Source organism: Callithrix jacchus, chromosome 6, assembly GCF_049354715.1.
Source record: "Callithrix jacchus isolate 240 chromosome 6, calJac240_pri, whole genome shotgun sequence".
In the NCBI taxonomy this organism is placed as follows: domain Eukaryota; kingdom Metazoa; phylum Chordata; class Mammalia; order Primates; family Cebidae; genus Callithrix; species Callithrix jacchus.
Window position 1 is genome coordinate 53,199,506 of NC_133507.1, and position 112,995 is coordinate 53,312,500.

A 112,995-nucleotide genomic window follows, 5' to 3' on the forward strand; every position below is an offset into this window, starting at 1 on the left:
AATGTCATAATAGCCAACTTCATTAAGGAAGACATCCATCAGGGCTAAGTGCTATTACTAGCTTCAGAAGGAAAAGCTTTATTTTCTCAGAGAAAAGGATGGTAGATTAAGGAAATGACCAAGCACGTTGGTATTTTGTTGTTGTTTAGGTATACATTTAAATGCTTATCAAAAAGGAAACATTGTCATGTCGAAGACCTCTGCAGGGAAAGCCCAGGGGTGGCTGTGAGCAAGCAGATCACAAGTCCTTTAACAAGTTCTTTCAAATAGCAGCAGAGCTCAGAGGGGGGGCCGTTGTTTCAAACAAGATTCAATTAGCATCAAGTTATTGAAGGGCAGATGGGGAAACATAAGAATAATATTGACAGAACTGATTTTTAAGTGATATCGTTTTCCTCTGATCAGCTGAGTTGATTAGAGCTAATCATTTTATTTCTTGAACTCCATTCAACTATAGGTGCAAAGAATGAGAACTTGAGTGTAACTTCAATTTTCTAAGAGAACTAATCACATTGATCACATTGCTGTTTTATAGGAAAGGTAATCTTTCACAGTTGCTCAGATTTATGAATCATTAGATTTGAAGCATTCTACTGGAAATCTAGAAATCTAGCTTGAAAGAGCTGAGATTCTTATCTGAATTATTTGGGCCTTTAAGCCTGTCTGTTGAAGACTATAGGAAGAACTTAAAGATATAGCTATACAATGAGGAAAATGATCTACTCCCCAAAATTATCCCAAGTATCCACTTGATTTTGTGTGTTTGTATTGCATCTTTTTATTCTCATATTTCTGCAAGGTTACATAAACCCTGGTCAACTATGAATGCCTCCAGAAATGAGAAATGAGAGGTAGGGTGGAAACAGAGAAGAGGTTTTGAGGGTTTTTTTAACCACATACTCTCTTGCCAACTGTCAAATTGGGTGCTTATACTTCTTTGAAATAATTTATTTGAAAATATTTCATTTTGGAAATCAGAAAGACACCTTCTGTGCTTTGTCTCAGTCAGATGGTCAGTCTGGGTTACAGGAAGTAGAAACTTGTGCCTTTTCCAGCCTTCTTTGTAACTCTTGACTTTGGAAATGGGAATTGAGCCATTGAGAACTTTTTGATGTGCAGCTGCCTTTCTCAGAGAACACTAACCAAGAAACAAAGTCTTCAAGTCACCTTTCCTCTTCCTTTTGTGAGGACAGGAGACAAAAGAACAAGATATCCCTTAAGTGTCTCCTTTTCTTTACAACATTCCAAAGTAGGCACCCAATACTTGAGTTAATGTGCAGACTACACACCTACCATAAAACTAGGACACTGTAGGTAAGGAAAGTATTTCCCATAGCTACTTGGACATTTGGCAGAGTAGTTTTCTCTCTTAAACTACTCAGATAATTGTCCATAACTTGCTGGGTGTGTACATAACCTGTAAGAAATATTATTTTTAAAAGTTATCAGCCAGGTGTGGTGGCTCACACTTGCAATCCTAGTACTTTGGGAGGCCGAGGCGGGCAGATCACCTGAGGTCAGGAGTTCAAGACCAGCCTGGCCAACATGGTGAAATCCTGTCTCTACTAAAAAAATACGAAAAATTAGCCAGGTGTGGTGGCTCATACTGTAATCCCAACTACTCAGGAGGCTGAGGCAGGAGAATCATTTGAACCCAGAGGCAGAGGTTGTGATGAGCCAAGATTGTATCACCGCACTCAAGCGTGGGCAACAGAGCAAGACCCTGTCTCAAAAAAAAGTTATCAACATAAATTCTCATAGCAGAGTCAAGTAAATTTAAGTACAGGAAACAGAATCAACTTTAAAGAAAGTGAATCACGATGAAAGAGTGTAAGAAAGCGGAGGGCAGCAGATTCTATAATTTTTATTACAAAAAAAAAATCCTTTACATGCTATGACATTAAATGTCACTTATAAGGTCGTTGCAAGCAAACCTTTTAAAAACTATACATAATGTATATATTTACATTCAAGTTTGAATAACTGATGTCAAGATACAGTTCAGATTCTACTCTTTACACACTCTGTGAATTTGTTCAGCTAGTAACTAAATAGCGATTGTATCTTCACTTAGGCACATGGAGAGGTAGAAACCACTTTTTAAAGAAAAAAAACTGGAGTGCAAATGTGAAGATCATTGAAGCAGCTTAGCTATATCAAGGAAACCCTAACTAACTTTGGTCATCTCAAAAAGCTGAATACATGTAGCCTTGTCCTTTCAATTAAAACCAGAACAGCTTTGGGCAGGTGCTCTTCACTTAGAGGGCTGACAGAACTCAGCAACTAATAGTCTGCCACTCTGCACCAAGAATTGGATATGACTGAGGCAACGACAGCAGCAGAGCTGGGCTGGCAGCTGGTCACCTTTTCCCTGGTAAGACACATATCATAACCAAACAAGTGGCTTAGGAAACAGCCAGTTAATATCTGGACATATAGTCTGGAACTCAGAAGCCAACTAAAGTACTTCATTTCCCTAGTGAAATCCCTACTCATTTTTGTTCTCCCACCTCCATCCCAAACTGAGCTCCTAAGTCTAGATAGGGGCGGGGGTTGCCTGGGACTTCTGCCGGCCACGGTTTCTTGGCCCCAAGTCCCGGCCTCACGAAGGCTCTTGGGACTGAGAAGGGCTGCCTGGGTTCTTGATAAACTTGGTAGGGCTTGTTCCAGAGAGGGGAAGTTGGAGCGGAGCCACAGGAATGGCCGTGGCCAGAAGCCCTTCTCGTTCCCTTTTCTTCTGCTTCATCCTGCGGTTCTGGAACCAGATTTTGACTTGCGTGTCATTCAGCTGCAAGCAGTTGGCTATCTCGATGCGTCGGGCTCTAGTTAAGTACTTATTGAAATGAAACTCTTTTTCCAGTTCTGTCAGTTGCTTGGTGCTGAAATTCGTGCGGATCGCGCTGGAGGGGCTAGCTGCTCCATACTCGGCGAGTTTGCCTGAAACGTAAAGACAGGGCGTCAGCGGGGCCAGAGGCCGGGGACAGAACGTGGGCTAGCAGTGGAGCTAGTTAGAATCAAAGTCCCAGCGCAGCCCTCCGGGGTCCCTAGGAACACAGTTTCTGCCAGAGAAACTCCACGGAGAGCTCCTTCCTGAAATTTTCTCAATGGCTGGCACATTTTCCGAGTCTGTTCTCGAGGCACGCTCAATGGAATTCGCCCGGGAGCGCGTCTCCTCCACAAAACCCCAACCGCTGTCTGGAGAGGCAGTGGCGCCGCGCTCCCAGCGCAATTCTGCGGGGCAGTCTCTGTCCCCAACCTCAGATGGCCCCATCCAAGGCCCGAGGACTTACTTTTCTTAGGGGCGTTCCTCTTCACTTTCATCCACTCGAACGTGCTGAAGGCGGCGGGGAGGCCAGAGACAGGAGAGACGGACTTGGGGTAGGCGCCTGGGGCCGGAGACGCGGTCTGGAAGGTACCGGGGTGGCCATCGGCTGGCTCTTTGAGACACGCCGGGAAGGGGCCGGGCTCGCCAAAGGCCGCGTAATCCACCTGGCCGCTGAGGAGGAAGGAGCCGCCGCCCGAGAAGACGGCCGAGGTGGCGTAGTGGACGTGAGCCCCGCCGTCGTCGGCCGCCCGCCCCAGCACGCCGGGGAAGTCGTACGCGGGCCCGGGCCCAAGGAAGCCGTAGTCCGCTCCCCCAGCCGCCGCGGCAGGTGCTGCGCCCGGCTCGTAGGCCCCCTCCAGGATGCACGGCGCGTACTCGGACGCGGCCGGTGGCGGTGCGAGCGGCCGAGCGGGCGTGGCCGGGGGCGAAGGCGCGGGTCGGGCGGCGGCCAGGGGCAGACAGCTGACGAAGGCGCCGTCGCCGCTGCCCAGGGAGAAGGCGGGCTGGAGAGTCACGGGCCGGGCGTCGGAGCGGCAGAACTTGGGTGCCAGGCTAAGCACGTTGCCGCCGACCCCGCCGCCGCCGCTGCACGAGACATACTCCAGGTAGGAGCTCATGGTTCCGGCCCCAATATCCTGAGGGCACAGGCCGGGGCCGGAGTGCGGAGCCGGGCAGAGGCTGGGCAGGACCGCCGCCGTCTGCGCCGCTCCGCCTACGCTCTCTACCCGAGCGGCCGTCGCCAAGCCATGGCGAGCGAGACGGGGGTAAATTGTGGCCTAATATACAGTCGGGGGCGGCCACGTGGCGCTGGCCGGCCAATGGGCTGTCTCCCCGCACGGCCCGGGTCCCAAATGGCGCTTCGCTCCCCGCTCCTGCCCCGCCGCCAACTTAGCCAAAGCCGCCCAGGGCCGCCGCCCGGCGCCCCCCAGCCCCGGGGAGAGGCGGCGCGGCCGGGGGCTGCCTGGGTTACGGCGGGGCAAGAACGCAGGACGCCTGCTCCGGGACAGGTATTGGGCGAGGTGGGGGGAGAAAGGAAGGACCCGCCGCTTGGGTGAGGGCGAGGAGATGGAGGGGCGCGAGTCGCTTCTGCTCTGGATCGTGGGGGGCTAGTCCCTTTGGGGCGGAGTGTGGGCTCGCGGCGTCGCAAAGGTTAGACGCGCGCGTGGCGCGTGGCGGGTGGAGACGGCTCTTCGCCCACCTCCAGGATAGGTAAAGTTACTCCTCTTCCCTTCTCCTGAATCCTCTGCGCTTTCAGTTTTCTTGGCACTGATGTTATTATCCTTCTTCTAAACCTAGAGCAGATGTTTGTTTTTTTCCCTTTCTTCTTCCTTTCCTGTGACTCATGGCACTACATTTTATGCTGTGAGTGCTGTGTGCCTAGGGCAGGACAACATCTTCACCTTTTGACTAGGCTTCCTTGTCACGTGACTTCGCAGCTTTCTATGTCCCTCGCAATTTGTGGCGGCGTGATGAGGGCCGGTGTTGTAGTGCCAGGTTTTGATAAAGTTTCTGCCTTGTGGGGAAGTTTAGCAGATTTTCCCCTCTGGTTGGGTTGTTGGAATAAAGCATCCAGGGTGGTAGTGGAACCTCTCTGGGAGGCTGGCACAGGCAAGGTGCGGCGCTTGCTTTCACCGAGGATCTTGTCTGGAGGGCTCAAAGGCTTCCCGGGGACGGGGTGAGATCTCAGAGGTTTGGATGGACTTGTACCTCGAAGCAATTAGAGCTTCTGCTCCATCAGATATAAGTGCTGCGTCATCTCTTGCGAGTGAAATGTGAGGGCTCACGATGTTAATGGGCTCACGTCTTTCCCTTGATAATATGGTTTTGTTTACTGAGTGTAGAGAGACGGGAAATAAAAGTGCAATTGGCACAGGAAATGAAGAGTAGAAAGGTTACAAAGACCAGCTTTACACTGACAAACTTTACAACTTCCTTGAGTATTTCTTTTAATGTTTCCCTTTTTGGGGGGCTGTAGGAAAATAACAAATTGGATAAATAGAGGTTATTTACACACGGTAGTAATGAAAAATGGTGATTTCCTAAAACCCTGTGTGAATAAAGATTCTAAAGAGTCTACTCAGAGCTTATATCAAGTACCCTTGAAAACTTAATCTATTACAGCCTAAGTTATGGTAACCGAGGTTTTATTATTGTTTTACTGATCCATTTGTCATAAAAGAGTGATTGAGCTGTTGCCTAAAATTCCACTCTGAGGAAGTCTTTAGAATAGGAGCCATCACAGCCCAGGGAGCCAGTTCCTTCCAGGGATGTGGACTTGTGAATAAACAAAGCCCTGCCAAAATGTAGACTACTGGTGGACCTGAACTTGCTTCGAGATGGGGAAGGGGTGTCCCCAGGTTGAGGGGAGCTGGCAGAGGGTGGATGCCTAGTAATGAGCACAAATTTAAAGGGATCTGTGGTTCCTGCACTGCTGGCGTTCTTGAGTTTGATTGGAAATGGAATCCCTGTGCTCAAAATAGCCCTTCAAACTTGATTTTTGCTATTTCAGTTTTGCGCTGTAGCCAGTCAGATGACAAAGGTACTAAATAATTTTTAAGAAGAGAAAAATAAAAGTTCTTTCCTAGCACCCTAGTTAGGAAATGATAGAGCGCTTTAGAGCTAGGTCAGCCTTAAAATGTAGACATGTTTCTTCACTGCTCTCCCTCTGTGCTGTTTATGCAAAAGTATCAGCAAATAAGATGCTGCTGAGTTCACAATGTCCCCTCCTCCACCTCTGGCTAGATTTTAATAGCCAGTTTTATCTGCAACATGTCCCAGCTTTCACAGCATTCCCCCAAATGATACTTATCCTATCATAACTCCTAAGCCCAGAGGTCCCGTGGATCAAGAAGGAAGACTGGCTTTGTAAACCTCTTTGGGGAAGACATCGAGCCAACTGCAACCCAAGGTTTAGGGCAGAAAAGTCAGCCTGTCTGGCAAGTCTGACCAAAACCCCTCAAATTAAGGTCCTATTCTCTAAGGTTTCAGAAAAATCAGGCTGCCTGGGTGTTCTGGCAGCTTTCATGGCAACAAAGACTAGGTTTTTCCTGCTGAGCATCTAGGGCAAAGGCTGGGTCCTTCCTGATATAATTAGACCTTGATTTTGATGCATCCATTAGCTATCCAAAATATTATCTAAAATTTTGGAGATTTAGCCTTTCTGAGGGAAGAAAATGTCCTAAAAAAGAATGAGGTTTTTAAAAATACTGTTTTGTTTTCACAATTATGGGTGAGAGTGAGGGGGAGGTGTTCAATATTTGTTCGAACCCAATAGCATTTCTCTGATAATTGCATAAAGAAAGCTACATTCTGTTCACCCTTCTATCTACCCCCTTAATCTCCAAATCCTTGGGATATCTCACACCTTGGGGCTCAGAATTGATATTCCCATTATTGGGCTGCTTCTTGACTTACTTCAGTTGGAAGTCAAGACTCTGGTCATCTCATACTCAAATTCAACAGATATTTACCAAGGATTTACTATGTAAGGGCATTTTGTTAGGAGAAAATTAGGCTAGGGAAAAGACATTCTCAAACCAAAGGAACTAGAGATTAATTTCTAACACAGGTCTTAGCTATACTATAAATTTACTCTAAAAGAATCTTAATTTATAATTATCTAAGGAGAGATTGGAAGATATTATTTGGGGAAATGTAGAAAGATGTGAATATAGCATATTTTGAGTAACTTTAAAATTTGTCTCTTAGATGTTCACAGAGTGTGGGAGAAATGTCTTACTAATTTTATTACTTGTCAAGCCATGAATTCCCAAGGGTCACTTGCCCTGCTGGGTCCTGGTGCTGAGTTCTCCACGTGAGGTGACAGCAGAGGGGCCCCGATTGATGTAGGAATGCTTTGAAATCTCTCCCATCCTGCTCACCACAGCAGTGACTCCCTACCCATTCCCTATCTCTTTCATGACTACCTTTCTCTCCCTTTCTAATAACGAGCCTCTTTTCTGCAGACAGAAGTGATGGAGGGCGGCAGTCTGGTCTTCTGTTTGTCTATTTTATTTTATTTTTGAGATGGAGTCTTGCTTTGTCCCCCAGGCTGGAGTGCAGCCACACAATATCAGCTCACTGCAACCTTCTCCTCCCAGGTTCAAGCGATTCTCGTGCCTCAGCCTCCTGAGTAGCTGAGACTACAGGCACATGCTACCATGCCTGGCTAATTTTTATATTCTTAGTAGAGACAGGGTTTTGTCATGTTGGCCAGGCTGGTCTTGAACTCCTGACCTCAGGTGATCCGTTCACCTCAGCCTCCCCAAGTGCAGGGATTACTGCTGTGTTTTTAAAGTTGTTTTCAAGAAGCTCTGGGCAAGCCCCTTAGACAAATCCCACTATGTTACCATTTGGAGACAACTTGAGCACAGTCAAACTCTTGGATTCCTAACCCCAAGACACAGAAAGTCTTTGTTGGGGTGAAAAAGGGTGGGTGTGTTTTTTTCTTAAGCCACATTAAGAGAAAGTGCAGATTAAGAAGCAGTTCTCTGTAGCATCCTTCAGTCATCCTAGGATGGAGGTAGGGATGCAAAGGAGTCCTAAGGACAAGAATTCTAAACCCATTGGAAATCTGACAATATGACCTTCCCTGAGGAAAACATTTAAGTATTGTGCCTTTCCCTGAGAATTTTGTGAATGAAAGTCTCACTGGTGAAGCCAGTGATTTGCACATGGAGGCATTTGACAAATGTTTCTTGGACATAAGCAGAGCAAACAGAATGGTGTGTCTTTACCACGACTAATATTGTCTGAAGGATATCTTTAGATTGTTGCCTCCCGAAACCACATCAGGTGGGTAGAAATCACCACAGAACCTTGTTTAAACATTGAGGTTTCTTGGGTCACCCCCAGAGACTTTTATCCAATAGGTCTGAGTCAGAATACTTTAAATTTTTTTTTTTTTTTTTTTTTTTTTTTTGTAGAGAAGAGGTCTTACTCTGCTGCCAGGCTGGTCTTGAACTCTTAGGCTCAAATGATTTACACAGCTCAGCTTCCCAAAGTGCTAGGATTGCAGGCGCGAGTCACTGTGCTTGGCTTAGGAATCCTTTTTTTTTTTTTTTTCACAAGGAATTTGGGGTGATCCTAAAGCAAGATTCTTTGGAACTACACTTTGAAAAGTTCTGCTGTAGGAGTTGGGGTGGGAAGGAGCAGTATGGGAAGAAAGGAGATGTTCCTATGGGAGGGATCATGAATGATGAGAGGTCATGTTTAGCTGGTACATGAGTATACCTAAAAAGTGTCCAGAGGTCTCTTGGGTTGCAGATAGGTCAGTGTCAAGGTCAAACTTAAGTCTACTTGGGCTGAAGTTTTAGAACATACCCTTAAGAAGTGGTCAGTTGGAAGTTTCCCAAGTTTTGCTGGCCATTGGTGATTTGCAGAGACTGGGCTCACTTCTGCTTCTTGCCACTTCCCTACCTTGGCTTTGATGATGCCAGTGGGGTGGGAACAGAAAGAGATTAGTCTCTTCCAGTCTCTTCAGAGAAAATTTAGAGTGGTTCTGAGGCAATGGGGAGAAGAAAGAAGTGAGAATCAGCATCTCAAGAGAGAGGACTCCACCCTTTTTTCTTTCTGTTTCTCAAATTGTCTGGAATATGCCTTTGAGCCCCAGGGATCCAGAGGAAGCCAAATGTCCCTTAGCCTAAGCTATAACTCTTCCTCTATCTAAAGGCTGACTTTTCACAGCCTAAGATGCCAAAGCTAGAAACACCTTCCAGGTAAGCTACATCAAACCCCTAATTTTAGAGATGAAGTCACTTTACTCAGAGGTTAAAATACAAAGCCATCCTGCAAAAAAACAAAACCACCTTTGGTCTCCTGACTTTCCACAGTCCATCGCCTTTTCACAATCTTCGAAGAGAAAGAAGTACAGTAGCCACTCCTTGGCATAGTGGCAGGCCTCGATCCCAAGCAAGCAGAGCAGTGCTCAAGAAGGTGTACTCATTTCCGGGAGGCCACACAGTCAGTGGTTCTGACTGAGAGGCCTGCTGCTCTGCCCCAGACTTCTGTAGCCTCATCTTGAGTACTCCTACAGGAGAGGGCAGAGACAGACCTAGGTCCCCACCACCAAGCAAGAGGAAAGGGTCCCCTCATTATCGTTGAGGTTGATCAGCATCAGAGCCCTGGGGGAATGAAACAAGAGGTATCCCAAGATTAATTTTGCTGGATAGAACAAGTATAAATAAGAACACTTATGAACACACACAGGCACACCCAGGTCACTTGTACTAACAATTTGTTGTTGTTGCTGTTCCTTTATTTACTTATTTTACTCAAGGTGAGTTCCATTTCTTTTTAATGGTATTGTTTTGTTTTGTAATTTTTATTTTAAGTTCAGGGATACATGTGCAAATTTGTTACATAGATAAACATGTATCATGGAGGTTTGTTATACAGATTATTTCATCACCTAGGTATTAAGCCTAGTACCCATTAGTTATTTTCCCCGATATTCTCCCTTCCGCCACCCTCTACTCTGTTCTTTTATTATTTATTTTTTATTTTTATGAGACAGAGTCTTGCTCTAATTGCCTAGGCTGAAAGGCAGTGACATGATCTTGGCTTACTGCAACCTCCGCCTCCTAGGTTCAAGTGATTCTCCTGCCTCATCCTCTGTGTAGCTGGGACTACAGGCACATGCTACCACCCCTGTCTAATGTTTGTATTTTTAGTAGACATGGGGTTTTACCATGTTGGCCAGGCAGGTCTCGAACTCCTAACATCAAGTGATCAGCCTGCCTTAGCCTCCCAAAAGTGCTGGAATTACAAGTGAAAGCCACCATGCCTGTCTTCTTTTACTTTTTCAAATGGGTAATAAATTTAAATGTGCCTGGTTCAAGATTCAAAGGGTACAAAGGGGTATACAGTGGAAAGTCTTCCTCCCACTCTTTTTCCCGGCTACCTAGTTTTCCTTCACATAAGCAACCAACTTGGGTATCTTTTCAGAGACAATTTTTACTAGCACAATTTATATATGTGTGAGTGTGTACTCCACAGGTTTTTACACAAATGGTAGCATGCTAGGCAGACTTTTTTGCACCATGCTTTCCCCCTATTGTATCTTGAAGATCATTTCATATAAATAATCTTCATATAACTTCATTTACACACATAACTTCCTGGATTGTTGTGGTGGTAGTTTGAGACAGGGTCTGACTTCGTTGCTGAGGCTGGAGTGCAGTGGTCCAATCATGACTCCCTGCAGCCTTGGGCTCACGTGATCCTTCTACCTCACCCTCTTTTTTTTTTCTGAGACGGAGTTTTGCTATTGTTACCCAGACTAGAGTGCAAATGGCACGATCTCAGCTCACTGCAATCTCTACCTTCTGGGTTCAAGCAATTCTCCTGCCTCAGCCTCCTGAATAGCTGGGACTACAGGCATGCACCACCATGCCTAGCTAATTTTTGTATTTTTAGTAGAGACAGGGTTTCACCTTGTTGACCTGGATGGTCTCGATCTCTTGACCTCGTGATCCACCTGCCTCGGCCTCCCAAAGTGCTGGGATTATAGGTATTAGCCACTGTGCCCGGCCTCTACCTCACCCTTCTGAGTAGCTGAGATTGCAGGCATACACAAACATGTCCAGCTAATTTTTGTATTTTTTTTGTAGGGACAAGTTTTCATCTCTACAAAAATCAGGCTGGTCTCGAACTCCTGGGCTTGAGTGATCTGCCAGCCTTGGCTTCCTGAAGTGGATTACAGATGTGAGCCACAGCATCTGGCCCTAGTTTACTTTTATAACTTCATACTGTTCTACTGTATACACCTGCCACAATTCATTTAGCCATTCCCTATTGATGGGCATTTAGCTTGTTTTCAACCTTTTGCTATTACAAACACATGGTCAAGCTTTTACCTATTAGAAAAATTTGTAGAAGTGAAATGATTTAGTCAAAAGGTATGTGTACTGACAGTTTTAATACATTTCTCTACAGAAATGAATCAATTTATACCTCTATCAGCAATATATGAGCATTCCTGTCTTCTCACACCTTTGCCAAGTTAATGGGATGTTGAAGTTTTTATGTTTGCCAATCTGATAAGTGAAAAATAATACCTTTTACTTACCCTTATAACATCTCCCCAAATCTCTCTCTTCCTTATCTTGAGCCTTTTATAATTCTGTATTACAAATGATAATACTAACACAGAAAAGATAAACAACTTGCTGTAATCACACCCAGTGTAAATGGCCAGAATCAGATGTTCAGCACTATTCTCTGTACTACACCATTCCACAAAGGGCATAAAGAGGTTCAAAAGAGAGTAGGGGCCTTCAAGCATTCTCTGAAAGACAGGTGATATTAAAACAAAACAAAACAAAACATGGAAGCTGCCTGACATTGGCTAAAAGACCTCTTCTTTAGTGGTCTGATACCAAGACCACATTTCTGCATGACTCCTCCAGCGAGCACTGCTCTTGAAGGAGAGGTCTCTGATTAGCAATTTGCTCTAACCTAGTCCTAAATATTAGCTTGGATTCAATATCTACAAAGCATTGTTTTTAATTTCTCTTAGACATTTCTCACTGGCCACCCAGGATCTAAGTATTAATCAGCATGTTGTGAGTGGGGGTGTGTTTTCTTTAGGTTTTAGCTTTCTGTAGAATACTTACTTGGACCTTGTGAAGATACTAATACCTGAAACACATACCCATACTACTCTAATGATAAACCTATGAGGTAGACATCTTTATTGACTCTTTCACTGCAGAAACAGAAGACCAGAAAGATTAAGTAAATTGCATAGAGCCACACAGTGTGTCAGTAGCAAAGCAGAAAATAAAATGTAGACTGCAACCAAACTCATCAGCTTCCCTGCAAAGCCTTCTCTTCTCCCTCTTCTATTTATTTTAGTGACTAGCATGACTCAGCTCCTCAAATCTAGAGATTAATATCCACAACTCCTCTTTTACTCATCCAGTTCATCACTGAGTCCTGTGAATTCTACCTCCTAAATGTGTTTTCTCTTCATTCTTGTTAATTAGTTCCTCTCTAACTGCTGTGTTGTTGCAGTCACCTCCTTTTTTGTTCTTCTTTCAGATCTCTCTTTTCTCCAATCAGATACAGCATCCCTAAGAGTTAGCTTCAAAATACATAACTTCACATCCCAGCTTAAAACCTGCTGTGGTTCCCTGCTCCTGACAGAGTAGGTCCAGACTCCTTCACATAAACCCTGTGCAACTTCCCTTTTTAGCCAGGATGCCCACACTCCAAAGTATGCTCCTTGTTCCAAGGCCAGACTTTGCTTTTTCCTCCCTCTTTGCTTTTTCATGAGTTGCGCTCTACCTGGTATGGCCTTCCCTTCTTGGCCTGAAAAACTCTTATAGTTCAGGAACCCGAATTTACCTCCTCTGATTTTTTTTTTTTTTTTGATGTTATAGTAGTATTAGTGGCTCTTTTTTTTATTATAGAAACATTTTGACCACACCTCTGTTACAGCATCTATCATTATTGTTTCAGGATTATTTCTCTTCCCCACTAGATTGAAGGGCACACACCATCAGTGACTCATCTTTGTATCCCGGAGCCCAGCACAGCGTGCATAGGAGCTGTTCACTAGGAATTGGTGAAAGGCAAGGAGGAGGGACAGACTGAACCAAGGACAGCAGGACCAGTAGTTTCATTGCTCAGTGAGTTCAGGACACTGTGTGAGGCTTAATGCTTCAGCTTATATCTATCTGAAGCAAGATGGTAGAACATATTTCCAAAGCAAGTTCATTTTCCACCCAAGAGGATGAAGGGAGAGAAGGCTGAAGGAGAGAGGGCAAAAGCTGGGGCTTTCTGTCCTTCAGGGGCTCTTTCCTGTGGGCTAATGCAACACATTTACTAACTTCAGAAATGTCTCAGCTGATGCCCCCCAGCAAAAAAGGGGGAAAGGGAAACTAGGCCGGAATTTGGTTAGGATTTATAAGGAGAACAGCATGACCACTCCAGAGGGATCATAACAATGCTTCACCACCAATTCCACCAAACCCTCCTGCTGTAAACAGCTCTAATGCTAATGACTACCCCCAGAAACTTGCTGTCTATCCCTTTAGGGTGTTCTTAAAATAAGCTGGAAAGAACAGAGGTAAAAATACTGGAGTGTTTCCACACTGGAGAGGTGAGGTGAGTCATATCGTTGTGGTTGGTGTTTTAAGTATATTTTTATTGTTATTTTAAATGGCTTTCAAGTTTAGCTTCAAGTTCAACAGCAGTCTTAGCCTACTTCCTCCCACACAAATACTCCTGCCAGTAAATAGACACTCTTAAATAAAACAGTGCCTGCAAGAACCTTCTGACCCATTGAAATTAGTCCTGCCCTGCCTTCACAGGTGGATTCGTCCCTCTCTGAGTGTAGAGCAGCGTTTAAGGGCGACATTCGGGCACGCAGGAGGTGTGGCGGGGGGCGGGGAATGCAGGGTCACTGTGGGTCAGGGGCGGGTGTGGGTGCAGGCGCGTTGGGAGGGCCCTGGGCTCCCCGGGAAGTCCGAAGGCGGGCGGCGGGGCTGGCGGGCAGCCTTGCTAGCCTCGGACGTGAGGCAGCGACGGCCGGCCCTGCGTCCAGGCCCTGCGCTGCCGACTGCTGTCCTGGCTGCGCAGCTCCCCAGCAGGCGCGGGGCTCAGGTCTCGGCTTCCGTTAGCGCTCAGCTTGTGTGCCTACGTCTCCTCCGCTTGCGGTTTCTGGTCGGATCCCAGCTGGCCCAGACTTGCTCTGAAGTAGGAGGAACCGCTGTCGAGCGAAAAGTGCACACCGGGTGATTGATGAACTCTTAATAGGACTAACCTCTCCCGCCCCCCACCCTAGACACACACACAGAAATCCTTCACCCCAGCCCCGCTCCAGTCCTCCTCGCTGGCGAGAGGGGACCCGGTTGCCAGCCGGTAGGGTGATTAACTCACCGTTTGTCTTTGCGAAAGTGCTCCAGGTGGATCGGGAGCATCAGCCCACCCTGCCTGCAGCCTGGCGGCTCGCGGGGGCGTGGAGAACGCGCGCGGAGCGAGCCTGCGCATCACATGGCGGCCCAGACCTTTGTGCCTGGCGTTAGCCAGACCGCCCAGGAAGCGGCAGCTATTGTTCCCCGCGGGGACCAGGGGCGCCCTGAAATGGGGTCCACGCCAGCCGCCACCCCAGCGTGTCTTCAGTTCCAAGGACGGGTGGGGCTTCCTTTGTGTGTTCTCTACCAGGGACAGGGATGGCATCGTTGCTGCCCCAAGGGGTAGCCGAGGGTGGCTGAGGGACGCTGGTACCAGCTCCCTAGAGCTCAGTTCACCGGACCTACTCTTCCCCTCGGCCCTGGCAGAGGAGGTGGGAGGGGTATGGTATATGTAGGGCAGCACTGTGAACAATGGAGCCATCAAAAGGCCTTCCCCCAGCCACCTTACCAACCACGGACACTCCTGGCCCAACAAGCCCTCCTGACCTGGTTTTGAGCCCTGCTTCCCAGATAAAAACACTATCTGTACTAGAACTCTTCATGAATTCTGTCTTACATTAGGATTTAAATTCTTCTGGCCCTTACTAATGTTAAAATTCAGCTTTTATGATTCTCCAGATATTATTATTTCTTTAAAATAATCCAGACTAGCTACAGGAACCAATCAAGACATTTTGCCCAAGATCTAGGACAGGAAGACTCATGCAATAGCTCCTGCCTTACAGATCTGGGGACCCTTCACCCGCCTCTGCTATTGCAAATGACTGGACATTCATCTCCCTTGGCTCTTCCCTCATGTGTGGAAATATTGTGTTCACTCTGTTTCATGCTGGACCTGGCCTGAAGATGGGCCCTTATATTGTCTTTGTACTTTCCAACTTGCCAAGGTGGGTGTGAAACCTGGGAAAAGTTTTTAGGAATAGGCTTTAGGCTAGATACCTAAATCCATTTGTTTTCAACCTTGGACTCCAAAGATAAGGGTTTTTGTAGCTGGAATAGAAAACAGGGAACAGGGCCAGGCTCAGTGGCTCATGCCTGTAATCCCAGCACTTTGGGAGGCTGAGGTGGCTGAATCACAAGGTCAAGAGATCGAGACCACCCTGGCAAACAAGGTGAAACCCCATCTCTACTAAAAAATAAAACAATTAGCTTGGCGTGGTGGCGCATGTCTGTAGTCGCAGCTACTCAGCAGGCTGAGGCAGGAGAATCACTTGAACCTGGGAGGTGGAAGTTGCAGAGAGCTGAGATTGTGCCACTGCACTCCAGCCTGGTGACAGAGCAAGACTCCATCTCAAAAGAAAACAAAGCAAAACAGGGAACAATGAAAACTGAGAACTAACATTTCATCCTCTGTGATAATCTTCATCATTCACCATCCTTCCTCTTCAGCATCACCAGTGCAGGAAATGTGGAGGACTTATATATCCAGTCTTTCTTCTTTCTATCCAGGCCTTCTGCAAGAAAGATCTAAGAACCAGCTCTCCAAGATGGTAAGGGCTTGGCTAGTGACAACCCAGTCTCAGCTCTCCATGCCAAAGTGTCTAGAAATAGGCCCACTCACCCAGGCTCTACACATATGCTCTCTCTGGGAAGTTGCAGTGCCTTGAAGTGATCAGGCCATAGGCCTGTGAAGACTGGGGTCTTCCATCTCTCTTTCTGCCTACTCACAAACTTCTGTTCTTCCAATTCTTTTCTTTCAGTTTCTAAAAGAAGGACCAAAGTAATGTCAAGAACTCCCAGATGAAGAGGACCTTCCTTAGACCTGTAACAGATTCACTACTGGCTTCAGAAGGAAGTTTCAGCTAATTCTCAGGAAGAGGTCAAAACAGGCCTGTGACTGTCCCTGGAATACTGAAGGTATAAACAAGCTTCTGGCTCCCCCAGGTCAAGCAGAGGAACACTTTATTAGAAGGAAGGGTTACTTCTTTGTTATTCAAACACACACCCACACACATCCTCTTTAGTCTCCCTAATGAAAAACCTCAACAGATGGAGAGCCTGAGCTCCTAAGCCTGCAGGCTGAGAAGATGCACTTCACTCAAGGGCCAGTGGGCTGGTACAAACTGGGGAAGGGAGAAGGGACACAGGCAGCTAGTATAGGTAATCACTATCTTTTAATACTCCTAACACATAGAAATTCTAAAAACCTTGTTCAGCAAGGTTAGCAGCCTCTGGAGCCTCAGAAACTAATTTGGCTGATGTGTCTCTGATAGGGAGCTTGGGGCTGCACCAAAGGAAACGTACTCCTATATTCTCTCTCTCATTTGAAAGCCTATACAAAGAAATGGTACAAATGGATGGTTAACTTAATGATTCCATCAGAGGCAGATTTTTCTCTGTCAGGTTCGCAGATGAGGTGGAGGTCTGAAAGCCAGGAGGCAGAATATGTCCTTAATCGCCCTTTCTGACTTGCTCACCAGTGGCCAAGGCTACTCTTCAGGCCTTTCTTCTGCCACTTCCCCGTCCCTCCTGACTAGCCCAGTTGGGTCTCAGCACTTCACTCCTGGCTGGATCCTGAGTTTTTCCGCAGCGAAAGCTCTGTCTGCATCTCCTTCCCCACCCCCACCTCCCATTTTGCAGCTGGCCATTAGGCTGCCTCATAGCTATCCTGCCTTAATTCCCATTTGATTGCCTGGACAAAACCACCAAGAATGTCCAGACGACTACCACCCCTCATCCATGGGCCTGAGCTCCTGCCTTGACCCCTTTCTTCAGACGTCAGAAGGCCTCACAATCTCCCTGATTCCCACCTTTCCCAAAGCTGTCTCTATAGGAAAAAAGCAGGCTTTCTGGCTGAGGCCTGAGACAGCCATTTCTTCCCCTTGGGCAAATAAGGTGGACCCTCCCAGAGACCAGTGCCAGAGAGGCCCGGCCTTTACAAGGCCTCCCCCATCACGGAACCCATGGGAAAACCTGGCACACAATGGCGCGGCTGCTCCTGGCACCCTCAACCCAGCACCTGGCAGCAAGGCCTGAAGCAATCTCGTGGTCTTGGTGTGGTCCCGTTGCCCTCCGCCCCCCCCCCCCCACGACCCTTCACGAGCACCTGTCCCAGGAAAGAGACCCTGGCAAGAGTAGAGGTTGCCTCCCCCAAAGGGCGCTGTTGCTGAGGCTTCCCCTCCCCCATCCTCTTGTTTCTCTGCTTCTGAGACCCGGGAGGGAGGCAGCAGGCGCCTCCGCCGCCGCTAGAGCAGCTATTGTGACCTTCCCTTGCAGAGCGGGAACCCAGCCGAGTGTGCGGCCGGTGGTGGCGGGGGAGGAGGCGACGGTGTGTGCAAACCTCAGGCGCAGAGGGGGACACTGGGGAATAAACGTTTGCAACCTCGGGCAGTTGGGCCCTTCAGAGGGCGTTTGGTTGTGTTTAGACTCGGGTGCTTTCTAACACTAATTGCAGGCTCAAGAGGAGCGGAATTTATTGCGAAGTCTAAGGCGGCATGTTTATAATTTATGAAGTTTTAAATGGCTGTGCCGCGGGCCCCAGCTCTCTCTTGGGCTGGCAGCCGCGTGAAACGCGCCCTCCCATGGCTCGTCGCCACCCCCACCAATGCCCCTCAGATGAGTCTCACGCCAATGGCAGGAACAGATTCGAGCCATTCTTGGAAGTCTCGGGAACCTCCAAAGGTGGGAGAAGGCAGCGGATTTGGTCCAAGCCTTCAGCCCACTCGAGTGGAGGGCCTCGGGGAAGGCTGCGGCTGTCTGGAGAGAAAGCCCCAGATCCCGCACGTCCTTGGAGCCTGAGTGTGAGAGGAAGCTGATGTCAGCCGGGCTAGACACAAAAGTCTAATCCATGAAACCCTAAGCCGCAAATGACACTTGGGGCTTTGCAGACACCCGCAGACTCAGCAGATACTCCGCGGTAACACACTGTGCTGGAAAACGCCTGGAGCCATGATACATTATGTATTTTTATTATTATTTATGGTAGGAAGAGGAGATGAGGGAAAACTGGGCTGAATCTAAGCAGCCTAACAATTCAGCTATTTAATATTTAGCCAGTTATGAAAGGTGGTTGTAATCCCTGAAAGGCAGTGAGCTCTTCTTTGATTTCTCTAATAGCTTAAAAAATAATTTCTTACAAGACAATTAGAAATTCTGCCTATGGATGCAAATTTCATAGAAAACAATGTTAAGCCTTGAAAGTGGGTAAAATATGCCTTCGATTGAAGTCATTTATTCTGTTGATACACTTCTACAACATATATATTTTAAACCTGCTCAAATAAAGTGAAATTTAGCAAAAGGATATCCACTCCCACCCCCATCTAACATGCCATTTTAAAAACAGCACAAAAGAACAAGGAAACTAAATATTATTTTGAGCCATCATTACTTAGCGAAATACAAACATCCAAATAGAAACGATTGGTGTTCCACCAGAAGATGAGAAGTTAAATTATTTCCACACAATAGGAATTTCACCTCATGTCATCAGGGATGTAGTGGGAGTTGCATTATTTGTCAAACCAAATAGAGATGCGTGGGCTGACTTTGCTGAAATACAAAAGAATTGAACCTTATCTGAAGGCGTTTTCTAAGTGGCCCCTCATAGAAGCAGGGAAGTTGTCCACCCCTAGCAGAAGCCACATTAGTATTTACAAAATGGTTATAAATCCTTGAAGACATTTTTGCCCATTTTGTACAAAGAAACAGGAGTAGACAAGGTGTTTATACTTATGTTTCATTTATGAAACTTCTTTACATCATGGGGAATGTTTGTTTTCTTTAGAAATGAACTAATGATCACTACAAAGGAAGAATTCATGACAGCATTTCCTGGAGAAAAGGCTTCGGTGTGCATCTTCAAATGATGGTTTCTTTTTCTACACCTTAGTTTCTCATAGAAATTCTATGAGAAATAGCTCATTTCTTTTTACAGCTTCTCTTGTGTTTTTTCTTTGATTGTCAGTTTTCTTTCAAAGTTTATTTTTTGTTACTTAATGCAGAAAAGTGAGCTCTGGCCTCCCCAATGTAAAAGTCGATTGTGTCTAGAAAGAGGGCAGTAAAAAGAGCAAAGCAGGCGCTACTTTCAAAAAGCCCTATCCAAATCATCCTGCCTAGGACCTTTCTAGGTTTGCATCCTCATTTCCCCCTCCCCTAATTTCAATAGCTGGAAAGTAATCAAGTATCCCCAGAACCAATTTTTGCACTAGACTCCAAATAAATAAATTAATGTTTTCAAGTGTCAGCCTATTCCGGGGACTTCCATGGGGATTGTGCAAGATAAAGGCATAGTGATCTGCTCAAAAGTGTGCATAATTAACACAGATACACTTCCAACTGAGAAATTTTTATTCTAAATATTTGTTCCAATAGTGCCAGACAATTTGAAATCAATAAACTGTGGTGAGGGCTGTGGCTTTTGAGAAATGTCTAACGTGTGTTGTGCCACACCACCGGGCTTCCTGACTCTACCCATGAAGGACAATTTGCGGTCTTAAATCCTTTACATCAACTACAAACACCAGCCACCGTTACGACTGTTCAAAACTACTCTTTCAACTAGTTCAAACCAAGGGGACTAAGGAGGTGAAATGTGGCCCCCACGGCCTGGAAGCGAATTCTAAGCTCGGCCGGAGAAATCTACAAATATACACATAAATACATTCAGACAAGGATAAATAATCAGGGAAACGAAATGACTCGCTTCAAATAATAAATACAGATAGTTTAGTCCGATGCAATCCTTACGGGACAGGAAGGAGAATATAAATTAAGGTCTCCGAAACTAAGCTAGAAGAGGGCCAGGCCCAAGACTCTCCGGGCTCTGGTCCCTCTGCAGGGCGCGCCGCTGATGGGTCTCAGACTTACCTTTGGGACACCATTACCAGATTAGAGTCCCTCGGTCCGCAGTACGTGGCACTGTCAGGTTTACAGGGAAGGATCCTTGCGGCTGATTTATGGCGAGTCACCCAAAGGAGGACACCCATGCAGGGGGAGGCCCGGTCGCCTGCGCCTCCACTGCTGGAGGCCTGAGACCCGGGAGGCCGCAGCGAGGCAAGAGCGGGGGAGGGGGTTCCCGAACTGCCCCGCGGGCCCCGCCCGCCACCCCACCACTACAGCAAGAGAGGTAATTGCGCCTCGAGTTCGGGCCGGCGGCGGCGGTCGCTACAGATGCGTCAGTTTGGGAGCCTCCGGCAGTCGTCCCTGAGACGAGTGGTGGGCCGAGAGATCTGTGTAGGTGGGATGAGGGTCGCATGGTCCATGGTGGTGGTTGCCTGGAATCTGCGCGGCGCAACTGTAGTCCACGCTGGCCGACGACGGGTGCGAGAGGTGGCCTAGGTTGAAGACAGGCCCGGACGCAGGAGCCATGGACTCGACGAAGTTGCCGCCCACGTACACCGGGCTGCCCTGCAGGTTGGCGCTGGCGAAGCCGCCGCCGTTACTCGCCATGGGGTGGGGCTCGAACTCGGGCGCCGCGTAGCGCTTCTGTTGTGGCAGGCAGCTGCTGAGCGGCGCCGTGTAGGCGGCCAGGCCGTACATATTAGGCTGTGATTTGGCGAATGCCGGCGGCGAGGGCGCGTCGTAGGCCAGGCCGGGCACCGGGGGCAGCTGGCCAGAGTAGGCCACGTGGCCAGCGGCGCCGCCGAGCGGTGGGCTGCGCTCAGGGGACTGGCCGGCCGGCGAGTGCAGGATGCCCTTGGCCTTCTGGTCCTTCTTGTACTTCATGCGCCGGTTCTGGAACCAGATCTTGATCTGGCGTTCCGTGAGATTCAGCAGGTTGGCCATCTCCACGCGGCGCGGCCGGCACAAGTAGCGGTTGAAGTGGAATTCCTTTTCCAACTCCACCAGCTGTGCGCTCGTGTACGCCGTGCGTACCCGCTTGGATGCTGGGCCTGGCGGGCTCTTGTCCTCGCAGCTCTCTCCTGGGCAGGGAGGGAAAGAAGCAGGGCGCTGAGCGAGGGGGTGGGTACCCTCAGGACTGAAGACGGGTGCTTCCCTGGTTCTCTTTTCCTCCCCCCTCCCCCCACCTCCAATCCAGGCTGGGGTGGGGAAGGGGCTTTTGAGAGGTATGATTCCGAGGGGGAATTCACCTACATACCAATCCCCTACCAGGCCTACCTATCAGTCGAACCTGAAACCTCCATCAGCCCTCTGAGGTCCATTTCACTCTGCCCACCCTCTCTCCTGCAGCCTAGTCCCTCATCCCACGCCCACCCAAAGGCCATGAAAGAGTTTAATGAGAGACTAGGAACAGCTGGTAAGGCCTCCCCCTGTCAAAGAAGGGCCAGACTCCTTCAAACACTCCTCCCAGCTTCTGCTGCCAGGGATGGGGTTTGGAGAAGGGAAGGAGGAGGAACTAGCTCCAGGCTGCCTTGCTGGCTCCTGGGCAAAGCCCCCACCAACCCCCAGCAAAGTGTGGGGATGGAGAACTTGGCACCTCAGTGCAGCCCAACTGCACCCAAAGTCAGGGAGGTGATACACCAAAAAATAAAAAACAAACAAACAAAACACTGCCTGGGTGTTTCAGGGAGTCCAAGGCCAGGACAGAAGCATTTTGAGTATTCACAGTGCTAGGAGCAGCAGCCTCAACACTCGCTTTTACTACCCTGCCACCTCTCAGCTGCTTGTCCACTCCCTCCCAGGGAAGACAAATGGATTTCTCCGGGGAGGGAGGGCCTGAGCCTCCAGCTGAGGAGGGAGGGGCAGGAAAAGGAGCCTGCAGGCAGGATAATACCTTCCGCCTAGGAGCAACCCCAGAAAGCATCAGGCAAACCAGAGCCCTGATAACAAGCACATCCCAGGCCCCAAACTTGCCCTGGACCTGGAAGCATGTTCATCTTGAAGATAAATCACATCAGATAACACAAGGTCAGAAAATTTCAGGAACCAACCAGTCTAAGCAGAGAGAGGGGGCAGGCCTCAGAGCTCCTGGCCAGGCCTATCTTCTACATGCCCTGGGTGGACCTAGAGAAGGCCCCAACTTGAGGGTCTCCCCTTCCAGTTAGTGAAATCCAAGACTGGTCTTGTCTCCCAGAACATCCTCTCCTAATAGGACAGGCACCTCCCCATTATGGATTTGCTGGAGCAGGAGAATTGGGCTGAGGTGGGCCAAATAGAGACTCATGGTTATGCCTAGCATCCCCTAAAGCCAGACTGGTTGGACTCAAATTCACCACTTTACAGTTTTGTGATCTTGAGCAAGTTGCCTATCATCTCTAACAGTTTTCTTATCTGTAAAATGGGGATGTTATCATATACCTGCCTCAAAAGATTCTTTGAAAAATTAAATTAGATAATGCTTAGAAAGTACTTAGTGTGTATGGTACTTTCTAAGACTTTAGTTTTTGTTTTTTTTTTTTGAGACAGAGTTTTGCTCTTGTTGCCCACCCTGGAATGCAATGGCACGATCTTGGCTCACAGCAACCTTCACCTCCTGGGTTCAAGCAATTCTCCTGCCTCAGCCTCTCAAGAAGCTGGGATTACAGGCATGCGCCACCATACCCAGCTAATTTTGTATTTTTAATAGAGACAGGGTTTCTCCATGTTGGTCAGGCTGGTCTTGAACTCCTGACCTCAGGTGGTCTGCTCACCTAGGCCTCCCAAAGTGCTGAGATTACAGGTGTGAGCCATCATACTTGGCCAAGACTTTAGTTTTTATGAGTTTAAGGGAATGAGATTCATGTGATATGGGCTATATAACCACCTAGGCTTGGGGATTATACCTGTCTTCAAATCTTGAAGACCTATTGGGTGGAAGAGGGAACAGAGTTATGATTAGCAGCCCAGGAAAACAGATATGCCCATATAAGGAAGCATTCTCTATTAATAGCTATAAGACCTGTCCAGCAATAGCACCTGCAGCCTGGAATGGAAGTGAGCACCCTGTCACTGCAAGGGCATAACACCAATCAGGAATGCTAAAAAGGAAAAACATTTTGATACGAGTAGGAGTTTAGACATATGACCTCCAAGGTTGCATTTCCAGCCCTGACTGGGGCTTCCTTGGGTCAGTCTGGAGGGGGCTTGGTCTGGGGGTGAGCCACCTCAGAGAGCTACCTGCAGTGGCACAGCTGTTCTTCTGCTTGGAGTTCTGTCGAGACTCTTTCATCCAGGGGAAGATCTGCTTGCTGATGGTGGCTGAGGAGCTAGAAGCATTGGGCCCACCTTTGGGCTTCTTGGCAGGCACTCCACCTCCAGGATTGGTGGGTGAAGATGGGGGTAGGGTCGGTGGTGGAGGAGGGGGTTGTGGTGGCTGCTGCTCTGAGTTCAGACCAGGAGGCTGGCTGCCACCACCTGCACCCTGGCTGTTCCCAGTGCCAGGCCGCATGCAGCTGCCATTGAGTTCAGTTCCTTTGTGGGCTGGGGCTCTCAGAGGGGCAGAGCTCTGGATGGAGCAGGCAGAACCTGGATAGTCAGTGTCCAGGGAGTTGGCAGCAGCAGGGGGTGGGTAGGGCTGGTGGGGGGTGGTGTAGCCATAAGTTTCAGTGGTTTTGCTGTAGCCATAGCCTCCAAACAGTCCTGAGTTTTCATAGTAAGCAGCCTTCTGCATTGTGCACTCAGGAAGCTCCAGGGCCTGCTGACCCTGCTCAAATAACATTGACTACCACTGGATCCTTCACTGCCACTTCCAATGTCTGCTGAATCCTGAGAAAGCTGGACAAGCCCCCAGGCTCCAGGTGACCTGTCAGAAGAAAAGCAAGAGGCCCCAGAGGGAGTGTCATTGGCAAGACCAGTCAATATAGAAGGACTAGCCCATGCTCTCTGCTTCCTACCCACTTCATGATGGGGAGATTGGCAAGGTGCTGGATCTAAGTTTATTTACTTATTTGTTTATTTACTGACATAGTGTCTTGCTCTGTTGCCCAGGCTGGAGTGCAGTGGCATGAATATGGCTCACTGCAGCCTCAATTTACTGGGCTCAAGTGATCATCCCACTTCAGCCTAGTATTAATAGCTATTTCAGAGTATTGTAGGGTCCCAGCTACTGCAGAGAAGCTAGGACTACAGGCTCACACCATGCCTGGCTAATTTCTTATGTTTTATTTTGTTTTGATAACGTTTCACTCTTGTTGACCAGGCTGGAGTGCAGTGCCGTGATCTCAGCTCACTGCAACCTCCACCTCCTGGGTTCAAGCAATTTTCCTGCCTCAGCTTCCTGAATAGCTGAGATTACAGGTGCCCACTACCAAGCTTGGCTAATTTTTTTGTATTTTTAATAGAGGCAGGGCTTTGCCATGTTGATCTGTTTGTTCTCAAACTTCTGATCTCAGGTGATCCACCTGCCTAGGCCTCCCTAAGTGCTGGAATTACAGGCGTGAACCAGGATGTCTGGATCTTAGTTTTTTTTTTTTTTTTTTTTGTAGAGACAGGGTCTCACTATGTTTATTCAGGCTGGTTTTGAGTTACTGGGTTCACGTGATCCTCCCATCTTATTCCCCCAAAGTGTTGGAATTACAGGCATGAGCCACTGTGCCTGGCAGATTTTATGAAGTTCAACTTACTTGAACCTCTGGAAAAGTCAGACGGAATTTTTCCTAAATGTAAGAAAAGATGTTTCTTTCTTTTTTTGCTAAACTCTCGCTGAGGAAAGGGGCTTACCCCACCTACAGATACAGTTTACTTTCTTCAAGATTGTCTATTTAGCCTTTATTCTGTGTGGAAAAGCACTTATAGCCTCAGACATTTTATTGGCTGATTCTTTCACTAGACTGTAAGCTCCTTGCAGGCAAGGGCTGTGTCATTTGTCTGTATATTCCTGCATGTAGTTGGTGCAATAAATGTTTGTTGAATATGTGAATTAATAAGTGAATCAATCAGTTAATCATTGGGTCAGCACAAAATTTTGATGGGAAATGAAATTCCTATAACACACTCAGAACAGCCAGAACATTAAAAAAAAAAAAAAAAGTGTCTCCCCCACCTGGTTTCAAGATCACAGCATCTTTCATGAAAGTTCACATAGTCCACTTAGTGATGACAGGGGAAAGTCAGCTGAGTTAGCTCTATGGATCAGCAGTGTGAAATCTGCAATGTAGAAAACTAGGAGATAAAAACCAAGAAGAGGACTTGCAGGCTTCCAGATTCATTTTGAGGCTAGAAAATGTTTCTTCTCTTTCATCTATATTTTTCTAGACCTTTTACTTTTGACCTTCTACTACTTTTAAATGGATACTACTGGAAATGGGCAAAGACATCTAGAATTTGAAATGCATGGAAATGCATGGGTGAATAGAGAATGCTTTATAAATTTATCATTTTTGCCTTGAATCTATTGTATAATAGATATTATTATTGACCTCTGCTCTGGATAATCTATTCTACCCCACCTCCCACCCAAACCACAACCAATGAGAGAACCTTTCATGACATGATGAATGGACCCAGAATTAGAAGAAGAAAAAACGCTAAGAAAAATTCTACCCCTTTTGTATTCCCTTCTTGATGGGGGTTTCCTTTCACACCCTCCCTCCCTACTTCTTCTGAAAGGCTCCTAAAGAGTTAAAGTATAACTAATACCATTGAATCACTTTTGTCTGTTTGATAAAGAAAACTCGTAGATCAGCTCCCTGGTCTCAATTCTTGATCTGTCTTTCATGCAACTTTCCTTCCTAGAAACTCTCCCTGGCTTCCATCCTGGTCATCATGATAGACCACATCATCTAGACAGCTTATGTAGCCTAATGAATTTGACCACCGATACCAAAATCATTCATTCATTTTTCCCTCCACCTTCACCAAAAGCCTAATCTAATTTTTAAAATTCTCCTAATTAGTCTTTGTTTGGTAAGTAGTTTTGTTGCCCATTTTTTTGGTTTGTTTTAGAATATAAGTGAGTATACCATTTGTCTTGATGAGGACAGGCCCTTAATACCAGGATATTATGTTGTAGGAATTGTTTCCATTAGTGTTCCTAAATGTAGGTAGTTAGGATATCTACTGAACAAAACTAGACTTAATCTTTCTTTTGATTAATTTTATGTATCATTCTCTGTTAAAAGTTACTGAATATCAAATGGACAGCTACATCTTCAATCTGTGACTAATATTCACATATGTTTGCCCCCTGCTAAAGAAAGAGGCACTCTGGATTTGATTATGTTTCAGGCTTTTCTGGTTTCCTGCTTCTAGTCTTAACCTTCTGGAGGCCTAATGGTCACATTGGACACTGAGACCACCAGAACATTATGCTTCTGTCATGCCATTTACAACTGTGGAAGCAAAACATCCCCACTCCTGCCTCCCAAGTTGACAAAGTTTATCCAGATAGGTGAACCAGTCACATTGAAATAGCTTATTTAGGAACTGACCAGTTCTTCTGGGACAGAAGGCTTTACATATATAGTTGCTCCTGTGGCATATTCTTAGGAAAAGTTCTGTGTACAGACCTCAAGAGTACAAATATTGGCAGCTTCCTGAAAAACCAGAGTCTGTTTTCTTGACTGTTCATATTGTCTTAAGAAATTTCCAACTCAGTGACAATCCACTACCTTAATGTCCATTTCCCCAAAACAAGAGCCAGTGGCGGTGCTGTCCTTACTGGAAATGGCTTTGCAGTCCCCCCAAAATACAGCTTCCTAAAAAAGTAATCCCTCCTAAAACAAAATCTGAGAATATAGTTACAAAACTGGTAAAAAGGCTTATTTCTTTTCAGAAATCCCTACTCCTTGTGAACTCTGCTTGAACCTAAAAAGCAGGAACGGGTCATAAATCACTTGGACAATGGTCAACTGTTCAGTGGCTCATCTTTTCGATCACCCCCTCACCCTTTTTTTAAAAGCCTTTCTTTTCTCGCCCTTTGGTACCTTTGCTCATTTGGGCTCCAAGACCAAAGTGCCTTGGGGTGAAGATGAGCCAGTGTGGGGGAGGGGTGGTAGAGCAGGGCCACCTTATTTTTTCCAAGTCCTCAGCTGCCCTTTCCTCTCCCTCTTCCTCTCCTCCACCGTCTAATCCGGAGAACTGGCCAGGGCAGCCTCCCCAAACCCTGCTGGTGCCGTCCCCTGCTCCTTCTGGGAAAGGGGTGCCAAATAGATCTGGCTTGCCCTTTCTTGCAGTGATGGGAAGTTGCCCAACTCAGCTTGGAGGCTCAACCGCAGGCCCGGCATACAGGGCCAAACGGTTTCCCCCTGGAAGGATGGTATTCTCTGAGCGGCCACCGCCCGCTGCCCCGGCCCCGCCGGCCTGCCGCGCTCGCTGCGCCTCCAAAGCAGCCAAGCCCTGATACTTGCTCACCGCACTTAATTCTACCAGAGATCAATACCTAATATGATACCGAATAAATAAAAGGCGCTCACAGAGACCAGGGGACGGGGTTATTAAGCAGCTGGAGCTCTCACGGTGCATATCAATGCACCTGTCATTGTGGTTTGTAGCAAAATTTATGACTGCGACCACGGCGGCAGTAAACGCTTCAGTAAGGAATGAAAAGAAAAACACTTCCCAAGGCCCGGCACTTTTCAGAAGTGGAAAGCAGGCTCCGCGTAGGAGGCAGAGCAGCAAAAGAATTCCCTACTCCGCACTTTTCTCGCTCTCGCTCGCTTACCCTGCGAGCAGCGGGATTATATAAAGTGACCGGCGTCTGCCTCTGCTAGCAGCTCTGCTCCGAGGCCGAGAAGGGATGAACGCGCGCAGCCTCGCCGGGGATCAAAAATCTGCTGCCCGCAGTGGCCTCAGAAGCGAGGAGGCTCGTCCGACTCTCGGAGGCCGGCTTGGCGCTAGCTCCTGTGCTGGTGTTGGTGGAAAGGCTGAGGGTGCTTGGGAAGGGAGGAGGCGCCAGGCGCCAAGCTGTGGCTACAATCATCGTAAATCACCGACGAGTAGAGTCTGCCCATGCAAGTTGAAAGAGAAGGGGAAGGCTATGGAGGTTGCGGTCAGTTTCTCTCAAAATCCACTAGGGCTCAAGTAGGTCTCAGCGCCTCTCCCGGTTTTGCCTAAACCAGGGTCAGAAGCCCACGGATCTTTCTGGCGGCCAAGACCTTTGCTGAGCATCCTCATGCATTCGCTGGAACCGAGAAACGATTCTCCCCTTCCTGTTGGCTTTGCTACTTCGGGATTCGAAACCGCTGGTTTTCGGGTTTGATCGAAAGGGGGACTTTACGTTCTGCCCAAGTTCTCCCGATCTCTAAGCTTGAGCCTCTTTTGCTCTATAAGAAGCCTGGATACACCTTCTAAATCACTCTTATTTAGCCCAGATAACTTAATACTGTAATGCACCCTGTATTTAAGGCATTGGGCTCGCCCCATTAAAGCGCCATAAATTTGAAAGCCAGTAATCGGTTTTCATGTAACGGGCGGCAGTTTCTACTGAAGTGACCCACTTCAAAGCTGCCCTTTGTTCTACGTCTTGATGTATGAATTTTGAGATGGCTACCTTGAGTTGCAGGACAGATGGAAATGTAGTGGAAAATTTTTTAAATGATGCCCACTCACCACAATTATGTATGTGTGTGTTTTCTTGAATTTTGTCTTTAACTCTTTTTTGTAGGCTCTTCAGGTTTCTTTTGATATCTGTGGAGGCGGATCTGGAACAAAATGGAAAACTCTCAGTAGCAGCCGGCTCTGCTTACAAGCACTTACATATTGAAGGGCTTTTCCCACTTTAAGGGTGTCACAGTCAATATTACTATTGTATAAGGTACCGTGGCCATCCAGACGCCTTCTCCCCAGCAGAAAGCAGAGTCAGTTGGCTCCTAGGGATCGAGGGCCACTTTAATGACAAAATCCATGGCTGGGTGGGGGAGGGAAGAGCCCGGACCTGAGGAAAGCAGCCAGACCCTCCAGCCAGGGGGTGAGCCAAGTGGGTCAGAGATTCAGGGAAGCTAATCTGCTCTCCTTCTGTCCCCACCAAACTCTAAATGCTCCTCCAGGTCCCAATCCTGGAGACCAAACACCCTCTTAGGGGCAGAATAGAGAATAAAGGTGGGGGTTTGGTAGGGGAGGCTGCAGACTAGGGCATGAGGAAAGGACGGTAAATAGGCGTGGGTGGATCTTGGTCAGGGGCTGCTCTACAGAGCCTCAGTGAAGAGCGTGCTGGGCACTAGCTAGTTCCTGGTTTGTACATTAAATATCTGATGCTTTCCCTGAGTTTATTTATTCCGGTAAGTATCCACCACACTGTTGGCCCTGGGCTGCCCACTTCTGGGTCAGGATCAGACTGCAAATCGCCTAAGAAACAAACATCTTTTCCATCCACACCCAAAGCCACAGACCAAGCTCCCCCACCACTGTCACCACTCAGCGGGTGTCCACCCCCATCAGGTGAAAGAAGAGAGACAGAGTCCCGCTCTTGCATCTGCCCTGTGCAATTTGTCGACTCAGTAGTTTGCAAACACTAAACTACACCCGGGAAAGCCTCACACAAAGCGTTCCCGGAGCTTCTAAAGACTAGAGCGCGCAGCCATAAGCCTTTGAAGTGACCTTTGGCTTGCACCGCAATAACTCACCCCTTAATGAACACCCAACAGAAGCGCCTCGAAGAGATCCCAGCCCGGTAGGGCTCCTAACTTCGCGCAGTGGCTTCAGCTTCCCAGCCAGCCCGACCCAGGGGACACGCCACTCGACCGCCCCTCTCCCCCAAGCCCTTTTGGCTGGGCCGGGCCCTGAGGGTGGTGCGGAGGAGGCCCGAGGTACCAGGGCTCTCAAGCCAGCTGGTCCTGAAAGCTGCTTTATATAATACATTCACGTGGGCGGACGTCAACTTTCGCGCTTGATTATTTTTATTTATTTATTTTTTTAAAAAAGAGTTCTTTAGAAGTGGGAGCATCCCCTCAAAAAAAGAGCTAAGTTGGGAGGTTACCTGGTGCCGCCATCCCCTTATGCCTCTAGCTAGATTTTGTTTTTCTAGCCACGGAGGAACAGGGTAAGTTTGCCCCTGGGTGTCCGGGGTGCGCGGTGCGTGGTGAGCTGTTTGTTGGCATAGGAGGCTTGGGAAGGAGAAAGGAAAGAGGACCCCAAGTTGACTAAAGCTGGGCCACTAGAAAATCCTTCAGCACCTTCTCCCACGCTCCCCACCCTGCCCACCCACCATCCCACGCGGGCCCAACTTTGTCTCCTTGCTTGCCCAGAATCTCAGCCTTAACCGGGCCGGCTGTGGGCCACCAGTACTGGTGCCCTTTTTGGAGCCCAAAACGGGGAGAGCAGGAGCGAGCCGCATCGGCGAGCTGTCAGGGAAGAGCTGAGTCCAAGCGGCCCCAATCTTACACCTCATCCCTCAGCAGAACCCCAGGAAAACTCTTTAGGATAGGGCCAGCATGGAGCCTTGGTGGGGATTATTGAAATTTTCGGGGGAAGTTATAAGTGAGTGCTCCATGGGGCCAAATGAAATGCTGCTCGCGGTAATTGGATTCAGCTGACTAATCTGGCAGGCGCGCAGCTTCAAGGCAGCTAGCAAAGAAAAATGTCCAGCGACTTTAAGTTCTGATGGAGCCAAGCGCAGGCAATTGACAAAACAACTTTACTGCTCTCCTTTGATGGCGAAGCGCCTGGAAGTCGGTTCCTCTTCCGCTAGGGCCTGTCCCAACCTAAGCTAAGAGAGTCCTCCTTGCTTTTGAGGTTCCTTCCCCATAGGGGTCCAGTTGGGTCTGGCCCAGTGGCATTCCCATGAGCATGGAACCACTCACTGGAGCTCATGGAGCTGCTCACTCCATTCCTGGCCCGGAACGACCCAGGATGGGTTGTCTTCTCCTCTCCCAGCCAGGAGTCACAGGGAGCAAGTAAACAAAAGGAGAGATGGGATTCGGGAGCCACTATATAATTTAGCGTTCATTCAGGGTTCCTTGGGGAGAAGGACCCAGAAACTCTAAACCTTTTCTCTGCCACTATGGCAATCAAAAGCTTAGATTGATAAAAGGAAGTGTGGAGGAACCTCCCAAACTCTTCTGGGTAGTTTGGGGGTTCTCTCAAATGTGGGAGGGGGAGCACAGTAGCATTTTAATCTCCGAAGAAAAAAAATTAAGACAGCAGCAAGAGGTAAAGCCTGAGTGTGGAGCTGCTACCCGAACAATGCAGGGAGCTGGCTGGCCACCGAGTTTATTTTAAATTCATATAAATCAACCCGACTGCACCCAGCCCAGCAGCCGAAGACACACAATTAATATGACGCTCCATCTTACTTTGGCAGTGACCGTGTAAAAAAGTTTTTTTTAAATTTCTTTTTCAGTCCCTTCTCCTAACTGCACATTTAGCCCCCAAATATTTCCTCCAGCCCTCAGTCACCTCACCAGGTCCCCTCCTTAAACTGCTGCTACCACCCCTAATGCTGCCGGCCACCCTCCAAGCCTGGAAAGGTAGTGTCCTCCTAACCCTTTGGTAGGCGGGGAAAGTCCCCACAAAGCGCGCCTTGTTACGATTAATCACCGTCCTCGATGTATATGTAGCAGTGTATCTAGGTCTACGCGGGCTGCTTCACCAATTGGCAATAATCAAGATCACAGATTACACAAAATAAATCATATTTAGTATCCCGCTCAGGGCAGCAAGCAGCCCCGTGCCCAAAGATTTCCATTTTGTCATGCAATTGCTTACCTGGATCCCAATTTATCATAAACCTGGTGTCCTCGGCCTCAGAGTGGGCGCCAGTGGGGGGCAGAGCTAGCTTTCCCCCTTTGTCTGCAGACAACACTGTCCCAACCCTGGTCTTGCGCGCTTGCAGACGCGGCCATATACTCGAGCACACGGAATTCCCGGTAGAACGGAACCAGGCTGAGGTTCAACTACCAATAAACGCAGGAGGAACGAGTTCTTAGTCCCTGAGATGGCTTCGCCTGCGCTGCGCGCCCATCGGTCCACCCGCCCGCCCGCCCGCTCGTCCGCTCCAGGGCCCAGAGCGGCGGCCACCCGCGCCCCCACCCACTCCTGGGTTTCTGTCCAGCCCTCCCAGGACCCCCAGAGCTTGGGGTTTGTTTTGCTTGCGGAACGTGGTCCTTTCTGGATTTGGAGAGAGCCCCGGAAACCCCCTCAAAGTCAGGAAATACGGACGCTGCCTTCAAATGCAAGCATATTTGTTCACGTGACCCCGAGGGAAGATTGTACTGATTGAGGCTGAAACTTTCACGCCACCCAGCCCCGGAGCGCAGCCAGGCCTGGGGGCTGTAAGGGAGGCACAGGAGGCTTAGGACCTGGGCCCCTTCCCTGGGGCAGACGCGGATGGGCGTGGGGCTGAAGGAAAGAACTCCTTCTAGCTGCTCCTGGCCGACTTAGTCTAGGCCTGGACGCCCGCAGTGGGTTGGGGGCGTTGAGAGTCTCTCCCCACAACGACCTCTGACCCTGGCTGGGCCTTCCGCCAGACTGGTCCGGGAGTTGGAAATTTTAGAGGCTGCTTCTCTTAGAGGCGTCTCTGGAGACAGCTGTGGAGCAGCAGAGGCTCAGGGTACCCCTAGCTCCCTGGCCTCGCAGAGTACTCCGCATCCGTACGGACCCTCGCAAGGCGGCCTCCCCGCCGCCTAGGCCGACGCCCAGCTCTCCTCCTCCCAGGGCGAGGTGGTTATGTGGTGGCACAACACCCGCTCTGACCCTCAGGTGGAAGCCGCGGCTCTCGGCCCTGGCGGTCACCTCAGAAAATCCTGCCACTACCACCAGTCCGTGGCTTGTTCTGCGGACTCGGTCTGCGGCAGCCGAGTCGGCGCCACTTCTGAGATAGAGAAGGCGCGCGGCAGGCGGCCCGGACCCAGAACGACCTCCCCTCTCTGACCCCTGAGCACCCCAATCTTGTCCTTCGAGGCATGGAGCCGACTAGGCGCTGAGCCACTGCCCGCCGAGATCTATGTGACTCCAGATCTGGACAGGGCCCACAGATCCCATAGGCCCAGCGACTGCGAAGCCGCGACTTCCCGCTTCCTGCGGCGCCTCCAGGAAGGCATGGAAGACTGCGGAATGAGTCCTGGCTGGGCTAACCTGGGAGACGATGAAACTTCTATTTTAGAAATACTCAATCAAGACAGATTCCCACCACTCTCCGAGTGGCTGGTGGGAACAATTCTGCAGTGTGGGAAAAATAATTAAGCGTGCCAGGGACAGCAGTCGACCTCCTGGCCTGTAATGAGCGCCCAAGGCCCTCCCCAAGCCGGGCCCGCACTCGGGAATCCCGCACCACTGGAAACTCTCCATCCTATCCCTGAAGTCTTGGTTTCGTTGCCGACTCTGCTTTTCAGCGGCATCAGGCACAGTGAAATGCTCTATTGCTGATTGCAGGTTCTGAGACCGGCGAAAGCGCCCAGCAGCCATAGACAAGCACGGGAGGAGTGGGTAAGGTCCATCGCATCCCCACTACAGAGGCTCAGGAATGTCCTGGAGGCCCGAGCCCCCAGATCCTTCCACGAGCCCCTCCTTTTGTTCACCTGGCGGGACCTGGCCAGAAGCCCACTCGGGGCGTCTCTCGAAGCCGGATCCTGGGTGCCCCCAGCCCACCCCCCACCCGGAGGACTCCGCCCCCTAGCCTCCTGCCAGAGGCCGAGCCGGTGGCCCCGCAGCAAGTGTTAATCCCCAGCCAAAGAGGGGGGCTGCTTTGCGGGAATTTGTCTCCAGGAAAGGATCTAAGCCTTCTTCAATCGGAGCATATGTTCATAGAGCAATAAACCGGAAAGATTTACAGTCCTCGCCCGGCCCCCAACAGTCTCGCACCCTTTCAGGAATTACTTACGATGATTTATCACACCAACCCGGGCAATTGTCACACTGATAAAATAGCCCGGGCCGGTGCCCGCCAAGCCGGCCTTGGGAGGCTGTTGGCTGCCGGGCTGCCAGCAGGGCTGGGGAAGTTTTTGTGGGTTTCTCTCTGGGCCTACAAGAGGGTATCTAGGTGGGTTGGAGAGGGTGGGGGTGGGAGGAGAGACGATTCTCATTGAGAAAAATGCAAGCAGCTCAGTGAAAGCGCCCGGAATCTGCGCCCGAGTCACTCGCAAAGCACATAAACATTTGTCATCTTTGAATAATTGAATTAATGTGTTATTGTTTGAATGTATAATTCATAACGGAGGAAACTTTGTTCTGTCCTAACGGGGAAATATACATACACCAAAAAAGAAATGAAAACACACACACACACACACACACACACACAATCCCAAAACAACCACCATGCGCAGCCAGCCACGGCTAGCTGAAATCATTCTGAAAGCCAATGGAGGCATCTCACAGAAACAAGAGGGAAGGAGGCGGCTGAAGAGGCACCGGAGTCGGAGCTGTGAGCTGGAAGAAAAGAATGCCCGCTGCTGCCACAGTCCAGGTCCCTGGCAAGCTGGGGATAGGGTGGGACGGAGCCGAGTGGCTCTTAGGACACCGAATTTTCCTGGAGTGCCGGTGAAAAAAGGCAGAAACGAGAGCGAGCAGAGAGACAGCCTTCTGTAGCCCGCCCTGGCCGCTCCCCATCCTCCTTTCCCCAGGCTTCCCGTCGCCCCGGGGTCTCCCACTCGGGCTGCAGGGACTTCTAGCGTTTATTTTAGCTCTTCCAAAATAGAAATTAAAAATACACAAAAATAAAGGGGAAAGAAGGGGAAACTTGCTGGGGTGACAGAGGCAGCAGAACTTGGGTGGAGAGAGCGGAGCAGGGGAGAAACAACTCGGAAATCATTATCTGTTGGTTAAAACCTGCCTGGGGTAAAATTTCAACTCGATTTTATAGCCTTCTATTATGACGCAAAGAAAAATTTACGACCCTCGCTTGAAAAGAGGGCCAGGGCCTTTTCTCACCGGTTTAAGAATAGGCGGCAGATGCCGTGACAGCGACCATTGTTCCCGGTAGACACAGGCGACCGGGCAACCTCAGCCCGCGTGCGCCAGGCGCGTCCCCAGCCAGGCCGTTTTTTTTTTTTTTTTTTTTTTTTTTTTACAACTCCTGTTGTCTTGCAGCAGCCCGCGCGCACCTCACCCCTCACCCGCCACCCCCTAGCACCCTAGCGTCTCGCACAAACACCTCTCCCTGTCTCTGTCTCTGTTTCTCCTTCTCTCATACACACACGCGCGCGCGCGGACGCACGCACACTCACACACACACACACACACACACACACACACACACTCGGCCGCTCTCAGTAATTTTTCATAAGTGCAAAGCTTTGCTGAATCAAAGGTCACCATCCAAGCCACTAACAACTTCTCGCCGGCTCGCAGTTCCAAATCAGGAAGCAAAGGGAACTATTTGTCAGCAGCCGTGACAGCTAAGTTCATTAAGGATTTAAATCTGATGAAATAAAAGTTGCCAAAATATTTACCTGCTGTCCAGGCTCCCGCACCCGCCGAGGGCCGGGGGTGGAGGGCCAGGGGCGCCGCACGGCCCCCCTGGGCGGGTGATATTCTTGGGATCCCTGCACTTTCCAAGTCGGAGAGAGCCCTTTGCGTGGCAGATTAATGACGACTCCGTGTTTCTTAAGGGACGTGCTGAATTAATTATTTCGCCAATCACGTGGTCGGGACTTGTAGAAATCTATTCTTATCATCTTCCTCGCACTTTGAAAATTCTGAGGGTTATGAAAGGCCCTCCCCTGGCTGCCAGCTAGCCCTGGCCGCCCAGCCTGGCGCGGGGGGCAGGGAGGGCTCCCCAACATGGCGGGTGGGAAGCGCCGTCTGCCGAGGGTCCCGATTTACTGTACTGTACTCAGCGGGCTCTGCTATGGACGCGCTTCCTCCTCATTCCTTCCCGAGACTCAATACACACAACGGTATTGATGTATTGGTGGGCACGGGAGGAGCCATTAACCAGAAGACGGGCAGAGGACAATCATAAAATGTGTCTGAATATTTAAACTTCTGCCTGCGCACTTATAAATACACATGTCCACGCGTCTGGGGCAAGCCCTTCCATATATTAAGGACACATGTCTGATTTTATGCATTCTGCTCATTTCCTGTCTGGAACAAGCCCCCCATCTATTTTGGGACTCCTGTCTTGGCCCCTTCTTCAACGCGAGGCCAAGATGTGAAGAAGCCCTTGCGATAAATGTAGTGCATGGCACTTTTTATAGCGGGGAGTGTTTATTGTTGCCTGAGGGGTGGAGGGGGCTCGGGAGAAGGAGGGGCAGGTGCTAGAGTCCCCGCAGGAGCTGAGCGGCACCGGAAAAGTAGGATCCCAAGAGTGGAGGCCAGGGTGTCAGGTCAGAGCAGCCACCCAGCAGCCTCGGCTCGGCCCAGAACCCAGCTCGCTCTCCCTGCATTGGGGGTGGGAGACCGGTAAGTTGTCTCAACCACCACTTCACAAAGACTTCCTCTGAGGGCTTCCAGACCAAAAGGATCTGGGGGCTGGCCCGGGCCCAGCAGAATGCCAACTTTCATCCCCGTTAACCTGGGCAATTACTTCTTTTTCTTCGAAAAATTAACATCCAACACTCTGTACCCTGAATTCAATTCCAGGCTTCCCAATGCTCACAAAATATGATAGCCAATTGGAAGTATGTGTATATGAGGGAGGGGGTAATAACAGAATTGCTAAGCCTTACAAGGTTTAACCTTCACACCTTAGGCACCCCACTCCTCAAAAATGGTGCCTAATTTGTTGCATAAAATAATAAATTGTTTATATTAAATGTTAGCTTCTAGAAGACTTAACAAAGAATGAATGCTTCTGTTAAGGCACCAAACAGGAGGGAGATTTGCTACACCTTTTATTATTTTAAATATAGATCAATGAATTACATCAAAACTACAAGCAACAATTAGTATAAATACTTTAATCAGTGGCAGCAAAACATTGGTCAATTCTATTAAAAAAGCATCTCGTGTGAACAGACACCATGGGGCTGACTGACAATGTCATCTCACAACAAAAGGCTGCAATGGACAGAGTGAGATGGGAGTCAGAGGAGGAACGTCCTCAGCAAACACTTCACTCTCCCCCTTCCCTAGTCAGGACCCCACCACTTTTTTTTTTTTTTTTTTTTTTTTTTTTTTTTTAAAAACGCCAACACAAACACTTCTGGCTCAAATGTAAAGAAACAAACTGGAAACAAATAATAGCAAATGGGCACTGGAGTCTTTCCACACCTAGCTTTCTCCAGAGCACGTTCCCAGATGGAAACCCATTTCCTTCCCTGCCCTAGGTGGCTGGGGGGCCCTACCCCTTCCCTGGCTCACTCCAGTGGGCCCAAATGGATGCTGAGGTCCGGCTGGGACCTCAGGGTTGGGGGCTGCACTCTGGGCCATCCAAGCTCCATTAACATTTCAAAAGAATCCCTCGAAGCTGAGAAGGAGAGCTGAGACTTATAAACAAAGAAGTTTCTCTGATTAAGTTACTTTCCAAAGTAGTGGGGCTGTTTGAGAAGGAGCTTGGGTTTTCCTCATGAAAACACGTTTCCTGGCTTTCCTCTGAGGCAGGGATGAAGTCAGTTAAGTGTTTGTGGCATTTGGTATGAAGCTAGGGGCGAATAACCTGAATTTTTGAGGTGGGGGAAAATCTATGTAACAAATTTCTATAATATATATGTAGTTGGATGTTGTGAAAATATATACTTTTTTCCCCTTTCCAAGGAGAAGGTTTAATGAATACACAGATTAAAGTTTTAGGAAAGAATCTTAGCAACTTTCCAACTTGCCTAAGGATAGCGGCTCCTTTCAAATGGTACATCCAAAGACTGCTCTCCACGTTAGGGAGGAAAAAAGAAAAGAAGGGTAGTTAGAGTCCAAAAGGTTAAGGGTTTAGAGGTCAGTCCTCCCGGCTGAAATACAGCTAATCGAATAGAAAATTTGTCCTCTGGATGAACCTGATTCTGTAATTTACCCAAACTTCAGTAAAATACCTTTTCAGCTTCTCTACGTGAGGGTGTCAGAAAAAAGACGTCTTGACTATGTATGAACTCTGTGCTTTTTGTCATAGAAACAATGAAGTGAATAATGCAGGAATATCCATCTTTAATATCTCGACGTGGTGATATTCAAGTATTGCCATGTGCAAGTCTGAGAGCCAGGCTCACCCCAAGGAGGAACAAAGAGCAGTCCCCAGGGTCTAATACAAAAGACCAAGGCTTGGAAGACACTTTAGAGAAGCGAAATTTCAGCCTAGGGACTGCAGTGAATACCTGCCCTCAGCTCTCGGGAGACACAGCCAAAGAACACGCCTACAGAGAAACTCTTTTTTCCCTCCCACTTAAATATATTTTTGAAATTACCACAGAAAGCTTCTAAGGTGTTTTTGAAGCACTGAAAACATATCCCCTCTCTGGATCTCAAGATTAAGTTTTAAGCTGACCCTTTCTCCGTCTTTCACTTTGGTCACCTTTTGATAGCTACAACCCTTTTTTCCAAGCCTGAGGCCTTGGGAAGACTTGTTTCATCTAAGTATATGAACTCTGGTCATTACCTTTGACTTTTTCCTCCTTATGCTTAAGGGTCAGCATTTTAGAAAAATGAACTTTGAACCCTTCCCAGGCGAGGCAGAAGAAAAATGACTAAAGAACATCTCTCCTGTTGAGAGTGATTCCTTAAAAAAAGCACTATTCTCAAGGCAAAGATGAGTGCTTGAAAACTTTTATACTTTTACATATTCTGCTTCTAATTAATGGGATGAGGAAATCTTCCTTAGATTTGTTTTTTTTTTTTTTAATTAAAACTTCAGGAGGAAAAGAACTCTAAGGTTAACTTTTGTGAACGTCTAGATTCAATTAGGTTTATTTTTCTTTCTTTCTTAAAGCAAGAATTCCTCACCTTCCTACTTTCTCCCCACCACACAGCTCTTCCCCTACACAGGCCATACACCAGTTCCTGTAAAACACTGCTATGTAGGGTTATTCAGGGCATTTGAAATCCAGTTGGAACAGAAAATTCAGTCATTATCTAACCACCCAGTGCATAGAGGTTTTGTTTTCTTTCCCCAGAAGGAAAATGTTGGACCATTTGTTGCTTTTTTCCCCTTTCCTTTAATCACCCAGAACTGGTGGTAAGCACAGTGCTGAAAAAAGCACATGTGGAAATATATTTTCAGGAACCCAACTTTGAGTGGATCCTTTGCTTCCTTCTAGAAGGGTTAAGGGCCCCTACACACACTTCCAGAGTGTGTGGGGGAGGTGGGTGGGTGGGTGGAGTTCAGAAGTAAGTGCACCTATCTTTCATTCTGCTCCCTGAAGTTCGGCCCTTTCACCTTTTTAAGATTTTTGGCATGAAGGTGTTGGTTTTTTCTGTACCACATTTCCCATCAAATAAATATTTAAGCAAATATCTAAACATAAAATAACCCGTTTTCATTCCCTTCTTAGACTCATTTCTTTGGACATAGGGCCACTGGGAGCAAAATATATACTTTTTAATCACATGAAATTCCATAGACAATCCAGAAAGTTCAGAAATCCTGACCCAGCTCTCTAGCTTCCACTGAAAGCACCTAGCACAAGGGTGGCCAACCTTCTGCCTCAACTCCCCCACATTATTAAGCCACAAAGCTCCCTGGAGGGGTGGAGTGGGGGAGAAAGTCCAAATTCACAGTGGGATAAAGCATCCAACCTTCATTTGCAAATTCAAAATCCAAGAACAGTGATTTTCATGAGTTTAATGACTCGCCAAGATTTTATGTTCTCAGTAGCTCCTGCCATATAATATACTTAGAGAGAGAATCCCGCCCCCCTCCCATCCCCATCCCGTTCTAGGGAGGGGGCTGCCCTCGGGAAGGATGCTAACCTAGTCCGAGGGCGGCCTGCTAGTCCCAGGTCCACCCCACAGTACCTTAGAGCCCAGCAAGGTGACAGCAGGCCCGGCCTGCCCCCGCAGCTTCGGCTCAGCCTGGTGTGCAGGGAGAGATGGGCCCAGGGTCCCCACTTCTATAAGGTTGTCAGGTCCGTGTGATGGTCCTTCGCCATCGGCTGTAAATGCTGGCTGGGGGCGCTTGAGGAGGAGCAAGATGAGGAAGAAGATGAGGATGATGACCTGCCTTTGGTGTTAGGCAGCTTATGATCTTTTTTCCACTTCATCCTCCGGTTCTGGAACCAGATCTTGATCTGGCGCTCGGACAGACACAGGGTGTGAGCGATTTCAATCCGACGGCGCCTTGTCAGATACCTGTTAAAATGAAATTCTTTTTCTAGTTCTAGGACTTGCTGCCTGGTGTAGGCCGTCCGGGACCGCTTGGGCTCCCCACCGGTGTAGTTGGGGTTCACTGCGAGACAAAACAGACAGGACAGCCAGGTCAGCGCCCAGCCACTAGTTAGGCCCCTTGCCTCCGCCGCTCACTTCCTGGAGCGCCCCGAGGCCCGCGGCCCTCCCCGCGTGCTCCCAAGCTCACTTTGCTTCCTCCCTCCCACCCTCTCCCCAGCACACATGCTCACTCCCACCCACCTCCTGAAACACACCCACACACCCCAGGCTTGCATGGCGGGATCCCCAAATGTGCTCTTTCTTCCAGGCCCACTATCAGGTCCGGACCACCCCAGCAAGCATTTTGGAAATCCCCTGCTCCTCCACAGCCTTCCCCCTGCTCTGAAAATGGAATCCTCCCCCACCCCACCCCATCCCCACCCCCTTTTGCGCCCACAGCGGAGCAGCCAGCCACATGGTCCTGGCCTGCTCCCTCAGCTATAAAAATTTATGGGGAGAGTAATTGCGGCACCCATGGAAGCTCCACACGCCCCCACCTACTCGCACCCCCGTCCAGGGGACCCAGGCCAACGGGCTGGGATGCCGGCAGAGAGGTTGCTAGACCCGAGTCTTACCCGAATTCACGTGCACCTTCTTCATCCAGGGGTAGACCACAGCCGGCTGCTTGAGTGCCGTCCCGGGGGGCGGCTGCTTGGGGTCAGACTGACTGCAGGCCCGGGCGCCAGGCAGGGGCGCGGGCGGAGGTACTGGGGGCGCTGGGCACGGCTCTCCCGGGGCAGCGTAGTGACCACCAGGGCCGCTTGGCTCTTGTCCGTGACCCCGCGCGGGCAACGCCGAGCCGGTCCCCGGGCCGCCGCCTCCGAAAGGCTGCTCACCGAAGTCGGGCCGCGGGTAGAGCCCCGGGGGCTGGAAGTCTGCGCCCTGCGCGCCGCCGCCGCCGTAGTAGTCGGCGCCCTGCTCGCCTAGGTAGCCACCCTGCAAATATTCCTCGCACGGAGGGAACTTGGGGTCCACATACTTGGAGTTCACCATATACGAACTCATGACCATTAATTTCAGAAGGTAGAAAATACTAATTTTTCTCGTGTTGTCTTTTTTTCTCCTTCCATAGGGCCCTCCTACTTGCTGTCAACTGAATAAAGTTGGGCGGCCATGTGACCAGGCCAGCCAATGGCGAGGGAGCAAGTTTATCACCGGGTTGGTGAGCATCTCATAATTTTTACAAATTTAACTAAATAACATACGTGTAATCAAGTGGCTTGTTGTGGCACATTTGAGAGCCCCTGCCAGATATTAATGTAGTTCCAGTTCCCAGCACCCCGTTCTCCTCAGGTAATCCCAGCTTTTGTCTGTCACTGATTTTGCCAACCTTCCCTGCTCCGCTCCAATCACCCCCAGCTGAAAGCAACCCCCCCCCCACAAGCCAAATAGACACAGCTCAAGGGAGAATGAATCCTCCTACTGGGGTGCAGAGCAATGAAAGGTGGGTGGGCGAAGTCGCCCATAAGTTGGGCAGAGTGCCCCAGGCAGGAGGGTTCCTGCCTGCCCGCCCAGCCTGCGGCCCGCGGGAGCTGGGACTCTGCCATACAAAGGCTGCCGTCCTGGCTTTGTCTTCATCAGGGTCACCCGAAAGTTACCAGAATCTGGCCAGCCTGAATCAAATTAGGCAATGAGTAACCACCATGCTTTCTACCAGTGCCCAGGCCCGGGGGTTCCCAGCTGAAGCTGGGCCCTGCCGAAATGGCAAGAGGCCCTTGCTGCCCTTGCCCATGTAGCTGGGGGTGAGCTGGGATGGTGGTGAGGGTACCCTCAACTCGCTCAAATGCACCTCAGAGCTCCCCATTGGGCTTCTTTGAAGCTTGCTTTCTTCCCACAGGAGGGCCCCAAATACCAGTGAGCCCCATTAGAGTTCCTTTGCACCTCATGTCCCTGGAGGGCAGAGCTGGGACTGGGCAAGCTGTCCTTGCACCTCACTCCCTAGTACTGCCAAACCTAGCCCTTTGGTCTTGCATCCATGCAACCAATTAGGCTTGGCTTCTTTTTCTTTCTTTCTTTCTTTCTTTTCTTTTTCAGCACCCACAGGATCCTCTGTTTAAAGGTGAGGAGCTTCTGGAGAGGAAAATGCTGCTCTGTGTTACCAGGCACAGCTGATCCTCCTGGAGTCCAAGGTAATAAAACAGAAAGAGGTGGCTGACCAGTGTCGGCTGCTTCTAGTCTCCACTTCCCACTTCGGTCTCTGGCTATTTCGAAGAAACGTGAAGTTTTTGCATCGACCATATATTCCCCTAGAATCGAATCTGTGACTATATGGATACCACACAAATTCGGTTCTACAGGGTATATATAGACAACGTTACAACCTCTGGGTCCCACCCAGAGTGAGGTGCCTAGGCCGCTGCCAGCCCCAGCCTCTTCCTCTGAGCCACCACCGCCCGACATAGGCACCCGCACTTTCTGAAACAGTTCAGGTAGCCTGATGGGCTTGGCAACAATTTGAAGCAACGAGTTCCCTCATTCTTTTGCCAGGGCAGGGTTACCAAGCAGCCTAGCAACCAGAATATTATTTTTAAGAAAGAAAGGAAAAAAAAAAAAGAAATAAAAACAATCAATCCCAGGGATGGCGGCTTTATTACCCCCCTCTCAGGATCCAAATAATCCCCCCTCCTTATCAAGTGGTATTTTCCAGAAAGGAACAAATGCCCTCAGCGGCAGAAGGAAAAGAGGCAAGAGGAGAATGTCCTCTGTCCACTGCTTTTCCTACTGCCTGACCAAGCCAGGTTGTCTGCCAAAGCTATTTCTCCAAGAAGTCGCGCATTTACCTTCATGGGCCCTGAGCCGGGCTGGCCTCTCCGTTCCGCGGCTGCTGCAGACCCCGAGGCAGGCGCTGTTCACAGGCACCGAGCCGCCTTAGGCTGAGGCCGGCGCGCTAATGGTGAAGGGCAGGGCGAGGGGTCATTCGAAATCATTTACAAACATATCACAAAGTTTCATTATTTTTGCTTTGCCGACAGCACCACACAAGAGTACAAAAGTTCAGAAATTTCACCCGCCCCAGTGCCTCGGCACTGCGCAGGGCATGCCCCTCAGTTTAGGGCATGGAGAGCGCAGACTCACTCAGGGCCTGGATGAATTTCAGGGGCACAGGGATGCCCTGGCTCGAGTGGGGCTTTTGAACGCCTAACTGTGGGCTGAAGGTGCTCCTTTTTTTTCCCCCTGTCTTAATTGCCCTTCCTACTTCCCACATGATTCAAATATTAGTTTCGAGCTTAGGCCTGGGCCTGGTGGGGTAGAGCAGGAATATTGCCCCTTCAAGCATGGCACTTTGCACACACCCCCAATCTTTTGGTTCCATCACTTTACCTCTTTTGCAGGGATTTTTTTGGGTGCCCATTCTAACAAGGGCTATGAGGCTGCAGAATCTGTTTGTCCCTGAAGAGTCCCCCCAGTTTCCCGGAATGCCAAGGATTCCCACGTACCCACCTTCCTGGGACACTGGGCCTAGGCTCTATCCAGACAAATTGGGGGAGGCTGCTGAGCTGGCTGGGGACTGGGGTGAATGTACACATTTTCATATTTGTTAGACGCTGTGACCTGCGTTTCACCTTATTGCTCGACTTGTTCAGACAGGTCAAAGCCAACGAGTTATTGATGAACAAAACCGTTAAATATTCACCTCCCGCTCAACTGCCCATACTAACGCTTTTGATCTCTCCGGCTTTTTGTGCTGTGTTCAGCTACCGGGCAGTGAATGTGGGTTTGCTAGCAAGCAGCTTCCACAGAGATAAGCACCCAAAGCCAGTGCAGGGGAGGAGAGAAGCAAGACTGGGGGTCCCCAGGACACCAGATTTTCCAGACTGGAGCCCAGAGCCCCTTTCACTTGGATCAGCCTGGTGTATAGAGGGTAACTGCTCCTCTAGGGGTGTGTACAGCCTACAAAGGGTCGACTAGACTGCCCAGCCCAGCGGGGCCAAAAAACCTGCCCCTGAGCCCAGCCCCAGATTTTCCAACCATGAAGGAAGGAGGGTGCCTGGTTGCTGCAGCCCTCTCATATTCTATCTCCCATTAAAATAAAATCGCCTCCGTTTTGCAGTGAGAGAGGGGCCACAGTTCTTTTTGTGACTCTCCGGCCAATACCATCGTCTTAATGAGATCGTCCTCCAGGAGCCTTCACAGGCCTAATCAGAAATGTACCTGTCTTTCGCGGCACAGGCAACTCAGAAAGATCCAAACATCCAAGCCAAGGGCCCCAGGAGTCTCTGGCCCCACCCCACCCCTCTCCACCCTCCTATGTCTCTTTGCAGCAACAGCGACTCTGGGGAGGAAATCCTCCAACTGCAGTTACAGAGAAGCAGAGGTGAAAAGAAGGACCGTATCCGTCCTCGTTCAGCCAGTGTCCAAAGCCCAGGGCCCCGCAAGGCTGCAACCAGATCAGGGGAGGGTTGGGGAAGGGAATGTCCAGTAAAGCTCAGAATTCACAGCCTTTCCCAGAAGCGGGCAACTTAACACACCCACAGAGGATTGAGTTTTTGTTTTCAGTTAATATTTTTAAAAACAGAAGGTTGGCCAGGCTGGACCGGGTTAAGAAGGGTTGGACTGCGGAGGGGATCGCATTGCCTTGGTGTTTATTGCTTTGGTTTGATGCCTCAGGTCGTTAATAGGACAGGTTGCTAACTAGCAAGCTCTTAACAGAAGTGAGAGCCTTGCCGGAGCTGCACCTGTGCTGAGCAGGGAACGGCCACGAAGGTCCAGGAAGGTCCGAGACCAGGGCGAGACACCGCGGCCCGTTCCCTTAGGCAGGTGTCTGTGAACCAGGCCCAAGAAAAGCTTTCCAGGAGCTGGATTTAGTGCCTCCACCTCCCTAAAAGAGCTAACGTCCCAAGGCTAGGCCCGGGTTGGGGGTTGGGGTGGTGTAGGGGAGGCAGGGCCTTTCTTCATCCGCCCACTCCGCAGGCTCTGTCCTAAGCCCACCACTTCCCCGCGATCGGTACCGCCTCTTCGCGATTCGGAAGAAACGGGAAGGTACTTACAGCGGCGCTCTCTCATGGTCCCGAACCTGTTGCAATGAAAACGGGGGTCACTTAAATTTCACAGCATATCAAAGCAGAAACATATGACACACAGAAAAATGACAAGGCCAAGATACCCCACCAATACCCAGACCTCCCTGCTTCAGGTGCCCGTCCCCGGGAACTGCGCAAAGTTCTCCGCGGAGCTGGAGACCGCAGTCCCTCAAGAGCAGAGCGACGGATTATGAGAGAATTCGGTCTCCATTGCCTCTCCCACTCCATGCACCCTTGGGCAAAACCTCACTGGTTATTTGGCCCAAATCAGGCCGCCTGTAACAGGGTTTTCCCAGTGGGAAAACGGGAAGCGAGGAGAAAATGGGCCTTTGTGTGTTTCCTTCTGCGCAATCGGGCTGTGTGGGTGCAGGTCCACTGGGGAGGGGTAGCTGCTCCATCTGCCCCTCACCCCAGCTTCCTATCTCTCTCACCCTGGGAGCAATTCAGCCTTCTTTTCCAGCTTCAGGTTGATTTCAAATTCTTCAGTCCCAACCAGTGTTCCCTAAACCTGTCTTCTCCTCCTCAAAGAAGAATCAGGCATGGCTGGGACTTGCCTTCCCACTTCTACTCCAATTCAAAACAAAGAGCAATTTCCAGGGGGAAATGAGGGCCCAAATGATAACCAAGGAGGAAAATCAATGGGTTTAAAGGTAAATGGCAATGCTTTAGATTGTTATCCAGCTCTATGGGTATGACATCAATTTTTCAGGATTGCTGCTGGAAAGCCCAGAAAACAATCTTATAAAGCAATGGTCCTCCCAGAGGCTGGTGTCCAGTTTTAAGTTTGCAGTCTTTCCTAATACTATTATAAGAAAGCAATATCAGAAATCTCAGGGACAAAGCATCTTCACCCTCATCCTCTCTTTCTTTCCCCACCCAGAATACCATTGTTTTATCCCACATCTGAAGGAGATGCTATTATAGGAAGAAAAGGGACAGTAAGTCCCTCTTGTGAGGTGGGAACCCTCAATTCCTAACTGTCCCTATCCAGAAGGGAGGGCGTGAGAGATCAAGATGCTCATTCTATTTGTTAATTTAGGTTTAGGCTAAAATTAGAATAAACTTCAATGAGACTTCTCCCCATCCTAAGCAGAAGTCAGGAACAGAGAAATCCCGCACCTCTGAAGTTGTGAAAAAAGTAGTAAGTGACTTACTGTTTTTCTTTCCTAGTGGGCAGGGGAGCTGAGTAGAACTGTCTCCTTCTTAGCTCGGTGCTGGCTGGAGCCTCTCACGTTCCTATTGCTGCTCTAGGAACCCAGCATCTGCACTTGTATGCTCTTAACCTAATTTATGGTGGGAATTATATTTTGGCTTGTCAACTCTCAAGCCATAAAACAAAGTTTATTGGAATCACGTGCTCGTAAATAGCCACTCAGGTCTCATCTCTGCAGAACCATAAATAACCTTTGGCTTTAAACTTTTATTCACTAAATAAAGGTTTGCTGCAACTGTTCCCTCAGATTTAAATAGTTCCAAATATCCAAGATGCAAGGGAGGTCATATTCATATCAATACCCAGGCTTTTCAAATAGCATCTTTTCAGCGAAGCTGTTTAAGTTGGGAGATAGTGCTATTTGGAAAAGGCTGGTTGGTGGGCATGTCTTATGATTCTTTGGCTGCATTCACCGTGAGTACCATCAACCCCTTTATTTCAATAATTTCCTAGCTCTAGATGTGATAAAGAGGAAAGTCAAAATCCATTCCTTACTTACTTCCAACCAGAAGTTGGAAATTTGAGATCTTGTTCAAGTTTCAGTAGAGAAAGGGTGTTTAGAGAGAAACTGGGTGGGCTTGGGGGTGGGAATGGCAGTTGGAATTAACACTTGGCTCCCTCGGTATTGTTGTGAATGAGCTTGGAGAAAGTTGAAGGTAGCCACATGCCTAGAGGTTTTTATAATTTGCTTAGATCTGAAAGGGAAGCGTTTGCAAGTGACCAAACTGCTTAAAACATCAAGACTTGGGATTTGGTAAAGTGAGAAAGCGGAGAATAGCCCTATCAGAATCTTTGGCAACTAAAGCTCTAAAGAAGGTTATAAAACAATAAAAAAGCCCTGGTGTGAAGGAGACAGGGTGTGAGGAAGCAAATGAGACTCTCAAGGAATCCAAGCCTAGGAAGTCAGATGTCCCCACTCCCACGGTGCCCCCAAGCACAGGGATGAGGGCTCAGGAGCTTTGGGGGCTCAAAACTGGGTGGGATTTTTAGGAGGACTACCCTCACACCCACAATGCTGCCCCACCAAGGAGAGAGACTAAGAGAGGAAGAGGGAGTACACTGCCTCTGTCCTGCTGCGAAAGCCAAGAAAAGGAGGTTGGGCCTGAGGCGGTTCTTCAGGAGAATGTGGCATTCTCTGCTTGGGGGATGCTGAGTGGGGGTAAGAGAGAGAGGAAGATGTTCCCAGCTCCCACCAAGGAGCATAAAGAGAATTGACCCCCCCAGCACCCTTCAATAGCCCACCAGAGTTGCCACCAAACAGTGTGAAAACGTGTGTTTTTGACTATTCTGATGAAAATAATGGATGTTCTGTGGAGATTTGTAGAGCACATACACATACAATTTCTAAATCAAATTCAGTTGCAACTGTTTCCACTAGAAAGTCCCAACAAGCCCATAAAAAAAAAACCCTTCATACAAAGATATCTTTGCATCCCACTTTCCACCATTCTACATGCACTTCCAAACCCATTTCTTGATTTGACTGTCATAAGCTAGAGAGCAGGGGGCTGTTAGCCTGGATTGTAAGGCATCCATTTCTCTTTTTCTGTTCCATCAGGCATGTAGACATATATTTTTATTTTATGGTTGATGGCATCTGTTTTTAAAAATGGATAAAGATAAACTCTTCAAAACAGTTCCTGATTCTGATTAGCACTAAATGAGCAGCTGTCAAATTAATAATAATAATAATAATAATAGTTTGAGGGGTTTAGAAGAGCTTTCTTTATTTTTCTGTAATTCTAGCACTTTAGGAGGCTGAGGCAGGCAGATGATGAGATCGGGAGTTCAAGACCAGTCTGACCAACACGATGAAACCCCATCTCTACTAAAAATACAGTAACTAGCTGGGGGTGGTGGTGCATGCCTGTAATCCCAGCTACTTGAGAGGCTGAGGCAAGAGAATTGCTTGAACTTGGGATGTGGAGGTTGCAGTGAGCCGAGATCACACCATGCACTCCAGCCTGGGGGACAGAGTGAGACTCTGTTTCAAAAAAAAGGAAAAAAGAAAGAAAGCTATTAATCACAGTACATATTACTTTTCAGGCAATTGTGATGACCTTTTGTTTTTGAGAATGGGGTAAGAAGATAAGACTGAGGAGAAATGTTGTTTCAAACAGTTGATGGGTAGCCAGTCAGGGCTAGATAGACATTCTTTGAAAGAATGATGATGAAGCATGGTGACTGAGACATGCTTGCAACCTTTACTGTAGCCTACACAAAAAGATAAAATTACATAGCCTATCTGTATATTTAGCTGTGAGTAAGGAAAAGGAGAGATGAAAGGAAGATATTGAGGCTGACATCATTTATGCCTTGATCTTAGGAAAGCAAGACAAAGTGAGAAAAGACACTAAGTGTCTACCTTCCCATAATCTTCTCTTCTCTCCTCCTCCCCATCTTCCTTTTCTCCTACCCTCCTCCTGGTCTTCTGTAGATGAAAGAGAGTGGAATGGGGAAGAGAAGCTGAGTGATGGGAAGAGCAGAGCTAGCATGTGCCAGTTTGCTGGGGAGTTTCCCAAGAACTTGCAATGGAGGTAATGGAAGAGACAGTGGGGAAGGACAAGTTGAGTCTTCTTAAAAACCTGGAAGGAATTAATTTCTAGGTGAAGTGGGACTCCCCATGTGGCTAAAAAGAGCCTAGAAAGCTCCCATGAGATAGGGTACCTTGTAGGTTCCTCTGACCCCTGGGAGCCAAAGTAGCTCACAGTAAGGAAGAGAGAGAGATGGGGTCCTGGGAGGCAGCAGCTCTACTCCAAAAGTAATGAAAGTCAGCCCTCTACCCACCTTAACGGCCCCTACTAGGTGACTCCAGGAAAGAGTATTTTCATTTTTGCTCTTAAGAGGCCTTTTGCCTGAAGGGGGTGGAGCTTTCCTCTTAAACTAAATGGCTGTACAACTAGAAGAGATAAGAGGGGCTTTGAATGTACTTCCTGGCCAGAGACAGGTGGAGAAAGGAGACTGACCAGGGCTGGTACTTAAGGATATAGTCTGGGCGTGTAGCCAGAGAAGGGCTGAGCAGGGAGTCCCAAGCATGAGAGAAATGTAACTCTATATTCCTGGCACTATACTGTATCACCAAATGAGAAACACTGCTCTCCCTGCCCACCTCCCCCTGCCCCAATGGAGTCACTCATTGTGCCTGTGTGGGTGTGAGGACTCCCCTCCCTGACACCGGCCCACTGAAGAGCTAGGGCCACTTTCTGTCTGGGTGTAACCCTAAACATTTAGGTGCCAGACACTGAGACCCAGTGGGCCAGAACTATGTGACCCACTACAGCAATAGGTTAGGTCCCAGAACTATGTTCTCCCGAGTCTGCTACTTCCTGTGTGTTCAAACCTGTTTTGTCTTCCATAGAATTCAAGAATTTGGTGAGTGAACCAGGTGTCTTTTGCTCTAAAAGTCTAGGCCTGATTACTCAGCAAAAGGGGGGTGGATAATAAGAAATATATATGTAATGAATACTTGGTATGTGCCAAAACACTGGTTTAAGTATTTAACCAGTGAGTTAAAGTATGTAAAGCAGTTAGTGCCTGACATATAGTAGTGCAAGTAAGTAAAAATTCTCATAGAAACTCTTGAAAGTACTCTTATCCCTCCTTTTCAAAGAAATTAACAGGTGTAGAGAGTTACAGTACTTGCCTAAGGTCACACAACAGGTAAGTGGTACCATGGCAGTCTGAACCCAGAACTGCTGTCTTTGAAATCTCCAATCCAAAAGTAAGGGATCCATGGCTCCTTGTGTAAAATGGGAGAAAGTACTCAGCCCATAGGGTGGTGATATTAAAAACACAACCCTGGGTGGAACTCTGGGAGCTCTGGGGGATGCCTAGTTGTAGAGGTAGAGGGAACTTGATCTTTGGAGAACAAATAATCATTAAAGGAGTGGGAGAGATAATAGACCAGTGGTTCTCAAACATAAGCTTGCAGCCTAACTGCCCTGTGGGGAGGAGTGCTTACAAAATGCAGGTCTCTGGATATCATATCTGGATATTCTGATTCAGTAGGTCTGGGATAGGACCCAGAAACTTGCATTATAAACAAAAGATTTGATGCAGGTCTTCACTAAGAATCATTGCCCTCGAGAAGGGCGGGGGCGGTAGTGGAGCAAAAGACTGCATTGCTAAGAGATAACAGAGGATCAGTGGGATTGGGTCAGAGCATTATTTAAGTAAGGTGTCGCTGGCTCTTGAAGATGATTCGAGGAATGCCCAGTGGAGCCCACAAAAGGCCTGAAATGAGCGAAGTGGTGGTAGAAGGGTGGGTGGGTGGTGTGAAGCAGACATGCGCATCTGGCTAGTTCTCGCAAGCTGTTGAGCAAATAGGATTTACCCAAGCTCTAAGAGTCTCCAGGGATTCCCAGGACCCAGGTCCTGTTCTAAGTGAGCAAAGGCAAGGCCCATCAGCCTGTTCGAGGTGGCACTAAAGGATGTGCTTTTCAAATCTGTCCATTCTGGGTACCAGGAATCCGGGCCAAGGTAAACGGCAGAAGGGTGGGGCTGGTTGGGATCCGAGGATTGGGAACAGCTTGTCCCACACAGGAATCAAGGAGCGCAGCACGAGGAAATCGCGCCCCCTCTAGGAGGGTGGAGAAAGCGAGGTGGCCTGCCAACCCGGAACGGCCCTAGTCTCCCTGGACTCGGAGCTGCTTCCACTGCCGATCCGGCGAAGGGAAACCCTGGGGCTGGGCGCAGCACCGTCGACCCTTGTTCGAGGCCTCACTCACTTTGCGCGCGGAGGTAGAGGGAGGGGGAGAGGGAGGAGCGAGTGGCGAGCACTCCGCTCCCGTCCTCCCGGCCCGCCGCAGCCGGCGAGACGCTTGTCCTACAGCGCCTCCTCCTGGACGAGGCGCTAGACAGCAGAGCAAGGAGACCACCAGCCCTGGAAACCTGAGGCCGGGACTTCGGGAGGTGGGGCGGAGGTCTCCCTGCCACAGAGGCTCTTCCTACAAGGTCCCCTGGGGCGGCTGGAATGAGCGAGAGGGCCCTGAGGCCGCCTCTCATCCCTTACACCCCACCCCAGCACAGACTAAAACCTCGTGGCCCAGAGACGCTCGTCCCCCATTAATTAAGCGAGCCCAGGCGAAAGAAGCCCTTATTTGTTCATTTATTTATTTATTTGACTGCTTTTAGCCTGGCCGCTGCCAACCGCCCCCCCGCCCCCTCCCCCCGCCTTCCCCAGAGCCCTCGAACATGCTGTGCTGGCGTAACAGGATCCGGGGATGGTCGAACTGAAGGACTGGCCCGAAGTTTGGCTGTTTGAGCAGGCGCCAGAAGGAAAGGCCTTTTCCCAAAGCAGTAGCACCAGGCTGAAAAAAAATCTAGACCCTTCCCCGAGGGGCAAATATACACTCGTGTGTGTGTGTATAACAACTGGAAAGAAGAGTATTTCCTTTGGTCCCTATCTCGTTTTTGCAGCCTGTGTCTATCATACAGATTTAAATTGGGGTGAAGTGATAAGTCATGATGATTGGAAATGCAGCCAAAGGTCGAACTGTTCAGCTATACAGGGAAGGCTGAGATAAAGGCAAGATGAGTAGCGAGCCTTGACCGAGGGGGGATGGAAAGATCGGGTGTATCTTCCTGCTCGAGTCCACTCGCCCACTCCCCCCACCCGTGCTTGGCCGATGGAATCCCCGGGCTGGGTCATTTCACTGCACATGCGCTGGATGCCTGGCGCGCGTGTGTACGGAGGGCTCTGTGAGGCCATGAGCCGTGCAGGAGGCGGGCACTGTGCAGTGCGGGTGAGGCACGGTGCACCGCTTCTAGGCCTGGAGGCAGAGGAGCTTGAGAACCTCATCTCAAAGAAGCAGGAAGCATACTTTTCTTTTTCTGGAAAACCTGTATTAAAAGCCTCAACTGTCCTTTCTGATTTGCAAACCCTATTCCGCCGAACAAGCAGCATCTCCTCGTTGCCAACGAACACTCTAAACGTTGTCATGTGGATCAGAAATGTCACATCTAGGGCACTGCTTCCCCTGAGACGTTCTTCAAGGCGGGGAAAACCACCCTACATCCAGAGAGCACAACTTCTCCCTTATTCTGCAAAACTATCAAATCTAAAGGACCAGTCCCTAGAAAGAGGGCATCCGTTCACCCCATTTCCGAACACATGACCCTAAATTGAATTTCAATTGGAATTCTGAGTTCTTGGTGGCTTCTCCCCAGCTTCCGGTGCCCCCGCATCCCTACTCCGCTGCCTGGTCGCCGCACTGCGGCAAGGCCGTAAATACCTCTAACAGCTGCCTGCCAGCCCAGGGTGAAATACTGTCTTTGTTCGATTTCCCTAGCCTCTCGGGTTCAGAAAACAGAACTCTGGCGAAATGTATTTATTTGTAGAAACATCTGACGGGAAAATACATTTCGTTTTCAGCCCTAGTGGTTGGCTACATTTATCATTGCGAGCTTCGCTCTTTCTCCTGGTTCTCGAAGAGATCTGAAGCCCAGCTCATGGCCAGAACCGTTGTCACCAAGGCCGGGACATGCTATCGGCTCCCTGATCTATACGAGGACAGAGGTTTGGGCCAAGGACGCTGCGAGTTACACTTCCTGGCTTCTCAGCTCTTAGGGACCCAGCGTTTTAAAATTTCGGTTTGTGTTTTGTTTTGTTTTGTTTTTTTGTTAGGTTAACAGAAACAATGGGGTTATTTCCACCAGTGGCGATAGCTAGTCTCCTTGTGAACTAATGGCCCAAGTTCCTGTGATTTGCGGATTATTTCCCATAGATGCAATCGACCATTTCGTTCCAATAAGAATTAATGCTACCACGGGGCTTACAAAGAGCCCTTCAGTCTTCCACATCTGCCCATGACATCAACCTTTGCTGTGTAATCGGACCAGCCGCCAACCCAGGTTTTCAGTTACCCAAGCTTGCTAGGCTACAGAACCCAGGGAAAAGCAATGAGGCTCTGAACCTAGAGCTTGGCCATCAGGGCCACATCCCCACCCCGAACTTGGGTCCCATCCGACCTAGGGACTCTTCCTGTTCCGGATCTAGCCGGCAGGGCCTAGAAACCATGATCCAGGTGCCTGCTTTTCAATGGGGAATATCTTTTTACTCCAGTCAAAGAATTATCTCAAAGGCCATTGAGCTGTGGTAGAGAAACAGTTACAAAATACAAACACTCCAAATCAAAAACCAAATCACTCTAGTTCCTTATTTGTAAGTGATCAGAGTTAGTGATCCAGGAGAATTTGCAGGCATCAACTGGCCACAAATCGTGGACCTCCATTTTGAAATGAGCATGATTCCATCATTAATTGGAAAAAAAAATCTTTCCACAAAGATGACATTTTTTTGTTTTGTTTTGTTTAGAAACGCTTTTAAGGCCAATACTGTTATATTGGAATTTTAAGGGAACAGTAAGTTTGGATTTACCACTGGGTGCTTTGGGGACCATATCCTCCGCTTGCGCAGGCCAGTCTCATGCGCAATGCGGCAGATTGTCTAAAGGTTTCATTTCACAATGTTCATGAGGGAATAGGCAATAGGATTTGCGAACTGCATCCTCAAGTGCCATTCAAAATCAGTGGGAGAAAGTAGCTTTTTTCCTTCTGCAAAGGATTTTCTTTTATGCATATTGTTTCAGTTCAGTAGTTTTGAAGTCAAGGGAAGGATGTTGCAATGTAATATTTATTGGTAGGAGAGAGAGAGAGAGAGCGAGCGAGAGAGAAACCTATCAATACATTTAGAGAGCAAAAAGATCTACTCTTTTCCTACTCTGGCAAATAAGAAACACACGGTGTTTGAACACAGAGATGCCTTGTATTTCTGAAAGATCTATTGGTTTTTTTCCAAGACCTGCACCAGACATTCTGATACCATTACCTCTGAAAACATGCATTCGTTTTGCGATATAAAGTAATCCGAATTAACCTGACAGATTATCATATGTGGGAAGAACCTATCTTGAGTTGTTTAAAAATTTCTCTAAGAACTAGAGAAAAATTTAAAAATATTTAAAATTCCATCTCATACAACACAAGGCCCAATAAATCATCAACCAGAGAAATAAACCCGCATCAGTCACCAAAGCGTAGATTCAAACCAAGCACATCCTGGGAACACAGAATTCACCCCACCCCCACCCAAGCCCCAACCCTCAAAAAACACCTGTTAGCCTCCTAGGTACCACCGTAAAAACCACAGCTCTAAATAAAATGCCTTTAGTGACTCCCAGTAAAGTGGAGATGTTCGGGAGTAACCTGTCTACACACTTTCCCAGGGTGGGATTGAGGGGCTCTCCATCTAGGCAGTGGGATCCTGTCTGTGGCTACCCGTTTCTCAGAATCTCTAGAGGAAATACTATTACTCCCTTAGACTTCTGAACCTAGCTGGACCCCACCCCGGACCCCAGGGGACGCCCTAACAACGAAGTGATTGGGGGAAGGGGCTTAGACAACGACCCCTAGTTCCCTGGGAAATGTAGGGGAGCAGGTGGACTCCCCGAGCTGCCCAAGGGGGTCGGCGCCTTAGGCTTCTTGATGGAAAGCTCGGGCGCGGGGAGGAGGGACTCTTACCCGAAAGCTGCCTTGCTGCAGGCGGCGGTCGGTCCCGGCGGCTGCTGTAATCCACTAGGCGCTGCCCTGCGGCGCGCACTCTCCGCAGCAGGGACTCGCTCATGTTGGAGAAGAAGCCGCGTCGCAACCGCGCGGCTGCAGTCGCCCCAAGCAGGCCAGTTGCTCCCGGCAGGCGGTATCGGCGCCGGCGGGGGGCTCGGCGCCTAGGGCCCCTTCCAGGCCTTCCCCCGCCAGGCTCCCCACCAGCTCCGGAGGTGGTAGCGGTGCAGACCGAGTGAGCTGCGGTGGGGCCAGGGCGGAAGCCGAGTCTGCCGCGGACTCCGCAATCCCGCAGCCGGCGACTGGAGCCCACCTCTGCAGAGACAAAGGTTAGAAAAAGACGGGGTGAGGCTCTGGGATAGCAGAATGCGGGGGGAAATTCGCCTGGGAAATCAGGAAAAAGGCCGTGAAGGAGAGCGGCGCCTGCACATGACCAGCCGCAGCCAATGACGACCGCAAATAGGTCATAAAAAGGTCTATTACCAAGTTGTAAATTTTCTTCAAACAAAAAGGAATTTACTGCAATTCCTTGCGGATTTTGCACATACAGCTCGCAAGCGCCATGTTTTTTCCTCTCTTGCTTTCTCTCTCCCCCGCCTCCTCTCTTCCTTCTCCTCCTCCTCCTCTCTCTTTCTCTCCATTCTCTCTCTCCTTCCTCCCTCCTCTTTCTCTGTTCCTCTTCACCTTTCCCTTTTTTCTTCCCTTCGTGGTTCTTCCCTCCCTCCCCCACTTCTCTTTCTTTTTCGAGGAATTTGTGTGTGTGTGTGTGTGTGTGTGTGTGTGTGTGTTCTTTTCTCTGGTTTGGCTCAAAACCTCTGCGCAGTTGGCCATTGAGAAGGAGGGAAAATGAACTCAATGTACTGCTCACGCTCTGGGGAAGCGATCCCCACAGCAACATTCCCCCATTTCTTATCCTCTGCCAGGCACTTGGCTTCTCCTCCCGTCCTCTCAGGAAAAGGCCTGTCCCCAAAGCCAGTCAACCACTTTCGGTTTTCTCCCCTCCCACTCATCTCCATGCAAGCTAACCCCAGTGATCTTGGGAAGAAAACCCACCCGGTCTCTGCAGGCCAAGAAAGTGTGCCCCCCAACTCCAACGTAAATTGGGGTCCCTCCGATTCCCTGGAGGTTCTGCCGTAGGATAATCACCAACCAGCTTAAAGGCTGGAAATGGTTTTAGGTACTTGTCAATCTCATCGAAATATGCTTTTGAAAGCCCACTGCCTGGTCTTTCTCCACAGAAACATCTTACTGGACAGACAGGGTGGTGGTTTCTGGATTCCTTCTGAAACTCCTTGGTCTATGTCCCCCTCTAGAACAATTCTCATTGTTATGGAATTTAATTCTAGTTCTTCCCTCTCTCCTTGACCCCAAATGTTTCCCCATTGAAAAATTTGTTCAGTGCAATACTGAAAAGAAAAATTTGTTCAGGAGGAGTGACTTCCTCAGATCAGCCTAGAAAGAAGAATAATTCATTCTCCTCAAATGCCAGTGTCACATTCCCTTTATATTTTTCACAGGAACTGCTCTGGAGAACTCCCCCTGAAGGTGAATGTCCTTGGCTGGCCTCCAGCATTGCCTTCATGGGCATAGCCATCCAGCCTTTAGAACCTGCCTGAAAGAAGTATCACCACCCCCCATCCTTTTAAAGACAGTATCTTTGAACTTACAATACTATTTTACAAATATTTGCACTGGATATCTGTGTATAAGTTCTCTGCTATTAACATCTTCACACCCAGTAAGTACCGAAGTGTATGTGAACTGAAGCAGGAAGCAGCACAGCACCCTCTGGAGCAAGCCATTTGTTATCCCTTGAAAAAGTTCTGATGACCTTGGATGTTTTTGATTAAAGGACTTTTGCTGCCATCTGTCAGCAAAAGTCATATTCTTTCTAGAAAAAAATCCAGTGGGCCCTAACTTTGCTAGAGGAAACCACAGCAGCAGCCAGGGTCCATTAAAATGTTCTCTCTCCTTCCATGTTCACCCCCAGATGCCCAAGGATTCAGCAAACGCCGGGGAAGCAGAGAACACAACAAGCTTGGATGTGAAATAGCACTGCCTTTTGTATTGGAGAAGAAAACAATATTTTAAATTACACAAGCAGATGGGGCTTGTGAAGACTTCACACTGGTATACTGGTGTGTGTGTGTGTGTGTGTGTGTGTATGGAATTGAGCAAAGAACTTGTTCAATTCCAAAATTTTCTGAGAAGTAATCGCAATGGTCAATTTGCCTCATTATCCTCTCCCTGTCTTACCAAATAAAAGCAGAGCTTTACTACTCTCCTTTTCAGCTTGGGGAATGAGGGCCGTGAAGAGACTTTGCACTGAAAAAGCAGCCATATTTGCATTTACTCCACTTGTGTAGAGGTAAGCGATGTACTGGGCTTTGTGGAACCTCACAAAATGGCATCCTTGAACTGACTTCTCTGAAAACTACTGAGACCCACACCCTCTTTTGTGTGTTTCTGGTCGTTGCAAACCAAGAGCCTAATCACTCAGAAGGCCTGGTTCTTTCATTCAGTGTTAACATTGGAGAGTACTATTTTCTCTAAACCATTTACAGACCTCTCCAGGCAGACCTCCGCAGTCCAGGGCTGAAAAGTGCTGCCTGGGATGGCAAAGCATTCTCTGAAGGTTTATGCAAATTTCTGCAGCAAAAAAATGTTCGCTTGTTGCCTCAATGCTCTGATGTTGACACATTTGAGCCAATTAGAAGGGCACCTTGTGCGCAAGTCACTGCCAGTCTGTCTGCATGAAACACGATAATGGGGGTGGGCATGTCTAGTCAGTTTAAGAAAGAAGGTGGCGAGTGTGTGTGTGATGTGTAATTCCCCAAGGTCTTTATTTGAACACAAATCTATGCTCTTTCCTAGCTACAAAAGGAAACATTTACCTACATTTATAATCAACACTCTGGGCATGTGTGTAAGCTATGTATACATCCAAATTTATATTCTAAAATACACCAGCTATTGCAACAGTCTTTGTCTGTACATGAGCTATGAATTTACCATGGTTTAGGGGTCCAGTGGGGCCAGAAGGTACGCTTCCAGACCAGCACAGAATGCTGAAGAAATGACATTTTTACCTACCCTGCCTTCCTTGATTTCCATACCCACCCAATATATTAGGGCTCCCACGTGAGTCTTGCCCAAATCATTTCAAGGTTCTAAAAGCATTTGGTGAGCATCCCTGAGCAGGAGACAGCCAGTTTTGCTAATATACAAAGGAGTCCCAAGTCCCTTAAATCCATGGCAGCTGGATTTCAGCCAGCACTGGTCTTTGGATGGTTTACACTGGAGGCTGTGTTCCCCAGCCTCTTGGCCCTTGGCATCCTTACTCTGTATCAGCCGACAGCAGAGTCTCAAGCAGTGCACAGAGCAAAACTTTCTCAAATCCAGCATGTGCATTTACAGCTGTCTCTTGGAGTGCAAATATTTTAAGTCTTGGGCCACCTGTGACTTAAAATTATCTTTCTTTGTTCAGGTCAATGTCACAGCCATCATTTCTTTCCAGTATGGAAAGCCAGGTGGTGCTTTCCTTCTGACCTGGCCAGTGACAATATTTCTGTGGCCCAGGAAGCCACAGGCAAACGGCCCAAAAAAACGCGACGGGGTGACCCTGGCCCAGAACTATAGGATTCCATTTTCTTACCTATGTAATAAAAGCAACTCTGGAAATAAAAATGTACCCCTCTGAAAACAACATGGTTAGAGAAAGCAGAGAGCTTTTTGATGATCACCTAATAAAGGTGCTTTCCCTTTTTCGGGAATGTTACTTTACTTGAATTTCTCCTCTATTTTCCCGGCTCCTCTTCCTTGCCCGCCCCCCACTTTCCCCTGTAAAATGGCAGCTGGAGGAGCAGCCTCCAAGGGAAAATGGATCTCTCGTTAATAACAGATGCCAAAACCCAGTATCAACACTGGCTCAGTGGAATAAGCTGTGGTGTAACCTGGACTCTGGGTCGTCTCCCACTGGGCCTACAACTTGAGTCCTTTAAGAGGTTCAAAGCTCTCAGAGTATCTTAGCAAGATTATTTAGAGCAACATAGACTAGCCAGCCCTCTCACGAAAGAGAAGGGGCCCCCCCGCAGGATTTTTTTTTAACAGCTCGAGATGTGTGTAACTCCACCCCTTTCTTATTAAACAGAAGCCTAGTGACTCAGAGAAAACGGGTATTTGCGGCGCTCAAAGACACTAACTCTAGAAAGACATTCATTTCTTTATTAAGGAGCTAGAGACATTCTGGAGTGGTTGTTTACACTCAGATTTTTCTGCGTTTGCTCTCAGGGCTTGTTTCAAATAGGTGAGGCTATTGCTTTTCTGAAGAACAGCAGAGGATGTACCAACCGATGTCGAACACAGCAAGCTGGTTTAAAACTAGCAGGCAAACAGAGCAAAGGCAATACAAATAAATACGGCATCTACTGAAAAAAAAACACAACAGCAGCCACGGCATACAGAGCTAGAGATTTCAAGAGATTACAAGGGCGGTTCAAAATGAAAGCAAGTTAAGAAATGAGATACATTCTACAAGGTGACTTGCCAGAGTGAAAAGTTAATGAGTAAAAATGTCATAATTTTTCAAGTATTTATTCACTCTAGATTATTTAATTTGTATGGACTATAGAAAAATAATTGTCAACTTTGACATTGTCTTGAAACTCTTGTCACTGGCCCAATCTTTTCCTGAAGTTGAAGGAAGCTGCAGAGCTGGACTACACGTTACACTCTTCAGCTAACATGTGCTTTCAAATATTTGGCCCAGCCTTTTCCCCGAGATATTATATTTAGAAAATACACAAAGAAACTTCTTAGGAGTAAACAAAAGGCACCCGAACCATTCATTATAAAAGAAAGAAAAAGAAAATCCATAAATAATGCATTGTAATCAAATAATATAAAGTATTCTGCAGACATAATTTTTTAAAAAAATTAATAGACTCCTTTTAATTTACTCACCATAAAGATTAAATGTTCAAGTGCACTTGTTTGATTAATAAAGCATTTTATATTCAATTATTAAATGCTAATCATTAGGAAGTTTACGTTGTTCAGGAAATCACCAGCTCAGACATTAAAAACCATTATAAAAATATAGCTACAAGGTCAGTATCAAATTACCCTTCCATAGGACAGCTCAAGGACTGATGTGATACTAGAAACTTTTTAACACACCCAAATCCCTCTCAAAGCACAGAAACCTCAAGAGCAATGATATGAAGGTAGTTTGAAACACAGGTGAAGTCTTTTTCAACAAAGAAAATAGGTGGTGTCCACAGCATATGGTGATCATTAGTTTTAATAGTCTGTGGTAAAATTTTAAAGGTAGAAGTTAATTTGTCGGGCCTTCGGCTATGTCTTCCTCCAGCTCTTGGGCTTCCTTTTTGGTTTCCCCGTCCTTCACCTCCTGCCGGGAAACGGGAAATTTATCCTTGTTGTTTTCTTTTTTCCATTTCATCCTCCTGTTCTGGAACCAGATTTTTACCTGTCTCTCCGTGAGGGCTAGGGCGTGGGAAACCTCGATTCTTCTTTTCCTGGTCAGATAGGGGTTAAAAAGAAATTCCTTTTCCAACTCTAAAGTTTGGAAGCGACTGTAGGTTTGTCTTCCTCTTCGTCTACCAGGAGCTGCTGATTAAAACAAAAAAACAGGGGAAATAAACGTTTTAAAAATGTAATTGTGCCTCTGCATGTTGCTGGAGGTTTGTGGAAAGAGGGGTCTACAGGCTCCGATATATATAGGGTGTGCAAGCAAGAGGGGCAGAGAGAAGGTCTTCACAATTATTCTGTCCCCATCATCTTTACATGGTTTCTACTTTTTTTTTTTTTTTTAAGTCTGTATTACTTTATGAATAAGAGCCACTGTGGCTACAGAAGGAAAAGGAGGGGGAAACGGAGAGGGACGGGTAGTTTTAAAGCCCGAACGTGAGATGAAAGCAGATTTCTCCCCCTCTCCCCTCTTAAAAAAAAATTGCATCCCAACCTTGTGGTCTCATCCAGGGAAACATTTGAGAAGGAGACGAGCTCTGATTTAAGTGGTCTGGGTCCTCGCCAATATTACCACTGGACGATTTACAGTCAGGATATTGTACCAGCTCGGCCTCTTGCTGGGTCGTAAAAATCGGCTGTCTCTGTAAGTTATCGTATCCGTAAAACTTCGCGGGCTCCGCGTGACAAGCAATCCCGCCGCAGGGGGGAGGCGGCGGCGGAGGCAGAGGATGCGGAGGAGGAGGAGGGGCGGCCTTGTAGGCAGCGGCCGGGCTGCCCCCGCCGGGATGGAAGTAGTCCTGGCCCGGGCCGCCCCCACCACCGCACCCTGGCCCGGAGGGCGGCGGGGACCGGTGCGGGTGCGCGTGCGCCTGCGGGTGCGCGTGCGGGAAGCCGGTGGCGCTGTTGCCATAGAGCTGCAGGGCTGCTGCGGCAGCCGCATGACGGCCGGCGACCTCGGGCGCGAAGTGACAGTCGTAGTAAGTGGGATTGATGGCCTCGCCCGCCGCCGCCGCGGCCGCCGCCTTGTACTTGGAGTACAGCGGGTTCACGAAGTACGAACTCATTGGGGCGGCGGCGGCGGCGGCCCGGGCGGTGCTAAGCAGGCAGGGAGCGCGCCTCTGCTCGGCCGCACTGCCGCGGGGGCCTCTGGGACGGCTGCTCTCGCCGCCTGGGCCGCCGGACTACCTCGCTGCTGCTGACGCCCGCGCGCCCGCGTCGCTTCTGAGGCCGAGCAGCCGCGGGCGCTCAGCTACTGGGCGCTCATGCCCGGCTCCTGCGCCCGCCGCCTCGGCCTCGCGCCGCCTCCCTCGCGGGTCGCGGGGCCTCGCCCAGCCCCCACGCGCCGCCGCCCTCCCGGCCTTTCCCGGCGCGCCCCGGCTCGGCTGCAATATAATTGCCGACGCCCTGGGCGACCTGCCCCGCTGCCTTCACTATTTCCTCTCAGGCACCAGGAGGGCCTGAGCGCACCGGGGCAAGAAAAAAAGTGCGCCGGCCCACGGGGACACTCTGGCCTCGGTTTACAAACCCCCGCTCTGGAGGGAAAAGAAAAAAAAAAAACCCTCTGCCCGCCGCCACCTCTCACCGCGCCCCCCCCGCGCCCTCCGCTCGCCGCTCTCGCCCCCGCCGCCGAGGCTGCCGCCCCGGTGCGCACCGGCGAGGCATTTTCGCAGCACAGCACTGAACCGAGAGGCAGCGTGCCGGAGCGAAGAGCCCCGCGGAGGGATCCACGCGCACTTCAGCTGCTTCGGCCAACGAACTGAGAGCCGCTCCCGGCCTGGCCCGAGATGCCTCCGCCGGCCTTAAAGGGGGCCCATAAAGCCGCACTGCCAAGGGCTCCTTGTGCCCCCGGGGCCGCGGGAACCCGGGCCGCAGCCGGCAGGGAGGGGGCGCGGCGGAGCTTTAGACTTGGGGGAGGCAAGGAGGCCACTTCCAGGAGGCTGCAGAGCAAATTACTCCCTCCCCGAGCTCCTAGGGCAGTCCAGCAGAGGTTGCCCGTGGCTGTTGCAGCTCTGGACAAACGGGCACAGCCCAGGGAACGTGGACAAGAGGTGTGACGGACCGGACCGTGCATTTGAGTTGGGGCATATCGAAGTGGTTGGATTAAAAGCCGCTAGTGTGGCCCCAGATCCTGGCGTTATCAAATCAAATCAAAACCCTTCTTTTCCAGCCGAGTGGGCTGTGGAAATGAGATGTACATTTACCCTTGACGCACCGCCTGCCTGGCCGAGGCTCCCAGGTTAATTGATATTTAATGGAAATCATGCCCATGAATATAGTTTCCGTCATTTCACCCTTGATAGACGTCAGCCTTGAGCGCAGGGGGAGGCTGAAGAATGCAGGAGGGGGCATTAGCCTTGCTGAGAGAGTGAATAGAAGAGCGGTTAGAAACGTTCTGAGGCGGGAAAGCGGGGCTTACGGTGGGGAGGGTGGCATTTCCTCGGGCAGGAGGCGGCTCCCGGGTCTTAGCCCCAGCGCACAGCGGACCAGGGCGGGCTGCGGTTCCTGGAGGAGCGCTGGGGGCCGACGCCCGCGAATCCCCCAGGAGGGCCGGCGTTCAGATCGCGCCGGTTCCAGGCAGCTGCAGGCGGCCCATCTTCTGCTAATGATCCTAGTTCCTCTGCCAAGCCTGTGAAATTACTGCCTAGAGAGCGCGCGGGCCTCAAAGTTACGAATTTTTCCCAAAGCAGAGAAAGAGAAGGCTCAGCCTAGTTTGTGAGCAGTGATGAAGAAAAGCAGCCCAAGTCATGTGGGCCAGTCGAGTGTGAATCGACAAAGTATTCCTGATTTTAGCAGCTCTCTCCCAAGCTGCCTGGCTCCCCCACGCACTTCCCACCGCCTCCCACACTCTTCTTTTCCCTCTCTGCTCCGGTTTCAATGTCCAATAAATGTAGTGGTTATCTGTTGTGTGTGTGTGTGTCTTCTCCTCTCCTGCCCGGCCTTTTTCGTGGGCTCTTTGGATAACTGAGTCCCATTTCCTTCGGGATAGGTACAATGTCGTGAGGGCGCCAGGCCCACAGCCTTGGAAACAGATCTCGAAGGCGCCCCCACTCAAGCTAAACGCACCACGCCGGCTTTCCACACCAAATGCAAATTTCCGAAAACCCCAGACGGCCTCTGAGACGCCGCAAGCCGGCGAGCGATTTCAGCTACCCCTCGCTCCTTGTGGGATGGCCCAGCCTGCGAGCGCGATCCTGGCGTGTGTCCGGGTGGACTGAAATATCATTTTTACAAATGGAGAAAATGAAGTCGAGATGAACAGACGTAGCGAGGTGATAATGTCTGACTCAATTATTTCTAATGGGAATGACTGACAGTGGTTAAGGTAAAGGAATCGTTAATGAATCTGGAGATGATAAAGACGTGCTTTATTTAATTTTAAATTAGTAGGGAGTGCAGACTTGAGGTGGAGAGCAAGGTTTTTTTTTTCTGTTTTTTTGTTTTTGTGGGTTTGTTTTTTTCTGCTGGTTACTGCCAAGTATAATAACTTTCGTTAAATCCGTAGGTGAACGAACTGATTCTGACAGTTAAGGATTTGTCCTTCAACCTTGCAAATACCCAATTAAAAGATTATTATTGTCAATAAAGCCTTGGAGCTACCTTTGTAATTGTGCCCCTTTTTTCAGTTTGGCATATGTGTGTGTGTGTGTGTGTGTGTGCGCACGCGCGCGTATTTGAACCCTGGATAAAGGAGTGGATTTTGGAATGGAATGGGGAAAAAATGAAGGAGAGAGTCAGGATCTCGACAATACCAGGCACCTTCTAGAACTGCGTGATTCCTCGGGCGGGGGGGGGGCGGGAAAGACGAACACTAGAATATTCATTCATACATATTCAGGCCAAATTTAGAAAACATTACAACACAACATTTCCTCTTTGAACAAAAAAAATTTTAACATGTATTTAAGCATTCCGTTTATAATATGAGTAGAAAAAGAGCGCGATTACCTTAGTAAGCAAAGATCTATGCTATTTACAGGTTTCTGTTTTGCTAGAATTACTTTATGTTTTGTAGGCTCAGCTGTGCCATAGTCTAAATTTTCTGAAGCACTGACTGAGCCAAAATTTTATGCCCAGCAAACACGAAGAATTTAATAGTGCACCTTGTTTATTTTTGTTAAATTTATCCTAATTTGGAATTAAAAATAAGATTGTAAATATTTTTAATTAAAACCTTCCTCCGCAGCAATTCAAGCTTTACGAGATCAGAAAGTGGAGCAACAGCGCTCTCTAGTGGCCAAATGCCACCTCCAGTCCACTGAATTTAACTTCCTTTTATTCATGTCAATCCAATTCTAATCTTGTTCTTTAGTTTGGGGCTTGGACTGCTGACACTAATAATGCTTCATTCCTGGGACTGTCAACAAGTGAAGAACAGCAAACAGGGGCTCCTGTATGCCTAGGGTATTCTAATGTGTGCTCCCGACAGCTTCCAGTAGTGCCTTTTCTAAAAGCTTTCAGCCCTTCTTTTGCCAGATACCTAAGGTCCCCATGCTGTAACCGCCCAGCTGCGCCTTTAAAAACAATTATACGACAGGCTAGATTTAACAAAACCTACAACTTTCTAAATATAAACTGCCAAGAGGCTTTTTCTTTTCCAGAGGAACCAGACAGTTTGGCAACCAAGAAATTACAGAAGTCAAGCATTGTTGTGTTTTGTTTTTCTCTCACAGCTGTTGCTTTTAGGATTAAATCATGAATATTTGCTATTTTAACAATGTAACTTTAATGCTTTGGACTCACTTGGCTGGGCGATTTTGGGGGGAATCAAAGCCAAATCAAAAGCTTTTTGCTGGATCTCTGAGTGGCTGTCTGGAAAGTCCCTTTGGGTTTGTGTTCGTTTGAATTTCTACAATGAATGGGATTTTTAAAATGTGTATCAAAAATCATTGAACTGAATTGACTGGGAATTTGACTAGATTTTTTTTTTAAATATAACTATTCAATTGGCTTAAGTGTTTCCTGTTAATCTTCTTACTCATCTTCAAAAATGCTCTTGTCCAGTTTAGGTGTAACAATCATATTTTTAAAAAGTGAATAGACACAAATCCCAACAATCTTTTTCCTTCAAAGTTTGGAGTGGAGGGACGGAAATTCTGAATAGGCATCTAACTTCATCTTTTCCCTCCAGCCACACTTCTGGGAGACTCTTACCTGGGTAAATATCCTAAGATCACTAATTGCTGGACCCCGAAATAACAGGCCAATTTTTTTTTCTCCAAAGAACCAGCTAAACTGTGGTCATAGTCAAAATATTATAAAATCCCACCACATTAGGCTAATTCCAGCACCCGGTTTATTTTAAAAATCAGAAATTCATCACTTCTTCCTTACTAAGTCTCTCATGTTTACTTCCTAGGTGCTCACACCTCACCCGGGGGCTCCCATGCCCCTGCCTTCTTGGTCCAACACAGTCTTGTTTATATTTTATTGTCTAGATTTTAAGACCCAATTTTGTCTGCATTTTTCCTTTCCTCCCACAAACACAAACATCAAAATGAGATGGTTTCAAAGCAAAGTGCCGGGCCTGTCGTAAACTCATTACCTCCAGACGTCTGGCCGGCTAGATGGCTTTATGACACCTTGGCTCTTCCTGTTTTCAAAGAGCCCTAGGTACCGGGCTGGCCACAGGGGCAGGGGTACGCAGCACCTTCTGCCGGATCTGGGTCTTGGCTTTCCCTCCCAGCCCCCTCTGCTTTCTCTTCGAGTCCCCTCTTTCATCAGGATCCCCCAAGATCTCTGCTACCGCCCCCACCTTCTGCCCAGCGCAGGCCACCCGGCGCCGCTGCCTCTTCGGGCTGCAAAGGCTGTACTCACCCGAACCCTCACTTACAATGACCTTCATTTTAGACCCTGAATGCAGCCCCCAGAGGGCCAAGCTGGGGGCTAAACATACACAGAATCTGGGTGGGGGGGAAGGGGCGGTGGGTTGGAGGTGGCTGGGGAGAAGAGCCTTGACCATTTTGATCGCTAAGGTCACTTTGGGGCTCTGGTGGGGAGGGGCAGAAGCTCACAGCCTGACCGGCTGGGACCTCTCGGAGCCAGCCAGCCTGGCCGAGCTGGGGGAGTTGATCTAGAGTGCAGAGTTGGCTTTTCCCTTGTTTGGAAAGGGGTTTAGCGGCGTGGGCTCCAGGAGCCAGGGAGGGCTATGGTGCTTTGTACCCAAGCCCCAGCCTGAAAGTTCTTGGCTTCTGGGGCCTGCTGGCTCCTCTGGGCGTTGCTGCTAAGCTGAACTGTGCCCAAGCACGGAGTTCCCAGAGGAGCTGGAACAAGGCTTGGGGAGGCACCAACATTCCCCCAGGGTCTGTGCTCTAGGCCACACCTCCCCACACAAATGGAAGCTCAGAGACACATCAGAGAGATCTGTCAGGTGGAAGGGCCAGGGATTTTTAACAATGTCTCCCTCCCAGGGGTGGAGGAGAAATATCCCGAGTGTGATATTTTGCAGAAAGGTAGAAAAAGCAGGCACACAACGTTCAGGGCCAGCGTCTGGGCTCCATTGATCAGGTCAGCATTTATTAGTAGGAAGCAGTAACATTTACAACTGGTCCTCGGACAGGAACTGGAAGAGCCACCACCCGCGGCCGCCCACGCGAGCCCAGCCCTCAAGGAAGAGAGCCGCACGTCCAATGCACTGAGGTCGAAACCCCAACCCACCCGAGGCCCTGGGCTCTTCTCTAGGCCTCACTGAAGATCTCCGCCGAGGTGCAGCGGGCTCCCTGAGGAAAGGGGGCTTTTGAAACTGCTGGGCAACCCGGCCGGCCTTCAGCAGGGGCTTGCAGCAGGGGTGTCCGCACTGTTGTCGCTCTGCCTTCATTCTTGGAAATGGGGCGCGCTTGGCCCCTGTTTGGGCAGTGAAGGGGGTGGGGGGACTAAACTACAGCACTTTTCAGAAATATGGGGGACATTTACACAAGAGAGGGCTCCCCAAGCCAGCGTGCACTCACAAAATATAGCATTTCCTAAGGAACCAATGGAGCAGGAAAGGGAGGGTGTGGGATAGGGTGAAACCCCAAAGCCACTTGGTTTTTCCAACACATAAGCGAGCAAATAGAGTCCCCCAAATACCTCACAGAGACCAACCACACAGTCACTTCTAACTGAAAAAAAAAAGAAAAAAAAAAAAAAAAAGAAAGAAATCCAAGTCGTTGGAGAGTTTCTGGAAATCAAGCACCCACAAAGGAAAAAAAAAAAAAAAAAAACCAAAAAACAAAAACCGCTGCCTTTGAGCGCTCCCGCGAGCACCGCACCGGGTCAGTCTCCTTTGGGGCATTTCTCTTTGCTCATCTTTTTCATTTTCATCCTACGGTTCTGGAACCAGATTTTGACCTGTCTCTCTGTTAGGTTGAGAATCCTGGCCACCTCGTAGCGCCGGTCCCGGGTGAGGTACATGTTGAAGAGGAATTCTTTCTCCAGCTCAAGCGTCTGATATTTGGTGTAGGGACAGCGCTTTTTCCGGGTGGAGCGAGCGTGGATCCAGTTCGCTGCGGGGTTGTCTACAAAGAGGGGGGTTTGGAGACGGGGAGCGAGGGGCGGAGAGGAGGCAGGGGGAGACGACAGGGTGGGGAAGAGAGGTCGTTAAATTAATTTCACCAAGGATGGCCGCTTTTCACAACTTGGGGGGAATTATCATAAAAGCCTTAATGCCCGCGCTGTTTACCGTACAAACCGAGCGCCCAGGGTACGTGGTTATGGGGAGCTTTTTTATGGATGCGTGTTGCTCGCCTAGGCTTGGGTAGGCGTCTAGACGTTTTTATAGGTTAGTAAAACTATCAGTTTTGCACATTCGAGCCTTACAGGTTTCAGCAATAAATCAGGGGGCAATTTCTTTTGCACTTACTTGGGTCAAGTTGCTGCTGCGGCGGCTGCGGATGCTGCTTCTCCTCCTCCTTCAGCGGGCAGCCGGGGCTAGGGTGGTCGCTGCAAGCAGAGGGCTCCGACGAACCTCCCGTCCCGTTCCCGGCCCCGATCCCTGCCACGGGCCCGGTTCCCCCCGCCGCCGCTGCCGCCTTGTCCCGCAGAAACGAGTTGCACGAGAACTCGGGGCCGCTGCTCCCCTGGGACTCCCGGGCGGCAGAGCACTCAGTCCGTTTGGAGGAGGAGGATAAGGAAGTGGAGGAGGAGGTGGTGGAGGCGGCCGTGGCGGGGACCGGGGCCGCTCGGGTTTCAGGCTTAATCCCGTAGTGGCGCCCGTTGGCTGGGCCGCCAGGGCCAGGGCTGGGACCGGGGCCCGGGCCGCCGCCTCCACCCCCGCCACCGCCACCGCCCGCACCGCCCGGGAAGCCGGGCAGCGGCTCCATCCAGGAGCGCACGTAGCGGCCAGGCTCGGAGGCAGAGGCGGCCAGGGGCGGCGGGGGGACGTACGGGTGGTAGAGGCCGCTCATCGCCGCCGCCGCCGGGGGCTGGGCGGGCACCGCGGACCACGAGGCTGAGAACACGGCCGATTTAGGGGCAAAACTACACGAGGCGAACTCGGCGGCGGCGGCGGCCGGGCTATCAGCCACACCTGCAGGCCGGCCCTGTGCGCCTGGCCCCGGCGGCCCGAAGCGCGCCGCGAACACCTCGTCGCCCTCATGGCCTATAAGCGAGTCCACGTAGTAGTTGCTGAGGGTGCCACTGGAAGACATTTTGAGGCGCCCCGCGCTCCCACCCAAGGTTACACTGTCCGCCGCGGAGCCGCTCCCCGCCGGCGCCCGAGCGGCCGACTAGTTCGCAGGCTGCAGCCTCCACCATTGGTCGCGCGGCCCACGTGATCATATTTACCAATACCGGGAGTAAATCAGTCCGCTAAACTGGGGGCTGCTGTGATTAAAAAAAAAAATCATCAACATAAGAGCCGCAATTAGAGCCCGCAGGCCCAGGTTCAGGAGGCCGGCTCGGCCTGGCTCGGCTCGGCCCGGCCCGGCCGGGCCCGCCCAGCGGCTGCCGAGACCACAGACGCGATCGCGTCCGGAGGAGGCGCTGGGGACTATTTGTTCGCTTCTTCTTGCGGCCCTCGGTCTTGCAGTCCAAGCCCCGGCGCTGGCTCCGGAGCTCCCGAGCCGCGGGCGGCGCGTCCAGGGCACATGGAGCAGCCGAGGAGGTGCAAGGCCGGGTATCGCCCGAGGCAGGCGGGCCCTCGGGGGCGGCCCCTGGCGCCCGAGGGGAGCTGTTCTCCCCTCTCCTCTCTCCTTACCCAAACCCACCCCTCCCCACACATCCCCCCACACACGCTCGCTCACAGCTTGTCGTGTTGTTTAAAACAGGTGGAAGACCTCTGTAATGATATTATGCCTTTCAATAAAAATTTTATGAGGTGTATTTGATTATAGATTAATGTGTCCCTAATAAAACGGACGGATGGAGCAGCTCAGAGTGCCCCCTCCCCCTGCGACACTCACACACGCCCGCGCGGCCACACACACCCCGACGTGAGGCTGGGCACACGCCGCGGCCCGAGGGACGAGCCGGGCGGCCTGGCGCGGCGGCGGCGGCGGACGCGAAGGGGCTTCTGCTTGCCCTCGGAAGGGCGGCCGGCCGGGCTAGTTGGCGCAGCACGGACAGTGGCGGCCACGGTGCCTCATCTCCGGTGCTGCTGGAAAGGCCCTGGAAGAGAACACGCCACAGGGCAGAACCCAAATGCTAGAGCAGCCCGCTCCCGCCCGCCGCCCCAGCCCTGCCTCAGTGAGTCTCCCCAGGCAGGCCCGCTTCGCGCGGTTAGCACTTAAAGGCCTCAGAGGAGACTCCCAAAATGTCTAAAAATCTGGCACGAATGGCCGGGTCCTTAAGCCACTCCCTTGTGAATTTTTTTTCCCTCCAGAGGTGAGGTTAAGCAGCCTTGAATCTGAGGGAAATGCCCATTGTCACTCCCAAATCCATGGTACAAAGCCTCGGAAGCCCGGCTGGGAGCCGAGACAAAAGCCGCCGGGGCGCTGCCGGCGGAGGGCATATTCCTCGTTCCACAAGTTATCCAGCTCATCCTTGGAGGGCTCCTGGCCCACCTCCAGCCCCGAAAAGGAAGAGAGTAAATGGCTACTTATGGCCTGATTGATTACCTTTGCCAATAGCTTTCTGATTTTTGTTCCAGAGGGGATGCCTTTGCCTTGTAGCTCAGACTTTCCTCCAAGATAGGTCCCCCTAACAACAATCAGTGGCGCTCCCCACACGCTCGGAGAAACGGCTAAGTCAAAATTACCCTCCTCCTGCCCAACTGGTGTTAAGTCTGGGGCAAACCTATTCCAATGTTTTCAATCTAGCATTGATTCCAAGCCCTCTCCCCCACCCCCAGGAAACGGTCCCCTAAAAGAGTCTGTCTTGGAATGTTCCTGGTTTGGGGGAGGAAGTTTAGAATTCTGAAGGCCACGGTCCCAGAGACTCCCTGGATGAGGACTTAGAGCACCTGAATAGTTTGTTCTTAGGGAAACATTTAGAAAGGAAGAAATGGAAAGGATGTGTTTTGTGAAACTGCTGAAAGCTGTTTGAAACCGCAGGCCGGCCCTGGGGTAACGAATTTTCTGTTCGCTTTTCCACAAAAGGCCTCTCCTCACTCCCACCCCCACCCCCCACTCCCAACAGGACTAGATAAGTCTGGGCTCTCTAGTGGGGATCCTGCAGAAGCCGGCGAAAGCTGCTGGGAGTCTCCCGGGCCATGGCAGCAAATGGAACATTGGAGTTCATGGGAAGTCATGTTCATTTGCAAAATTTTCAGTCACCCTTTCTGCATTTTCTTGCATCCCAGATGCAGCAGCTCCAGCCAGCATCTTGTGATTAAATAAAGGAAAGACTGGGGAAAATCTTTTCATTTCTTCCTTTAAAAAAATTTCATGTGGGACACTAAAAGGTAATGACAGAGCACAAAACCCGACCACAAGGAAACCAAGGCAAAGTGGGATGGGAAAACTCACCCATCCTCGGCTTCTCTGAGGTCTGGCTGTCTTGCGCTTGGAATGGGGTAGGGCTGAGGGAAAGGGGGCAGAATTGGATCCGCTGCAGTGCTAAACTGCTGCTTGTCCTTGCTCCTGTAATGGAGGCCGGCAGCTTCCAGGTGGGCAAGACTAGCTTCAACCTAGCCCCTGATGATTGCTCGCCAGCCAGAAATCACCAAGATGCCACTGAAAGCATTAAAAACAACACAACCAAAACCAAAGAGGAGAAAATACACAAATGGGAAGCTTTGAGGAGAAAGTGGCTTGGGGTATAGGCTTACTTACCAGGCTCAGGCCAGAGGGAAGCTCACACCCATTGAGAGTGGCAATTATGTTACTATCACTAGGGGCTGGGAAAGGAAAGAGGAGACTCCCCTTTCTCCCAATTATGAAAACTGCACTCTCAGGTTGGCTTATCATTCCTCTCCCCCAACCACTGCCAAAATCCAATACCCTAGGCCTCTTCCAGCTTTTTTCGCCCATCTCCTTTCCCCTATTAGTCTATCACTCCCCAACTCAAATGCCCCAAACAGGGTGTTTAACCAGTAGATAATCTCACCACAGGCTTTCATTTACACCATAACATATTTCCATTTCAGAAAGCAGAGGGAGCGAACTCGTTTCCAGAGTTTATTGCATTATACATGCGACCAGAACATGCACAGAAAGGACAGGTTGCTGTTGTACTTCTACCAAACCACAGATGCACCACAAGGGAAAGGCTACAAGGCATAAATCGTCAATGTTCCATCTCACCAAAGACAATTGCTAAATTCATTTGTGAAAAGATACATTGTAATGTGCTTTTTTAGTCCCCCTCCCTCCAAGCTTGTGGGTTTTCTTAATCTTTTATTTTAAATATATATGTCATTTTTAAAGTACTGGATGTATTCAAAATGCCATGAGTTCATGTACTAACCACACACACAGACCTTTTGTGTTAGGAAAGACATGAAAAAGTCACATTGCTGGATGGATGGATGCTCTACAATAAGTTAAGACCCAACTGAAAATGCGCAGTAATAGTTACCCTGCATTATGATGAAAAAATAATAAATTACACGTGCTAAGTTTTTTAATATATATATATATATATATACTCATAAGGATTACAGATCACTTGCAGCACGAACATAATGACCCCAAAGTCACATTCTAGCAGGAAAACAAAATACAACAAAACAAAAAACAAGGAGCGGTGAAGGTTTTGCTTCCGCTTTCCCAGTCCTCCAGCACTGGGCCCTGGAACGGGGTGCCCCCTCTCCAATCCTGGCCTCTGACCGGCCTCAGACCTAAGAAAACGTGAGGTTGGCGGTCAGTTCTCGGATCCGGTTCTCTCGGCTCATCTTCTTGAGTTTCATTCGGCGGTTTTGAAACCAAATCTTGACCTGCCTGTCGGTGAGGTTAACGCTCTTACTGATCTCTAGGCGGCGCTCGCGGGTGAGGTACATATTGAACAAGAACTCTTTTTCTAATTCCAGCGTTTGGTGCTTAGTGTAAGGGCACCTCTTCTTTCTGCCACTCTTTGCAGTGAGCCAATTGCTGGTTGGTGTATCAGACTTGATTTCCTCTAACAAAATTAAAGGGAGAAGAAGAAAAAAAAAATCAAGACTTTTTTTTTTTTGCTCAGTCTGTTCAAAGGTACCCTTGGCCATGACCCTGCTGGCAGCCAGGCCTCTTTGGAAAATGCTAGTATTAAACATTACTCGCATGAAGTGGGCCCTGGAAGGGAATCTTACATTGATGCCACATTACTTAAATGACATGATGGCAGGACATTGCATTTGGGTTCTCTCTCTCTCTTTCAACTTTCTGACTTGTACAAAACATTAGTATAATAGTAAACTTTCCAGATCTCCCCAGCAACATTCTAAGGGTTCAGCTCCTGACAGGGCCAGAGGGGAATAAGTCACAACCTGGACAAGCCTACCAATCCCACTGCTGCCTCAGGTCCTCAAGTCTGCCGCTTCTTCCCCACCTCTCCTAGGCAGTCAGGGAGCCCCACAGTCAGGTTTATAGGTGCCCATTCTCTTTCAAAAGATACAAGGGGAAGCGAGAACACCTTCCTCACCCTGCCTGGGTATTGCTGCATTCCCCAGAATTTCCTGAATTTTTCATGTCTTCTGGCCCCCACACAAAAGCATTCCCCCAGAAATAAAGCCCCCTACTGTGGCCCACCTCTGAGCACTGGGGAAGAGGAGCAGGGGTAGATTTCTTTCTCAGTAAGCCAGATCCATGGCTCTTTGCCCTAGCCCAGCCCTAAGGCTGACCTTACAGAGTGGGCAATGCGGGTTCCACTCTCCCCCTCCGCTTTTGCCCTCTTTGGCGACGGATTGCAAAGCCTGCGGCACTTTTCCTAAACAAAGCCAAGGTTACCTAGTCCAGCAAAGGCAGGAAGTCCTGTTCCCCAGCCCAAGCACTAACCAGCCCAGCCATCTCGTTCTCCTCACCACCCCCAAGCTCGCAGGATGCGGGGTGCATACACTTGAACACGAACACGGTGCCCTGGGTAACCTTAAAATGATTATTGGGCTCAAGGCAAAACTGGAACTGCAAATCTGAGCAGGAGAAAGGAGGCTCTGGGGTCGTTTTTACCAGCCGCAGGTCTCCTTTGCGCTCTTTTGTTGTGTTTCAGGTCTAGCTCAGGAAAAATAAAACCGGCAAGCTTTTCCTCTGCCCGGGCGCCATCAGCGTGGGGCCAGGACTGGCGGGGAGGGCCAGGGCAGCAGGGGAGAAGCGGGGACTATCTCGGGGCTGAGATCACCCCTCTAAAAGCCAGGCGGAGCAGCACCTGCCAAGTCGGGCGCCGGCTCGGCGCTGGGCACCCGGGCGCTCCCTCTCTGCCGGTTCCCGGGCTGCGCGCCCCGCTGGGAGGCAACTCTGCTCATACCGACCTTTGCTTTCCTTCTCCTGCACTTCAGGACTGGACACGGAGACCTCAGCCAGGCAGCTTCTCTCTTCAGGAAGGCCGCCTTTGGCTTCGGGGCTCTCCACCTGAGAGACTTTGGTGGGCTCCTGGCCGTTCGCGGGCTCGTTCATCTTCTTTTCCATTTGCAGCTGGGCAGCGGAGAGCTGCGGCTTGGCCGCGCCACGAGGGTTGAGCTGGAGCATGACAGTGGAGCTGCCTTCGGGGCTGTTATTGTACTCTTGGGTTTTCCCGGTGGCGTAGGTCTGACTCAGTCTAAAATATCCAGGGACGGGAACCTCTGGGTTCTCAACGGGACAAGACTCAGGGACCAGCCTCTGGTAAGAAGGTACCTCGGCCGAAATGAGTTTGTTGCGCTTATCAGAATACATGCAGCAATTGGATTCTTCCTTAATGTTGGTGGTGAAAGAGCAAGTGGGGACTTGCTGTGTAACAGGTTGCTCTATTCGACAAGATCTGTTCGGGTCTGTCCAACTGTCTACTTGAGGTATATAAGGATGCACATTCATACCCATATTTTGGTGGTTCACTTCTCTTTTGGCCAGAGACGGGAGCAGTCCACAGGTTTGCATTCCATAGGTCCCCATGTCTGCGCTAGGTGGTGGCATGTACATGCTGGCGCTGCTCGAATAAAAACTGTCACTCCTGCAGGCACTGATCAAGGAATCTACTAAAAAAGTATTAGCAGCAGGAGAGCTGTTGGGAAAGGACATTTTGGGGAGGAATTTGAAGAAGAGAGATTGTGTCCTTTGTAGGCTGACATCTCTAGGAAAACATTCCCCGTGTAATTGTGGATGCCTCTGCCGACCACATGACAACCAAGCCAATGAGATTTGAAAATGGCCTTGAGCCGCAGCCTCCTCTCAGGTCACGTGCTCCAGAGCCCGGCCGGCCGGCCGCGTAAGCACGGACAACAGCGACATCTACTACGCGCCCGCGATAGTGCGCGCTGGAGACAACCGGCCCAGCGCTCTCCGCCGCCCTCCTGTCCGCCTCTCCAGGGCTCGCTCCGCCAGCCCGCCCCACTCGCGTACCCCTCTTCGGCCACTGGGCCCAGCCAGCGAAAGGAAAGGCTCGGCCCGAGAGAGCCTCCGAGTGGACACGCACGGACGGGGAGGGAAGCCAGAGCGCCCTGGCACCAGCGCACAGAAGCATCCCCCCCCCCGTACACACCCAGGCAGAACGCGCTTAAGAGGGCCGGGTCCAGGACAAGAGGGTGGGGGCGCAGGCTGATTAATTTAGTCCCGGGAAGGTGAGTCGGATTCCGCCAGCCCTCAGACATCCCACCCCAGGGATCCAAAGGAAAGATTCCTTGGGGCAAAGAAGCGGCCAAGGTGTCTCTTGGAGGGCGGAGGCAAAAGGGCTGCGAGGGCCGAGAGGCCAAGCAGCCGGCCGGCCGGGGATCCCTGTAGCTGGGACGGATCCCGGCGTTGTCCTCTCCCTTGGTCCTCCTGCCTGGCTCCGGGTCCGTATGCACCCCGGCGGGCTACACTAGCCTTCGGCTCTCAGAGGAACCACACCCTGACCTCTGCGGAGCCGGGCCTCCGGGAGCTTTCAGCCCAGAGACAATTTTTTGCCAGCAGTTCACTATCCGCGAAAGCTTCTCTCCCGATCCCTGCGGAAGAACTAAACCGAGGTTTCTCTCTCCCCACACCCTGATAATAGAGGGCAGAAAGAAAAAAAAATTTTAAGAAAAGGGGAAAACGCTGACCCTCAGAATCCAGAAGTTCCAGAAAACTGACTGGGCCAAAAAGGACAGAAAGAAATGCAAAGGTGTCATTTGCTTCTTCTGCAAAGAAAAATATGTTTTCCTTTTATGGATTTTGTAAAAGCATTGGTTTCTGACAAGTGCAAGGTACAAAAGGTTGTGGAATTTATTAATACATATTAAGAAGAATCAGGGCGATCAATAAAATTCTCATCTACATTCTTGGGCTACTTGGTAATTTTCTTGCTTCTGAAGGTTTTTAAAGAGTTATGCCCGCTGTTGCCGCACACGGGAAGATACTTTATTAACAAATCAATCGAGACTTTGTAAAGGATAAGATTAATAGTTAAATTTAGCATAATGGCGTTCGCTTTATGAATTATTGAAAATTATACTATTGATTTTTTTCCCTTCGCTGCTAACCAAGAAGGTCAATTTTTGTTTTAACACAAATTGTCAAATATTAAAAGCTACACTTTTGTCAGAAGTTAAGTTTTATAGTTTTGGACAATTCCTAAAATTATTTGACAAGGCTTTGCTTGGGTAAGGGAGGGGAAGGAGGTGGACTAATCTTAGTCCTCTGCTTCCTTTGGTGAAGGCAAGTTCTATAAAGAGGATATGGTCTGGGGTTGTGGTCCAGCTCATTAAAGAACCACCACTACCACCACCACCACAGTGGAAACTCAGAGTTTTATGAGAAACTTCAACAACTTCCTCCCTCCTTCTCTGCTTGCAGGCGGGTGAGCCGCCCTGCGGAAGCCGGGGCCTCGGGGCAGCAGCAGGGAGCTTTAACCTTGATTTCCAAAGACTTGCCTTGAGTGAGGGGCCGGCCAGGGCTTGGAGCCGTCCTTTGGCCTGCCAGGTTCCCTTCCTGCAGCCAAGAAAGTAAAGCAGCCCCAGAAACTCTGACCATGAACCAGTTCTCAGGCCGGGAAGGCATCTGTGTTCTCTTTTCCCCACACTCACCAGGCATGGGCTGGCCTTGGATTTCAGGCCCAGAGACTGAACTTGTGTGCAAATTGGGTTTCTGCCTCAACAGAACATTTATTTGTGGCCTGATGTTCCTTAAAGCGCTTCAGCATTCTTGGGGACCTAGTAGCCTGCCCGCTCCTTTACAAAAACCTCTCCCAACAAACCCTTTGTCCCTTTTTCCAAAAAGGAATCTCCCCTGGCCTGGTGGAAACAAGTGTTGAACATTATTTTCGGCCTTGGGACCGTTTCGCCTATTCCCTCTCAGTGCCCTCGCCCAAACAATAACCTCTTTTAAAAAACTCCTCGGTGGCAATGAGACAGACCTTTTAAACCTTTACGCAGCTGTTCAAATACAACATCATTGTCAGGTTAAAAGCCTGGCGCCTCTAACAGCTTCGGCTGCGGCAACCCAGCATAGCCCAAGGTTTAAACATTACCTTTCCATAGGGGTAGCTATTTTCAAGCTTGGGGGTGGGGGTTGAGGAAGGCAGAAAAAAAAAAAAAAAACCCATAACTTTTGACTCTAGGTTGCTAAGGTCCTGTTCAAAGCTAACAGCCACTGACCGCTGCCCTGAAATTTGCTTTCTCACGTGGTGGAGATCTCGTTCCAAGCCAGGGCTAAGCGTGCCCAAGTCTGGATAATGTGCCCGCTGCACTCGCTTGCGGCAGGCGCCCTGACACTAGCTTGGCGCTCCAGCAGTGTCGAGTGTCGCCCTTTTGCCTCTTCGCCAGGAGAGCTGCCTTGGGAACTCCTTTGCCCAATTCTCCCTACCCAAAGCAAGGCAAGACTGTTCAATCTAATCGGGAATTTTATGCCCATCAAATGCCCTTTCATAATCTTTATTTATATATGAAGAAAACATCCAGGCTAAAAACAAGCAATTCCTTGCGGGCGGATAGGTCCGCAGTGAGCCAGGATAGGCAGGATGTGTCTTCAGAATTTGGGGACCTTCCCATTTCTGCTCTCAGTGGCTTTGAGCTCAAAGTCACTCTCATATTGGTTAAAGTTAAATAGGTTTTTACTCAGAGACAAAATAATTTTGAATCTGTTCTTACAAAATTCTACTTTTTTTCTCTTTAAAATTTCTGCCTTCAGACCCGCTCCTTGAGACCAGGAACTGCCAGTGTTTTGAGAGACTGTATTACTAAAAAATTGAGCAAGATAGAAATAATACAAAAGAATGATCTGGGCCCCAAAGGATGGAAAGTGTGCCTAAGACTCAAAGGCTGAGATGAGACAAACGGAATAAAAAGGCAGTGCTCTAAAGGCCAGCCTTTATTTTGCTTATGAGTATTTAATGTAGCTGCTGTTTTCGATCATCTTTAGATCAGTTGGAGCAGTTACCATTAATAATAAATCAATATTGTACCATAAAGGAGATGGATACCCATATCTGTACCAAGACGCCCTTCTCCCAGCCACAGTTCTTTCCAGGGAAAAATTAAAAGGATAGCTTGAGCAAGAAATTAGCATTTGTAATCAAAAAGTGGCTTGCAGCTGCACTCTTGTCTCCTGGAAGAAAAGTTGAAGCCCTGGGCCTGAGTGGACCTGTGGGCTCTTAGGGTAACCCCAGATTAGGGTCCTGAGCTGCCTCTGGGCTGTGCCACTCTTTGGGGACAGAGGGGATGGGGTCAATTAAAAGCTGTCTTCCCAGGGTGCTTTTCCGGATTGCACTGTGCACCTCCAGGCCAAGGTGAAAGGAAATCGAGGGCGCAAATGGGGAGTCTACCATCAATGTAATAAGGGGTCTAACCAGACGTGCGACAAGGGCGGGCAGCCGGAAAGCCTCTTTCTGCACAGACACAAAAGACTCCTACTTCGGGCATTTCCCTTCCACTTCAGAGTCTGAGACCTTGGCGCCTCAGGATCCAAGGCCACAGTCTGCAAGACCCACACATTTTGAAAGGTGGGGGTGGGGAGAGGTCTTCAGCCCCCAGGGGTCCTGGTCTGATCCCCGGCCCTTGTCAGGCCCATCTTGGGCGCAGGGAGGAAAGAAGCTGCAGACCGCTGACAAGCGGTGTTTCCGAAGGCGGCTGCCAGCCAAGGCCAAGGGGCCCCCGCACAGCCAGATGTGCAGCCGCTGGGGCCGCCTTACGAGGAACACAACGACATTTGGGGAGGGCGGTTCTCACTTCACAAAGACCGTGGTCCGGTTCAGACTCCGGTAAGGTCTACTCACTATAGCCAAGCTGGACCGGCGGTCAGACTAGTGGAGCCAGGGTTGCCCACGGGAAACACCCACGCCACTCGTTGGCGCCTCGCCGGGGGCTCACTGGCGCCCCAGCCTCCCCGCCAAAGCTGATGCCAGCTCCGGGAGGCAGACGAGCGGCAGGCCCCAGGGCCTTTGGTCCAGGGCTTGGAGGGCGGAAGACACACGGGGAGCCAACGAGGCCGGCGCTAATTCTGGGGTTTGGAGGCTCTTCACAATGAACTTCGGGGAGGGAAAGGGGGCAGTCATCCTGCCTTCGAGAGGCCAATGTTCAGGAGCCCTGTCTCCTCTCTTTTTGACTTCGGAAGGGGACACAGGCTCTCCCCAAGGTCAGGGGCTTTGCTGCGGAAGGGAGGGCACTCAACAAATACACTATTTTTGAGAGCCAAAATTCAACTCCGCTCCTCAAGACCGGCGTGCAATTTGGAAGGGTGGCCAGTGTTCTGCCAAACGCAAAATCCGTTTGCTTCAAATACATTCCCCGTTCCACAACGCCTTGAAGTATAAACGTTTTTCCCTGAGTGCCTGCTGCCTCCCGTGGCCGCATCAGCCCAGCCTGGCCTGGGCACACCAACTCACAGTCCTGCCGGCGCCTCGCGGTCGCCACGGGTAGCCGCGCACGCCAGGCACGGCCCCCGGCTCCCTAACCCAGAACGACTCTCCCAGTCCTCCATGCGTCTTATTATTATTATTTTTTTTCTGAGAGACATTCGGCTAAGTTGCCCGAGCCCTGATCTGTTATAAACAAAAGCCTTTTAATCGTCTCAGTCGGTCTGAGAGCCCGCAAAACCGATGAAGGTTTTTCTTTTTTTAAGGGGGAGGGGGATGTAAGTGAGGGGTGTCCAACCCTAGACGAGGCTCTCCACACTGAAACCAAGAAAACTGATTTCTCTAATTTAACTAATTAGCAGTGACTATGATATATTTCAAAATGCATACATTTATCTTTTAAAACTCTCCTCCAAACTATCAAGTTATACGAAGGTACTCTTTTGCAGCAGCTTTATCTTTAAAGCGACAAGGTGATCTGTTTCGTGAAGCTAGTTGCTCCGTTTTCTGTCTCTATACAACTTCTCACACCTCATGGCTGCTTAGAACAAACAAACTAGCAAACACCTTAGCTGCCGCCTGTTACTAAGGGGTTGAGGTCGCCTATTAGAATCCAGTATTGGACAGATAGGTACCGCGGCCTCTTGGTCAAACGCGGCTTCTGGAACGTGAGCGCGCCCTCGTGTGGATCTCCAGGCCCCTGCAAACGGGAAATGGTATCTCGATTCGGCGTGTCTTGGGTGGTGGGCACACAAGCTTGCTACGTTTAGATGCAGTTTTAAAAAATAGGTGGAAACAGAAAGCGGAAAAAAACAGTTTAAGCTACTGAAACGATCATACTGTTAGGGCACTGATGTTTTAACCGATACCTAGAATTCCAAACAAAGGAATCCCCTTCTTAACGAAATTTTTCGATTGTAGGCTTTGTTCCCATTGCATCTTTCACCAAAGGATGCTTTTAAAGGCAATATAACTATATTTTCTTTTGTTCCTTATTATAGAAAGTGCAATAATCTATTTCACAGGTGGCAAATTGCTTTCAAATTTAATGAAGGTGTAAAGCTGCACAGAACTTCCTCCTTCAAATACCTGATTTTAAAACTACAGTTCTTCATTAAAGCAAAGGGCACCACAATTTAAGACCCCCCCCCCAAAAAAATCCTCAGCATTTCCTAGCTGTAGTGAAAACAGCTAGCAGGCATTTTAGTCTAACCAATATTTTAAAAAGAAGTTGACTGCTTTTGCATTACACTAACGTTTGCAGGGAAATTAAGGTTATTGATCCTGAAATTAGGAATTTTCTTAGATTTATGGTGAGTTCCTGGTATTATTCTGTGTGGTCATAAATGTATGTGTGGGTCTGGATACGTGTGAGAGTGGGTGGCAGCTGAAAATCAAGAAGAACCTTAAGGCGCCTAATTATTCAGAAAGGTTAAAGGTGATGACCTTGACATTTTGGAAGTTCAAAGGCATACATTTATGCACTTATTTTTTCCTTCCCAAATAAGGCTTAGCAATTTTTAAAAATTGCATTTCAAATTGCATGACTCCTTGAAAGATGCATGGGGTACTCTGCACTTATAGATTTATATTTTGTCTTTGGACTTAGGATAGGTTGAGTCATAAGATTCACTCACTCTTTTCAGAGAGAGAGAGAAGCTTTTCTCACTTCTCCAGTTTATTGCACATTGCGGAAATCTCTTTTGGGCCCACCAGAAGGTGTATAATATAACCCAATTAAGCTGTTTAGAACTTTGACTTTTATGGTATTGTCTAGACAGTTCAAGGTTTTGTAAACAGCCTGGCCTGGCCCTGAAACATAAAGTGCAGTGCAGCCCTCACCACATTCTTTAACTTGAAGCGATAAATGCCGCGAGAGGGTCTGCAGCTCCTGGCCCCATTTCAGTGGGGGTGGGGAGGGTTTACCTTCCCTGCTTCAGCTCCACTATGAACCAGCAAGGACCACAAGCTCTCTCCACCCACTGATAACTTCCTTTTTGAAAACTTCTCCCTTCAGTGGAGGGTTCTAATTTTGGTTTCTTCTTTTAAGGGACTGTGGCTCCTCGTAAGAGATAATTTGGATTTTCTAACCAGTTTTTAAAAATGGTTGTTGTCTTTTCAGAAATCCCAAGTTCACTAGACTAGGGGTGGGGGTGGGAGTTTGTTTCTTAGGTTCCTGCTGCTCCAGGCTTATTGCCTGAAGAAGGCAGCGCCAACATTGCTTGGTCATATCGTCAATTCAGAAATTCATCACTAACATGATTTTAAAACCAATGTAGCCTAGAGGTGATGGGAGGGAACGACTCCTATTTTAGAGGGATTAAAAGGTATTTCATTCGGTTTTCAGTTGCAGGGGTTCTGGCCACTAAAATATCCTAATTAGGCACTAAACCTCAAAGAGGAGAATTCATACAGTGTATTGAAGCTGTAACCTCCATTTTACTAGAAACCATTTATTCACACAAAAAGACAGTGACTCACGCCTTGATATGACAGACCAAAGGTACATTTCCCAAAGTTTAAATAATCTGCGTTCACTGAATAGGAAGGAAGGGCTCTCTTAAAACTCAGAGCAAAACACCAGCGCCTTCTAGTCCCCCGGCCTAACTTCCTAAAGACCCCGCGGCGTGCCCAAGAGGACTGGGAGAGGGGGAGGGGGAAACAACAGCATATTGGCGGTAAAATTGTAAAGGGACGTTTGCATTTACCATTTTCCCCTTATTAGGATCCGCTCGGCCAAGTCCCGGCCTCGTCCGCAGGCTGCAGTGGTCGCTGGGAGGTCCCGAGTTGACCGTGGGAAGGAATCGTGAAGTTCCACAGAGAAGAGGCGTCATTAAACCCAAGGACATTGGGCCTGCGGAGGGCAGGCTGGTGGGGAGGACAGTGGGTGAGTGGGGCGGGGGGAGGGGGCGCTTCCTGGAGCTCTCAAAATAAGGGGTTTCCAGTGAAATACTGCAGACGGTCTCTGTTCAGTTTCTTTTCTTTCATCCTGCGATTCTGGAACCAGATTTTGACTTGCCGGTCAGTGAGGTTGAGCATCCGAGAGAGTTGAAGTCTTTTCTCTTTGTTTATGTACACGTTAAAGAAAAACTCGCGTTCCAGTTCGCGGATCTGGTACTTGGTATAGGGACAGCGCTTTTTCCGGGACCGCTGGGGGGCCACTGCAAGGCAAAGAGACCAAGGGGTGAGAGAGGCCGCTTCTTGCCAGCCCTCAACCTCCCGCCCCGGCCACTGAACGAGGGCGAGGCCCTGGCCTCGTTGGGAACGTCCTCTGCCGCGGCTGAAAGGCCCTGCCTGCGTCGTGGGGAATGATATATGGGCGGGCACAGGAGAGAGTGCGGGCGTGGACATGTGTTCACGCCCGGGACACACACACACACACACACACACACACACACACGTAGCCTGGCACCGAGGTGGGGAAGCAGAGGGCAAGGCAGGCTCTGAACTGGAACCTGAGGGAAGAGAGACGTGAGCGTGCCCGCTGGAGCATCTGCCTGACTCCAGCGGCGCGCGTCAGCCAGCAGCTTGGATAAAGTCCAGTGCAAGGAGCAAACTCCCCCCACCCCACCCCCACCTCTCTCCCTTAAAAGCAAGAGGTTCGGTGTACGCACTCTCACTGGCTTGAACTCTTCCTCCCTCCCTCCATGGTCTCTAGCACCCCCCTGCCCAAAACTGGGGAAAAGCTCTCTATAGCGACTAATGTCCTCCTCGAAGTCTACCTTAAGCCCACCTAAATTGGTTTCCTATCATAAACACGCTTTACAACTGCCGGGGAAATCTTATAGGATGTATAAACCTCTTCGAATGCTTATAAAGTAGCACATAAAACGGCGCAAGCAGAGGGAGGCCCCCGCCGCCCCCCCGCCCCCACGGCCCCCAGGCCCACCGCTCGCCCGGCGCCCGGTGCCTACCTGCGCCGCCGCTCTTCTCGGCCCCCGCCTCCCCCGGGGGGCCCTCGCCGTCGCCACCGCTGCCTTCTGCTGCCCCCTTGGGCTCCGAGCCAGGGGTCGCCTTGGCGCAGGGACTGCCCCCTCCTCCAACAGCCCCGGTCTTGGGGTCGCCCTTGTCGGTTGCACCCTCGGGCTGTGGCTGCGCGGGCGGCGGCGGGGGCTGCGGCCCGGCGAACGGGGGCCCAGGAGCCGCCTCGTAGAACTGGTCGAAGCCCTGCGGCAGGATGCCATTGCGGCCCACCGCGCTGTAGAAGTTGGAGGCGGCGCCCGCGGGGCCGTGCGGCGGCCCCGGCGCAGCGCACACCGGCTCAGGCGCCTTGAAGAGCACGTCCGGCCGGCGGCCGGCGGGCGGGAGCAGCTCGCGCTGCATGGCTGCCTCCTCGGCCGCCGCTGCCGCCGCCGCTGCCGCCGCCGCTGCCGCGTAGTAGGGAGCGTAGCCCCCAGCGCCACCGCTGCCCCCGCCGGGGCCGCCCCCGCTGCTGCCGCCCCCCGCGCTGCCGCCGCCGCCGCCGCCGCGGTACGGCCACTTGGCGCGCTCCAGGCCGTAGTCGCGGAAGGCCACTTCGCGCACCGGCTGGACGTGCGGCGCCAGGTTGGAAGAGTAGGGGAAAGTCATCTGGCAGGACGACGGTTGGGAAAGGAACGATGGCTTGCTAGCGAAGTCAGACGGGGCCACATAGTAGGCGCAGCCCGGCAGGTACATGCTGGCTGCGCTCGGGCCGCACTCGTCAAAGTCGTTCATGGCTCCGCGGCGTGCGCGCCGGCGAGCCCCTGGCCGCTCCCGGCGCAGCCAACCTGAGCCATCGATTGCACAAGAGGCTTGGGCCAGGATCAACTAAGCAAAAATCCCCACCGGGCGCTGACGTGCAATTCATCTTGATTGATTCTGGTGGTAATTATGTCACGTGACGCCATGAAGAGAAATGTCCTTATATCTATATCAGCGCTCGCCAACAAGCCCCGGGACGGCTCCTGGCGCCGAGACGCGCGCGATGGGGGCGGATCGGCTGCCCTTTCCCTCCAGCTCTCCCTGGGCGCTCCCTGACCAGGCTGCGCCTCAGGCCGGTCACCTGCGCGCCGCTGGCCGCTGCCACCGTTGGGCGCATCTGCCACCGCCCGACCGGGCCGCCCGCCCGCGTCCGTCCGCCCGCGCGGCTTTAAGTACGCGGACCGAGGCCGACGGGGAGGAGGAAGGAGGGGGAGGAGGGGGAGGAAGGGGGAAGGGAAAGAAGCAGCAAGAAGAGGGGGGAGCCCCGGCTCCAGGCTCCCTAGAAGCTAGGGACTAGGTGTGAGGGTGTGAGGTTCCGAAACCCACCCCCCTTACTGCAGCCGCTCCCTCCCCCGCGACTCTGCCACCCTCTGCAGCTCACCCGCCTGAGAGCTTGTTGCTTCTTGTTCACCGGTAGTAATTGCGCTACTCTCCAGGGCGCAGGGAGCCCTGATTTACATATTTCTCTGCCCAGCGCGTTAAGCGAGGAGTAACTTGGCTCTTTCCGGTTCTGACCCCAGGAGTGCTAGTGCTGGCTTCGGAAAACCCAGGCCACTCACCTCCTAGACACTCACCCAGGCCAGGGCCTTCGTGCCCACCTGGCTCTCTTCCCTCCTCTCTGGTTTCCCTCTCTGTTCTTGTCTTTCTTTCTCCTTGCTTGGTCTCTCTTCAGTCTTCTCCCTTCTCTCTTGTCTTCACTTCCCTCCTTCCCCTCCTTTTCTGCTTTCCTTCTTTCTTCCACTTGCTTTCCTGTCTCCTTTCTTCTGTCTCTCTCTGCTTTCTCATCCTCTCCCCTCCTTTCCCCTAAGCTGTGTGTCACTGTCTCTGTCTCTCTCTGTTGCGTCTCCCTTCCCCTTCAGCACTAAAGGCAAGAGGGAGCTCAGTCCGTGGTCTCAGGCCTCCCTAGAATCTGGGGAGTCTGGTGAACAAAAGGATCTGAAGTCCTACTCTCGTGGTGCCCGGCTTCCCTCTGCCCGCCCCCCCCCCCGCAAAAGACAACCCCCCCCCCCCCACCACTCGCACCTCCGACCTTCTCACCCCTTCTGCTTTCAGGCCTGGCCTGGGACTAGTCCGCCTTACACCCAGACCCTTCACTGCTTTGGAGCCCCGGCAAAGCCTGTGTATCCGCACCGCGTTTCCCCGAGGTTCCTTTGGCACCCTTGGGTCGGCACGGTCACTTCAGCCCCTCCCCTCAAGATAGGTTGCCTCTCTGCGGGTTCTCAGCGGCGCCTGACTCCCCAACTGGAGCCCCTCTGTGTCACCTCGCACTGAGGCGGACTCTTCGTGGGGCACCCCATCCACTCCCCCAAGGCCTCACTCTCCTCCCAGCCTGCCGCGACCCTCTCCTAGCCCATGGGTCCAGGCGAGACCTGGGCTCCCACCTCCTAGAGAGCAGACGCTTTTCAAAGGTAAACGTCTCTTCCCAAACCCAAATCCCGCAACCGAGGACAGGAGGCTGCCTCTTTCCCCAAGATTCCTCCGCCCAGGCAATCCCAGCACTGGGGCCTGGGCCTCAGTCCTATATCCAGGGCAGGCGGCGCTGGCTGTGATGCTGGTTCCCTCCCTGGCCCGGGCCGCTGCAATGCCGGTGCTGTGCGCTCTGCCCACCTTGCGGACAGACAGAGAAAAGGCGGGTGGTCTGAGCTAATATCTATTTTCTGGCTGATGTCCCCCCCTTCCTCTTTTTCTCCTCCCTCCCTTTCTCCCTTCCTCTCTCCTTCCTCCGCCCCTTCCCAGTCCGCTTCCCTCCCCCAACACTGCGAAAATAGGTCTGTGGCGACTGGAGGGCACCGAGCCTCCCCCAACTAGAACTACCCATCTGTGTGCCCCCTCCCCACAGCTGGCACCCCCGCCCAGATTTCAGCTGGCATCCTTCTCCTCAACACAGACCCCCAGCACACTTATCTGCCTCCCCACCTCCATCCCATGCCCAAGCCTCTCCCTTTCGGGCTCGGGCTCGCTCGTGGTCGACGCCCCTGAATCTCTCTCCTAAAATGGCTCCCCGGACTCTGCACCACCGGCCCTGCGGTAGCTCAGGACCCAGGGCAGCGGCGGGGACTTCAATCCGGGTCTTTATGTGTCCGGGGGTTCGCAAAATTCTCGAACCTTCTCTCTACCGGGGGCACGGAGTGGGGCGCCGGCAGCCCGCCGCCCCCAAAGTGGAGTCTGCTGACCGCCGAAGAGGGATCTGGGGAGGACGAACCATTCAAGTTCAACGACATGGCGACGGCAGCTCCGGCTGGAGCAGCGGTGTGGCGGGGGAGGGTGAGCCATCTGGAGCGGCGGGCCGGTGCACAGGGGAAGGGGCGGCGGGCACCTCTCGGCTCCTTAGCATGGACCCTTGCCCCCCACTCCTCACTCCCCAAACCAGAACGCTCTCGTTCCAGTCCCAGCCCGCTAGGCTCTTTGGCCCTAGCTCCCTTCTAGTTCCTGCCCCTATTCCCCAAACCCAGGGAAAACCGCAGCCTCCGGACCCGGGCATCCCGCTCGAGAACCTACCGTGGAGACCCCGCCCGGCTCTGTGGCCTTGTACTTGCCTGCGTGGCCCCACCCGAAACGTAGGCGCACCAGGCCTTCGGGGCGCAGCCAGCAGCTCCGCGAGAAAGAGCTTTCCGCACAGCGCCGGGACGCTATGCGGTGATTTTGAGCCACCCAAGATAAGACACTAACTTGACCTTAACTTTGTCAGGGCGCCCCTGGTATCTGGAGAACGTGAACAGACACTGTCTGGCAGCTCTCGTAAAAGCTGACTGGGGAAGGGATTCTGAGTCATTTCATTTATTGCCACTACAGTTCTGCAAGAAAGCTTTTCCTCTCTGCCAAACTTTAATTATTTATGCTCTTTTAAGAAACGAAAGAAGAGAAACGCAGGGAAAACACCCAGAGCCAGTTCCTTCCCTGAAGAGCCCTCGGAATGGACTTCTTAAGTCAAGCGACTGGAGAACAAAAATATGGGGAGATCACCTTTGTCTTAGGACAGTGGGGCAGGCGCCTTGCCTTCCCCCACTATCACTGAGAGGGGAATGCAGTTGGGAGAGGCGGGTGAAGGGGCATCCCTCCCCCCCACACACATGAATATTTACAACGATTCCGGATTTCTCTTCCACCCGCCGGCATCCCGGAAGCCTCCCCGGCCCGCCTCCCTTAGGGAGAACCCCCAAGCCTTAAAAGTGTCCCCCCTCCCCCGCCACCCTCTGAGTTCGCAACTGATTGAATGCCAGACTAAGCCGTTTTTTTCTGCTTTTAAAACCGTTTTCTTAGTCAAGAGGCCTGCTTGGACTGCAGCATTTCAGAGGACGCATTTGTCTTTCTGCAGGGAATGTTGAGCACTCAGATTTTAGCGTCCTTCTCTTCAGCATTTGTTTCTTACTAATTTCCTAGTGGTTCCAGATCTCTGCCGGAACCAGTGTTGTGGAAGGAGACCAAGAGTCTTTGTATTTGTGTGAACTAGTAAAAGGGATAGATTTGGAAAAAACTGCTGAACCAAGAAATATGCTTTTATACTTAGAATAATTTAATTTTCTTTGAGGAGTGATCTCCATGAATATCCACTCCCCCCACTCATCCCAGGCTAAAGGGAAAGAACACGATGATTTAATGATATATTTTGGAAAAAAAGCCTCTGCGTTGTCTGTCTTAAGGCCTGAGTCTGAGTACTATGCTTTCCTCCTCCTTTCCCCAGCCTTCGGAGGGCTCAGGGAGGCTTCCGCCTTTGTTCAGTTGTTTTCGAGGAGGCAAACCTCTGAATGCAGACTCAGACTTGGAGATCATGGCCTCTATGTGCCCAGCCAGGTGGGGAAATTTTTTGAGCCATAGGCCTTGGCAGCTCTTGCCTCTTTCTCTCCCATTGAATATATACACATATATTGTATATATAGATGTGTTTGTAAGCAAAGAACAATTAAAAATTTAATTATACACCAAATTCGCTTCTGGGAAGGAAGGGGAGTTGGAATGTTGAATATTCAGTGTTAGTGATTTAGTGATTTTGTTAATTCTCCCTCTAGCTAAAAGCTAGTTTCCACCTCCACCAGCTAGGAGCTGTGGTTTGCAACAAGATGAGTAGTAAGCAGGCCCTGGCTTTCCCCGACTGAGCTAGAGGTTCATATGGACTAGGGAGTCTTGAGGCCCCATTTCCCAAGGGAGTCTGCTGGGCTCCTGGTAAACCTGCTGGCATCAAGGATTTAGCAGGACATAGCTGGTTCCAGAGAAGCCAGACCAAAGCTTGGTGAAGACAGACCTTTTTTTTTTTTTTTTTTTTCAATCTGAGGAACCTCAAATCTTTACAGTCCACCAATAACAGTAAGCTTTAAAGTTTGAGAATCTAGGCTAAGCGCAGAAGTCCCAGCCTGCAACAAGCGGAGAGTCCCCCTATTGTGTGATACACACGCAGATCTGTCATGGTTCTTCCCTTTTTGATATTCCAAACATATTTTGTTGGTAGGCTTTTACACACCATTTCCTGACCGCCTTGGAAGCCATTTTCTCATTTAACGAACAGTCAACACCCGCGGTGAAACAACAACCAGAAAAGAAAAAATAATTTGGTGACCTGAAAAATGTTAGAGGGGAATCCAAAACATTTTGAAAAACTGACATCAGTCCCTTGACAGCTTGGCTCAGACCTCGATATTTATTTTCACTCAAAACATTTGTATATATTGTGTCTGATATATACAAGCTATTGTTTTTAACAAAATCAAAGCAAAACATACATGATAACAATTAGATAGCCTAGAAAATGAAATTAGTCTAGACATCAACTGAAGTCAGCCGAGCTAAGGCTCCAGGCTCTCTGTGAGGTGCCCACGCCAGGTTTAGGGCCAGGTCCTCCACTGAAAAGAAATCATTGGATTTTGGGAAGGAATCCTGAATCCTTGGGCTGTTGTACATCATGCCAGGAGTTGTGGAGGAGGGTGCTGCATGTCTGAAGGAGAGGCAGAAGAGGCAGGGATAGTAGAATAAGCTAGCAGGGGGAGGCTTGGGTTCACTGAGATTAAGGCTGGACACTCCAGCACACCCAGAACAATTCTACCTTGCATTTGGGAACTCCTGCCTCCATGAGGCAAGCCTGGCAGGGCCCAGGGCCTCAAAGTCGCCACTGGGACAAGCCAGACATGCTTCAGAAGGGGCACAGTAGCTGGGCCACTGGTAGATTTGGCGGATGGTGGAGACGGTGAGAGGAACTTCTGGTCCTCTTTGCTCTGTCAAGAGCAGCTAGCAGGAGCTGAGAATCTAAGAGATCTCCTGTCCCACCCCATGACCCTTGAGAAGGATCTTTTGCCTGTCCTTGTGGGGGTCCATTAAGGTTAATCAAGAAAGACAGATGTGTCGATACCTTTACTCACCTCACCTGGAAAGCCATATTTATAGCTGGAGTGTAGCACCCTCCTCCTCTTGCTCACTCCCTTCTCCTCCCCAGGATATCTTTCCCTCCTCCCTGTGCCACAGCTTCAAAGCAGACCAGCAGCTCCTTTCACCAGAGCTAGGCTCTGGGGATCCAGTTACAGGGTTCATGCGCCTGGCCTAGGCTTGTATGAGGAGGTGGGAGTATAGCAATGTTTGCCAGTCTTGTCTGGAGATTGCACTTTGTCTGGAGCCTCGGTCTCTTTCATCCCATCTCAGGGAAGGAAAGCTCCACCCTATTCCACCCAGCTGGAGGGGCCAGCCTACCTCGCATTTCGCATTTTGAGATATCTCCAAGTTTGCCCCACCACCCAGCTCCTCCCCTTCTCTCTTTTTTCCTCCCAAAGTCTGAAGGTCTAGTGTGGCTTTTGTCCTCTCAAATCAGCCAGGGCAGACAGGAAGGTATCCGTTGTATGGTGCCTTTTCCTTTTTTCAGAGTGAAGATCTTGGCCTTGACACAAAGGGCTTCTGCTGCAGAGACCTAATTGTACCCACAGTCCTTTCCATTCCCTCAGGAGGCCTTCCCTCTGAGCCCTATCTAGGCGACTGCTAAATGCTGAAGGGGCTGGAGAGAGGGGGAAAGAGAACGAATTGGACGGAAACAGAAAAATCCAGGTACCAGGGAGCAAGAATGAGCCGTGGGTGCAAATGCCCCAGCCTGGAGCAGGGAGAGGTGGCCTCAGACCCCACACGTGGAAGCCTTAAGGCCAGCGTTGCATTGGAACTTCCTCACTTTCTCCCAGGCTTCTCAGGGACGGAGGAAAGCAAGGAGGCCTAGCTGGCCTGGTGTCTAAATCTCTTCGTGGCTTCGGGACCGGCGGAGAAGGAACCGAAGGAAAAGCCTTAGCCCCAGTTCCTCCTCCCCACACCAGGCCTCTGTCCAAAAGGGCAGGCCCAGCCCTGGCCACGCCGCGGCTAGTAGAGCGCCAGCGCCTGCTCCCGCAGCACCACGCGCTTCTTCTTCATACGCCGGTTCTGAAACCAGATTTTGACCTGCTGGTCGCTGAGGTTCAGCCTGTTGGACAATTCCTTGCGCTTCTGACGGTTGATGAATTCGTTGACGAGGAATTCGCTCTCCAACTCCGCAATCTGCTGCTTCGTGTAGGGTTTCCGCTTCTTGCGGGCCCTCCCCGGGGCCGCCCCCCACGGCAGGCCTGCAACACAGCCCCGACCCACGTCAGCCCAGCCCGTTCTCTGTAGATTGCCCGCCCCCAGGCGGTTCACCTCCCCTTACACTCTCCCTTGAACCCCACCTCCCATCCCGGCCCAAACCGGCCCGGGGAGCTTGGGCTCCGTTTACCGTCGGGCAGTGAAGGTCGCAGGCAAGAGGCAACGCCCGCCGCCTGCACTGTCATGTTCAAGTTGAGCGGGCCCTTGGTGTCGTCCTTGAAGCCGGGAGCGCAGGGAGCCCCTTGGAGCAGGGTCGCGGAACCCGGCGCGGCACGACCAACACCTGGGTAGTCATACTTGGCCGCTTTGAGAGCAGCCACTGCAGGGGCCAGGCTAGAATCGGGGGCGAAGGACGGCCGGGTACGGCCGCGCTCCTCTGGCCCAGCGGCCTCTTCGGGTGCATAGAATTTGGCCTGCTCTTCAGGTCCGTCCTTGGCTGTTGGGGGCTGCAGGCCGAGAGGCCCGGAGCCGGCCAAGTAGGGTTGCGAAAAGCCGCCGAAGGCAGTGGAGCCCGCAGGCTGCGCGGGGGCGCAGGAGGCGGGCGTGGCGGCCCAGGGCAGCGCGCCGCGTGGGTAGGAGATAGGGGGAAGTGCGGCCAACTGGCCGCCATTCGGCCGTAGGTTGGAGAAGTAGAAAGAGTCTGGCGACTGCAGATTGAGAAACGAGCCCACGTAGCCCGCTCTGTAGAGACTGCGCTCACACATCTCCAACAAAGGGCTTCGGCTGCGCTCGCAACAGTATTTAGTTACAACCGGGAATAAGAGGACAGGCTCAGACGATTGGACGAAACTTTGCCTGCAGGTTCTTCAAAGCCGGTCATTTCAGCACCGCCTACCTCCCCCCGACCCGTTTTCCCCCCCTTCAGAGTACTATGATAACACCCGCAATGTTCTATGGCGAAGGACGAGGCTGCTAGAAGAGCCAAATCATGTTGAGCGAAGACTAAGCCTCTGAGGGTTTCCAGGCCCGGCTTCAGGAGCTGGGGGCATCAGGCAAGAGGGTGCCTTTGCCCAAGTGTCCCTTGGGACTCTTGGTGGTGGTGATTGGCTTTGTGATCCTTTTTTCCGCAGGCTTTCTGCGCCCAACTTGCTTCTACCGGCTTTAAGCGGCAGCGGAGGCATTTTCCATTAACCAGCGCCTGTCCACTTGTCCGGAGAGGGCGCGGTCCGGCGGCACCACGAGCTCTGTCCCTGGGATTGACAATGTCACTCCTGCCCCAATCACTCCCATAGAAAGGCTTTCTCCAGAGATCTCTGCCTGGGGAATCTGGCAGCAAAGACCCATTCGCTGCTTGAGCTCTCTGTCCCAGGCCGCAGACACGAAAAGGGCATCACAAACTCTGCCCAAGTTTGGCATCTAGGAAGGAGGCCACACTACTCCTGGTTTGTTCCCATGGCTAAGAACTTTGATCCTAGGGGAAGTTGCCATCCAGGTCCATGGAGAATGTCCGCCAGGGAACCCAGCAGCTCGATCCACCCATCGTGGCCAAAGGCTACATTCCTTTTATCGTCTGGAGTCCTCTCCGGTACTGCACACCTCAAACCAGAACTCCGAGGTGTCCCCAACTACCCAGTGAAGGGCAGAGCAGGACGTACTCTGGAGACTGGGTGTGGAAAGGCGTAAAAGCCAGAACCACCTGGCCTGGGAATAGCGGCGTTCTGAGGCAGCTGGCTAGCAGAGTTCCCGGCCTTAGCTCCCCCAGGGGTGTCGGGGCTAGGGAGCTAAAGGGTCTGACAAACAGGGAAGTGGGGAGGGCAGCAGTTCCTAGCGGAGAGCGCTGTGCTCAGACCCCGCCGCAGGTCCTCTTGCCTAGTCCGGCCAGCGGACTAGGGATTCTCCCCTCCTGCCTCGGATCCCAAGACCCTTGAAGACCCGGTGACCTGCGCCAGTCTCAGCCTGAAGCAGGCCCCTCGGTCCCCAAGCCAAGCTGGAATTGGTTAGACCGCCGACTCCCGCACTGAGACCACACAGGCGCCGCCGGAGGGCAAGGCTGACCACCTCTCTGCGACTTTATTGTGTGAGTTATGGCGACCAATTGGGTGGCTCTGGGGAACGCAATCGGCCTCTTCCTCCTGCTGCGGGGGCGGGGGGAGGTGGGGGTGAGGACGTGGGGGTGGGGACGTCTGGGGCTTCTCTGGCTCTGCCAGCGTTTCTTTAGGAGCTCAGGCACTTGCTCGCGTCCTCTCTTGGGGGGTGGCGGCAAGCACAAGTTGCAACCCCAGTTCCTAGGTACTTAAGGGAACACAAGCCTCAGAACCCTAAAAACTCTTATTTTGGGGAACTCATTCTATTTTCGAGGAGCTGCAGCTTCGTTACTCCCGAAAGCTCCAGCTTCAGGGGTCCCTGCAATCTCTGCTCCTCACGTTTCAGTGCATGAAGATTCCTCGTTATTTCCAAGCCGAGGGGTGTCTCCTTCGGAGCTTTAGGCAGCCCTACAGCAGCTGTTTGCGCCTCAGGACTAAAGGCGTAATAGAACTAAGTGAGAAACAGGAAAGACAAGAACAACTACTTTCCCTCCATTGCTCCCTGCCCAGCCGTTCCACTTCATCTCCCGGGTTTATGACTTTCGAGGTCTGGCAAAGTCTTATGCGAGCTGGGGACTCCGAGCAAGGGAGGGTAGGGGTGGAAAGTAGCGGCAGTAGGTGGCTTGGCTGGTGATTGAGAGAATGGAAAAGGATTTGGCTGAGGAGGCAACAACGAGCTCTGCCAATGCCGCCCAACGCCCAGGAGATGGCGAGCGCGCTCCATGCCTACCGAGGCGCAGCCGCACGGTCAAGATCAACAGTGAAGGGCGGTGCGGCCGCCCTGGGGTCGCCAGCCCGCGCCGTCACCGCCCGCTTTCAGACACAGCCGAGAGCCTCCGAAAGCCGGATATCTTGGCGGCAGGGCCGCGCCTGACAGCCGAGCCGAAGGGACCAGGAGGTTGCCAGAGGCGAGGAAGCATTGCAGTCGCCCCTTTGTCTGGCCGTGGGTCCCGGCTCCAATGCTTCCTTCGCCGCTAGAATCACGCATAGACACTGGACCCTCAGTCCCCCACCCGCGGCGCTAAAAATCTGCCGAGTTTCTAAGGCGCTTTCCCTGCGGCCTGTCTCCAGCAGAAGTAGAGGCCTCTCTCCAAGCCCCCTTAGCGTCCCGGGCTCCCCGAGGGCCTCACTCCCAGTGCCTCCGCTACTTATCAGTTCCTCTCCTTTCTCCGCAATTTGGAATGCAAAGGAAATCATATAAATAACAAAGCCTTCTTCTGTTATTGATTTAGCCCTCAATCCAGATTCCGCCGGAGAGCATTGGAGCACAGTTTTAATCTTCAGCAAATCTCTCATTTCTCTTGGGGGGAGGAGCGGGAGAACTAAGGTGAAAACTTGAGATGGAAGGAAAACCTCGAGGCAATCTCTCCTACCCAAGACGGGAAACCCGAGAAATAGACCTAGGAAATGGAGTGAAGCTCTGGAGTCTGGGACTCAAAGAAAAAAAAAAAAGCCCGTTTCTGCTGAAAACACATCTTTTGAGAAAAACCACAAAAATGCTAACTATACTTCCCGAAGTGTAAGGTTGGAAACGGCTTGGCCCCATGTACATGGGTTATTTCTTCTGCAGAGATTGAATCGTGATCAAATCTCTCTCTCTCTGTCCCTCCCCCTCAAAAACAAAGTTGTTGGCAGTCCACTTTCGCCAGTAAGATATGAAAGAAATCGAGCTGGGGCAGAGAAAACGAAAGTAGGTCCCAGCCTTAGGTCTCTGCGGTTTCTCTCACAAAATCGTGAGGGAACCCTCCCACCAGGAGAGTTTACACATTAAGTGAAGTTTTAAATATCAGTATGTAACTTACACACGAAAACGTTAGCAACCGCTGAGATGATTGTGTGGGGAGCTAACCTTGACGAGTCATCCAGTTCCTCAGCGGCCATTTCCGTGAGTGGCAAAAAGGCCTCAAACAGAAGGTTCTAGTGTCTAAAAATTGCATCTGGAAGTTTGGATTTTATAATTATGTTTTCAGTTGTCAATTGCTCTGTGCAGACTGCCTGGAGAAGGCGATATGGGATAAACCTGAAATGTTTCTTTTTTGATTGCCAAATATGGATATGTCTTTCTAATTTCAAAACCTTCCTAGTCAGGTATTTATAATGGTCTTTCTAGGTTGAAAATGTTCAAGTAAGTGAGTTTTCCTAAGCGAAGGCACACAAATATATGTCGATTAAAAAAATAAGTAGGACTATATAAATAAACTGCTAATAGTAAAAGAAAAGTAAAATTTTATTGGAGAAGTTTTTTGAGCTGACCTAGTAGAAAATATCATTTTAAACACCACAAATTATATCCGCATTTAAAAACATCATTACTTATGTTAAAGTCACTGGCAAACGGAGGGGGGGGGGCGGGGGAAGTGGAGAGCATGAAGGTTCCAGAAACCAGAATTAGTGTTGAGTTTCCCTCATCTATAGAGAGCATAATTGTGTTCAAGAGATTAAGATTTTATAATAAATATGTATAGTTTCAAGAGGAAACACAAACTTGAAAAAATAAAACAAATGTATAAGGACTCAGAAAAAACAAGAAAGTTCTGTTTATTGGCATCTCCCTAGGAGTAAAAAGTGATTTTTAAATGCCTGAAGCACTGCCCACGTATCCCAGCTCACAGACATTGCATCTACAAAAATAATCTCTCAATTGTATAAATATGCAGCACTTTAAAAGTAATTATTTATCATCACTTTCAGAAACATCATTGCTTTTCTTCTTGTACCTTGGAGTTCTACATTTTTCATGTTTGTTGGATGCTTTATAACTCCATGGGAGGCCCAACCAACACATTTGATCAGACAGTCAAGTTCTTCATTGGGCTCTGGATTTAAGTTCCCACTCATGACCACATTGATTCAGCCTCTTTTTGAGGACTGAGGAGATGGCCACAATCCCAGACCTATTGATCCAAGGCCAAGAAAAGGAGGTGCATGTATGCCATTCACGGTTCACTCTACTGATTGCAGCCATTTAAGTATCTGCACTCAAAAAATGAAGACATCCACGAGGACACAAGAGTTTCAAATTAAAGATTATGAGAACACAAACCTACAAAATGATAAAAACATACGATTAAAACAGCTAATGAAACTCCCAAAGTTGGAAAGATTGTCTTAATTTTAATATTGATACAAACCCTATTTAATAAGGTGGCCACTTTTAAATCCATCACAGTACCTTCAGCCTCCTGTTTTTACACTTTCCCGTTGACCCCAGAACACTGCCTGCCTAGAGCTGTTTCCACTTGCTTCAGGGCAACTGCTGAGAGCTAACGATTCAATTACCTAATTACAGGATATGAATGACTGCAAACCGTTCTGTCCTAATGGATTATGGAGATAATCAGTGCTGGGAACGAGCAAATAAAGTGATTTTTAAAAATAAAACACTTAAATCAGAATGGCACTTCTGAAATTCATTTAGGGGAGATTATTTAAAAAATACTTCAAGTCCCTTTATACTGGCCTGGAGGGAGAAACAGAACATTAAAAAATAATAACTATATATATAATATATATATATATAACAAAAGGCAAGAACAAAACCAATCATAAACAAGTAAAAATCAGAACTACAAAGTCAGGTTGGGCAGCAAAAGATTTTAGAGCCAGATAAGGGGAAGAGAGAAAGACAATTCACAAAATTTGCCACCATTGGCAGGGGGTGGGGGAAATTAAATACATATTCAAGTCTTTCCAAAGGCCTTTTGGAGACAAACGAAGGGCATCTAAACTGTCTGTGGCCAACCTGGACCACATCAGGAGACAGTATCTTTGAGCTTGGAGACAATTTTCTTGTCCTTCACTCTTCGGTTCTGAAACCAAATGGTCACTTGTCTCTCAGATAGGTTCGTAGCAGCCGAGATTCGCCGCCGCTTGTCCTTGTTAATGAACTTGTTAAGGGCATACTCGTTCTCCAGTTCTTTGAGTTGCAGTTTGGTGTAAGGCACTCTCTTCTTCCTCCCCCTTCGGTAGACGCACATGTCCGGTTGATTTAGAGCCACATCTCCTGATACAAACAAAAGCACAAGAAAAATTCGGACGAGATATTTGGAGCACCTAGCTGAGGAGTGTGTGTGTGTGTGTGTGTGTGTGTGTGTGTGTACTGTGTGTGTATTTGCAGGGGATGCAGGAAATAAAAAACATGCTGTTAGTCTTTATTATTTACATAGACATAATACTTACCTGTTATTAAAGAAAGATTATTTGCATTTAACAACAAAGGTTAATTTGATTGTTTATCACAGTTTCTCAAACCAGCATCTTACCAAGACTGCAATTTTATGGTGTGGTTATTGGGCACGTTCATGAGGACAGTTTCTGCAAATGTCGGTTGCATAAAAACAAACATACATACATAGACACATATAAATTCAGGTCTTTTGCTCAAATTTTGATTTCCCGAGTTCCTGTTTTTGGAGCTTGTGGGCTTGGTCTAACAACATTTAGTGGTCACCTTGGGGTAGTGAAGTCTTTGGAAATGGGGGCCCAACTCTGTGAGGCTTCTTAAAGGCCACTTTAGGAGAAGAGGGAGAGGCCTGAGCAAAGGGCATGCCGAGACCCTCAACTTTAGGGGAAAAACCGCGTTTGCGCTGCGCAGAGAAAGGAAAGGGCAGTGACGGAGGCAGTTGAAATCACAGGAGGAATTTACAGATTTCACATGAACTGGACGAACTTCCGCGGGGTTAACCCTGGTCAAGTGTGGAGCACAGGCACCCACTCCCAAGTAGGGGCGCACACTCCTAGTCTTGTCTTTTCTCCTTCTCTCTCCCACTCCCTCATATCGGTCCCTTTTCTCTATCGCCCCTACCTGGAAAGGAAGATTTCCAAAAGTGGGAGCCCTGTGGCTGGTCCTTGGCGCAGTACACTTGGCTGTTCCAACCGTTAGCCAGCGTCCAGGACTGGTACCCCTCCATGGAGATGTAGGCCTCATGCCGAGGCTCCCCGGAGCCGAAAGTGGACACCATGTCGATATAGCCAGGCACGTGCTGGTAGGGGCTTGTATAGCCCTGATAAAAGGATACCTCCTTGGCTCGCGCTGGCACCTCGTTGGCTGGTACGCTGCTGCTCGCCAGGCTGGACACGTCCATGTACTTCTCCACGGGGAAGCCTCCCAGTGAGGCGTGCGGCGATGACTTGAGCGCATTCTGCTGTAAGCCCACGCCATGCGACATTCGGCAACTGTAGTAGCCGTTGCCGAAGTGGTAGCCGTAGCCCAGCGCTGGAGCGCTCGGGGGCGCTGCAGCAGCCGCAGCGGGCGTGGGTGCTGGGCACTCTTTGGCTGGAGGAGCCTCCGGGCGCGCTGCGACTACGGCAGAAGATGACGACGACGAGGAGGAGCCCGTGCGCTCAGAGGTCCCGGGGTACGCAAAGCCAGAGGCTGCTGCTGCCGCCGCCGCAGCCGCAGCCGCCGCCGCCGCCGCCCGTCCCGAATGTGTCCCGGCGAATACCGGCGCGGAGAGAAAGCCGCGGCACTGGCCTGACGCCGCCGCCGCAGCCACCGAGGAGGAGGAGGAGGAAGAGGCCGGGGCGCCACCGGCGCCCCCGCCGTCCGTCCGCAGCCCGTCCATGTCCCAGCTCCCGGCGCGGCTCATGGCCCGGCCTGGCCCGGCCCGGGCCCTGGCCCTGGCCCGGCGCAGGACACCATGGCGCGGCGCGCCTCCTCCCTCCTCTCCTTTCTCTCTGGTTCGCTCTCTCCCGCCCTCTTCCTCTAGCCCTCTCTCCCTCTGTGAGCCTCCCGCCTCCCGCCGGCCCGCCCTCCAACAGGTTAGCTCATCGCGGGACGTTTATAAAAACGAAGTTCAGGTTGGGAGGGGGCCTGGGCCGGTCGGGGGGCCACCTCCCGCCCTGAGGGCGTCCGCCGGGGGCGTGCCATTGGTTGCGCAGAGCCACGTGGGGGTAGGGGGCGCGGGGGAGCCTGGCTCCCGGCCCAGGCAGGGCTGGACCCACCCACCCTGGCCCCCACCCCTCTCCTGCCCCTTGCAGGGTCCACTTCCCATTCCCGCCCTCCTCCCCCCCTCCGCCGACCCAGGCGTTTGCGCTGCAGCCACCCCCACGAGTTGATTGCTTGACGGCCCATCCCGGGCCCTGTCTGCGAGCGAGGCGGGCGCCGAGGCCTGCGCCTTGTTTCGGCAACTGCTGTTTTTGCCACCTCGCCTCGGCTCCCAGAGTTGCACAGCAAAATGAAGATGAAGGACAGAGATGATCAGAATGATGAGAAAACAGGCCCATTTTTGATCCTGTTGTTAATCCCTCAGTTAGTCGACCTCTAGACCCCAAATCCGAGTGAGCTAATTTGCCCTACCTTGCGCACTGGTATCAGGCAAAGGCATTTCACAAAGGTAAGAGCCATTGGAGCAGACCTTTCCTATACACACAGGCTGTCCGTCCGGAAAATGCCCACGAGGCGCCCTTGGGGCTGGCTGCAGGGACTTAAACAGATGAAAGGCAGGCGTCCGCGAGGTGAGCCTGACAATCTGTCCCAGAGAGAAAAGTCCATGGATGCCTACTTAACGCCATTCGCCTCTACTGTCGGGCCAGCGGAGAGTCGCTTCCGAACTGGACTCCTTAGCTCCCCCGGGTTCTTCCTCAGTCGGCAGAAAGACCCGGTGAAGGGCGCCGGGGAGAAAGTCACTGAGCCGCCCGCAGTGAAACGTCTGTGTCTCTCTAGCAGCCTACCGGCCTCGCATTTTGCAGTCACCACCCACTCCCGCCCGTTCCTCACACCAAATTAATTGAAAACTTCACTTTCCCAGGGACCTTTGTTTCGCTTCCTTTTCCAAGCTGCCAACTGCAGAGAACTGAGAGGGGCAAATTAGGAGGGCGCTTTTTCCAAGCAAATTCTGAGCTTGTGATAGGAGCAGCCCAGAGAAACGGTCTGACTTCTAGGGGTTAGGTGGGCTCAAGGCAGTGCTGGTGGGACCAGGTCCAGCTCTGGAACTATGCTCCCAGGGTGTTAGGGATTACAGCCCTATCCCTCATCATCCCTTTCTGCTGTTCCTCAGCCTCAGAGATCCAGCCCAACATCCCTCAATCTCAGCAATTAATGGGGGCACTAACGAGAGTCCTGAAGTGACTTTGGGGCTCTACCTTAGGAACAATATTAGATGCAATTAGCTCAGGTTGCTGGGGTGGATATGGGATCCTTCAGATCCCATTTGGCTCTGTGGCATACACTCCCCAAGCCAGCCCATCTCCGAGAAAAATCACTCCCCTAAGCCTGTGATTGGTGAGAGCCTGTCACCCAGCACCACTGTTCCCTGACCAAAGACGCCTGAGTAGGATGAGGAAGAGAGCCAGGGAGGCCCTCCTTGGCCTGGCCTGGCATTTCAGGGTGGGCTGCTGGTGTTAGGAGTGTTGACACGCAAAACGCAGTAACCATAAAAGGCTCAAATAAAGGGGAAAGTTATGAGAGGGGTGTTGGAAAGGAAAATCAAGAGACTTTGTTTCACATTTTCGAAGTTCTAGACATGTTCATGATCAAATTTGAGATGGGAGGGGCCTGAATTTTACAGGAAATTATAAGGAATAGAAGTTTGCTGATGAGAACAATTTTCTCACTATTTAGGAAAAGAAGGCTAAAGTTAGCAATGAAAGCTCCTCAGGCATTTTTAAAAGGCCAACCGTGGCCAGACGACAGGGTTGCTAACTTTTAAAAAGGGTTTGGCTGAGTCTTTACCAAACAATTATGATATCAAACCACCAACCATGGGCTACTCTGAAATGCTTTTATTTTCCCATTGTCTCCTTTTCTCTTCCTCGGAGAGATAAAACATGGAGATAGTTTTAATTTTTTTCAGACTCCAAAAAGTAAATTGGTTGAAACTTTTCTAAAATATAACTAGAACCAACAAACTATTAGTCTCCTAAAATTAAATATCTGTGGTTTTGTGCCTTGGACTTCTGCTTCATTTTCTCACTAAGTATATTTTAATGATCAATTATGTGTTTAACCACAAAGAAAGTAGAATGAAAATGAAAAGAATGTGACAAGATTTGTTGATTTCAAGCAGCCCATAACGTTTGGCTGAATTTTCCATTCAGCAAATTAAGTTGTGCAGGAGTGGGAGAAAAATCTGAATTACTACTTAGGTTGAAAGGGATTTCTCAATGGTGGCACTACTTCCAAAAATCCCCGTGGGACCTTCTCAGAGCAGGACAAAAGGTTTCTCTGTCCATCCTAATGGATGTTCAGAAGCCAGGAACATTTTGAATTAGGAGCTTTGCCTCTGGATATTCTGCTGCCGAACCTGCTTCCAGAATAGCCTTTGGGGTCCCAGCTTTGTGGGAGGGCTTTGTCCTTAGAAAAGGGAGTCTGATTGTCCATTTGGGCCCCCAAGCCCAGCAGCTCAGGACAAATGTCGAATCCTAAGGCTTTGGTTGAGTACCAGGCAAAGTCAGGGCTGCTTTGTTTATGAACAAATGAGACACATAGTTTACAAGCTGGGGATGCCAGGTAGGGGAGAAATTTTGAGGCTGAATTTGCAAAAACATTTCATTCTGGTTTAAACTTAACAGGAATCAGTTTCTTTAGCTGGCCAGGAGCACAGACTAAGCCTTGTATTTGTGTGTGGGTGTGTGATCCAGGGGTCTTAACAACAGAAACAGGTTTTGTTAAGTGAAAATCCTTGGGGAACACACAGGTCTCCAAACATTCATGTCTTCAGTGAAACCAGTTTTGCCACTGTTCCTGATTTTGGTGAAAAATTCAGGATGGCCCTTTGGTACCCAAAGTCCCACTTTACTATCCCATCACTTGTTCCTCTTCCTCCTTTTCCTCCAGAGGCACCCTTTTTAAGCATCAGTGCTGTTCTGGAAGTCACATTCTGTCTTTTCATCCTAGTAGATTATCTTTCAAAATTTCCTCCTGTCCTGGGTTGGAGGAATGGGCAGATATAGGCTGTGATTTAGATTTATTGAAGTTGCTCTGCTTGCCAAGACAGCAATGAGCTTGATTAACCACGTAATCGGTGGTCATTAAGGCCAGGATCACAGGATTCTATCAGAGTAGGGTCCTGGGGACTCCTTTGAAAGCATTTGTCTTGATGGCCATGATCAGGAACTGCAGGACACCCTCCTAGTTAACTTGTAGGAAGCCAAATATTCCATGTAGAAATAGAGTCTTAATTCCAAAGTAAACTCTTGATGTGTAGCAGTACTGGCTGGACATCATTCTTAACCAAATCTGTGTTCCGCCAACTTTGGAGCCAATTTTCCCTTACCAGACAACACCCCAGTTTTACTCAGGCTGGCGAAATCAAAACAAACAACAACAAACCAAACCTGGGTGAAAAAAGGGGACTCCAGCAACAACCGGACAGTGGAATCTGCATTTGAGCACTTTCCACCCTTGAGACACACTCCGTTTGGGTTTCACAACACGATTAGGCTTTATCAAATGAAAATCGTTTGCAGCAACAACAACCCCAAACCCCCTCCAAACCAGAAACATTATTTGGTGAAACCAGGTTTGCCTCATACAGGACGGCGGGCCCTTTTATGGGATGGAGAGGACTTCTCCAGCCTTGGAGAGAATTAAACACTGTGAGGATCTCTTCCCTTGAAAAGCAGCTCTAATCTCACTATGAAACGGAGCAGGAGGGTGTGGCAAGAGCCGGAGGCCCTGAGTAACTTGTTGCCTATTTTGAAAAATAAAAGCTGGGTCCCTAATTTGCTGTACTTTTATCCGACATCTCAAGGTGAGGGGTCGTCCTTGGAATACACTTCACTAGCAAAACAATTTTTAAGTCCAGCAAATTCTCGCTCAGTCGGCCACTTGAGATAAAAGAAAATGTCTGTCTACCTACCTATCTCCATTCCGCAGAGTCCGAAGTCTCTATGGGAAATCCACATTGTCCTCATTGGCCGGGCAAAGGGATGAAGGTGAGGAAAGTTCCCAAGCATGAAGGGGGAGCCTAGAGGGAGGCAGAGGGGCAGTGTTCGGCTCCGCTTCCCAGCCCGGCAGCGCGCAGTTCCCCACGTCTGGCGCTAGATGTCCCTGCAAGTTTTCCCGTGGCGTCTGAGGGCCCTGGAGCTAGAGGCAGGCGATATGTCTGCGTAGCCCCAGTCAAGGAAGAAAGTACCCCCCAACCCCCGCACCACGACCGTCCGCCGTGGGACGCGGGATTGCGACGGGAGAGGGAGGAGGAAAGACCGAAGCCAGCGGAGAGACTCGGATGGGACAGATAGCTAGAGGCTGGCCTGCCCAGGGATGGCAGCACAAAGTTGCCACTACAAGTGAGGCCTGGAGTCGCCAAATCCGCTCTTCTCTTATGCAGCGAAACCTGCAGCCGTGGAAACCTCACTTTGCCTAAAGACAGGGCGCCCGAGGCTCGAAGCCCAGGCTTTCGCGGTCCTACTGTCCCACCGCATCCTGCAGCCTCAGCTCTTGGGCGAGCACGCGTCCCACCGCAGGCCCGCAGGTTGTTGGCCTCAGCGTCCGGCAGCCCCAGCGTGAGAGGAGAGCCAGGCCACGGCAGCTGCAGCCGCGGGGCTCAGCTCCAGCTCCGGCTTTACCGGCGCCCCTCCCCTCAGGCAGCCTGGACAGATTTTTATTGCCCGCAGTCATAGGCCAAAAGTGTTTACCACTTCACCTCGGAGGACCCGCTGCTGCTCAAGAAACAAATATTTAGTCTGGAAGCCTAACCAAAAAATTAGGCTTCTTTTAAGTCATTACTCCTCTAGAACAAAAAGTGCTTTTCAGTCCATGCGAAAAAGTCCTTCCCGCCCCTTCTTAAAAAATTCTGCCAAAGCGTGCGGGCGTGGGTTGGATTCTTGTCTTCTTTTATCTAGCAGGTCCTGTACCTTGGTAGTGGGTAAGAGACCTTGATGCTCCCAGAGGCTGCATCTAACCACCCGGAACATTAGACAGGACTGTTCCCAGTCAGCCTTCACATTCTGGGACCTGCGCAAGTTTTAGTATTTCATCAAAACACGTAAACACAAACGCGTTCTTCTTGCTACCCTCTATATAGGTTCAATGGTTTTTGAGGTAGGCCTGTATTTACATAAGAGATATGCAAAATGAGAGTATTAACCTAAAAAATGCTGCTCAAGGCTTTAAACAACTCTGACTTTATAACTGGAGATAAGTTAAAATCAAGAGCAAGTCCCGGAACCCCTCTGGCTCATCATCCCTGGAAAAGGACTAATAGTTTAAATTTCATGGAGTTGCTGTGAACCTTAGCCGAGATAACATGTAAAAAGCACTTCGAATTTCATAGTAAGAGCTTAATATAAGTTAGCCAATATTACTACTAGTGGATGTGGAATCTCTAAATAAATTAAGGGACATTAAATATTGGAATGGAATGCTCACTGAACCCCATGAAACATTATTATCTGCTACACCCAGGTTAGTGGAAACATTATAGGTGTCTTTAACTGTGAATAGTTTCGCTGACGTGGTCTCTGACCTGCTTTTTGTAATAAACGTGCTAGAAATGCAACATCAATGTTATTTAAAAGATGCAAAAATGGTTTTCAAAGCCACTAATGAATGAAGGTGTTGCTGAGAAATAGTGTTTTCCCTTTCAACAGACTGAGGTCCGGTTTGGCGTAGCCTTTGAGACCAGAGGCGTCGGGTCCCAGGGGAAGGGAGGATGTGGGAGACCCTTGGGCGGGAGGATAGAGGAAGGGGTGATCAGTTCTCACCTTAACCCCTAGTGACTGCTTTCCCGACTTGAAAACCAGCTCGCAGCAGCCAAAACCGCGAGGAAAACAGATGGGGGCGCCAAACGACAGCAATAAAGGCATCCACGGATTTCCGCCAAGCAGTGCCTTGGCTCACCCCCACCCCCCACCAGGGTCTTGCAACACCCCCCCCCACCCCGCCACGACCGGAGCCTGGACCAACGTGTCCCATTCAGTCCCTGGAGCACGCGAGGACTGAGTAGGGGGACCCTTCCCGGGTCATGGGGGCAGCGACTGCAAGGAATAAATAGTAGAGCTGGGCATTGGGCTGCGGAGCAGGGAGGGAGCAGGTCGGGGAGTTGACAGGGCTGGGCTCCCGCCGCGCTTGTGGCCCCAAAGCCGGCTCAATGAGAACTCAGGGAGCTCGGAGCTGGAGGTTCAACGGGGCAGTGGAGGAGGGGACGCTGGGTCAAGTCCCAGTCCCGGTGCCGGAGGCCCACTCTGTGTTCCCTGCCGCCTTCCCAGTCCCCCACCCTTCCAGGCACCGCCCGCCTATCGAGCTTTCCGTTTATTACCTTAAAGAGGTGGAATTGATTTTCTAAGCAAAACTTTCGTTGTTGAAATAAGTTGGCGCCGAGGGGAACAGAAGATAAACTTTTGGCATTGACTATATGTGTGTATATGTGTATATAAATATACTTCACACCTCACCTCCCCTTAGATTCCTGACGCGCCCCCAACGGATCTAAGGTTAAAAAGAAAGAGCCAAGAGCCACGGGCAAATAGATCTCGGGTTTGCGCCTTCCACACCCCAATGTTTTGGGTGTGTCGGGAGAGAGGAGAGGAGTGGGCCCTGGTTGGGGTCTGGGTTGACGCTAAAGGCGGGGGTGCAGGACCCGCGCCCAGCGTCCAGATTGTCAGGGTCTCTCAACCGCTTCAGAAGCTCACGGGCGGATCTCCGCGTCCCGTCCCTGTCCTCTCTCGCCTCCACCAGAGTCCGCGAATTTCTCCCTCGCTGGGCCACTGGCCCGCGGGCGGGCACAGTGCTTGGAGGGTCAGGAAAGGGTGGGGAGCAACCGCGGGAGATGAGGAGCGGCCTTGAGTGAAGATTGATCTTCGTTAAAATGGTTGCCACCGGCGTCATTATGACTATCAAAGTTATCGCCAAGAGGCTCAGCCGCCAAGCTCAGGCTGCAGGGAGCTGCAGTAAGGCTATTCGGCAATTCTCCGCGCCCGGACTCAGCGCTGGGATTACCTGTGGCCTCAGGTAAGGGCTGAGGTTGATAAGGGGAAGAAAGAGAGAAGGAAGCAAAGCAAAGGGGAAGGGAGGGCAACGGGGAGGTAAGGGAAGAAGGCTGTCTCCTCTTTCCTCTTTTGACCTCCAAATCCAGCGCCTTTGCGGCAAATAATTCTATTTGAGGAGGGAGGGGAAAATCTGGCAACGTGAAAGTGGATTCGGTGCGCCTGTATGGCGCTGTAAATCTCCACTGTGTTTAAAGTTAGCTGTCGAATTCTGCTATCAAATAGTCTAGCCTAGTTCGTTTCCCCTCGGGAAAATGAGTAGGCTAGAAGGCTTCCTATCAGCAGGATTATAAAAGTAAAACACCGGGACTTCGAGTTCAGAGCTCACTCCGCAAACGATGTTAGAAAATCAGAGAGGAACTAATAATTTCCGTTTGGAGGCGCGGGCCCAAAGCACCTCCGCGGCCACGTAGCAAGAAAGCGCTTTCAAAACTCTGGGATATTTTCTCTCTCTCTCTCTCTCTCTCTCTCTCTCTCTCTCTCTCTCTCTCTCTCTCTCTCTCTCGCTCTCTCTCTCTCTCTCTCTCTCTCTCCTTCTCTCTCTCTCTCTCCCTCTCTGTCTCTCTCTCTCTCTCCCTCGATCTCTTTCTCTCTCCTGGGGTGGGAGGAGAGCATTCAGGCTGAGATGAAGAAATAGGAAGGGAGAGAACTCCTGCGTCCTATTTGTTAAATAAAAGACATACTTGGTTCTGAAATCCGAAAAATAAGTAATCCAGACAGGAAAGGCGCAAGGTCTTCTCCTTACGCAACTCTTCCTGCATCCTCCCCCTTGTCTCCCCCCACTTACGCCCCCGGCTTGTAAATGTTATTAAAAAAAAAAAAAAAAAACATACCCGAGGATCTACTCTGGAAAGTCAAAGCATTATCTATTATTTAATATGTATCTGTGTCCGAGGAAAAATGAGGAAGGCGCTGCATGATTAGGACCTAAGGGGCAACCCAGCAAACTGAGAGCGTAATGATGCCCCTAAATGAAGGGGGAAATGTGCCGCGGCGCGCTCTATTAATCAGACTGTCAATTTCACCCCCGAGGCCAAACCCCCGGACGAGCAGAACTGGCTCCGAGCGGGCAAAGGACTGGAGCCTTCCTCCTCACTTGTCTCTTCTCGCCTCCTACCTGGATCTATTTGTCTGCTCTGAAGCTGCCTTCATTACCCACTGACAGGAGCGTGTATTTATTTGCTTATAAACCTGTTACAATAAATGATTATTCGAACAGCGTCATTCGTACCTTAATGACGAGCGGGCGCTACTTTTTGATGAATGACATCTCGGGCTCGGAAGGATGTATGGGTCATTTTGACCAGTCATTCCCTCGCTCTGGCATCCCACATTTTTTCCGCCTCTCTCCGAAAGAGATAATAATATTTAGAGGCGTTCGCTAGGACTGAATGAGAATTAGCCCTAGGCGCAGCCCATCATTAGGACGGGACAGCAGGGCCACTGTGACATTTTAAAGAAAGCTGAGATGATGGAAAGAATAAGAAAAGAGATGATTCTGATGGAGAGAGGGCTGCACAGCCCTACGGCCGGCAAGAGATTCTCCAATTTGTCCGACTCGGCTGGCAATGCTGTGCTCGAGGCCCTGGAAAATTCGCAGCACCCGGCTCGCCTCAGCCCGCGCCTGCCGTCTGCCCCCCTGCACGGCACTCTGGGAGACCTCCCCGCCAAGGGCAAATTCGAAATAGACACTTTGTTCAACCTGCAGCACCCAGGCAGTGAAACCACTGTCTCCTCCGAAATCGCCGCCGCCGCCGAGAGCCGCAAGAAGCAGGGCCATTATTCAGAGGCGGCCGCCGAGGCCGAAATGAGCAGCGACGTGGAGGTGGGCTGCTCGGCGCTGCGCTCCCCCGGCGGCCTCGGCGCCTCTCAGCTCAAGGAAAACAATGGCAAAGGTAACTGCGCCGCCGCACCGCGCTCTCCAGTCCCAACCTCATTGCTCCTTCGCGGCCCCCGCCGGCCGTTCACCGAGCCTTTGCCCCTCTCAGACCCTCCAAAAGCAAGCTACTTCGAGCTAGCTCGGGCGGGGGCGGGATGCGTGCCTGGGACCCTGCCTTCTGGTCCTGCTTCTTAAGCTTTCCAACCAGGTGCAGGCCTGCGGAGGCTGGAACACCAGGCCCACCGCCCTCGCTCCTGAGTTCAAGAAAATGTTTCTGCGCTCGTGTCTAAGAGTACAAACGAGCCGGTAGACCCCTAGTCAGCAGCCGAGTTCCTTTTGGGAAAGGTACCCTGGGCAACTGCTCTGAGCTCCGCTGACCCTGAACCTTCAGGGCCAGATGGAGGGAGCATTCTTCTGGGTAAATCGAAGGAAGCCTTGCAGGGAGTCTCTGTTTAAGTTAGCGGGAGAAAGAGCTGAAAAGTAGATCTCACCCCTTAATGGCTCGGGTTTGAGCTGCTGCTGTCTCGAAAATCTTAAAATATTTGAAACCCCGAAGACTCAAAGACTAGAGGGCGTACGGAAAGCCGCCCTGCGGTCTCCAGACCATGGCAAACCCAGAGCTTCCCAAACTGCGCCCAGAGGTAGGCATTTTCCCTAAGCCACTTTTCCTCCTTGGTTGAAAATTTCTAATTATTAAAAAGAAATCTTCTAATTCCGTTTCTATTATTTGCTTATGAAGGGCTCCCCAAAGTTTATTGATTCCATTAACGGCAGCAATTTGTAAGCATGACAGACCCCATCAATTCCGACAGCGACTCTCCTTCCTGATGAGGCTTCCCGATCCGCGCGCAGCACCAGCGCAGGGCTGTCGGCCCTACAGCGACTCATGCGCTGTTGGCCGTTTGTTTGCCAGGGTACACAGAGAGCAGTTCGGCTGCTGGCACGACGACGTCGGCGTCGGGCTCAGGCCTCGGCAGCCTTCATGGAGGCAGCGGCGGCAGCGGCGGAGGCGCGGCGCTGGGTGGCTCCGGCTCCGGCGCGGATCAAGTGCGGCGCTACCGTACTGCGTTCACCCGCGAGCAGATCGCGCGCCTGGAGAAGGAGTTCTACCGGGAGAACTATGTGTCACGGCCCCGCCGGTGCGAGCTGGCCGCGGCGCTCAACCTGCCCGAAACCACCATCAAGGTATCGATTCCAGTGCGTGCCTGCCCTGGCCTCCCCCAGGGCATCTGGGTTGATTTGTTCCTTTTTCCCCTTTCCCCTTTCAGGGTGGCTAGATTCAGCTGAGGGTCTGGAAATCCGCGGGGGGTAGTCACCAAAGGAATTGCTTATTTATTTCTTGGCTACCGAATACGAACGGTTGTCCGGCCTGACGAATCTAAGAAGGCCCCTGAATGGTGGCTCCAATGCTGAAAACGCTCGCCTCTGCTCCACTGTGCCCAACGCCTGCCCAAATGCCCCCAGCCCATGTCCATGGCCCCACTTTTTCCTAGGCGGCAAACCTGGCTGGTCTTTGTTCCTCAAGCAGGAACAAGAGGCGAAACTTTTCATTTGCTCTTGATCTTGGAGATTTATTTTCCGCATAAATCGTTACATGGAGAAAAGGATACTATATTTTTAAAATCGATTCGTTTGAGACAGTAGTTCCTAAACATTTTCCTCTTGGGCAATGGGAAAAGGGCAACCTCCTGGGGGGGGGGGGGGGAAACACAACGAAATTGTCTTTATTTATATATAACTTTAGGTTATTAATTTTACTATAGTATGTCTGGGAGAGATAATAGGGAGGTTAGGCGATTTGGTGAGCCCTTCATGGAGCATTCCACATTGCAGAAAAAGAAAAAACTCCATGGGGTAGGGGAGTAGTGTGGAAGTCTCCCTCTGGTTTTATCGGGCTTTCTTTAATTTAGAGTTGTGACGAATGATGTCTTTATTAGAGAGTGTGGGGAGGAGTGGAAACGTCCCCTTCCCCGTTTATGGAGACATTGGTCTAGCCACTCATTTAAGGCAAACGATTCCAACAAAATCATCCTTTCGATATCAAAATCGGACCCGTGCCCCTAGGGGCAGGTCCTTGTGGTTCGGAGGGCTCAAGACTTTGCGCGGCAACCTCTCAGAAAAACTGAGCGGCAGCATCTCTTCAAAGGCTGCCCAGAATCCCCGTGCAAATCCTGGGATTGAGAGACGGTTGCTTGGCGAGTCCGGCACTGGTGGGTGGCGGGAGAGAAGGAAAGGTTGGGTTGGGACAAGAAAGCGCAGCAAGAAGTAAGGGAGCACAAAGGCCCGATGAACCCCAGCAGCCCGGCGTGGGGGGAGAAGACTGTCTTCCCTGAGGAAGGTGTGCCCACCGCGGTCCACACACTGCCGTCCACACTTTCCCAGCTGGGAGAACAGAGTGGACTGGGGGTTGGGCTGGTAGAAGAGAAGTAGGCCAAGCCATTCCGATGTCCGGGAGGGGCAGAGGTCCCGGGATAGGGGCCGGGAATATGGGGCACTCCCTAACCCGGCTGCGGCGCGTCTCTCCCCGCAGGTGTGGTTCCAGAACCGGCGCATGAAGGACAAGCGGCAGCGCCTGGCCATGTCCTGGCCGCACCCAGCCGACCCCAGCTTCTACACCTACATGATGACGCACGCGGCCGCCACCGGAAGCCTGCCCTACCCCTTCCACTCGCACGTGCCGCTGCACTACTACCCACACGTGGGCGTCACGGCGGCGGCGGCTGCGGCAGCAGCCTCTGGCGCAGCAGCCGCGGCTTCGTCGCCCTTCGCTACTTCCATCCGGCCGCTGGACACCTTCCGAGCCCTCTCGCACCCCTACTCTCGGCCGGAGCTGCTGTGTAGCTTCCGCCACCCTGGTCTCTACCAGGCTCCCGCGGCGGCCGCCGGGCTCAATAGCGCGGCCTCGGCTGCAGCTGCCGCGGCAGCTGCAGCGGCTGCTGCCTCCTCGGCTGCAGCGGCCGGAGCGCCCCCCAGCGGCGGCTCTGCACCCTGCTCGTGCCTCAGTTGCCACAGCAGTCAGTCGGCGGCAGCAGCTGCAGCAGCAGCTGCCGCAGCCCTGGGCTCCCGGGGTGGCGGTGGTGGCGGCGGTGGCGGTGGCGGCGGCGCAGGTGCCGGGGGAGGCTCGGACTTCGGCTGCAGCGCGGCGACTCCGCGTTCCGAGAGTGGCTTCCTACCCTACTCGGCCGCCGTGCTTAGTAAGACGGCCGTGAGCCCGCCGGACCAGAGGGACGAGGCTCCGCTCACCAGATAACTACGTCGCCACCGCCAGGGGGCCGCGCTCGCCGCTCTGAGTGTGTCCGGGAGTCCCCTGTGCGCCCCCTGCGCCCTCCATGCGCTGCCCGCTGCTACCGCTGCAGCCAGGGGGCGCCCCAGGGCCCGGGAGGCCGAAGGGAACCTGCCCTGAACTGGGGGGGAAGGAGCCGGCGCAAAAGCCTGGTGGGGGTCCCCGTAAATTATTTCTATTTTTGTATTTGCCACCCAGCGGTCTACCCTTATCTCTTTTCTGGCTCCCAGGCTCCACTTTCCACCTCTGTCCTGAGCGCCTGACTCCCCAAAGACAATCCCCCTTGTCCCCTAAGCTAGTCCGGGCTGTGCGCTCTCAGCCTCGGGTTGCTCGGCTGCACCGCGTAGCCCGAAGCAAAGGAGAACCACAACAAAGAGAGAGGGGGATGCTGTGCGCTGGTGTTTGGAGGCGGGGTAGGAGTCGTCCCCGAGGTTTCTCGCTGCTGCTCTTTTTATTCCATATTTCCTTTATTTTCTTTAAACGAGGGTGGGGGAGGTGGCAAATGTTCTTTCGGCCTGAGCTCGTTAGAGGCCCTGCCCGAAGACAGCGGGAGAATGGAGGTCTGAGAAGGCCGGGAGGGCGGATGGAGAGCGTGGGCAGTGGCGGGTGTGTTTGTGAGATTGTTTATTGCGTTCAGGAGCAAGGCGGGTAGGGCTGTGGCCGCCTTCTCTGGGAAGGACAAAGCCGAAGTGGGAAGGGGTGTCCGTCGCGTCTCCTCCTTCTCGGTCCTACACCGTTCCCTCTTTTGGTCTTTGGTTTCAGTGCTGATGGAATGGAAGCATCTTGCATATTTTACGCAAAAAATAATGGCAAAAGAAGTTGCCACAGCCAGGCCAGGGAAGGGACAGGAAGGGGGTGGAGGTGGGGGTGGGGGCAAGATTGATAGATCGCTGTAGTATTTGGAGAGGCGTTTTCAGCTCAGTTTTCCAACTACTGGGTTCCACTCGATCTGGGAAATACTTGAATCTCTAGATATAGTAATATTATCCTAAAGCATTTCCTTAGACATTTTTCTAAGTTCGAACTCTCTATGCCCCTCGTCCCCTTCCCTCTTTGCTTTCCTTTTCCTTGGGTGAAATGGTTCTTGGCATATTTCTCATGCATGTCTATTGCGCCCTCGCCTCTGCAAAGCCACCGCTGGGTTGCTGAGACCCGCTCTGCCAACCCGGCTACTGGAGGGGTTTCCTTGAACTTGAAGAAAGGTACATCAAAACCCACCAGTGTTAACTGCCACGTCAATTTTGATGCTAATAATGTGCAGATTATGACGAAAATTGCCAATCATGCTCTCTGATGGACCTCCTTTGAATGTGGAATTGGAGAAAAGTTCCCCGCACGGAGACCTGCTGTCAAGTACTAACAACCCGCTAAGGGAAGTCATTAGGAGAGACGGATAAGAGACTCGGTACATAAAACATTGTTCTTGGTGCATAGAATGTATGTTATTTAATGTTATCTCTGTTACCTGAAGTGATTTCGCAGAAGAAAGCCACGTTCTTATCATCTCAATTGCCAATTTTCATTTTGGTAACTTGGACACCCTGGGTAGACTTTTCTCTGTTAAGTTGATATTCCACCAATGTGAACAG

General features: G+C 50.6%; 10 protein-coding genes, 1 long non-coding RNA gene and 1 pseudogene across 18 annotated transcripts in view; 2 read left to right on the plus strand and 10 right to left on the minus strand.

The window, feature by feature from the left end:
* Positions 1–1,848: 1,848 nt before the first annotated feature.
* Positions 1,849–4,076, minus strand: HOXD1 (homeobox D1). The gene is made up of 2 exons (XM_002749348.4): positions 3,291–4,076; positions 1,849–2,937 (listed from the first exon to the last, which is right to left on the minus strand). Exons 1-2 carry the CDS (start codon positions 3,940–3,942, stop codon positions 2,603–2,605), a joined length of 987 nt encoding a protein of 328 aa, XP_002749394.1. The 5' UTR covers positions 3,943–4,076; the 3' UTR covers positions 1,849–2,602.
* A 9,378-nt stretch (positions 4,077–13,454) lies between these two features.
* Positions 13,455–14,299, minus strand: LOC103793723 (uncharacterized). Its single transcript, XR_013519321.1, has 2 exons — positions 14,210–14,299; positions 13,455–14,039 (listed from the first exon to the last, which is right to left on the minus strand). It is a non-coding gene; the product is annotated as an uncharacterized LOC103793723 (long non-coding RNA).
* A 3,837-nt stretch (positions 14,300–18,136) lies between these two features.
* Positions 18,137–55,390, minus strand: HOXD3 (homeobox D3). Of its 3 annotated transcripts, none has more exons than XM_078329104.1 (8): positions 54,982–55,390; positions 45,216–45,241; positions 43,008–43,114; positions 35,388–40,152; positions 28,612–28,703; positions 25,106–25,209; positions 23,242–23,866; positions 18,137–21,107 (listed from the first exon to the last, which is right to left on the minus strand). In XM_078329104.1, exons 7-8 carry the CDS (start codon positions 23,780–23,782, stop codon positions 20,350–20,352), a joined length of 1,299 nt encoding a protein of 432 aa, XP_078185230.1. In that variant the 5' UTR covers positions 23,783–23,866; positions 25,106–25,209; positions 28,612–28,703; positions 35,388–40,152; positions 43,008–43,114; positions 45,216–45,241; positions 54,982–55,390; the 3' UTR covers positions 18,137–20,349. The 3 variants fall into 3 exon arrangements, with proteins under 3 accessions (XP_078185230.1, XP_078185231.1, XP_035160356.1); XM_078329105.1 differs by having other exon boundaries at positions 46,403–55,390; XM_035304465.3 differs by lacking the exons at positions 35,388–40,152; positions 43,008–43,114; positions 45,216–45,241; positions 54,982–55,390 and adding an exon at positions 31,705–31,897.
* On the minus strand, positions 38,688–55,390 carry HOXD4 (homeobox D4). 2 transcript variants are annotated; one of them, XM_078329108.1, is made up of 3 exons: positions 45,216–55,390; positions 40,803–43,114; positions 39,632–40,249 (listed from the first exon to the last, which is right to left on the minus strand). In XM_078329108.1, exons 2-3 carry the CDS (start codon positions 41,236–41,238, stop codon positions 39,915–39,917), a joined length of 771 nt encoding a protein of 256 aa, XP_078185234.1. In that variant the 5' UTR covers positions 41,239–43,114; positions 45,216–55,390; the 3' UTR covers positions 39,632–39,914. The 2 variants fall into 2 exon arrangements, with proteins under 2 accessions (XP_078185233.1, XP_078185234.1); XM_078329107.1 differs by having other exon boundaries at positions 38,688–40,249; positions 40,803–55,390.
* On the plus strand, positions 55,021–63,433 carry LOC108592169 (uncharacterized; annotated as a pseudogene). Its single transcript, XR_004744566.3, has 2 exons — positions 55,021–55,349; positions 57,011–63,433. The product of XR_004744566.3 is annotated as an uncharacterized LOC108592169 (transcript).
* On the minus strand, positions 59,232–62,189 carry HOXD8 (homeobox D8). 4 transcript variants are annotated; one of them, XM_035304472.3, is made up of 3 exons: positions 61,004–62,189; positions 60,509–60,651; positions 59,232–59,400 (listed from the first exon to the last, which is right to left on the minus strand). In XM_035304472.3, the coding sequence occupies exons 1-3, from the start codon at positions 61,572–61,574 to the stop codon at positions 59,395–59,397; spliced, it is 720 nt and encodes a 239-aa protein (XP_035160363.3). In that variant the 5' UTR covers positions 61,575–62,189; the 3' UTR covers positions 59,232–59,394. The 4 variants fall into 4 exon arrangements, with proteins under 4 accessions (XP_035160363.3, XP_035160362.3, XP_035160361.3 ...); XM_035304471.3 differs by having other exon boundaries at positions 59,232–60,430; XM_035304470.3 differs by having other exon boundaries at positions 59,232–60,648.
* Positions 63,434–66,982: 3,549 nt separating the features above from the next.
* On the minus strand, positions 66,983–69,214 carry HOXD9 (homeobox D9). The gene is made up of 2 exons (XM_035304475.3): positions 68,348–69,214; positions 66,983–68,003 (listed from the first exon to the last, which is right to left on the minus strand). The coding sequence occupies exons 1-2, from the start codon at positions 69,132–69,134 to the stop codon at positions 67,762–67,764; spliced, it is 1,029 nt and encodes a 342-aa protein (XP_035160366.1). The 5' UTR covers positions 69,135–69,214; the 3' UTR covers positions 66,983–67,761.
* Positions 69,215–72,028: 2,814 nt separating this feature from the next.
* On the minus strand, positions 72,029–75,098 carry HOXD10 (homeobox D10). The gene is made up of 2 exons (XM_002749303.7): positions 74,306–75,098; positions 72,029–72,981 (listed from the first exon to the last, which is right to left on the minus strand). Exons 1-2 carry the CDS (start codon positions 75,048–75,050, stop codon positions 72,704–72,706), a joined length of 1,023 nt encoding a protein of 340 aa, XP_002749349.1. The 5' UTR covers positions 75,051–75,098; the 3' UTR covers positions 72,029–72,703.
* A 7,162-nt stretch (positions 75,099–82,260) lies between these two features.
* Positions 82,261–84,864, minus strand: HOXD11 (homeobox D11). The gene is made up of 2 exons (XM_035304476.3): positions 83,691–84,864; positions 82,261–82,937 (listed from the first exon to the last, which is right to left on the minus strand). The coding sequence occupies exons 1-2, from the start codon at positions 84,469–84,471 to the stop codon at positions 82,702–82,704; spliced, it is 1,017 nt and encodes a 338-aa protein (XP_035160367.1). The 5' UTR covers positions 84,472–84,864; the 3' UTR covers positions 82,261–82,701.
* A 4,467-nt stretch (positions 84,865–89,331) lies between these two features.
* HOXD12 (homeobox D12) lies at positions 89,332–92,074 on the minus strand. Its single transcript, XM_002749307.4, has 2 exons — positions 91,424–92,074; positions 89,332–91,277 (listed from the first exon to the last, which is right to left on the minus strand). The coding sequence occupies exons 1-2, from the start codon at positions 91,995–91,997 to the stop codon at positions 91,039–91,041; spliced, it is 813 nt and encodes a 270-aa protein (XP_002749353.1). The 5' UTR covers positions 91,998–92,074; the 3' UTR covers positions 89,332–91,038.
* A 3,525-nt stretch (positions 92,075–95,599) lies between these two features.
* Positions 95,600–99,075, minus strand: HOXD13 (homeobox D13). Its single transcript, XM_002749306.5, has 2 exons — positions 98,122–99,075; positions 95,600–97,320 (listed from the first exon to the last, which is right to left on the minus strand). Exons 1-2 carry the CDS (start codon positions 98,903–98,905, stop codon positions 97,070–97,072), a joined length of 1,035 nt encoding a protein of 344 aa, XP_002749352.1. The 5' UTR covers positions 98,906–99,075; the 3' UTR covers positions 95,600–97,069.
* An 8,558-nt stretch (positions 99,076–107,633) lies between these two features.
* The window catches only part of EVX2 (even-skipped homeobox 2), a 6,397-nt gene continuing 1,035 nt past the window's right edge, over positions 107,634–112,995 (plus strand). The window contains exons 1-3 of the mRNA XM_002749308.5: positions 107,634–108,139; positions 109,037–109,308; positions 110,654–112,995. The exon at positions 110,654–112,995 is cut by the window's right edge and continues 1,035 nt beyond it. Of these exons, the coding sequence (XP_002749354.3) occupies positions 107,713–108,139; positions 109,037–109,308; positions 110,654–111,373 (1,419 nt within the window). The 5' untranslated portion in view covers positions 107,634–107,712 and the 3' untranslated portion in view covers positions 111,374–112,995. The remainder of the gene's footprint in view (positions 108,140–109,036; positions 109,309–110,653) is intronic.

Coding starts and splice junctions, on each gene's coding strand:
- HOXD3 (XM_078329104.1), bottom strand. CDS start 23,782: ATGTTATTTGAGCAGGGTCAGCAGGCCCTGGAGCTTCCTGAGTGCACA. Junction 21,108..23,241: donor GAACAGCTGTGCCACTGCAG/GTAGCTCTCTGA, acceptor CTCCCTGCCCAG/GAGAGAGCTGCGAGGACAAG.
- HOXD1 (XM_002749348.4), bottom strand. CDS start 3,942: ATGAGCTCCTACCTGGAGTATGTCTCGTGCAGCGGCGGCGGCGGGGTC. Junction 2,938..3,290: donor GAGGAACGCCCCTAAGAAAA/GTAAGTCCTCGG, acceptor TTTACGTTTCAG/GCAAACTCGCCGAGTATGGA.
- HOXD4 (XM_078329107.1), bottom strand. CDS start 41,238: ATGGTCATGAGTTCGTATATGGTGAACTCCAAGTATGTGGACCCCAAG. Junction 40,250..40,802: donor GAAGGTGCACGTGAATTCGG/GTAAGACTCGGG, acceptor TTTGTCTCGCAG/TGAACCCCAACTACACCGGT.
- HOXD8 (XM_002749289.7), bottom strand. CDS start 61,574: ATGAGTTCGTACTTCGTGAACCCGCTGTACTCCAAGTACAAGGCGGCG. Junction 60,652..61,003: donor TCCCTGGATGAGACCACAAG/GTTGGGATGCAA, acceptor TGTTTTAATCAG/CAGCTCCTGGTAGACGAAGA.
- HOXD13 (XM_002749306.5), bottom strand. CDS start 98,905: ATGAGCCGCGCCGGGAGCTGGGACATGGACGGGCTGCGGACGGACGGC. Junction 97,321..98,121: donor TTGGAAATCTTCCTTTCCAG/GTAGGGGCGATA, acceptor TGTTTGTATCAG/GAGATGTGGCTCTAAATCAA.
- HOXD12 (XM_002749307.4), bottom strand. CDS start 91,997: ATGTGTGAGCGCAGTCTCTACAGAGCGGGCTACGTGGGCTCGTTTCTC. Junction 91,278..91,423: donor GCGACCTTCACTGCCCGACG/GTAAACGGAGCC, acceptor GCTGTGTTGCAG/GCCTGCCGTGGGGGGCGGCC.
- HOXD9 (XM_035304475.3), bottom strand. CDS start 69,134: ATGTCTTCCAGTGGCACCCTCAGCAACTACTACGTGGACTCGCTTATA. Junction 68,004..68,347: donor GCAGCAGCAACTTGACCCAA/GTAAGTGCAAAA, acceptor CCCTCTTTGTAG/ACAACCCCGCAGCGAACTGG.
- HOXD11 (XM_035304476.3), bottom strand. CDS start 84,471: ATGAACGACTTTGACGAGTGCGGCCCGAGCGCAGCCAGCATGTACCTG. Junction 82,938..83,690: donor CGAGAAGAGCGGCGGCGCAG/GTAGGCACCGGG, acceptor TTTGCCTTGCAG/TGGCCCCCCAGCGGTCCCGG.
- HOXD10 (XM_002749303.7), bottom strand. CDS start 75,050: ATGTCCTTTCCCAACAGCTCTCCTGCTGCTAATACTTTTTTAGTAGAT. Junction 72,982..74,305: donor GCAGGAGAAGGAAAGCAAAG/GTCGGTATGAGC, acceptor TAATTTTGTTAG/AGGAAATCAAGTCTGATACA.